The sequence below is a fragment of the Eucyclogobius newberryi genome, unplaced genomic scaffold, assembly GCF_026437365.1.
Source record: "Eucyclogobius newberryi isolate DKJ021-1_F unplaced genomic scaffold, fEucNew1.0.hap1 SCAF_10, whole genome shotgun sequence".
NCBI classification, from domain to species: domain Eukaryota; kingdom Metazoa; phylum Chordata; class Actinopteri; order Gobiiformes; family Gobiidae; genus Eucyclogobius; species Eucyclogobius newberryi.
The window spans coordinates 21,431,923-21,570,260 of NW_027315724.1; the positions used below are offsets into that span (position 1 = coordinate 21,431,923).

The window sequence follows — 138,338 nt, forward strand, 5'->3', positions numbered from 1 at the left end:
ATATCTCCAGGTGCCCTCCTCCTCCTCTCTACATCTCCAGGTGCCCTCCTCCTCCTCTCTATATCTCCAGGTGCCCTCCTCCTCCTCTCTATATCTCCAGGTGCCCTCCTCCTCCTTCTCTACATCTCCAGGTGCCCTCCTGCTCCTCCTTCTCTACGTCTCCAGGAGCCCTCCTTCTCCTTCTCTACATCTCCAGGTGCCCTCCTCCTCCTTCTCTACGTCTCCAGGTGCCCTCCTTCTCCTTCTCTACGTCTCCAGGTGCCCTCCTTCTCCTTCTCTACGTCTCTAGGTGCCCTCCTTCTCCTTCTCTACATCTCCAGGTGCCCTCCTCCTCCTTCTCTACGTCTCCAGGAGCCCTCCTCCTCCTTCTCTACGTCTCCAGGAGCCCTCCTCCTCCTTCTCTACGTCTCCAGGTGCTCTCCTTCTCTACATCTCCAGGTGCCCTCCTCCTCCTTCTCTACGTCTCCAGGAGCCCTCCTCCTCCTTCTCTACGTCTCCAGGAGCCCTCCTCCTCCTTCTCTACGTCTCCAGGTGCTCTCCTTCTCTACATCTCCAGGTGCCCTCCTCCTCCTTCTCTACGTCTCCAGGAGCCCTCAGCAGATGCGTGGTCCTGTCCTGTCCGACGACCCACAGGTAAGAGACTGGGACCACTGAGTCAACCTGTGGAATGCTGTTGAATGTCCTACTTCACAAACTTAAGTTTGTATATCAAACTATTGCCTAGTTACAGTAACTAGCCGGTTGAAATTGACAAATTAACTCCCCATTTGCTCAGATTTGAAGTGGATTATGTCGTGTTGCGTCAGATTTCAGTCTTTAACATGATATAATCTGGATTTGGCAAGACTTTCTGTTTCTTCGGTGCAATCATATCACTTTTAATATGAATCACCTTGTATTAAATGCATGTTTCAAATTGAAGACTCGTTGCTCACACTTGTCCAAAGAAGCGCTCCAGTTGCTCATGTGAAATGGACATTTTACATTTCTTTTTTTAATAATGTCCTGGCCCAAAATCCTGTCTCGCTGATTTGCCTCATTGTGCTTAATCAATGACCACTCGTCCCTGCACGGCTGACCGTTCTCATGTCCTCCCCGCTAATGAATTGTGAATTATACATGACGCTGCAGGACACTGGACATGCCCGGATTATTAGCGGGCCATTTATTCAATCATTTAGTTTTTTTTTTTTTTTCATTTCAATCCGCCCGCCCGCCCTGTCTGTGACCAAAATTAGCAGAGTTCATGCTCCATTTTGCTCCGTGTCCCCCTCATTTCCTTTATCTTTTATCAAACGTCCAGTGCCACTCCCAACGTATGAACACGGCTCTCACAAAAATGGAGAAATACTGGATTTTTCTGTTTGCTGCTCTGTAATTGCATATGTAAATATTTGGTACAACTGCACTTTTCAGGCACTTAAAAAAAGCACCGTGTCGTTGTTTTATCTCTTATTTGAATTGTTTCTCGCTTGCGTTTCCTTCTCGTGACTGAGTAGGGCCATATATTGACTGTTATTGATGGTTAATCAGAGCGGGGAGGATCTGCGGTGGAAAATGCGGTAGCTGCAGTGAGGTTGCACATTTTGCCGGCCACGCCCCGATGGCCCCTTCCTCTTCTTCTTCTTCTTCTTCTTCTTCTTCAGTGCTGCAAACTTTGACCTCCTCGTGGCACATTCTCGCCGCGACCTCAGCCGTGTTTGCTCAGCATCGCAGGATTTGCATGTGCGTAAACGCCACGGTCGCATTGCGCAGTTTGTCGGGCGTGTGTTTGAGTTAAGGCGCGTTTTGGAAGGCGTGGTTGCAGATAGGTGTGCGCTAGTCTCGACGTTCCCATGGTGATTTCTTCAATAGTTTTAAATGCAACGTAGGTTCAGAGAGCAGAGTGGTCTCTCCAGCCTTGGCCCCGCGCACTCGTATGTAAAGCACATGTTGCACCGTGGATGGACTTTGTGCCTGGCCACGTATAGCTGCAGCCCGACAGGGAAAAGGAGGCATTCGACATCTATAGGAGCAGAAATGCCAAGGTCTTGAGTTATGGAGCAGTTTTTGTTTGTTTGCTAATTGAGGTTTGAATCCGTTAAATGTTAAGGATTTGAGTGGTGCAATGCCAAAATGGATAGTACTGTTTAAATGTGTAAATGTATGCATATAAAAGCAGAAAGAAACTTAAAGATCCTTTGGTACACGTGTATTTTTTTTCAATTCAATGTAAAGAAAAACGAATCATTTCATCATTTGCTCAGTAAGTTGAAGTATTCTTTTGACTCTTCCACACGATTGGGGCTGGTTGTGTAGTGTGCCCTGGCGCTCGGGAATGGGAGGAGCAGCAGTGGGCCTCTTCTGCAGCTGGAATGTAGACCATATGTAGTAGGCATCCCAGGAATGTGAGTCAGCCTCGTTGAACTGACCAACCTAAAGACACAGAGCGGAGACAGGATGAGCCGAGCGAAAGAGGAAGAGGGGGAGAGAGAGCCGGTATTAAAGTACGAGCAAAGAGGAGGAAGAAGGGGTTTGCGTTTAATAAGTGGATGTGATATTGAATGATAGTGGTCACAAAATGTTCTGACAGAAGTCACGCTGCTCTGGTTTTAGTTAACACAAGTACTTTGATCGAGAAGGGAGAAGGAGATGAGGCCGTATAAAGCCTCCATATGTTTAGAATAATTGGCTTTGTTACGTTTCAGCCATAATAATGTATCATATCTAACACAGATCCATATAGTAACACATCTGTGAAGCTGGTGTATGTGACTTTATTGTTTTTCCACTAAAGGAGTGTAATGAAAAAGCAGCTTAGATCATTGTGCTCTACTGGAAACTAATAATTAAGGCATTTATGTCTCGTCAACCCGGAAATAACGGCTGAAAGCAGCGGTCGGCCCCAGTTTCACTTCTCCATCTGAAGAAGCTGTTCTAATACCGAGCCCGAAAACTACAGTAATGTTTGTGGATATGAGCAGTGTGCCAAAGTATGCGTGAGAGCAAGGAACTAGTCAGACACATTTAAATACGGAAATAAGTATGAAATCTAGCACCCGATTTAGGCTTTTGTCAGTGACACTGAAAACCAAAAAGTGGCTTAAATGTCAAAATGCAAATAACTTTGACAGATAGCACTGTGTTTTGGCCTCCAGTTAGTCATGTGGGAACCTGTCATTACTTGTGGGAGAATTGTAGATGTTGTGTCGGTATTTGGGTGTAGGATGTTGAGTTGAGCCTGTAATAGTACGTGTATAAATGTAGTGGATACGTGTCTCTGTTTGGCTTTGCACACTCTGCTCTCAGGCCATCTGGGCATAGTACCCGCACACACAAGTACACAAGTACACGCACGTATGAAGGCTTTTCAGGCTTTAAAGCTCTGCGTACGTTCATGTTATTCAATTTGGTCGGCACGTTGGTTAGACTGTAGAGATTGGGTTCAGACGACATGCAGTTTATTGGCAAAAAGCCCCTGTTTTAGTGAAAATTGTTGGACATAAGAGCCTAAATACTGCACATTTATTACACTGTAGTGCCAGAATACGTGATCTTCTGCTTGTGTGAGCTATAACCACCAAAGGCAAAACTTGTAACTGTATATTCATTTCATCTTCCTAACCTTGCGAAATGTCACCGCTCACGTTGGGTCAAAGGTCAAATAAGAAGCACGTTACACTGTTAAAATCTTTGAGAATAGATTTTTGATCACGCTGCGGCTCGTGAACCTGCGTTAGGTTTTTTTAGCCTGACTTGCAGCTTTAGACGTCCTTCATTATTGTGGAGTCATGGGGAAGGTGCGCTCGGCTTGCCTTTTTTTTTTTTTTTTTTTTTTTCTGTGCGAGTTCTGTGCTGCAGGGATGATACTGAGGAGCAGGAAAGCCTTCGTATTCCTACCACGCATGGGCAGCTGCCAGTTCTTATTCATTTACCCTACAGGCATTTCCTGTCGCTCGGCATGCTAGGCTAAACTGCCGCTAAGGGAGAGGGGAGGCGACAAAGGATACGTATACAGAGAGACGCTCAGTGGACATTAAAGGGGCTTTTGATTTGCCGAGGCCCATGCGTGGACACAGTAGCGCGGGGACAGACGCCTCTTTCACACGCACGATTCACGCATACAGGGCCCATGACGCGCCGCTTAAGCAAAATCTATTGGAATTCATTCATTGCGGCGTCTGGGAAATGAGAGACAATTGCAATTTTTTTATTCTTAAAGTTGCTATAAACCTTTTTTAAGGGCCAGTGAAAATTCCTTCGCACCGTTTATGATCTCGCAGAGAAGGATTCGAGGTTTTTGTCCATTCTACACAGAGAGGAACCCGTCAATATTCTTATCGACCGCTCTTATCCGTGCAAAGTGTGCAAAATGTCACACTGAAGTTTAGGGAAAATGAATTAAACAAAAGCTACAATAAAAGTAGAGATGGTTGTTGTATTGGATCTAATGTCAGTGTCAAGTTTCTTCGAGCTGTCCCAGTCTCTTTGTGCATCAGATGTGTCTTAATAAACATAATAGAGAGTTAAAATCACAATAAAGGAGCGCTTAGGCTAAAATGTGTGTTCAAACTAATTATGTTATACCCAGAGAAATGTAGATTTACCCGGTTATTGGCCACAGCAGCGAGACAAACTATCAGTATCGGCGGAAACAATCCATATCGGAGCATCCTTGATCAAACTTTTGTCCTTGAAACGTGAAGCTTTGCATATAAAGTGTACGTCTCTCGTGCGTGTGCCTCATGTGCCCGTCTCCTCACGATGTCGCGATCCACACTCGCCTCCGCATATTGTTCCCTTTGCATTCCTGTCTCCAGATGCTCTGCGTGAGAATACCGTTTCGATGACGCACCTCGCACAGAAATTACATCCTCTTCCTTGTTTCCCCCCGCCGTGCACTTCCTGCCTATCGTCCCGTTTCAATGACGGGAACGGTCGGAGCCAAAGATTGATCAGATTTTTGATCTGACATGAATTGAAGGCTGCTGAGTCATGCGCTGCTCATACTCAAACCTGTCCAACGTGCTTCATTTCTTTTATAAACTCATTTACAAGGTGCAAGTCTAAATAAAAACTATGTAATACAAAAGTGCCAAAAAGGTAAAAAAAAATACTAATAAATACTAAAACTAGGATTGAGACTACATTTTCTATAATAATCTTCATCTTTCAAACTATAAACTATACAATAAAACCAAATTAAACCACATGGTGAGTAATTATAATGAGGCTTTTTTCGTTGGTGCCCCTTAATTTTAGTATCGTGCTACTTTTGCAGACTTCTGAAATATCGTGTTTTCCTTTTTCCCGTCAGCGCTTTAACTCTTTTACCTTTTTCACGCACACTGTAGCATCTAGATCGCGCACGTTTCCCAGTCGCCGCGCACTCAAACGGTTGACCTGAGCTTGTCTTGTCGCTTTAGTCGTCGGTGTGGGATGATAAAGCCCGTCTGACAGAGTGCTGGTCCGTGCAGAATCATCCACACACCGTCCTCACTCATGTGTGCGTCGGTGAGATTGTCAGTTATTGTACGTCTGTTTTGAAATGCATCTCTTTCTTGTCACTAATCGTATTCGGGGATGAAGCAGAACGCACCGGCGAATATATTGATCCAATGTTGACTTAAAAGCGCCATCTCGGAGCGCGAGAGGAAGATTATAATTGTAGCACATTGCATTATTTCATATGCTGGATGTACGGTTGGTATAATGTCCAACTCCAACACAATTATCGAAGTAGCAGTAGTATCGTTTCTGTGCTCAAGTCTTTTCCAGAGGCACATTTATAACGAGTAAACATTTAAAGCTTGACCAGAGCTTTGTTTGCTCCTGAAATTAGCTTTATTGTACCTGTAACTTAAACATATTCCTATCCTATGCCTAATCAAATAACGCCATGCCAGATATGTGAGCCGTTTGCATATATGTAACCATAAACTCTATTCTAGTTTCACAGTGATAGTGATCTGGCTCTCATGTGCGAGCGCCTTTGTACTTTCCCCACATATTTCTAGCATATTGTACATTCTTCCCACCCTCATTCAGGGTCCTTAAAGCGGAACTGTTGCAGTGCGAGACTAGCGTAGCGCCTGGATTGAATTGTCGTAATTGATTTTGGCCCGTTATTTACATTTCCTTGGACGAGTCAAAGGACTTCCCTTTTTATTGCTCTGCTGCCTGTTGAAATGAGTTATTGGCCTGTATTCTTAGATTTAATCCCTTCTCCATCCGCTGTGGATAGTCACAGTCATATTTGAGATTTTAGTCGCATTAGTCAGAATAGCAGAAAACTGTAGTCGCCATAATGTCGTCCCGATGGCGTTTTTACCTTTTGCAATCTTTGGGACTTTAGCCTACGCTCTGCACGATCAGCTGTTGCTTAGCAGGTCAAAGGCTGCAGAGTGACTGTGCATTTTCTGTGCTCGAAACCTTTCATCTTGGCAGCATTTCTAATAAACTTTTAAACAGTTTATTTAATATAATTCTCAATGCTTGCAAAGTGACTGAGCAAACTGCATGTGGAAGAGGACTGGACTCAATGCCACTGTCGATCCCAAAAAGCAAGAAAAACATCGTATTATCTAATAGATAAATTCTAAAATGTTGCTGCAACCAGAAAGCTCCGAGTATTCTGTACTGCTGGTGCACAGTACAGTAGTATATCATGACCTTTGCTTCCTGATGAGGTCTAGTATATTTTGTTCTCTTAAATGCTTAAATTGTTAGCGCTGTCTTTATTTGGAATCTGTTGAAAGTCAAGGAAAGTTTTTTTTTTTTTTTTTTTTAGAGCACATTAAATAAACAAAGTAATTCAGAGTAAACAACAATAAGATCAATACAATCAAACTGTAGTTAGTGTGTATATTTATATGTTTATGAGCCATTTTCAGCCTGTTGCTTGTTGCACAGCCTGTAATTATCCTGGGAATTGACTGCTCCGTGTAGTAAATCACTCTTGGTACACTGTGTTCTCTCTGGAACAGGCTCGGTGCGGCGCATGCAGCGTGCGCGCCGATCGGGACGTCAGCACCAGAAACAACCGAGGCACAATCCAGCTTTACATTCTTTAAGCACCATTCCGGTCTGACACGGTATATATTGGCGTCCTCTAAACACGTCATTCCTGCTTGTTTGTATGAGCAACAGCGATAAGGAACTTCTGACCTTTAACAGCTGAAAAACTTTGAATAATATGTGCTTGAAAGTGGTTTTACTGCAGCCACTTGTGCATCAATAATCTGTATTGTCATTTTGTAAGCATTTAATTACTTTCAAGTCTTGATTTGCATATTTCTTCCTGTACAAATGTGTCCACGTGTTGCATTGCTCATTTTCTACATCTTTGAGAATTGGCTTGTGACCTTTTGACCCAGATGTCAGCCTCCTCACCCTTTTTTTTTTACTCTCGCATTCTCATTGTCTTCATGCATCTCACACTTAAAGTCATTCTTTTGTGCGGCGCTGCAGGAAAAAATGTCTCTGCTTTCTGCAAACAAAGCCCCGCTCCGCTATCGGGAACCCTATACAAATGTACTCAATGAGTTCACACAACGGATCCCTTTGGCCTGGATTTTTTCACAGCAATATCACACGCGCATAACGAATTTCTATGGCCCAGCCTGGAGTTTTCATGTCAGCTGTTGCTCGGAGCAGGGAGAGGGCTGGTGTTGGTTCCAGGGAGGTTGTTGGGTTCACGGCGCCCCTGAAATCGCAGCACACACATGCCCAGTGTCCTGTCCTTGAACTGCGAAGGAATAAGTTGCTAGGAAAAGGGTTTTTTTGAGTTTTTTTTTTTAATCAGACTGACAGACTGCAATAGTTGAAGTGAGGCCACCTGAATTAAAGCCAGGCAAGACCAAATTCAAGGGCTAAACACAAAGGAGGTGCTGCTCTGATAGAACTAGTGTAAGTTTGTTTAATTTAATGTATTTTATAGTACAACTTACAAGTCAGGTGGGGAGGCTGAGGTGCCACGGTTGTTGTTTTTTATAGATTAATGGCAATAATATGTCTTACCAAGTTGAGAAAATAGTATTTTTTCGATGGAAATTGGTTGAAAGTTGAGCAAGACTTGAGACTTTGTGGTTATTTAAACATATCCAAGGGAGGGACAAAAAAAGTCTTCTGTTAAATGCGTGAATACAGACAACATTCTTTCTGTGTTCAATTATAGCTACAAAGGGAAGAAAGCAGAAAGAACTCAGTAGGCTGATGTAGGCCAGATAACTCAAGTCTGAATCACAAGAACACCATTTCCTTCAATCACATCTGCCCCAATTTGAGTCCGAACCAAATTGACCAAATTGACAACGCTACAACTGACATTTTTTACCATTTCTGATCAGTAAATAAATTTAAATATAGACAAGCGAACAAACTAACTTAATTGATACAAATTCGGTAAATGTCACTCCTCTCCCACGTCTTTAGCAATAGTCAATCATTTAATTTGATTTAATTATTCTGGAATAGGCGGGTCACATTTCTCATTGGTCAGCCTCACATCAAGGCACTTGGTATTTTTCCGTGGAGATAAAGCCTGCAAGGGGGGGTGCAACTCCCCCCCTGGGGCAACATTCTTTGGCCCATCTTTATGATACCCCTTCACAAATGCAGTTTGTCACACACCCGTTCTTCTCTTAGACTAATGATGCAGATAAAATATCACTATTATGCAGATAAAATACATCACAGAAATATAATCATATATTCACATTTTATCACATTATGTAACCTTTATTTAACCAAAGATAGAGACCTCTTTTTTTAGGGGGGAACCTGGGGCAAAGGGAAAAAACATCTCACAAATCATAAAAACATTCACACAATTACGAGAGATTTAAGAACAAATAAAAAACAGATTACATTTTTATAGAATTCTCTTTTTTTTTTTTTTTTAAATAGATCATAAAACCCTAAGTTTGAGTTTTAATTACATGAACTGTGAGAATTGTGGAACTTTTATTTAATTTACTAAACACCACACAGTCCTTCTCTAACCGGGCATCTGTAACCAGTCTGATCGTTGGTGGTTTAATCTCTGCTATACTGCCATAGTGTCCATGGGCCAGACACCTTTATGGTCTCCACTGCCTGTGTAGATGTATTGTATGTCTGCGTATGAGTGAACAGAACAACACAGTTCTATTATTCATATTTAATGCAAATTCTTGACTTACTCATAATTTCTTCAGTTTGAATATAGTTTTAAGCCAGATGCCATTCCTGTTACATTGTATGAACTAATTTAGATTTAGAACAGTTTTTGACCCAGTTGATGTTGTTCGTTTGCAGTTGGTAGTAAAGGTTAGCAGTTGTAGCTTTGACTTGTTTTTATGGGAAGATTGCTTTCGTGCTTTCATTATTATGACCTCTAATCCGTTTTGTTCTTGCTCGACAGGTCGTGATGCTTTACCTGGAGAGTCGCTGCGAACCCACAACTTTTCCTTTTTTTTTTTTTTTTTTTTTAAACCCAATGGCCGACCCACAGTAGTTCTTCACTGGCAAGCTTTATGTCTTCAAGCTACAACTAAAGCTGCCAGCTGAAGAACTGTTGTGGTCAGCTCTACGCTTCTGCAGCGTCCCTCCGAGCCGTACAATTTTGCCCAGCCCCTGACCTCGGCGCACAGAGACCCAGTTATGTGTGCAGCTCGATCATGCGCTGGCCCTCACACCATGACACCTGCTGCATTATGTAACGACAAGCATTGCATCATGGAACGTCGGCTCATCACTCCCATTCACTCGGGCCAATGAAAGCGACGTTGGTGCGTGTTTTAAGACGAGGTGTGAAGCGATGACGCGGACGCGCTGAGGACTTTCACCTGATTGTGCCGTCGGATATGTATTTGCAAGTTAAAACTCTTTATGGGCGGGCAATGTGGACAAATATGTAGATTTCAATATTTTATGGTCCTTAAAGACAGAATTTGCATCAGAAATGTACTGCAACGTGCCTGTAAATGACTAGTGGGATGTATTGGACAGAAAGTAAATGTATTCCAACATTAGACACGAAAAATAATATGTTTCTACAAGTTAAAATGCTTATTCAGTTTCTAACGACACTGTGTTGGCTAAAAATATATTCTGCACACACAAAAAACACTCAAACAATTAACATAAAAGGGAAGAAATATAAAAATTGCACTCCTGTTTGGAGAGTGACGTTTCTTAACTCTTTCATTTACCATCAACTTTTTTTTCACAGCTTTTTGAGCATTGTCTTATTATAGAATGTAGTTGATGTTGAGTAACGAGATGAGCACCAAAAAGTGAGTGCTAAAGTGTAGAAAAAGCCTAACCTTTGCACATTTAGCAGTGGTACGACGTCTCATTAAAGGCAACTCAGGTGACACGCACCATAAACAGACGGGCGGCGTGTGAGCCGAACGCTCGTAAAGCAGACTTCAAGTGCCCGGTGCAGGATACAGGCTCAAAGGTGTCCTCTTTAAAAAGCTGCCAGTCGAAGTCCGACACAGGAAAGGAATGTTCCACGCTTGAACTAAACCAGATGCCTGCGCTCCACCATATTGAGACCACGGACGACGCATGCCCGGCTCCAGGCCCATGTTTCACCTTATCTCATGCCTGATCCTCAATCTGCTTATGTTCTTGACTTGTCCCCTTGTCCTTTACTGTTCAGGCCTTGCACTTGGCAGATCTGTCCTTCGCCCCTCCGCCCCCGCCGCCCTGCAGACTTAGTCTTCTCTCTCCTTGAGTAGCACTGTAGCACTGCCAGTCCTCTGCATTATCAAGGTGCACGTAAGGGTCACACATAGCAGACATTACATGTGCTCTCTGGGACTTGGGAGAGCATTAAGAAGCACCTGCAAGTCCTTCTGGTCTAGATTTTCTTCTGCGGGTACTTGTACACTCTGCTTTTTAGATCTTATTATCCAGGTGTGGTGAGCATCTTGAGGGCCTTTACCTGTGCAGAGAAGAAACAGATATGTGGATGTGCCAGATCTGATGTGCCAATGTTCCTAGACCAGAAATGTGATTTATTGCTTCAAAATATCATGATATACGATAAACTGCTTAACACCAAAGACAAAACCACTCTAAAGCCACAGAATACCAGCAAAACCTTATCTAAATGTACTTTATTTTTCTGAAAGATGAGAAAACGCAACAAATGACAAATACAAAGCCGAACGAAACACTTTAGTCATTAGTTTTCTATCTGTAACATAAATAACGTTACTTATTTGACTCGCTAAAGCTCAAATCTTTATACAATTACACAAAAATAAACCAAATGTTACAAAGAAAATGTACACCAGCTATAATTTATTGAACCATAAGCAGTAATTATTGTGACGGGCCTAAATGTTCCTAGACATTTTGTTATTTAGTCACAAATTCCGCTCATGCACCATCTACCCATAACCATCCCATTATGCTAAGTGCATTTAGATCGGTGATCCGCCCTGATCCTGCAGCACGTTTGGTTTGTCACATCCAAATATAGACTTCAAATATATATATATATGTTCTCTTCGTTTTCTTCCACAGTTTGCTCAGAAGCGAAGGCCATGGTCGAGTTGCCCGTGCCCTTTGGAACGTGTAACCGTAGTCACCACTTCCCAGCATGGAAACACATTAGGCCGCTGACTTTGACCCAGGCGGTTTGTAGATTATCTTTTACTGTTCGGGTCCATCCAGCTCTCGGCAGAAGGTCAGACTGCATATCCCTGCCCTGTTTAAGTCAATCGCACTTTGGATCTCGTGTCCAGGCTCAGCTCCTTATCGCCCCAGACTGTCTGATGTGTTTAAGGACAGACAATAAATTGGTAAAGCGCTGATGATGGGAGACTGTCAATGTTAAAGGAGGTGGACGTCATTTAGCATACGCAGTGTTCTAGTATTTGAATTCAGATTGAGGGCAGGGTCTAACTCTATAACGAGACAATCAATGAATCAAAGCCACAAATGAATACTAGAGTTAACCTTTAGTATTTACTGACATTGAACTGTGCAGGTTTGTGTTGGATTGGCTCACTGAAGACAGAAATATTGATGACTATAAACCATAAACCCCTCTGTCATTGAAAGACTCTTATATTGTCCAGCTTCTTAGATCAGAGGAGGCCAGCTCTGGAGAGTTTTACCTTAAATGCTTCGCTGTGGGTGAAATCATGTGAAAGCAGCTTAGGCAGATTATCCCTGCCTCGACAGCAGCTGGCATTCCCTGCTCCTCGGTGCACCTGACTCAACGTGTGTGACGTGGTGGACACATGCTGCGGCGCCTTAGCACACCGCTCCGGCCTGACCAGGACCTGTGGCCCGAGGGACATCCACACCTCGGGTCGACTGTCACTCCGATATGGGCTTGGCGCTCTGCACTGGACGAGAGTAAACCACAAATATAAAGCAAGAAGAACCGGTGCATGATGTGGAATAAACAACATTATGAAACATTATGGTTGTGCTGTGTCCTTATGGTGTATTGATAATGCAAACGTACTGTAATTCAACATAAAATACAGGCCAGGGAAGTATTTATACAGTGAATTTTCATAATTTAATCAGATTTGCTCCAGCTGTAGTTAGTCGTAGCGTTATTACGACCATAAAATGATCCTTTCCTCAATTCAATTTCTGGTTGTTTTCAAATGTTCTTCTTCTTACAGTCACAAGATGGCTGCCACAAATGCCACTGCAACAGAATTCTTGATCTCTATAGTTACCTTTCCCCCCCATTGAGCTCAGACCTCAACAGTGGTCAGTTTTTGCCCGATATATTAATGAAATGTGCAATGTCCATTTTGTAATACGCTCTTACTTCACAATACTGGGCCTTTCTTTGTATGTTTGTGTGTTCCTCTTGTGTCATGAGTGGGTTTCCTCAATGTCCTCCAGTTTTCCCCCAACAAATCCTAAACAAGCACCAACAAGGTACTTCCTACATGAAGGTACTCTTGACCGTGAGCCCGAACACCTTGAAGGATCTCCAACTCCTGCAGTATAAAAAGAAAAGTTCAAAAAAGAAGGAATAAAAACTGTAATGGTAAATATTGTCAGTTACAAAAAGATTTCAGGCAGTTCCCAGATGATGTGGGGGCTGTTGAAAAGTATGTAACAGTCTTAAATAAGGCTCGACACCCTTTAAATGCTGTAATAAATGAACCGTACATTCCTGTTGGCCTACCAGATTCATTCATCCAGGCCTATGCTCTAAAAATAAAGTCAATCAATAGAAATAAGGCTAGTATCTATTTTTTGTGTTATAACCACTGGTCTATACAACCAAAAATGATATGCTATTTCCTTTGTCGGACTCTTATGTTGTGGGTGCAGTATTGTAGAAGAAGCTGGTAAACATAGTGTTATTTTTGGACTTTAATGAGGTCCCAGGTGTACAGTCATCTCCACGTGTCAATATAATCCACACCCTTCACGTCGCGCTGATTTATCAAGTATGACGGGAGTGTTTATATCTTATGCAATTTCAAGAATTCAGACGGTTAAGTCAACTTTTCCACTTGCCAGGTAAAAACCCCTGTGCTACGTTCTCAAGGGTCACAGCACAAGCCATGAAGGTTAATATGCCCGGTCCACATCTAAAAAGCATTGTTTTAATAGGATAATATCTGCTGAAAGATGTTGTTAAATGTGTTATGGAATCTGCTCAGTCATTCATTTGGGACGGTTTTGGAAATCGAAACATTGATCTTCTGCAGCGTCTCTTTGCTACGCTGCCATGATAAATGACCAATGAATAAAGCCATTTGTCCAAACAGTCAATATCCGTCTCCAGACCCTTAGGTGATTGTTCATTGAGGAGAAGCCAAAAACCAGACCATGTGCTGCTGCTTTTTGGAGTGCCTTTTTATGAATAATAAAGCAAGACAGAGATGTATTTGATCACATTTGGTATAAAAGGTACTTGACTTGGCGTTGTGGCTGGTTTATTGTGCAAATGTGGTCCAAGGAAGAAGTGTCATTTTTTATTAATAACAACACACATTACCACAAGAGACATTTTTTCGGTATTTAGTATTGAACTGTAACATAAGTCAATCGTATTTTTTTATTTTGTTCATTGTAAATCTCAATATTGATCTAACTCACAGTTACAGAAAGAGGTTATTGACTTCCTGTTAAAAACTGTAGAACTGATAAGCTCCGCCTCTTCAGAGTGTAACAAGGATATGAAGATCTGGTTCTCCTCCTGAAGATCTGGTTCTGCTCCTGAAGATCTGGTTCTCCTCCTGAAGATCTGGTTCGGCTCCTGAAGATCTGGTTCTCCTCCTGAAGATCTGGTTCTGCTCCTGAAGATCTGGTTCTCCTCCTGAAGATCTGGTTCTGCTCCTGAAGGTCTGGTACTCCTCCTGAAGATTTGGTTCTCCTCCTGAAGATCTGGTTCTGCTCCTGAATGTCTGGTTCTCCTCCTGAAGGTCTGGTTCTGCTCCTGAAGATCTGGTTCTCCTCCTGAAGATCTGGTTCTGCTCCTGAAGATCTGGTTCTCCTCCTGAAGATCTGGTTCTGCTCCTGAAGGTCTGGTTCTCCTCCTGAAGATCTGGTTCTCCTCCTGAAGATCTGGTTCTGCTCCTGAAGGTCTGTTTCTCCTCCTGAAGATCTGGTTCTGCTCCTGAAGGTCTGGTTCTCCTCCTGAAGGTCTGGTTCTCCTCCTGAAGGTCTGGTTCTCCTCCAGAAGATCTGGTTCTCCTCCTGAAGATCTGGTTCTGCTCCTGAAGGTCTGGTTCTCCTGCTAAAGATCTGGTTCTCCTCCTGATGAACTGGTTCTCCTCCAGAAGATCTGGTTCTCCTCCTGAAGAACTGGTTCTCCTCCTGAAGATCTGGTTCTGCTCCTTAAGGTCTGGTTCTCTTCCTGAAGATCTGGTTCTGCTCCTGAAGATCTGGTTCTGCTCCTGAAGGTCTGGTTCTGCTCCTGAACATCTGGTTCTGCTCCTGAAGATCTGATTCTCCTCCTGAACATCTGGTTCTGCTCCTGAACATTTGGTTCTCCTCCTGAACATCTGGTTCTCCTCCTGAGTGGGTCCATCTCCACTGTCCGTCTGAGGGAGGCAGATCGCTCCTTCACTGTGGAACTCCAGGTTTCTACGTTTTCCCAAGGGGGATTTGTAGTTTTTCCTGGCCGAGAAGGAGGGTCTAAGGACAGGGGAGCTTGGGACATTTTGTCTAAGGACACAGGATGCTGGGACATTGCCAAGTCCCTATGAACATTGTTTAATCTGTTTTTCACTGTCGTTCCTCGATTACAAAAATAAATTGAATTGAATTGAAAGGGATAGGGATAAGGAACAAGCGGTAGAAAATGAATGAATGAATGAAAAATCAGTGGATTGTTATATACATCAGTAGATTGTTATATACATAGCAACTAGCAACTTTTCTAACCTTATATGTATCACTTGGAGTTTTAATTTATCAAAAACATCTGAGCAAAGTACAGGGTGAGGATGGGGGGAGACATGCAGGAATCAGTCAAAATACAACTTTTCGTACACTAATGATGAGGAATCATTGTTGTAATAAGGTTAAAATCTCATTATCGTTGATTTTGCATCATTTGTCCCCTTTAAAGCTTGCAAGCATAACAATTGTGATCTGATCCTGAGACAATGTTCAATTTTGGTGAGCTGGTCAAACACAGACACTTTCAACCGTCCACTTCTCCTATTGGTCATCCTCTGTCATGCTCTGAGTAAGTGACAGCTGGATTCAACCAATCACAGCGATGTGTGGACTCTCAGAAGCAGCAGATGGCTGGAAATACCTCTTAACAAAGATACTAATCGTGATAAAGTTGAAGTCCAAGCTCTAAAATATGTTGGGGTTTTTTTTGGCACATTTCTCACCCCTAAACACCAAGTAACATGAAAAGTGTTGTTGTCATCATTACAGTGCACTACCAAGTCCACTGTGTGTCCTGTCTCAGAGGGTTTTACACATTGCAGCTGGTACTTGGCCAACGCCTGCACCATCTCCCGAAATAGTCTGCACTTGTACATTGGTGGGCTGAGAACGAGATGGGAAAGAAAGCATGGAGATGGATGACACCGTGGGATGTATAGACTTCAGTAGAAAATGCGTTTCAAACTCCTCAGTCAAGGCCCATTATGTACTTCTTCACCGAGCCTGACAAGTCCCAACCGTCTCCAAACATACATGTCAGTTTCTCATCCGGCCCTTGCATAGACACATACTTGAAAACCTTACGCAGTTAGCGGAAAAGAGAGGCCCATACATGTCGAGGAGCCACAGAGGGAGAACGCTTACCCAACACAGTTATAAATAACCATACGGCTTGCACCTTAAGACGGTTTTGTCTGGCCGAAGGGCGCTCGGAGTTCAATGTAACCTGACAACTTAATCCCTTGTAAGAGTGAGACCGAGTGAGACTAGGGAACGTCCAGGATTTCCCAAGTTACTGTTACTCATTAACACCTAATAGACATGCAAACTCTGCAAAATGTTGTATGGCATCGTATACCATGATGCACTTTTGGATTCCAAGTCTAGATTGTGGATATGATATGCTGTCACTTTTAAATACAGTCAACCAGAAGTCATAGTCCTAAAAAAGTTGCTTCAAATCTAAGATATTGTTGCAGTAGACACAGTAATGCTTTGTAGTTGACTTGCTTTGACTGCTCTTGTAAAGGTGCACTGTGTAACCTATTACACACTTTGTCTCCATGGAGGATTTTATTGCTTTGCCTAGAATGTGTCACAGTATATGTGGCACTTATATATCTTCCATTTATTCAATGACTGGTGTTTTACTGCTTAAAGATACTGGGAAACAGCTCCACAGATCTGTCGTGTAACTCGGCAGCGGCACCTGCTTGTCTCACTGAAGATATGGGTCTTGGGTGCGGCTCATTCTCTCACATTGCTGAACCCGTGAATGTCTTTGGACGGTGGGAAAGTATCCATGGAAACCTATGGAAACGGAAAAAAGACATGCCAATTCCTGAGTTTGTCGGTGTGAGAATCAAAGCCACATTTGCTGTGAGATGTGAGGACATATGACACAATGTACCTCTTGGTCAAAACAATCAAATGAACTGGAAGAGCAGATTTCATGATTTTATTCCAAAATGTTCTTCCCAATAATTTTGCATAAGTCTGTTTTCCACATGTTGGACCAAGGCCAGACTTATGCGCTGCAATGTTCAACTTGAATGAAAAAGAAATGAGTGAGTCTGCCTGCATTCATTACACCCATACTCATGCATTACACACATACTCATGCATTACACCCATACTCATGCATTACACCCATACTCATGCATTACACCCATACTCATGCATTACACACATACTCATGCATTACACCCATACTCATGCATCACACCCATACTCATGCATTACACACATACTCATGCATTACACCCATACTCATGCATTACACACATACTCATGCATTACACCCATACTCATGCATTACACCCATACTCATGCATTACACCCATACTCATGCATTACACACATACTCATGCATTACACACATACTCATGCATTACACACATACTCATGCATTACACCCATACTCATGCATTACACACATACTCATGCATTACACACATACTCATGCATTACACACATACTCATGCATTACACCCATACTCATGCATTACACACATACTCATGCATTACACCCATACTCATGCATTACACCCATACTCATGCATTACACACATACTCATGCATTACACCCATACTCATGCATTACACCCATACTCATGCATTACACACATACTCATGCATCACACCCATACTCATGCATTACACACATACTCATGCATTACACACATACTCATGCATTACACCCATACTCATGCATTACACACATACTCATGCATTACACACATACTCATGCATTACACCCATACTCATGCATTACACACATACTCATGCATTACACCCATACTCATGCATTACACACATACTCATGCATTACACACATACTCATGCATCACACCCATACTCATGCATTACACACATACTCATGCATTACACACATACTCATGCATTACACACATACTTGAGGAAATTGTGCGTGATTGTGATGAGGGCCTTGGCCAGAGGAGGCGCTGCGTGTCCCTTTGTACCACATGATCCACATTAGTGCACCACCAGTCCTCCTGCCACTGGGCCCAATCAAACGCCCCACTGTTCCCCCTTCTCTGCTTGGGGAACACCGTCTCAAGTCGTTTTTGTTTTTTTTGTGAGCGGGTTGTCTCCCTTGGGACTGTTTGCGGGATGTGGAAGTTCACTGAGTTTGTGAGCAGCCATGCGCAGTGTGCCAGTGGTGATACTGTCAAGCTGGGATCAATGCATTATTCACATAGTGTGGTTTGAGACTAGAACAGCACGCTCTCCTTTAAAAGACATGCACCGTAACCGCAACATTGCTGAAATTACTCCTGCATTTCACATGTTTGGGATGCTTGTCAATGTAAAATGTACTTCCTGACAACATTTCAATACTACTTTATTATATATACCGCCTTAATTAGCCTCAATAAAGCAGGGGTTGTCATTTAATTAAGGAGTTAGTGTTAGGGTATTATTTATTATTATTATCATTATTATCATTATCATTATTATTTATTATCTTTTATACTATCTCTCCTGTTTAGTGTAGATGGGCAAATGTTTTTTATACTATGTGCTACAAATTTTGCACTTTGCCATAGACAGAACATGTCTCGACCTCAATGGGTTCTTACCTGGTTAAATAAAGGTAAATAAATGTATTAAGTATTTACTTGGATTGAATCATTCCTGTTCATTATTTCTGTTTCTAGTACAAGCCGTTGGAGAACAAATCTTACCTACGCTGCCTATTGGAGACAAAGCACTTATATATTTTAGGGGTTTCATTACAATGCAAACACTCCATAACCATGGCCTATTACACTGAATATAGGATTTGCTCCTGACCCCACATGGCCTCAGGTATACTCTCACTTCCTGCTCCTAAACAGGTTGGCAAATAGCCTTAAGAGCACGCCAGGTTAAGTGCATTGGGGTCAGACGGGATGGCCGTCGAAGAGCACCCGTTTAATCCCTGATCTTGGACCATCTAGCAGCAGATTACAGAGACAGGCCCATGGGGAGAGCCAGAGCGGGCCTGGGAGAGCCAGAGCGTCCCATAGGCCCGCTCTGGCTGCACTTCAATCACATTCAATATCCCACCTCCTCTGCTCATATCCTCACCGGCTCTGCATGATGAAAGGTCAATACTGCACTGTCACATGTCTGATCAAAACTGTTGTGCATGGCTCTGGTCAAACTGATTACAGATGCTAATGAAATACAGGCTGTTTCACATGAATTATAAATGATTATAAGCAGGTCCTATAGTGCTGTCTATTAAATTGAATGGATATGCTAAATAAAAAGAAAAAAATATATAATAGCACTGTGCCATTCATAGTATTTTATCTTAAAAATATATGAATAATTAGCTGCAAAGACTAATGGGCTATTTTGAACCATTTGCTGCAGCGATGTGTGCATTTGAAATATGACTGAACCCTTTAATAATGTCTGTATCACAAGGCTATGTGAGGTTATTGAGGTTTGGATCGAGAATTAGCTGAATTTGCAGTAAAAAGTGATCATTTGGGCAAATTCAGCAGCATATTGGACACCTATGCTAAACAGCAACCAAAACATGATTCATCTAGTTTAACTTGGCTTAACAAAGACAATCTGTGCCATGGATATGTGATATGTTGCCATGACCTCTGTCTCTAAAGTGATAAGCTAATGGGGGAGCGAGCTGCTGGTGAAAGCAAACAATACGATTAGGTGTCGATTAGGTGTCGATTAGGTGTCGATTAGGTCAATTAGCTCAATTAGCTCACGGTGCAAGCGCTGTAGGATGTAACTTGTCTTTAAGTGGCTCATCAAAGACCTACAGCTGATGGTGTCTGACAAAGAAAATACACAGGCGCATGGGAGTGGCGGCGGTGCAGACACGCTAGTGAATGTTCAAAGATATATAAAACATTAGTAGTAGGCAGCGTTGATATATTTTCAAACGTCGTTACTAAAGTTACCAAGAAAATACTTGGATTTGTGTCTGCGCCCTTTGCTCCTTTGCTGGTGACAGTGGAAAAGACACATGCATTTTAGGACCAATACAGGGTTTTTATTACTCAACAGCTCTTGCAGGCTATTATTGTCTTCATTCACTTATTATCACTTGCACATCAGTGTCATGAGGAACATTTAGCTAAGAGCTTCCATTTCTGACCATGTGTGATAACGGTGCTGGCCCCTTGCACTTTGTCCTGGCTGCTATGTGTTCTGGTATGTAGCTAAAGGTCGAGGCCAGGCACAAAGTGGGACAGCAGAGGCCCGGTCAGGGGAGGAGCTCCAAACCCAAAGGGCCAGAGAAGTAGGTGGCTAGTTATTGTGAAATTGAATCCACTGTAATAATAAAACAAATAAACAGGAAGTCATATTTAGTTACATTTACAGTGCCATTGATGATAATAGTAATAATAACGATAACTTTTTTTTTAATAAAGCACTTTTCACTCAAAGACTAACATAACTGCATTAGAGCAGACAATTAAAACAATCACTGAGACTCATCTGTTAATCCCAGGGCAGTCGCAGCCATCAAGATTGTATTCAGTTGTTTCATTTTACGAATAATATGTCCCTTCAAAACTAATGAAATGAATGTCTGATGTTTGATGTTTGATGTTTGAGCAATGACGAATAGCTAATAGATAATCTGTTCCTTGTGCACAGTTGACTGTAACTGCTTCTTATTTCCTGTCCACACCTCAAGACAGTGTGTCATTCCAGACATGCAGCTCTGAGACTTACACACGCATGATTTCACCAAGTGCAGCCTGTTCCTGACAATTTTGCAAGTCAAGGCAGCTGCAGCAAAGCACACGCACATTCTGCCAGACAATCTGACAGTGTGCAAGCAGTTCTGTGGACCTCTACTGGACAGAGGCAGTACTGCAGAGTCAAAAGTCCTGTCTGTGGCTGGCTGACCCCTGACCCTGGCCAATAGTTACACCAGAGCTTCATGGAAATATTAGCTAGAATAAATCAGTCAATTGGAATAAACTGCAATGGTTCCTCAATTGTCTGAGTACAAAAAGGATCTAGACTATATGAAATTATGATTGCAGTTTGTGGAGTGTTCGGTAGTTCAAAGTGTGCCACTTGGAATCTGGACATAACATTCCTATGAAACAATTGGGAATTATACTGTTTAATCTTCTATTGTAAAAAAAAAACGTTAAAATCAGTTAATGGCTAAATGCACGCATCATGTGAAGTTAAACAAAAAAGACCCAAGAGTATGTGAGGCTGTGATAACCATTTATTAATTTATGTATATATTGAATTGCCTTTAATGTATGTCTTCCCTCAATGGGGCCACTAGACAATGTATTTCTGAAAGATTGAAAAACAAATGACCAACATCTCTATTTATGAATATGCAATTGGAGCTCAATTTCATCCATCCATCCATTTTTTACCACTTGTTTCCTTTCGGGGTTGCGGTGACTGGAGCTTATCCCAGTGACTTCGGGCCTTTAGCTCAATTTCAATCATTTTTTATTATCCGTTGTTATGATAAACTACATGATTGAATGATTCCACTTGGTTTTGGGCTTTTGTTGTGTCTAATATAATATAAATAACCTAATATAAATACTAAGCTTTTGAAGAAGCAAACCTGGATATTATGCACATTATTTTACAATGTGCATGTAAACATTTAATCAGAATCAGAAAGGTCATTGTCAGTCAACACCATCCATAGACTGTGCTTCAGCAATATGGCACAGTGAATAAATAGAGATAGTAAAATGTAAATTATGATCAATGGATTCACATATGTATTTAATTTAGGAACGTACCTGTCATTGGCCTGAACATTCTTGTGTACCAAAAAAGAACTACAACAAAGTCCCAGCGTACACGCAACTAAAAAAGTGAAATGTGCGAGCGGGGACTGAAGGACATTCATCATTTAGCAATAGCACGAAAACTTTAAAATTGCTACACATAAGCGACAACTCATTACACTGACAAATTCATTTTTTTGAGGCACTACGTTGCTCGACAGCTCTTTGCGCTCTGCAGCACTAATACACACTCCAACGCTCCTGCCGTTTTCATATATTTAACACAGCAGACCAAAACAAGACTCTCAAATGAGTTAAAACATGTGTCTAATATTCTCCTGGCTGATATTTACCTCATGCCTCTCCTAGTCTGCTCCTCTTTATCGGCCTGCACAGTTACATGCAGCAGGAATAGAACTACACAAAGTCTTGTCCTCATGTGTTATTGGGATGTTTGTGATTCGAATCAAGACACTTCAGTTCAGTAATTCAGGTTTACATGCATTTTTTTAAAATCGAAAAGAATGACAATAAGGAAAGCGAAAGCCTGAATTGGCTGTGACTCTTGCTTTTTGAAGAATGGGGCATTGAAACTCTGCATATGCTCTCAGTTTGCCCGTCTCCATTACATTAGCCCTTTCTGTGCTTCTCCCTCCCTAACCCTGTCCAGTGCCTCATTCCTATAGAAGCAGCAGCAGCAGCAGCAACAGCAGCATTAGTGCACAAAAGGTTTACACATTCATAAATATTATGTTATGTGCCTGTATTCTGTGCGTCATGGAAGAAAACCTCCCCCCATGTGTTATGCATATGAATGAATGGCCTTTTATACAGGGATTCGCTCCTCCCCAGAAAATCCATGACTGTACTTTCCCAAAATAGACTATGACTTGCTCAAAGTGGAACTAATGCATCAGCTCTGGGTGTCCACAGATAAAGAGGGGGGTGTTCTCAAAGATGAATGAATGAATGAGTACAGTAGACTGGTTTCCCTTTATAACCATTGCTAATGCGTGCTCATGCGGAGCAGCCACAGTGTTGTAGGTGTGAGTGACGCATGTCGTGTGAGTCACCACAGAATAAGGTACAGGCTGGTTGTTACTGCATTTAGGTTCATGACTATACTATAAATGGATCTTCTGAACATTTTCTTCAATATTTGTAGCTAAATTGAATGAAAAATTATGAATTTGGATGACAATGTAAAAGGCTGTCACTATGACAACGTGACCCTGTCAAGTGTCAACGCCATATGTTGACACTTGAGTATAGCATTATTTTTAAACATACATACTCAAAACTACAGTAAAGCAGAACACATGTGATTTGTAAATTTACATGTAAGTGGTTTTAAAATATATTTGGTTACTTGTCTTGCAGTAGTTATAAGATAATTACAGCAAATGCATAATGTTCAGATATTTTATTAATATATACTATATACACAAATAAAATGATAACATAGATAATATAAACCATCGACCTTTCCTTAATTCGTACAATATTGATTCATGATTACATATTGATGAATGCATTATTATTGTATGTTTTTATTGTCATTATTCATACATTTAAATGATTCATGAGGTATTTTTCTTCTTAACACTTCCACTAGAGACTAAAATGTTCTCATCTTTGTTCAAGCTGTTGCTGAATTCTATATTTTTCTCTTTGAGTTAATTCAATGCAAAAAAAAATCACAGGGTTACAGGGTTATACAGCCAACTCAAAAGTATTGTGTTTTCTATTTTGTACTTAGTGTGTAAGGCCGGGTACTTTCTGAAGTAACAGCCTCTCAAAGTGCTCACAGACTGAACAGGAGTCGTGCGTTTCTCTCACACAGTTCCCTGCACATGGAGGACAGATGTTTAATAGTCCAGGTCATAGAGTCCATACAGTAATTGTCTGCTCCACGGTTTCTCCGTATTGGGTGCATTGTTCAGATCACCACATCCACATAAATCCAGGAAATTTCCTCTGGAATGGAAACAATGTCTTTTGCGTAGTTTCTGGGGCTATTTGTGTTTCTAGCGCTTTCTCATGTCTGTACCACACAGCACCTCCTTTTAACAGAATTCTAACATCAGAAAAGCGTACGGAAGGGATAGGCCGACATTTCCAGAAAATTGTACTGTATTCGTATTTATTTCTTTTTAATCATGATTTCTTTCTAAAATGTTGTCATCTTTTGTCATAATTAAAAGCACAGATGACTGCAAACACATGTTAACCTATCGTGTGTTTTATAAAGTGTGTCTTTTAAAATACTGAGATACTGGAATCCACTTTTAATAACTGAAAATACTGTCATTTCACTTTGACTTTATTCTGCTATAGAAATGTTGCTGGTGCCCCTGAAATGATGACTGACACAAAGTCCAAATAAAGTATACAAAAGTGTAATCTGATTATCCGTGCCTGAGATAATCCCTCACGCTTGTGTCAGCTGCCCCCTTCATACAGACAGTGGCCTGCAGGAGCAGACACACATGCTTTGTGTTATAGACCCTCTGAAGACCTGTCTCTGAGCTGAAATGTCGGACATGCAAGATGCACTGCTGCTGGGCTCTGTCGATGGGGTCAAGAAGACTATTCTGCATGGAGGAACAGGAGAAATCCCCAAGTTCAGCACCGGCACCAAGGTAAAACTGGCCTAATTTGGCATATTACATCTGACCAGTTTATTTATACCTCTGCATCGCTCTATTTATGTATTTGTTTGTCTGTTTTTAATGTATTTATACGTGGGCAATGACTATCAGTGTCCAGAAGATGGCGGCAGCAGCCCTTTTTTTTTTAGCTGCTCGAAGTCTAACTAGGGACTAACTACTGTGACCAATTAGCACCAACTACAAACACTGTGAAATTCGATTACTTTGGGCATTTTTATCATATATATGTTTTAATCCGTCCCTTCCAAACATACAGTGAGAGGGTCTGAGAGAGAACCGTGCAAACTGAGCAACGTTATCATATATTCAATAACTCAGATTTCTTTTATATTTATGACTGGCCCATGTTGTGCAGACCAGATTCTATGACGTGTATGAAAGTGCAAAAGAAATGCAACGACATTATTAACTTTATTTCAGCACTGATGACCCGAGCATCCTCACATTGTTGTATCCTCCTCCTCTTCTTCTTCTTCTCCCCAGGTGACCTTCCACTTCAGGACCCAGTTGTGCGATGACGAGCGGAGGGTGATAGACGATAGTAAAGTGGTGGGGACGCCGATGGAGCTAGTTATCGGAAACATGTTTAAGATGGACATCTGGGAGACACTGCTGGCGTCCATGAGGGTCGGGGAGGTGGCCGAGTTCTGGTGTGACACAGTTGTAAGTGAGAACCTGTCGCTCTGTGCCATTTACGCAGCACTTTACAAGAACTACCCACTCATTTGCCTTGATAAAGCTTGAACAAAGGCTTAAGATAAGATAAGATAATCCTTTATTGTCCACACATGGGGAAATTTCATTGTTGCAACGCAGGTAGATACAGAGGAAAAGAACAGATAACTTATAGGAAGTTTAAAAAAAAAACACTCTCAATACAAGAACTTTAAAAAAAATAATAATAATAATAATAATAATAATAAAAAAAATAAAAACAAAAATAAAGATAAAAATTAAATTAAATAAACTACTACTTAACTAAGGGTTTAAGATTAGGAGTAAGAGTAGGATTAGAGACTAATCTTAGGTATGAATTAAGTCTTCATAACTAAAAGCTAGTATGATGTAACATTTATGCTGTTACAACTTACTGCAAATCAGAAATGTTTAGTGTATAGTTCATTTACTGACACTAATCTAGGTTTCTTCGACCCACATTAACTTAAAAAGACTAGTCATGTCCTCGGTTGTGTTGTGTTTGTTTTCAGTGGCGGATTGGTGCATTTCATTAATCTGCAGCGGTCTCACTTCTGTGTAATCGGCTCGGAAAGCTGCTGACTCAGCTCTTCTCACTCTCTCCTCCTCTCTCGCTCAGCTCCTCCTCTCCCCTCTCCCATCTTCTCTCTCTCCTCTTGGCTTGGATTTGATGTTCAGAGCATTTGTTCACTAACTGTTACATAATACTGTATGTAACACAGTGCTATGATAGAACGCCGGGGCGTAGCTGTATTCCATCCATTGTCATTTGTCCCTGCAAATCACTCCCAATTCAAGTACCGTATTTTCCGGACTATAAGTTGCACCTTTTTTCATAATTTTGGCCGGGGTGCGACTTATACTCCAGAGCGACTTATATGTGATATTATTTGTTATTTTCACACTGGCAACCACAAGAGGGCGCTCTAGGCTCTAAGCGACACAGAAGAAGAATCTGCACTTCCTCTACCTCTGGAGTTTGTGGAGTTGTTTAGAAGTGACACAGAGGAAGAAGAATTCAGTGGATTTAGTGATTTGGGGTAAAACTGATGCTTTGGTAAACTTGTTAGCATGTTCTTTATGCTATAGTTATCTGAATAACTGTTCATATGTTACGTTAACATACCAGACACTTACCACAGTTCTGTCTGTGCGTCATGTAGCTGAAGGTGTTAGCGTTAGCATACGTACACCTATTCACCATGTTCTCTCATCTGTTATTATTTTAAACTGCATTTCAAGATGACATGTCTGTTCTTGGTCTTGGATTTTGTCAAATAAATTTCGCCCAAAAAATATTCCGACTTATACGCCAGTGCGACTTATAGTCCGGAAAATACGGTACTAACCAACACCGACCCTGCTCTGCTTCTGAGATCGGGCATTCTCAAGATGCAACAAAACTACAACCACCTATTTGTCATAGTTAAATAAATGACTTCAGATGATCACTTTGTTGGCCTGTTTTCCCCAGCACACTGGCGTTTACCCGCTCGTGGCAAAGAGTATGAGACGAATCGCAGAGGGTAAAGACCCCGTGGAGTGGCAGATGCACACGTGCGGAATGGCCAACATGTTTGCTTACCACAGCCTTGGCTACGAGGACCTGGACGAGCTCATGAAGGAGCCTCAACCGTTGTACTTCGTTTTCGAGTTGATCCGGGTATGAAAACTACACAGCGTTACCATCATCTTGCCTTGACTTCGATCATACCCGAACGGCACGTGTGCGTCCGACAGGTCCAGCTTCCAAACGAGTACAACAGGGAGTCGTGGGCGCTGAACGATGAGGAGAGGTTGAAGGTGGTGCCGGTTCTGCACGGCCAGGGCAACAAGCTCTACAAGCAGGGTCACTATCCGGAGGCGGCTCAAAAGTACAAAGAAGCCATCATCTGCCTGAAGAACGTACAGACCAAGGTAAATGCGTATACATGTGTTGCACCCTCGAACGATACGACGATACATTCCGTTTTGCAACTTTTAACAAGTCCACGGTTCAGAATACACACATTTGAGGCACGCAGGGGTACAACACCCAGAACACACCTGAGCCACACTCAACACAATGAGTAGGCGTGGCTGACCTACTTTTAACTCCACACTCCGTCCAGGTACAGCCCCTTTCATTTGCCTGACCAGCCATTCCCAACACGTTTTGACAGGCTACTTGGGATCCAACACAGTTGCGCCAATTTCCAAAGGGAGTGATTGACAGGCGGATTAACCAATCAGACAAACACATTGTCCGTTCGTTTCCAAACAAACATGGTGGATACGAGGAAAGGATAAAAATAACACAGACTGAGAAACGTTGCCGACTTCTGCTGAGTCAACAAGCGACGCACTAAACTCTGAGGTAAATGAAGTTATATATTTTGTTCTGAATGTTCCGAAAATATATGAGAGATGTCTTCCGCATTTGAGAGACACGTGACACAAATTAGCGGCGATGGTTGGAGCGGTAAATGCTGGAAAGGTTTTTTTGACGCCCTCCAATGGTCTGATTCCAGACCAAGACGCATTCGGACAGAATGTGGGCGGGGCTGGCGGGTCAGGCAACCCTTTCATAGACGTGCACTCTAATTCAAGTGCGCCATGATAAATGTACAATCCAACACACAAAAGTCGTGATAATTTAGCAGTGTATTGTACCGTCACAATTGAATATTAGCATGATGAATTAGATGAGCTACACATACATCCGAGACAGACATTTACTAGGATTGTGTGCGGTCGTAGGAGAAAGCGTGGGAGACTCCGTGGCTGAAGTTGGAGAAGATGTCCAACACGTTGACCTTGAACTACTGCCAGTGTCTGCTGCGCATGGAGGAGTACTATGAGGTCATCGAGCACACTAGTGACATCATCAACCAGCACCCGGGTCTGTCTACAATACACAAAACCGGTCACATATAGACACGACGTTACAATTTGAAATAAAGGAAAAGTGTTATTATTTCCAACAATCGCACAATAATGACGTTGGCACATTTTGCTTGAGTATGTTTTAATTTTAAAACTAGATTGTCTAGTTATGTTATTAACGTCTAATTAACTGTTAATAATTCGGCCCTCGTCTTATTCAGCATTACCTTGTATTCTACATTAACATTTTCCTAGTAATGCAATATTTATCACAACTTATTAGTATGTAGCTAGGACATTTTTGTATATGAATTATGATCCTATATAGGTTTTTGATAATAAGGGTGTTTTATTTTTTTGATAAATAAATGTTGTTTTCCTTATAATGTCCTAACGTCAAGATAAGCAGTAACAATGAGTTTTTAATAGGACAGCAAATTAGTAAAATAATAAGAAATTTGTTGCAGAATAAGATATTAGTAAGGGTTGAATGAATACAAATTTACATAAAATGCACATGTATGTAAATTAGCATCTAGTTAAATGTTAATAGGTGTATCCTAAAATAACGATTTAATAAGGATTTTCGGTTATTGTACTAAACCAGATATGAAAACTTGGAAGAACAAAAAAATATGTAGAACACAACAATTTTGCTCTCATCTCATCTGCACCTAAAGATGTTTAATTATTTCATTTAATCCATTTACATCCGTAGATTTATACGGGACAATCTAACTTCAAATGTTGTTTTCTCAAAATGCATTGTTCCCACATAGAGACGTAAAGATCAGCTCTTAAACCCACGCACACATTTTTCCACATCTAATTTAAAACCTGATTTGGCAAAATGTATACATACGTTTTCAGTTACATCTATTCAAACATCAAAGAAGATCAAAAACTTGACATATTTTTTGTAATATGTCAACAAAATGAATTCAAGAAAAAATGAATCTTAATTTATATATGTATGTAAATTGCACCTTTTTTCATAGTTTTGGCCGAGGTGAGACTTATACTTATATTTATACTTATATACTTGTACTTATACTCCGGAGCGACTTATATGTGATAATATTTGTTATTTTCACACTTCCAACCGCATTTCATACTCCAGTGCGACTTATATATGTTTTTTTCTTCTCTAATATGCAGTTTTTGGCTGGTGCGACTTATACTCTGGAAAATACGGTAATCTGCAGTGTCTCACTTCAAACAGATGATGTGTTTCGAGTGTTCGGCTCTCACGGTGACTAATACATACCTTTACTTTATTACGAGGCATTTCATGCCGTATGCTTTAAAAATGGGCTCGAGTCCAGAGCAAATGGCTATAAAACGTCAGATAAAATCATCTACTGTGTGTGTTGTCTTCAGAGAGTCAGGTCTGTGCTCTCATCCAATAACATTTCCTCTTGACTTTGAGCGTTTATTAGCTTATACTCGGGCAAGGACGGCGAATACACAGCGCTGGACCAGCCTCTTCTCCTTCAAAGCCTTTCACATTTCCTCAGCATTCTGTTATTCAAATGTACAATCCATCCATGCAGGTTCAATTCCGTGAGTTTGTGAGTTTCAAATCAAATCAAATCAAATCAATTTATTTTTGTAAGGCCCAAAATCACAACAACAGTTGCCTCTGAGGGCCACAGGGAGAAATGAATCAACAATGTCTGTGGTGGCGATGGAGTCAGACAATGTCTGTGGTGGCGAGGGACGATGTCCCAGGGTCCTCTGTCCTTAGACTCTCCTTCTCGGCCAGGAAAAACTACAAAAAAACCTCTTTGGGAAAAAAGCGTAGAAACCTGGAGGAGTTCCAGTGAAGGAGAGATCCGACTCTCACAGACGGACAGACGGACACGAGGGAGACTGGAGCTGGACCCACTCTTCAGGCAGATGAGGGACCGACTGAGTCGAGCTGGACCCACTCTTCAGGCAGATGAGGGACCGTCTGAGTCGAGCTGGACCCACTCTTCAGGCAGAAGAGGGACCGTCTGAGTCGAGCTGGACCCACTCTTCAGGCAGATGAGGGACCGTCTGAGTCGAGCTGGACCCACTCTTCAGGCAGAAGAGGGACCGTCTGAGTCGAGCTGGACCCACTCTTCAGGCAGAAGAGGGACCGTCTGAGTCGAGCTGGACCCACTCTTCAGGCAGAAGAGGGACCGTCTGAGTCGAGCTGGACCCACTCTTCAGGCAGATGAGGGACCGTCGGAGGCGAGCTGGACCCACTCTTCAGGCAGATGAGGGACCGACTGAGGCGAACTGGAGCCACTCTTCAGGCAGATGAGGGACCGTCCACACAGGGCAGGGACCACTTCACCAGGGGAGGGGCATCTGGGTCCACAGGTCCTCAGGAGTGAGAGAAAGAAAAGAAGGCGGTGAACAGTTTGCAAGTGGAATCAAAAAATAAATATTGTTTGATAGCATAAGTAGTCAGAAGAAGAAGAGGATAGTGCTCAAGCTGTCATACTTCCCCCAGCATAGTTACTCCTAGGGCAGCGTAGCTGAAGCTGTGGGTTTATCTTTCTGTTCCTAACTACTCTGACCATAAGCGATTTCGAAGAGGAACGTTTTAAGCCTGGACTTAAATGAAGAGACTGTGTCAGCATATTTAGCATGGGTCGGGAGCTGATTCCATAACACAGGAGCTTGGTAGCTAAACGCTCTACCTCCTACAGTACTTTTAGAGACTCTTGACACAACCAGAAGGCCAGCATTCTGAGAGCGAAGAGCTCTGTTTGGATGATATGGTTCTATAGCATCTTTGAGGTAGGATGGGGCCATGTCATTTATGGCTTTGTAGGTCAAGAGTAGAATTTTGAATTTGATTCTAGACTCGACGGGGAGCCAGTGAAGAGACTTCAGCACTGGCGTAATGTGCTCTCTTCTTTTTGTTCCTGTTAGTAATCTTGCTGCTGCATTTTGAACCAGTTGAAAGCTTTTTATGGAGCTTTTAGGACACGCTGCAAGCAGGGAGTTTGTGCTTGTTCTTGTCCCATTTTGAGACAGCGAACCGATCCTTTTCAAACGATGTTGCAGCCGGTGAATTCAAAGCCCACGGATAAAGATGCACGTTGACTTGACTCGCATTACTCGCAATACTGACTTAACCATGTGCAATACCGTCATATTCATGTGGAATTACTGTTGTACTCACATGCAATAATGTCACGTTCATGTGCATATAGCTGAGTGTTTATTTTACCATTATTATTAGTATTAGTATTATCTTGTCTTACACTAGCTGTTTTTATTTTATTTTATTATTTCATTTTATTTGTATTTTCCCCTCCATTCCTTATTAAGAAATGAGAGGTTTTGTCTATAGGAGTTTTTGTTTATAAGAGTTTTGGTTATAAGAGTTCTTCTATTAAGAGTGTTTTTTAAACTTCCTGTAAGTTATATGTCCTTTCCCTCTGTATCTACCTGCGTTGCAACAATGAAATTCCCCCATGTGTGGACAACAAAGGATTATCTTATCTTATTAGACTCATAGGGTTGTACATGTTCTCTTGCACCAGGTGTGGCAAAGGCGTATTACCTGAGAGGAAAAGCCCATAAGGAGGTGTGGAACGAGGCCGAGGCCCGACAGGACTTCAGCAGAGTGTTGGAGTTTGATCCTGGCATGAAGAAGTCTGTGAAGAGGGAACTGGCCGTGCTGGATATGCGCATGGAGGAGAAAAACCAGGAGGACAGGCAGAAGTACAAGGGCATGTTTTAAATGATATTCACAATAATGATAATAAAAAAACGTTTGAATAAATGGTCTGCTCGTTGTCATTGAGAGAAACGTTTCCTCGTGAGAAGCTCCTTTAAAATGATGCACTCTAGTCGTGATACATCAGATACTTTTTACTTTGACTTCACTACATTTGAGAGCAGGTACTTTCTACTGCACACTACACGTTTGGAGTGGATTGAAAAGTAGAAAGTGTTTTTCCTTATGGTTTTTTCGCATGTTTATGGTGACATCCGGTCTAAAAGTTTGACTTCACGTTCTGGCTTTAAACAAACAAAAACATATGATAAAATCATCAGAAAAATAAAGTTATTGATTCAATTGCTTCTGCTGACCAAAATCAGAACAATTCTTTATCCAGATCCACTACATTTGACTCATTAGTAGTTTTCAAATTCAGGATGAAATAGCCTACTTTTACTTTTTTACTCTAAAAGTACATTTTAAACAGCTAATTCATTTCACTTTTATGTGACACTGCTACAGCAACACAATTGAGTTCTTCATCCACCACTGAGCAGCTCAAAAATCACATGTTTTCATAGTAGACCATTCCCTCTTCACTTGTAAGCACTCATTACCTCCACTAGGGGGGATGTGTGAAGCACTTTTAAATCTGCCCTTTGAAGAAAATGCCTACGCAGCATTTAGAACATTTAGAACTCCAAGAGTATGAATATTTAATTCTCTCGGGTTTAATAAAGATAAACGATCCTAATTGTATCCTCACCTTTCCTTCTCTTCTGCTGACTGCAGATTCTGTGCTGTAACCACGCCAGCTTCTGAAAAGGCGTGGCTGTTAAATGTTGTTTTGTTTTTATTGAAGTATAATCTTTCTTTCTGTTTTTTTGTTGTTGTTGTAATTTTATAATTGTCAATATATTACATCACGTGCACGGGAATCCCCTCTGTTCCCTCTCGATTCTCCCCCTGGCTCTCCCTCTGGCTCTCCCTCTGGCTCTCCCCCCTCTGGCTCTCCCCTCTGGCTCTCTGGCTCTCTCCCTGGTGCTCCCTCTGGCTCTCCCCCCCTGGCTCTCCCTCTGGCTCTCTCCCCGGCGCTCCCTCTGGCTCTCCCCCCTCTGGCTCTCCCCCTGGCTCCCCCCTGGCTCTCCATCTGGCTCTCCATCTGGCTCTCCCCTCTGGCTCTCTCCCTGGCGCTCCCCCTGGCTCTCCCTCTGGCTCTCCCCTCTGGCTCTCCCCCCTGGCTCTCTGGCTCTCCCCCTGGCTCTCCCTCTGGCTCTCCCTCTGGCTCTCCCCCCCTGGCTCTCTGGCTCTCCCCCTGGCTCTCCCTCTGGCTCTCCCTCTGGTTCTCCCCCCTGGCTCTCTGGCTCTCCCTCTGGCTCTCCCCTGGCTCTCCCCCCTGGCTCTCTGGCTCTCCCTCTGGCTCTCCCTCTGGCTCTCCCCTGGCTCTCTCCCCTGGCTCTCTGGCTCTCCAATGGCTCTCCCTCTGGCTCTCCCCTGGCTCTCCCTTTGGCTCTCCCCCTTGGCTCTTTGGCGCTCCCCCTGGCTCTCCCTCTGGCTCTCCCCCTGGCTCTCCCTCTGGCTCTCCCCTCTGGCTCTCTGGCTCTCTCCCTGGCGCTCCCTCTGGCTCTCCCCCCCTGGCTCTCCCTCTGGCTCTCTCCCCGGCGCTCCCTCTGGCTCTCCCCCCTCTGGCTCTCCCCCTGGCTCTCCCCCTGGCTCTCCCTCTGGCTCTCCATCTGGCTCTCCCCCCTGGCTCTCTGGCGCTCCCCCTGGCTCTCCCTCTGGCTCTCCCCCTGGCTCTCCCTCTGGCTCTCCCTCTGGCTCTCCCCTCTGGCTCTCTGGCTCTCTCCCTGGCGCTCCCTCTGGCTCTCCCCCCCTGGCTCTCCCTCTGGCTCTCTCCCCGGCGCTCCCTCTGGCTCTCCCCCTGGCTCCCCCCTGGCTCTCCATCTGGCTCTCCCCTCTGGCTCTCTGGCTCTCCCATGGCTCTCCCTCTGGCTCTCCCCTCTGGCTCTCTGGCTCTCCCCTGGCTCTCCCCCCCTGGCTCTCCCTCCGGCTCTCTCCCCGGTGCTCCCTCTGGCTCTCCCCCCTCTGGCTCTCCCCCTGGCTCTCCCCCTGGCTCTCCCTCTGGCTCTCCCCTGGCTCTCTCCCCTGGCTCTCTGGCTCTCCCTCTGGCTCTCCCCTGGCTCTCCCTTTGGCTCTCCCCCCTGGCTCTCTGGCGCTCCCCCTGGCTCTCCCTCTGGCTCTCCCCCTGGCTCTCCCTCTGGCTCTCCCTCTGGCTCTCCCCTCTGGCTCTCTGGCTCTCTCCCTGGCGCTCCCTCTGGCTCTCCCCCCCTGGCTATCCCTCTGGCTCTCTCCCCGGCGCTCCCTCTGGCTCTCCCCCCTCTGGCTCTCCCCCTGGCTCCCCCCTGGCTCTCCATCTGGCTCTCCCCTCTGGCTCTCTGGCTCTCCCCCTGGCTCTCCATCTGGCTCTCCCCTCTGGCTCTCTGGCTCTCCCATGGCTCTCCCTCTGGCTCTCCCCTCTGGCTCTCTGGCTCTTCTCTGGCTCTCCCCTGGCTCTCCCTCTGGCTCTCTCCCTGGCGCCCCCCCTGGCTCTCCCTCTGGCTCTCCCCCTGGCTCCCCCCTGGCTCTCCCTCTGGCTCTCCCCTCTGGTTCTCCCCCCTGGCTCTCTGGCTCTCCCCTGGCTCTCCCTTTGGCTCTCCACCCTGGCTCTCTGGCTCTCCCCCTGGCTCTCCCCCTGTCTCTCCCATGGCTCTCTCCCTCTGGCTCTCTGGCTCTCCCCCTGGCTCTCCCTCTGGCTCTCCCTTTGGCTCTCCCATGGCTCTCTCCCTCTGGCTCTCTGGCTCTCCCCCTGGCTCTCCCTCTGGCTCTCCCTTTGGCTCTCCCCCCTGGCTCTCTGGCTCTCCCATGGCTCTCCCTCTGACTCTCCCCTGGCTCTCTCCCTCTGGCTCTCCCATGGCTCTCTCCCTCTGGCTCTCCCATGGCTCTCTCCCTCTGGCTCTCTGGCTCTCCCCTGGCTCCCCCCCTGGCCCCATCCACACAGCAGGTCGCAGAACGAGCTGTCATTCTGGGAGCAGGTTGACGCTAATGCAGCAGTTTAATGGTCAGGGAAATCAATGGGAGAGACTCAAAGCGAAGGAAAAGCAACTGACGGTGTTAGGCAACCCCGGAGTCTCCATTCACAAAGTGTTACAATTCCCCTCAACTCAGCACTTCTGCCCTCACTATGAGCATCCGACAAAGGCGTGTTTAGACACTAGAACCGGCTGGATTCGTGGTGAGATAAAGCTCCTCTTATTCGTTGTGACTAAAAGAATGCTGTGATTGCCCTTTGCATAGCACCATAATGCCGCGTGTTTCCTCTGAAAACCAGAGGCGCTTACGAGAGGAGGAGCAGGGAGGGATGGAAGACGGAGAGGGTGATGAGGAGGAGAGAAGTGCGGGCTGCGTGCCAGACTGACCCGCAAGAGCCGCATCAAGGCAGCAAGAGAGACGCAGACTCATGCTTTTCACAATAAGACTCAGAAGTAAGTCTCAATGCCAACAACATGGACATCCTTATTTATATATGTCTTCATTCGCACTGTCTAACACGTCACTCAAGCTTGTATTCTGTTTTATGGAATCAAAACTTCTGAATGACAAAATAAAGTAAATGTGACGAAAACGGCTTAACGTTTAAATGTATTTTCTGGATTAAATATACTTACTATTGCTTTTTAAACAGTCTTAGTAATTCTTTTGCATCCCACTGTTTTGTGTAGCCTATAAATTACAATATAAATGAATAATCACCGTTAAAGAATCTTAGCAAGTAGTTAGTTACAAATCAGTCTTAAACCGTCAGGGCCATTTAAAGTGGACGTCAGAACAATTAATAAAAAAAAGTGCATCACACAAATAGGGCGATCGTAAATAGCCAGCCTGGTCCTTTTACTTTGGCGCAGCGAGAGCGGAAGTCCCGTGCGTCGCCCACCGCGCGGCTTGACACTGGTCCCAAGTTGAGTACAGTCGTGTGTTGCTGCAGTGAGCTGGAGACAGAGGAGTGGAAGAAAGTGTCTCACCTATGCTCCGTGTCACCTTCATCCATCTTTGCTCCGAACGCACTTCTGCCTCCGGACGGATTTAAGGCATTTAAGAGAAAAGGTACGAGGCATCACTCTTTAAGTCTGACTCTTGAGTTCAGCTGGAGCAGTTAGAACCGGGATGGGAGGAAAGTAGATGCAAATATGATGCACGGTTATAGGATGCTTTCTGATTCAAGCGTTTCCTTTCTCCGCTTGTTAGGCTCTTAGAAGACTGCAAAATATTCTCTGTGCAAATAGAAATTAGACCGACCAGAACATTCCAGGGCTTCACTTCTTCGATGATATAACTTCTTCAGACTTCAAACATGGCCATCAACACAGACGCAGAGTATCAGAAGACCAACTTGGGAGAAAGCGGGAGGAGCGCCCAGCCCGCAGACACCCCGGAGACGGAGAAACTACTGGCCGTGACCACCGAGCCGGGCGGCAACGGGATGAAGATGTCCACCTCGTTCAGTGCGAGCGGGGACAAGGGCTTGGACACGGACCAGAATGGACACAGCGTTGCCATGAGGTCTGGTTCGGCCGGACACCTGAGCGCCGCCGCGCCCCTGTCTCCGTCCCGGGCCAGTTTGAGCCGCTCCTCCACCGGGAACGCCACCGTCCAGGAGGTCCCCAAACCCAAGGACTACCTCATCCTGGTCATCTTCTCCTGCTTCTGCCCCGTGTGGCCCATCAGCATTGTGGCGTTGGTCTACTCCATCATGGTGAGTGACGACGTCTCTTTGGCTTTTGGCGTGCGCTCAGATCCATCCTGATCAAATATTCAAAATAGATTCTGTTTCATTGTGAGTGACCGTTTCTGAAGAGTTTCATTGGACTATAACTTACTTTAAAATGGATCTTCTTCTTCTTCTTCTTCTTCTTCTTCTTCTTCTTCTTCTTCTTCTTCTTCTTCTTCTTCTTTTTCTTTTTCTTTTTCTTCTTCTTCTTCTTCTTCTTCTTCTTCTTCTTCTTCTTCTTCTTCTTCTTCTTCTTCTTCTTCTTCTTCACAGAGGTGTACGCTTTACGTCACTAATGTAATCTGACACTGAATATTTAGTTACATCTGAGAAGTTCTTTTTCTCCTTGAAATAAACACCATAAGTGAAAAGTTACTTGCGGATATTGCTGTGTCAGCCACGCTCTTCATGTATTCATCATTATGTAAAAATAAAATAAATGTGTATTCCAGTTTAGCTGTGAACTAGACTCGCTACTGGAGCCAAACTGTACATGTCTTGTGCTTCTGTATCGTTCGGTTCAGTCTGTTCCTTTGTTTCTTCATCATTTGTTGCCTTTATATTTGCACATTACTATAGTGCATATACATTTGGCCTTTAAACTGACATGATTGTGCCTGATTCTTGGTGCCTATATTTGGTATTGAAACACACTCAAGCAGAACTCTGGCATGTAACCCCGTGGTTCACTTAGACCAAGGGTGTCCACAAACCACCCAACAATGTCGAATTTGTCGAATGTCAAAATTAATAATTAGAAATGTTGCATTTGACATGGTTTTGATGAGCCTCAACACCTTTAATAAGACTTGGAACACTAATATTAGATTGGTATAACATAAAAATGCTTGAATTTTTCCAATTTTAAAGTAAAAAGTATTATTTTTTGTTGTTTGGAGCAAGTTAGCAGGAAGCCGCAATTAGCCCCCGGGCCGTAGTTTGGACATGCCTGACTTAGACCTTTGTATTCATTCAATCGGCAAGATGCTTGTTTTACCCATTCCATCCGTTTATTATTGCCTTATAATTCATTGTCGCACAGTTGCACCAGGAAACGCACATTTTGACTGCCTAGAGCTTCCACAACTCAAGATCCTCCTCTAGCGAGCCAAAGCCATTAGTTCTGTAATCTCACTCCGGTGGGTTCTACACCAAAGGGACTATCCAGACCATCCTGGACTGAACCCCCCTGTCATTCACAAGTGTGTGTGTGTGTGTGTGTGTGAGAGAGAGAGAGGCGTTAGACAGAGGGCAGAAAGAAGAAAACTGAAGGAGGGGGAAACCAGAGCTGCCTACTAACTCAATAGAAGGCCAGAGAAGTCAATTTAGTTTCTGAGCAGAGGGCAAATAGGAGCAGTTATCCAGTTATGTGTCTCCCCCATCAACACACTCCCCCCAGCTCTTTCCTCAGGTTACAGGGAAGGATCGAGTTAAAAAACACCATTGACTATTAGACGGCAAATAGCTATAAAGTAGTTCCTATCACTGGATTACACACGTCTTGGATCGGCCACATCAGATAAGTGCCCCAGATGAGGGAATACAAAGGGCTTACAACACATAAATCTGAAGTAATGATGTAGCACTATGAAGGCTAAGTGCTAGTATCCCGCAGCTTAAAGGAAGTTAATGCTAGTGGGAGGAAAATTATGTAGAGAGTCCGACTGCAACCTTAAAAAAAAAAGAAGAAAAGAAACAGTCAACCCCCGCCCGAGCAGCTTCTGCGTGAGACAGCGATAAATAGTGTGTCGTATCTGGAATAGTGATGAGGGAGAAGTGCTGCATACGTTTATCATGCCATGTTTTAATCCGGTTTTTGACACAGCAGACCATGACGTATAGGTCCGTCTGCGCGTCTGGAATATGGCTGAAACTGACAATTATTTCTGTAGTTGACTAGTCAGTTATTCTACTTTGTATCAGTGTACTAGTCAAACCATCATTTATTTTGCGCATTAAGATGAGTGGACAATATTGACAAAAAATGAGTGGACAATATTGACAAAAAATGTATATCTCACATATCTTTATCCTTATGACTGTATTCAGGTGATGTTATGGTCATCCATCAGAAATGTGCTAAAGATTGCCCGTAAATGCTTGAGGTTCAAATATCACCCCAGGTTCAGATATCAAGTAAATGGACTGTAAGATGTGGGCTCTGGTTTGGACGATTACACTGCAAGTTTCTGCTTTTCCTTTTTTATACAGTTAATAATATAGATGACATACTCTTTTTTTGCATAGCCTCTAAAACAATGATTACAAATAAAATAACCTCTACGGTGAGATCTATAAATTAGCAAAAAAAATAATGATAATCAATGGATATATCTTAAAAACTGCTTTGTCTTAGGCGTTAACTCATTTTAGAAACGTGCAGTGCAGTTACTAGTATGACCCCCTGCTGGACCCCCTGCTGGACCCCCTGCTGGACCCCCTGCTGGACCCCCTGCTGGACCCCCTACAGTTCGCCTACAGAGCCAACAGGTCTGTGGACGACGCCATCAACCTGGCTCTCTCCTCAGGAACCCATGCCAGGATCCTGTTTGTGGACTTCAGCTCTGCATTCAACGCCATCCCCCCCGCTCTGCTCCAGGACAAGCTCTCCCAGCTCAACGTGCCTGACCTCACCTGCAGGTGGAGCACTGACACCACCTTCATCAGTCAAATCTCGGACGGGGATGAGTCCGTCTACAGGAGGGAGGTGGCCCGGGTTGTGTCCTGGTGCAGCAATAACAACCGGGAGTTCAATGCCCAGATGATAGGGGAGATGATCGTGGACTTCAGGAAAGTCACCACCCCCCAGCCCCCCCTCACCCTCTCAGACTCCCCCATCACTACTGTGGACTCCCTCTGCTTTCTCAGCACCACCATCACCCGGGACCTCAAGTGGGAGCCCACCATCAGCTCCCTCATCAAGAAGGCCCAGCAGAGGATGTACTTCCTGTTGCAGCTGAAGAAAGCCTCCATCACCACAGCCAGGGACAAACAGAGACTACAGCGCATTGTGCCTCTGCTGAGAAGGTGATCGGCTGCAGACTTCCATCTCTGCAGGACCTGTACGTCTCCAGGGCTCTGGGACGAACAGGTCGGATCACAGCCGACCCTTCTCACCCTGGACACGGACTATATAAATAAACATTTAAATACAAATTTAATTATATTAATATAATATTAAAAAGAAAACTTTGTAACGACAAAACTTTGTAATGACAAAATTAAGAAATTTGGAGAATATAAATATGGAATCTTTACATTTTAGTATTTGAATTCAGTCAACACTATCATTTAAGACTTTGTTGGCAAGGGAGACAAAATACTGTTGTGTTTTGTCAATATTGTGATAATTGTTTGTGCATAAATTGTGTCGTCATTAGTATGTATAGCAAATTAATCATTTGGATTTGTTTTTGTGTGTTGACATTACAGTTTTGATTGATATCATGTCACTGATTTAAAAACACGCTGAGAACTACAGTTACACACAATACTGTACATTAATGTGCTGTTTAAGACTCAGTATGTTGTGTCACAATCCCCAAAGTCTGACCACATTAATCCATCACTATCGCCTCAGTTCACTTGCAGCCCCTCAACAGCCTGCTCGAGCGGGCCACAGACCTCCGGAAAAAGCCCTTGTAAAGGCTGCGGCTGGCAAACGCACAAGATGTGCAGTCAATTATGGGGATTGGAGAGGCAGAGCTAATAGGTTTTTACAGCCCAGACTGGCCTATCCCAGTAATGGCATGGAGGGCCCAAACCACCAGCACGTTATTGCTCGTGCTGCAGATTTGCTTGTGAAATATAGATGCTGCAATGAGCGAATGTGTATATGCCGGTGCGTTCCTCAGTGAATGACTTTTTTGTGAGATTTTGTGCCCGTAGGCTTTATTGACAGGGAACTTGAGGGAAACAGTGTGAAAAGGGGGATGAGAGAGAAGGGAGGACAGGCAGTAAATAGTTGGAGTCAGGAATCAAACTCACGACACTGCACCTGGAGGCAAACGTGTGCCATGAGCACTCGATCACTGGGCAGCACGGGGAACCACTTCTTATGTAGAAAAATCACAAACCAATGTACTATTATGTGTAATTATGTGGCCTGGATATGTAGACGGGGAAGCAAAGGGCAGGAGTGCACACTCAGCTGTCAGGCTCTTTGCATTGACTGAACAATAAGAATTGGTTACGTTACATTTTTAATGGTTAATCATTTTTCATGCTCTGATTGGACCCCAGAGTCTCCTGTTTAGAAACTGTTTAGACTGATTGTTCCATTGTGGATAGCAGCACTTTATACTTCTGCTTCATAATAGAACCAGGGAGGTTTAGATTAGGTGTTTTGAGAAATGACATATTTGTGGTGACACGCCCATTTGCAGCTCACAAGAGCGCGAGACACGAATACAATTAAAATTCATGAGCTGTAGCTGGCCTGCATTTTATCATGTTAAGAACGAGATCTACTCATAAGACAACATTTAGAAGTTTGCATTTTTTATGCACTCTTGTGTAACGTGGCAGCGCTTCAGACCATCTTTAAAGGAGACTGGTCTGAAAAACAAAAGGTCCAATTAATGTCAGCTCTGTTTAATACATTTAACACCAAAAAAGAAAGGAACATCACCAAAAACCAACACATTTTATACATTTTACTATTATTTGACGCATGAATATTAACAAATAGTAATCAAGGTATAAATGTCAATACATAAACGCACACATTATGAGCTTCGCAGTCATTGTGATTTCACTTACACCCTAATGACAATGTAGGTGTTTACTTTATCCATCCGACTGTCACATGACAAATAGAGAATAAGATAAGAGAGAGTCAAAAACACACTTTTCCCTTAATGCTTCTGTTGTGATAAGCTTTAGTGATCCACTGAAACAATGTTGTGTTTACAGAGAAGTTTTGCCTCAGATCTCGTGTGTGCCAGCTACAGAGTGCGTGTTTCCTGAAAGAGGAACTGGATGCATCGATTCAAGGTGCTGAGGAGGCTTTTTCTCTGCGATGTGAGTCCAGATCAATAGCATTTCTTCCCCCGGGACTCTATTTGTCCCACTGCTTCACATCGCAGCCCTTCAAGTGAGGAATGTGTCCTCCGCAAAATTCTCCACACACATGGACAGCTCCCTATTTTGAATTAGCATCTTCCTTAAGATCTTCCACATCTTACAGACGTTTTAGTCACCACTATAATGTGTGCTGCCACAATTAAACATATACATCCAAAATAATATCAACGTTATACCTTATGACTCAAGATTCCACGCAGAAGCTGTCGTTTGGTCGACGTTCACTGGATATTAAAGACAGAGAGACTCAACAGACGTGGCAAACATGCAATTCCATGGCGGTTGTCAGGGATGAGTGATAGAAATGTTAGATTACATGGTCGTTCTTGGAGTAGCTGTGCCATCTCAAGCCTCATGTGGGACTGGTCTTCAAATGTACAGTTGTTTTTGGGTTATTGGGCTTGTCACTCCCTGCACACATGACCCCTGACCTTAGACAGTCCTGCATCAAATACGAACGCACCCTCCATTTGTTGATCCGGGTACTCTAGATTCTAGAACGTTTGTCTATTTAAGCACCATGGACAGCTCTTGTGCCGTTTAACAGGCGACTGAATGTCTTTGTATTTATGTTAATTTATATATTTTCTCAAAACCTTTTTCATATTATCAAATGCATGTGTTATGTGGGTTTATGTGCGTTTGCAAGTTTTGTAATTAGAAACATTTACATACATCGGTGCATAACGAGTACTAATGGGATGCACTAATGAGATGCTTATTAGCACATGTAAAACCCCTTATGTTTAGGTTGGACCTTTTCTTTATTTATTCCATTTTGTCCACCACATCTTATAAAAGAAAACTCTCAAGCTGCTTGATATGCTGTACATGAATATAAAGCTGTAACCCTCTTATTTCCAGTCACATCAGTCATTCTGGGAAGCACCAAGGTGAATTTGTGCTCCAAACCCACAAGCAAAAATTACCCTAAAATAAAATGAAAAATGAATATGAATTTTATATGGATTCCGCCTGGACATTTTTGCTTTATTACAAGTCCCTAAAACTCATTTTCAGTTCATTTACCTTCAGCTTTTAAAGAGAATTGTAATAATTTAGTAAATGCTAAAACTAGTGTCAATCAGACAGCTTCAGGTTTAAATGGGGGTCACTTTTTCAGGCTTTTTTGGACAAATAGACCCTAAGCATAATTAACAACTAGGGAAAAGTCTAAAATATGCCATTAAGTAGATTTATATGAGTAAAATATCCAACGTTCATGTGGCCGACAAGTTAACGATGCACCAATTCCCTGGGCGGCCCGAAATGGCTTTTTAGTCTGTGTAGAACTTATTTTCTCTGGAGGTGGTTTTTTGGGCTTGCTCCAAAGGGCCATATTTTGCGTCTTAAAAAAGGTGAGCTTTTGCAATTTTTCAGGTTTGTTTAGTGCCAATATATAACCTGTAATGACTGAAATACAGTTAACTAATGTTTTAAAGCAGTTCTCCATTTAAAAGACTGGCGATTCCAACGGAAGTGCCGACCCATTGGAAAAAGAGGAAAAAGTGGGCGGGGCGGAATACGGTGAATAAAGCCCCTCGATCACATGGTCAGTTCCCCCAATCACCCACGAGGACTCACACAGCCAATCTACGTGGAGGAAAATCACACTGTATAAGCACATATGCCCTTTAAGAAAACCATTCACTAAACAATGGAAAATTATTATTATCAATTTTTAGATTATACCAAAGGGAAAAAACATTTAGTATAATTGATCGCTGTTTTTTCTTACAAACCCATAGCTCATTTGGTTCCAGTAACAAATATGTAGAGTATAATTTATATCTGAGTGGAAACAACAGTAGGTGTGATGTGTGTGTAGGAGAGCAGAGCATAAAAGTGGGAAGAGCCATCTATCATCGCTCAAACACCTGCAGCGAGGACAGCTATACATCCAGCATCAACATGAAATACAGTTCTGTCGCCATAGTTACAAGGCCCATTCAACCGGCAGCAATGACCCGGACCCTCACATCTATTTCTCTCTCCGGGTCGCTCACTTTCTCACCACGATGAATTATTGTTCAGATTTTAGTTGAAGGAGCAACTCAGCGTTAATTTACATGATCAACTTTATGCAAGCTTTTGATAACGCAAAAATAGTATAGAAAATAAACTAGCATTGACATTGAAGAGACTGAAATATGAACTGCAAAACTAATATGAATGAGAATCAAATGTGTTTCAGAACATGGCTTAAAACAGGTCAACGCAATGGAAATGTATTTTTGTTGATTTTTATTCCACAAAAATAAATTTCTTAACCCTTTATTTCCTATATCTAACATTTTTTTGCACAGTAAATGTGCAGTATGTAACATTTCCAATGGGGAATGTTGGAATTAAACGTATCTATCTTGTATTTATTCAATTACTCAAGTTTTTATTGGTAAAGTAATTGCCTTAATAGCTGGCTTTCTCATGGTCAGTCCTGAAACTTGGCCTGTCGGCTCCACCTGCTTATCGCCATGGAGATAGACAAGTTCAATGCCCTTCTGTGGAACATTCTGGTTGTTACACAGTGAATGCTCCTTTAATACAAGATGGCAAATAGCAGTAATTTGGTAAAAATTATGAAGAATACACTTTAATGAGCTTTTAAGCACAAACACAAGACACAAACAGACCATACACTTCTCTGATTGGTCAATCCGCCTGTCAATCACACCCTTAGGACATCGGAGCAGCTGGTTATGAAATCAGACCAACACGTCTTTGTGTAGTATTTTCAAAGCGTGTGGTCATGGCTGGTCAGGCAAGTGAAATGTCACTCTGGAGAGGCGGGACTTATTAGCACTGCACTTTTAAATAGGAAGTCACTGGACCTGTTTCTATTATTAAGCTGTTTTAGATCAATATTGCAGTTTACAATGAACAGACTTTTTTTAAATGTCTCCTTTAAAGGTAATATTAAATAAGTAAAACAGTAATAAAGAAAGCACAATATTACCAATAACACAATGAGGAAAAACAAAGTGACTAATACTTTGCATAACATTTAGTCTCTTCCACCACATTGCTCAAATCTCACGGGACATGTTCTGACGGTGGTGCTTTGTGTTGTGTCCAGTCGAGGAACAGTCTGCAGAACGGGGACGTGGACGGCGCTCGGAGACTGGGACGACTGGCTCGTCTCCTCAGCATCGTGTCCATCAGCCTGGGCCTCCTCGGCATCATAGTCTTTGTCTCAGGTAAAAATAAAAAAAAATTCACTCATGTTTCTCCACAAACCTGACTTGTAACGTTTCCGGTGATAAATTATGTGTCTCTAGCGCTCCAAATAACTGCAAAAAACGACTTTCTCTCCATGGAGAATGTTCTAAAGTTTGGTTTTAACGTTCCGTCTCCGTGGAGTAATGTGGGTGGCGAGCTGTTACCAGGACGCCGCTGCTTTAACATAAATGCACAGCAAATTACGGAATTACTGACATTGTGCTATTCGATCGAGTTTAGGTTTTATTTAACAAGAATGACTTAAGTATAAGTACAATCATTTTAATACGATACCATATGTTGAGTAGAAAGTATTATGACGTATTACCACCACCAATATTGTCATTTATACATCTAATTTATCACCATGGAAAATTACACATTAAAAGAACTACCGTATTTTCCGGAGTATAAGTCGCACCAACCAAAAAATGCATAATATAGAAGAAAAAAACATACATAAGTTGCACTGGAGTATGAAATGCGGTTGCAAGTGTGAAAATAACAAATAGTATCACATATAAGTATATAAGTATAAATATAAGTATAAGTCGCACCCCGGCCAAAACTATGAAAAAAATGTGCGACTTATAGTGCGGAAAATACGGTATGTGAAAGAATTGTAGAAAAGCATTTTGACTTTCTGAAATATTCACTTTCTATAACAACTGTACACGTTCCTTCACACACGCACGGACTGAAACAAGCCTGCTTCACTCTGAGGCCGACTGCATTACCATTACAGAGTGATATATGATCGCGGCCCACGAGCAGAGCGTGTGTGTGTCCAGGCTCAGCGCATTTTCCGCGTGTGTGTTTGGATTGATTTAGCACTGCGGCGCGGACTGCAGCATTGAGATTTAACCTGTCACTGTCTCAATCTGACCTTAACGTGTGCCTTTTGTCTTCTCTTTTCCAGTGAAATGGAGGAAGTAGCGTGGACGCAACAAGGAGGAAAATGTTCAACTTTTTTAATGATAAGTGCAAAAAAAACTATTCATCAAACTATAGTTAAGCTTACAACTACTTGTATCAATCCTAAGGGGGAAAAAGCTTGTCAAAATGTACGACATTGAGATACAAATTGATAGTGTGTTCTCATCACATATTGTCACATATTGTATTACTATGATTTACTATCTCTATGATCTCAATGGAAAGGTTTTTTTATGCTGGACTTTACAATAATATTCAAGCCGAGACACTGGTTTGGGCCACGTCCATTCACCTCGGCTTGTTATAATTATGCATAATTTCAGTCTTAACTGTTGGTACTGCAGCATATACGCAAAAACATTAAGAAGAACATTAAATGCATGTGTTGTAATACAACAATATATTGTATGTTTGGAAAAACAAGGGAACTAAAGAAAGGGGGAGAAAATAAAAAAGTAAAAAATCTTCTTTCTGTGTACAAATATAAGACCAAGACAGTAGAAAAAGCTTCAGTTGTAGTCATCTGGACTCAGTTTGAAAAAATAGACGTTTCGACTCTCATCCAAGAGTCATTGTCAATAAAAGAATTTAGATCGAGAACTCCGATATTAATACTGTTCTGTGGTAAGACCCGCCCATTGGGAGGAGCCTTCCTGAAGTAGAAAGAGTTGTTTGTTTCAACAGAAACTTCCCCCTTGTATGATACAAGGGGGAAGTTTTTTCTACTATGGAACACGCCTGGACGAATGAGGGATTACACCGACATAAGACCAAGACATGTTTTACATTTGGGACACAGCCAAATGGATTCTGATCCAACCCTGGACTGATGCAAATATTTATCGTCAAAACATGTGTATGTACTGGAACATACGAACTATATAACCTTCAAGTGTTTTTTTATTATGAATGTGACGTGCTGCGTGGCACGAAGTGAAAATGCAAGGATGTGAGTGAGGAGGTCGTGGGATGTCTTTTCACGTGACTTTATAAGCTCTGTGCGATTCAACTGCATGATTGAATGCAATGTACCACATGCATTTGTTCAGTTCATTCTAATGGGTCAGAAAGGCTAAAGGTTTGCACAGGGACACAGTGTGATTTATTTGTGTAAATAATGTCAAGCTGTTGATGAATGACTTGTCATTGACAATGCATGATATAGACCTCCTTTTACCTGATGGAGTGACTGCTGTCTATTCACTTTCCTTTTTATACTGTTCTTTGTAAAATGACTCATCATTCCACATACTGTAAGTCTGCCTTTTTGCAAAAAACATGTCAACCCACGAGAGAATATCTGAATGTTTTGCTATTTATAATCACATTTATTTGAGAAGGTAGTATATGCTGGTGTTTCCTAAATTGGGGGTCGGGACCCCTCAGGGGTTCGCGAGGGAATGCGAGAGGCAATGTTCAAAATTATGACACTGTAATTCATCTCTTTTAATCAGTTTTAAATAGATCAAATAACACAAGAAACTACTAAATTAATAGAATTAAACCTAATTTTACATGGTTTAAAACTTAAAATGATCATGGACATCTAATTCATTTTGCTGTGGGTCAGTTTGATGGTTATTCTGGGGGTCCCGGCCTGAACAGTTTGGGAACGCCGAGTCTATGCAATGTGAATGCATGTTGGGTTAAACTTTTGTAGATGAACTAACTAAACAATTTCACTGTGTAACAATAAGCATTTAAATGTCTGCAATAATACAAGCTAGACTGTATTTGAATTCACTTGTAACTGACTTACTGTGGCCTATTGACAGTGCTGCTTCTGCTAAAAGCACACGATCACTCAATGTAAACCAGAAACATCACTTTTGTCTTTAAACATTCTTCATTCTAGTCATCTCCCTTTTATCAGGACTAAATTATAGCCAAATATAATCTGCTTTATCACGTCTTCAAGGGCTTACAGGCACACATCAGCAATAGAATATTGTGTATATAGAATATTTACTTCGATTGCAACAAAAAGTGACCCCACTATTTTATAATGTATTGAACATGTTCAGTAATGGAAATATTAAACACCAGCTCAATAAGTTTTGACACTATTTAACCACGCAGCATATGAAAACTGTCACTGGAAAAAGCATTTCTCTGTATTAACCCAGGAATCCTGTAAAATATATATAAATGCGACATCTTAGAACAGCAACATCCAAAGACTATGCGATATATACAAACATATATAACCTCAAAGGATTAAAGACAAATCAGTGGTTAAATCTTTAGCTCTGTTTTTTTTAATTTGAACACTTGTCCATCTAAAACACTATGTCCCTGATCTTATCTGTGCTGTACATTTGTGCATGTCTGGAATAAACATTGCCATGCAACGGTTTCAAGTTCTGTCAGTATGATTTAAGAAAACATGTTTAAGTGCAGTATGTGGTCTTTGTACGATAAGCAACGATCAGTTCACCAACATTAATCTCAATGAAAAGCATTAGTGGCATTGCTTATTAAAGCTTGAGGTTGAACTTAAGGCTGCGTTTGGGCAAACTCTTATCATTAGTCATTGTCAACACGGCCGCTCTGCGGTGAGCTGAAATAAATGGGATTCAGGGCAAAGTAGTGGCATTCGCCTGTGCAAATTGGTTTTGTTGTCCCTAAAATGGAAAACCACCCAATAAAGCATGAACATTTTGACATTTGTTAAAATAGATATTGTGTTCCCAATAGGAGGAAATAAGGGCATTTTTACTTTTAAAAATGTTAATAGTAAAAAATATAAATTTTCAGCTGCCCTTTCCTCTTTTACCAAGATAGTCACAGACAAAAAAAGCTCTAAACACATGTATGGTTTAATAATGGTCATGTATTTTGAAAAATAAACAGTATCTAGTGATAGTCACACACAATTAAGAATAATTTATTAATTCACATTTTACACGCGCAATACATCCTCATTTACCCAATTAAAAAGGGTCAGTCAACTAAAAATCCTTCCATCCAATTCTCCTCTTCACATTCTCATAAACCTGTTAAAATCTAGTCCTAGGTGTAGATTTGGTCTCAAGTCTCATGTTGGGAAATGAAGTCAGAACCACCGAGCCCGTGGAAAGCTCGGCGGCTTATCCTGGCAAAAAGTCCAAATGTTTAGTCTCCAGGATTCTTCCAGAACCTCGTGAAGTCCCTCGTGAAGTCCCTCGTGAAGTCCCTCGTGAAGTCCCTCGTGAAGTCCCTCGAGTGGTCCACAGTTAAACAGTCTCTGGTCTCGGGGCCTTTCTTGGCCTTGGGTTTCAGTGGAAGGCGTAGAGCAGCAGGATGATGGTGCAGACGCCGATGACCGCGCCCAGGATCAGAGAGTCCCGCCTCTTCCGCAGGTTGATTCGCTGGATGAGGTTGTTGATGGTCGGGAAACGGTCTGAGTTATACGAGTTAAGCAGTGAATCACACAAACATGGACGATACGAGTGTCTTTTTTCAGCCTTTTTCAAATCTCTACTTCACATTCAAATGGGCACAGAGTGGTGTACAGTGATTAAAGGATACTGGCAAGAGTGTTGACCTTGCTCTGTATGGACTTCAGCACACCCCGCTGGGACGTTACGTTCTCCTTGGTCGCCATAGCAATACTGAAAAGACAATGTGCAACTATCAGCAACAAAACAAACATAACATACAGTTGGTCATGATTCGATATATTTATCCTACAGTATTGGCCTTTTTAAATCACTCTTGAAGTAGTTATTCAAAGTGAAATCCTTCATAATAAGTCATCAGCTGTAGACGGACTAAATTAGTGTTAGTGTAATGTGCCTCGGTTGACATGGACTTCATTCTTTTTCAAAAGTGCAAACAGAAGTTAAACTAATACGAATGTGCGAGTACATAACGATCAATATTATGACAACGTCTGATTCTAAGTGAATGTGGGCGAGCGGCTCCTATAGATGCGGATCATGTTCTCCTCCGTCAGGAACCATCGGCTGCAGCACCATCCAAGTGTTTCTCGCCACGTTACAGGTCAGATCGGTGGAGAGGCAAGCCCACTCGCGGTGAGAATTTGTGTTTTTCCCAAGATAATTTTGAGCAACAAAAGGCCTGCGTATAGATAGATACTCCGTACTGTAAACGGCTTTTGGGGGGCTGTGAGACAGCTTTACCTTATTGTGTCGTCCATCAATCGCTCCGAACTAGAGGAGAAAAATAAGATGAATGAGTTGAGAGGACACACACACACACACACACACACACACACACACACACACACACACACACACACACACACACACACACACACACACACACACACACACACACACACACACACACACACACACACACACACACACACACACACACACACACACACACACACACACACACACACACACACACACACACACACACACACACACACACACACACACACACACACACACACACACACACACACACACACACACACACACACACACACACACACACACACACACACACACACACACACACACACACACACACACACACACACACACACACACACACACACACACACACACACACACACCTTTTCCAAATCGGTGTAAGTGATATTAAACCTTTTTATTGCATCATTGTTTACTTCATATCCGGGGAACATTTGGGTGATGTTTATAATCCTTCCGTACAGTACTGATAAGAAAAGAAATGCCTGTTCAGCATTTTAAAAGTAAGTATTAGAAATAATTCAAACTGTGCATATTTCAAAATGAGAAATCAATATTTCAACTAATATCAGGCAAATCAAATCGGATTACGCTGCATGAATTTAGAGCAGAGCTGATCTTATTCAGGTTACACTTGTGGTTGGGTATTGACCAAATATGTCCCCAGGGAGCAGAGAAGCAACATCCATCTTCATGTGTGCCATTTGTTTCGCTAATGACATTAAATGGCCCTTTAAAAAGGTTTCTTAAACTGCTACAAATGGAAGAGAATTCAAACTAATTTAAAGCTTAATGTAGAATCTGGTGACTTGACTAAAACAAATTGCAGAGTTGTGAACAACAACAACAAAGAGTGAATCGAGTGCTGAAATAGGTTTGCAAACAGGGGATGAAAGCTAGTAGACAAAGTGGTAAATGGACTCATGGCTAAACGTGATTTTAAACGTGAAAATATGCACATGACATTGCAGCGTTGCTTTAAACACACAAACGGGCATTTAATACATCCTTGTAAACACGTATTAGTGAGATTCATCCATCTTTGGTCAATCAAACATGTCCATTTGTTCCATCGCCACATATTCTACAGAGTACACGGGCACAAAGACAAATGGGTAACGAGTCTGCAGAGTAATCAAAATGGTAGTGAAGGTATAATTTACAAGACGGCAAATGTAATATGTCCAACTGCAACATTCATTACACATTCGACACTCTTTGCCGGAGAAAATTGCTTTGGCAACATTGGCGTCCGTCACAAACTGCAAAGCCAAGAGAAAAAGTGGTCCCAAATCCAAGCCTGGCACTTGTTCACATCCCACTGCTGCACTGACGGTTACATCTTTGTACTGCAGTTTTAATCGCCATCAAACAGTCATCACTGTCATATGTGCAATTGCTGTTGGAATTCATGTGCAATTCATGTGCAATCTATGTGCTGTCGTGACACATATTCATGTGCAATTACTGTCGTGATCACATGCAATGGTATTTATGTATTTATTTATTTATTTGTCTATGGGAGTTTTTATTTATTTATAGGAGATCTTCTACTGAAAGTGTTTTTCAGACTTCCTGTAAGTGATCTGTTCTTCTGTATCTATCTCTGTATCTACCTGCGTTGCACCAATGAAATTTCCCCATGTGGGACAATAAAGGAATATCTTATCTTATCTTATCTTATATGCTGACATTTAAAGGGGATAAATCTACTTTTAATAATCTATTTTCATGGGTTTCTACAGTCTTCCCTCACCTTAAGCTTGTATTGTATTTAAATTGATTCATGCATGTTTGAGTAATCCTGATTTACCTGCATTTGAGACGCGAGTACTTCTAAAAATTCTGTTTCACCTACCCCTCATCTCTGCCCAATGGCCTGTACTCAATTGGAATTGTATGACTCAAACATTCGGACTCTGAATCATGCATGTCAGGTTTGAAAATGTCACAAATCTGCTGCTTGCGACAGTGAAGATTTACTGTGAGGGGCAGGGCATCTTTTGAACAGGAAGTCAATGAAACCGTTTCTATTAAAGCCCTTGAAATCAATATGGTCATTTACAGTTAACAAAATGTATATCTACAGGATAAAACAATGAAACTTAGCACTTCACAGATGTGGAAAGGTCAAAATGAGCACAAACTTTCACTGCTTTTACCTCAGAATTATATAATTACATATAGTATATACTTCACTTCATGCCAATGCAGTAGGTTTTTTTTTGTTAGGTAGCAATGTTTTAACCATGAATCATCAAAATGTTACGTTTTAAACTTTAAATTAAGATTAAAAATGGCAGGTTTATTCATTCACACAGGTGATTTGAACCAGCTGTTTTGTATAGAATGTGATCCATGAGACAATTATAAAAGAATGGTACCAGAAGGACAAATACATAATAATACAAATAAGTAAATGGATAATGTTGAGTCGCAACGGTTGTCAGTTTTAAAAATATAAAAGGTGATCATATGATTTGTTTATTTGGTCAGGACAGTACGTGTTAATGTCCATACATAAAATACATGCTGTAAAACACGCTAGATTCTTGCCATGGGCTAATTTCCATCCGTTCTCTCGCAGATGCTCAGATATCATTAAAATCATCAAAAATATGTTTCCAAAGAAAGTGTCATTATTGTAACTGGTGACAAAATGCCAAAGTATCGAAGGTGTCTGAAGTAGAAGAGATATTCTGCGTATGGCCGTCGTCTCAGCCTTGACTTCTGAGCTGAAGCCGTTTCTTTGCCAGAACAAGGCAAGCAACCCCCAAAATTGGCAGCTATAAAACATTTTGAACTGCTGAGAGAGGCTTTAGCCGCCAAACTGCATCTTGATAAAAACGCTTGATACCAAAGCTGTAAGATCCTATCAGGAAAACCTAACAAAGAATGAGACGAGATACTTACTTTCTGAGGTGCTCGTGTTCTTTGAGAAACAACTCTGTCCTTCTGTTGTTGACGCCCGAGCCACTTTTGTATGTTCTGAAAAATACACCAAGGCATGTCTTTAAAACTAAAATGCACGGTCGGAGGGAAAGTTTTAACCTTTTGCAGTTTTAAGTAGCAAATTTTACGCTGGTGTGTTTACAGATCAGAATTTAATTTCCACCAAAGACTGTGAACCAAAGCTAGAAACTCTATGTGGACTCATAAATACTGATTAACCATGTATAATCCATTTGTTTCCAATTGTTCCAATGTTCAAACACACTTGTATTTATCAGTGGATTGTGGAAATTATTCATTCTGCTTTTAAAACCATGTGATTAATCAAATTTAATAGTTTAATCCCATCTTCCATGTTTTTGCGCAGGACTTTTGTGGCTTAAACCAAAGTAAATCAAATGGTAATTCAATAAAGCATTTAAGGTTTACATTTTTCTATAAATAAAAAGGGATTTGGTCAGATAGAAGCTGAATGTTGTAAACTCTTAATTCAGGCAAGCAAACGGGAACATACATTTCAAGATCTACTGCCCTCTAGCTGCAAAGGGACTACTGCTAAATGTATTTATTATTTGCATATATTTTGCTGTTCAGTGCTTTATATACTTAGTATTCCATTTGTGGCTCTGCAAAGGGGAGCAATTCCTCTAAACAACATGTCAAACACAGAACATTAACTTACTCGATATCTTTCCGTACAGACCCAAGCAGATCTTCCCTTTCTCTGATGGCCAGGAAGTTGCTTTTGGTTTTATGAAACTCGTGTGTGTAATCCTGGGAAAAAAAAAGAGAACAGCATTAAAAAACAAATAAAAAAAAAACTGGTGATTTAACAGTGTGGCTGGACAAACCTGCAGGATGTCTCTGTGTCTCTGCAGAGTGTGCATGAGGGCGGCGTTAAGAGACGACGAACCAGGCGTGTTTGTGTATTCTGCCATTTTATCATTCACTGCCGTAAGCTGCAAAACAAAAGCAAACACGAGTCATCGCGAGTTGTGTAGGTTTGAAGGCGTCGCGTGCCAATGTCCGCGAGCAGACGACGTACTTTTGCCAGCAGCTGCTCGAGCTCCACTGACATCGTGTCGAACATCCGGTCCTGGGTGGAGTTGTTGAGCAGAGGAGTCGTGTCGGAGCTGTGTAGAGAACAGTCGATGAATGACACGGAGCCCGAGCAAACGCAGAGAGCGCGAGCCAACGCAGGGAAAACTGTGCACGTGTTTGTGTCTATTAAAATGAAAATAATCAATTGGCCCGTCACAATAAAGTTCAATAGAGAACAGGTGGAACAATATTTTCAGTGCCTGCCCACAAGTCGGACGGCTCACCAGTCGGACGGTTCAGGCTCACTAGCCCGAAGGTTAGGGGTTCGGACTCGTGAACCCGCCGGACTCGTGAAACCATATTTTCTGGGGGCAATATTTATCACGAGTACATTTAGTGGGATTATCCTGCTTTACTGTACGTGACACAAAGTACTGTATTGTTTATTGTGATAGTTTTCTGTAGCAATACATCGCACTTCTCACTCACATTCGTAACATCCATCAGAAAATAAACTCTGGACTAGAAAACACGGCAGTAAGAATTCTAAAACATGCATCTGAACGCTTCTGAGTAGCGGTGTTTGTGCAGTGTAAACCCCACGTGTTTGATCCACGTCCATCTCTGGAGCTGCTGTAGCTGGTGCACAGTTTACTGAAGGAAACCAACTTCAGGTCGAGTTCGTTTTCCACTTGTCTGGCCTGTTTTCGGAGATCTGTACGAGACAAACACGAAGCATGATGAGACATTTTGACCACCACAAAGCCAATCAACTGTCAAATGCCTTGTGTTTAACGCGTTTTATTCACATGAGCAACTAGACAAGATCGACAAACCAAACAACCCAGTCAATTGTGCGATTATATTGATTATGACTTTATGACGTAAAGGGGGAAACTGCTAAACTTGAACAGTGTCATATGTTAACCTGCTGTACCGCGCTGCCATCGGACGCACAACGGCACGAGCGTAACAATATGACACTTGACAGATCGGACACATCATTGTTCAGGTCACACAGATTAAACTCAGCTCGTGTCAGGACATGAGAGTTTTACGCATACATTTTGTGCGGACTTACCTTCCCAGTAGCCGCTGCTCCCCGTCGCCGCCATCTTTGTTTTTCTGCGACGTCACCAACTTCCTGGGTGTGTCACGTGATAATGAGCTAAAACCACGGAAGTAGAATGTACGTCAGTGGTAAAAACATGAAACAGCGACATCTAGCCAAACTGCGTAAAAACTACAACAAGAAAACGTTTAACACGACCCAAAGCTTTATTGAGTCTCAAAATAACATACCACGGTGACCACAAAAGTCTTTGACATGATTAAATGCAACAAAGGATTTGCAACATCTGCCTCCAGTAGTTCATATAAAAATATTCACATCGTACTGTGATTCACACAAAACCATTCACACATTAAGACATGTAAAACAGATGAACACAGACTTTCAGATTCAGTTTATGTTTATGCAATATAATCCCAAAATGCCTTCACACTGACCCTCTGGCATTCAAGCACATACATTATAAATTAAATGATTGCACTCAAAGTGGGCAGTTTTTTTTTTAAATGAGCTACATTCACATTTTCCTCATTCTGCGATTTGGGAAATTCTCACAATGTCTAGAATAGCATCTGCAAAGACACCATGCAAGCAAACTTAATTTAAAAGTTATTTTCACTGGTTCAATTACCTGAGGATACTTCACCCCTTATTAAGAACAAGAGTTTGTTTTTAAATTCATACATCAGCCCCCAGGCTGAAATTTTATAAAAGCCAAGGCACAGTATGGAGTAAAAATAAAACTCTAACATTTTAAGTGGTATAGCTGCTTGCTGATTCTAGGAGGTAAATTCCCAAAACTAAAATAAATGTTGAGTAGTCTATTGTAATCCACCATTGTTATCAGTCTTGGTTAATTTGATTTGGAAACAAACTGCATTCTGACAATATCTTCATGCGTTCCAAGCCTCTCTTCAGAAGGTAAACCAGTTAAACAGGAATTCGCCAGTGGACAGGGTAGAAATGTGAGTACTCGTCACCTGTGGTGATGCTGAAACAGCATCTCTCTCCATCAGTTTAGAATCATAAATCAGTTCCTTGTTACAAGGGCATCAACTTAAATTAAAATAAGACTACAGTTTTGCTTTGACTTCAAAACCATGTCAGATTTTGTTGGCATACAGTGTTTCTTCATCACTTTCACTTTCATCTTGAAACTCATGAGATAGCAGTGATTTCTTGGAGCCCATAGACGTAAGCCGGATTTCATCTTCATAATCATTTCGATGCTGGCGCAAGCGATGGAACCCATCTTTTTGACGGTTGGATTTGGCAGCACATACACACCAGATGATACAGGCCGTTACCACTAACGCAGTCATGGACGCAGCTGCAGAAGGTGAGAGACAATGGACTCATCAGTGTCTTTTTTGACAATCTATAGTTAAGTTTGACATTACCATGATAAAATTGTTCATGAATATATAAAGTGTACTTTATAGAGTATTGAGATCATCATGAATAAAGTTTACCTGCACTGGCCACCACAAACTCTCTGGGCAGCCCAAATATGCTATTATCCATGTCAAACTCAATAACAATACAGTTTGCCGCTTCATATGAAGACACCACCACCTGAAAAACAATAAGGAAAACATGAAAAATACATGCCCAAAGTAAAGGTGGAAAATCCCTCAGTACGACAAAGCATTTATCAGTTTGAGCGTCACTGGGCCAGGGATAACAAGCCAATCAGCTGCAGGTGTGTCTGCTACATGGAGGCCTTCTGAAAAAAGGGTAAATGTCCTCATCACTGTCAACCTTCAAAAGGTAAATGCTAATTGATTTCTAATTCAATTTCAGGAACGTGACATGGGTCCCTATGGCCTAAGACATACTATCCGGTGTCCAAAAAAGTATGGAGAAACAACCAAGAGGAGAAATGATATGTTGGCATCCAAATATCGTTTTGACATTGAAAGAGACGCAGTATCTCCAAAGCCTTTGGAGGACAGGTATATAAAGAATGCAGCAGTCCTGCCGGAGCTTTGTTTGCCCAGCAATGATGTGCACGAGAAACACGGCAGCCCCAGGACCACAAAGAAGCAGCCCCTTCTGATCCATGGATTCACTGTACCAGAGTACCAGACCGCCTATCATTCTGTGGTAGACCCTCTTCTCCTTCGCTCTTGTGGGAAGAACCTTCCTTACAGCCTTAAACTCGGGCGCACTATTAAGGAACACCTTTTCGAAGAACTAGCCTACCCAACTCTTCATATTTCAGAACAGCCTGATGAAAAGTTGGAAATTACAGAAAAATTTTGTATACTTCAGCCCACACCATTCATAGACATAGACAATACAGAACTGTCTTCATTTGTTTAGAAATACACATATACGTACAGAAGTATTTTTAGTATTTCATTGTTAAGTAACCTAATGGCATTTTCATTTTGTTATCCACATGGGCCGGTCAATTACAGACTGAAAAAATATGTACATTTTGCAGCGTTACCTCCTGACGTTGTTGCTGGTAGCCTTCTGCAACAGCTTCAATGCTATGGCTGCCTGGCTCCAGAAGTGCGTGGAAGTAGCCTCCTTCTCCTGTAAAGACTCTTACCCCACCGTTAAGCACTATGATGGCACCCACGACAGGCTTTCCACTCTTATCTCGCACCACACCTCGCACCCCTTTGTGGACCTGGTTTGAATAAAGGCGTGTTGCATTTGTCTGGTTAATATTAAGTTGTTTATATTATGTTTGACCAAAAATCTTCAGGCTGACCTCCACTAGCATGCTGAGAAGAGCCTTCTTGTTCTCTGCCCAGAGTGTGGCCAGCTGGTCAGGCGGGGGAAACAGACAGCAGCCCGTGTACACTGTAATTTCAGGACAGTGGCCAAAGTCCATACTAAAGTCCTTTTAGAGAAAATAAAATGTAAGATATATTTTGAGTTCAGCCAAAACCAAGTGATTGCTGACCATTTTCTTAGCATTTGAATTAAAATTGTACAAACCTTCATACTACCCATGTGGCTCTGTTTCTCTGCTGCCCTCATGACTCCATCAGGAATAGTACTTGCTGGAAAAGAAAAAAATAATTAAAAAGTAAGTATTTTTACATTGACTTCACAGTATGTGGGGGAGTTGCATACATTGCCCATTATCAGGGCATCTAGTGTTGCCCTGGTGCATCTGGGGATGATTGCTGGCATAAACATTAGCCAGATGCTTCAGAGTGCCTTCATTTTCAACTAAAACAAAAAGTAAATAAATACAATTTGGTGACTTTTAATTCATTTATCTTATAATTAATCAATACATGTTGTAGATAATAAGTATTACCTGTCTGCACGGGCTTATCATAAGGATAAGTAGCACCAAGTGAGCCTCCATCTAGAGCCACAGACAGCGTGTAGCCCTTCTCTTGAATTAGATCCATCATAGCTCTGGTCTCAGGCTGGGCTTCTACAATGCGCTGAGAGGCATTTCCTAAACAGTTCAAATGCACATTTCACAAATAAGGATTCAAAATAACCAATATTTCTATGACCAATCTGCTTAGTATTAATTTACCAAAAAAATCAGAGTCCAGGTCTTTTCCATTGGCATTTGTCAGCCCTTGGGTAGAGGTGCATTTTTCTACAGCTTGTTCTCGTCCATCGGGATTAATTGAAGGCACAATCACAATTCGAGTGTCATTGATGAGCTACAGGGCAAGACAAATATATCAATTTTACATTAATAAGTCGAATTAGGTCTTATGAAAAGCAGAAACATACTCTTGTGATGATTGAATTCTTGCCGTAGTTGATACACAGAAGGGCAGCAAATTCAAGTAGCAGCTCGGTTCCAACAGGAGCGTTACCATGGATTCCTGCTACAAAGCGCACTTTGGGTTCAGATGGTTCTGCCTCATGAGGTCGATTGGAAATTTCGAGAGCCCAAATTGTCCGAATCTCTACACTTTGGCCGAGACTGATATAAAAAAACAACTGTATTTTAACAAGGACAATACAGATCAGTTTATATTTACAGTGTTTTGCATACCTTCGTAGAGATGTGATTTTAGGGAAGTTAAGAGAAAGAGCTCTCATAAAGGCAGACATATCTTTGTAATGTTTATATCGGAAAGTGTTTTCTGAGAAAGTGTTTTTCACCAGCCGGTCCAAACCCTGTCCTAGAGACAGCTCCTTAATCAAGCTCTGAAATTCTTTCTCAGCTGTGAGCCTATTATTGTCAGAGTGGAGGCGTTTCAATTTGAAGTTCACCACCTCGACTCGATCCTTGGAAACCATAGCAGAGATTTTCATTTCTTTATACCTGAAAATCAATGAATATTAAATAAAGATCTATACATTTTATTTGATTTCCAGGTGAAAGGTCCTTGCCCATGAGCAGATGCAGTAATGGTGTGTAATCCAGGGGCCAGGAGTCTCCAGTAGTCACCAGTTTGGGCAGTGGTGATATTGTGGTCAATGCCCTGAATGCTTATAGTGGCATTAGGGATCCCTGTGCCATCACTTATGTCGGACACGTTGCCCTTCACACCAGTGTGCACCTGACAAAATATAAAACACATAATATGCAGGTACGAGGCTTTGGAAAGCTTGTGCAATTGATGGAATGATTTTGTTTTTACTTGATTTATGAACTTTAGCAAGGCCCGTCGGTTCTGCTCCCAATATCCAGGCAAGTCCTTAGCCCAGGGGTACTTCACACAGCTAAGCTCAATGGTCACCTCAAAACAATTGGTGTTCAAGTAATTCCAGTCTTGCATTCCACCTGAAATACAAGTTGTTTAAATGCATTTTACACAAAAATCACAGTTTTGAATATAACAAATACATGGTTGGGTATAGGAAGTGAACAATGTGCTGTGCTTTTCAGCTGCAAGACTTAAACATGCACACGTGACATACGATAACAGATCCAAGCTACAAACAAACCAGAATGATAATGGGAGGGACTGCTTACCAGGGACATTGTACCAGTTGGCGCCATTAGTGATGCCATCTGCAAAATACTCATCTTTGTATTGGTCCTGACAAGGGTGACCACTGTGCATCAAAGGGTTCTCCTGTGTAAAAGAGACATGCATATTACAGCAAAAACAATGAATACCACTGTAAAAAAAAAAAGCACGTTCCCCATCAATCTTCACATGTTATTCTTCATAGTGAAATCAATGCACAAGTAGATATTACCAGTTTGAAAATTCTGCAGTTTCAAATTACCTGTGAATAGGCTTTGGACAAACGCTGAAACATGTCATCGTCTGGACACGGACTATACTGAGTAACCATGTCTTTGTTATTGTCGAAGGGATAATTAACTACCAAGGAACCTATGTGTCAGGCAGGAATAATGAATACAGTCAGAAATGAAACCATGTTCGCGTGCGAGGATTTATAAACGTGTACCTCCGTGAAGGTTTGCCGACAGAACAAAAGGATTCATCTTCAGCCAATTCATCACAGCAATTGTTTCTGGCTGTCTGAGCTCTGTGATGGCGACAAACTGGTCTGGAAAGTTGCGATTTAAGTCATACTTGTTGCTGTTATTGCGACCATAGTAACCCATTTCATCACCTGCAAAATATGAATGCACACAGTTGAAACAAAGCAATCATTGGAACAATTCTTACTTTTTTAATCAATTTTTGAATCATCTTGCATTGCGGGTTGGGTTCTTTTACCTTCTGTGGCGACCTCGTAGCCATCAGGATTCATTGAAGGCATGATGTGAATGCGGGTATTATTGACCAAATATGTGACCTCCGGATCAGTGCCATAGTTCTGACACAAGTACTCGATGAGGTTAAGCATTAACTCACGACCCACAACCTCATTGCCGTGCATGTTGGCCACATACTTAAACTCCGGCTCGCCTGAGAACCATGAAAAAAGCTCGGTGTATAAATATGCAAGTGTAAATTAAGTATAAAAGTGAAATGTACCATGTTCATGAACTTCAGGATTATCCGAGATGACCATCACATACAGCTCTCGGTCTTCTACTGAATGACCGACAGAGTAGAGATGCGTGATGGAGGGGAACTCGCTGCTGTACTTCCGTAAAAACATCTCCATGTCTGCAAAGTTGTGATGCCGAAAGTCTTGAGGCTGAACCGGCTGGTGAGTTGGCAATACGGGAGGCGTGTTCTTCGTCTCCTCCACAGGGGAATCCGATTTGTTTTCAGTCGATTTTGTGAAGCCCGTGGTGATGTGTGCGTCGCTGGTCATTGGTGGGGACGCTGTGGTCAAAGCGGCAGGTTCAACCACGGGCGCCAAGGTGAAGTTAAGTTCTGTGGCCTTGCCCTCTGACACCTGTACGCTTGGGACCGTCATTGAAATGTACCTGTTCATAGAAACATCACAGTAAGTTTCAGGTTGTTAGTCTCTCTAAAAATGTCTTTCAGTGGAGTTTATGACACAACAAGCTAGCCTTGAACACTTGCAATACTGACTTAACCATGTACAATACCGTCATATTCATGTGCAATTACTGTTGTACTCACATGCAATAATGTCACATTCATGTGCATATAACTGATGAAAATAGAGTGTTTATTTTACCATTATTAGTAGTATTATCTTTTCTTACGCTGTTTATTTTATTTTATCTTTATTTTTCCCCTCCATTCCTTATTATAAAATGAGGTTTTGTCTATATGAGTTTTTGTTTATAAAAGTTTTGTTTGTCCTTTTCCTCTGTATCTACCTGCGTTGCAACAATGAAATTTCCCCATGTGTGGACAATAAAGAAATATCTTATCTTATCTCAACACACATAAAGAGTAGCTACAAAATATACATCTATAAATAAATGAGTATTCCTGTATAAATATTCTCCTACAGGCTGATAGTTGTCAGTGCTCACCCGGGTGCCGTAGCTGTGATATTGTAAGTTCCTGGGAGCAGTAAACGGTAATAATCTCCATACATTCCAGTGGTGATACTGTGGTGAATGCCCTCCACAACAATGCTCGCAGTAGTAATTGTTGAACCGCCGACTGCTTCTTTGACAAGTCCACGAACTCCCATGTGAACCTAGGGATAGGGGGAAAATAACATGACTACGTGACAATAAAATCGTCCTGTCAATTTACGTTTGCCATTAGATTAGATTGTACCTTCTCCATGTAGGCTAAGAGAGACTCCCGGTTCATTGACCATTCATTGGGGAGTTCATCCGCCTTGGGATGCTTGCAGCAACTTAATTCCACAGTGATTTCCAGACAGTTCCCAAAGAGGTAGTTGTAATCTTGCATCCCCCCTGGGTAAATACAGCAATGAATAATTACACCATTTAATTCAACATAACTCACAATACAAACAACAAACAAACTAAGTGTACATGATCCGACCAGTAAAAGGGCCCCCTTGGCACAGCCCCCCCCAATCTTTGAGAAGCTCTGTTATATTCCAAGGTTTTAAAGAGAGACCTAGGGAAGCAGGCGGTCTGCCGGGATCTGCCAACAGGCAACTTGTGTCTCGCAGGTTAAAGGTTGTCATGGCAACCCACTTTTGTCACATGCACCCATTGGAGACGGAACCTGTTTTCAACTATGCAACCAGAGTAAATCGTGAGCATACGTGGACAAATAACAAGGTGCAAGAAGTCAGTCCGGTATGAGAGCCTAGCTCAGGGTTGGCAAATTATGTTGAAAATAATGAATAGCTCCATTCTTTGTCACGATCTTGAAATGGATATTGTATTCATGACATTCTCACAAAGCATCTGGCCTGTAAATGTCTTGGTGGAGGGTCAAGTATCATAAAATATGAATGGACCATACAATTAACAACAAATGTGCATAAATATCACTTTCAAATTGTCAGGAAGATTACACTACACTTTCTGTCACTTTGTAGAGAACATGCTCAATATATTCTAATTTGGCATATCTACAAATATTATCCAGTTTTCTATACATCTCCCTCCTGTGCGATTTGAAAAATGTTGTATTGGCTAAATCGCATGAAAATTACAATGGCATAAATATTGTGAGGGGGTTTATTCTGGATCAGATCACACAGCTCACTGGTGTGGTCAGTTTATACAGTAGCATATCCGCTTTGAAAACAGTGACGTACCATATCCTGTCTGAGAGTTAGAAACACGCCTTGAGGAAAGTCTTGACCAAACATCAAGTCATGAAGTCAGTCACTCAATTAAACACACAGTTCTGTCAAACAACAGCCACTTTGCAAGGCTAGCAAATGTTATTTCTTTATAATATATGATACCTTTATCAGGTTAAGGTTAGGATAAGCTTTAGGAGCAGGTTATTTGGTTTGGTTTAGGGCTGGTTTACAAACTGGGTCTGGCAGAACTGTGCTGAGGGGAATTCGAATGAACCGGTTCTAAATCTGAACACATCTCAGAGCACTCACACAGGAAAAGTTGGAAAAGAGCGTACGTTGTGCATGTAAATGTAGTGACTGCTCTACTTAATGAGGACACAAGACAAAGCTACTCCAGTTTCTTGCCTAAGGGTTCAATATCGTAAGCTTTAGTACTGACATAGAAAATAATATCACAAGGAGTAAGATGATAGGTGGAGTGTGAGCTCTAAGTCACAGAAAATCTTTTAGTAAAACTGATACAGTAACTGCTAATGCTAAACTTTTAAAACAGAAATGGACTTTGAAGTGTGAGATTGAAGTGTGAGATTAAAGTGCATCTGACAAGTTTTTGTGAGTTTTGACTTGGTGGAATAAAACCTGTTGGAAATATAAATGATCGTTTTACATTAATCGAGTTTGAGAAGAAAAGTTGAAAACACGTTGACACGGAACAAAAAGACAGAAAGTAAAGCTCCAAAACATGATGACATAACACTAGCTTGGTGCAATTTATACACAAAAGTTACATTTGCTGATCCCTGAAACATAAATTTAGCCAATATTTGTTTTATTTGTTGTGGCATTAGAGGAGTTTTGGGCCCAGTTTCTCACATGGTCATTTACAAACAGGAAAAACAATTTGAAACCAATCTACTTTCTGTACAAGTTTACTGCTCATTACTGACGTCTTACCTGGCACGTCATACCACTCGGCGCCATTGGTGATGCCGTCCTTGAAGATCTCCTGAAATTCGTCAGGACAGTTGGGGTGTCCAGTTTTCATGACAGGGTGGTTGGAGGAATAGACCAAGGCCAAATAGCGAAACAAGGCATCATCTGCAGATGGACTGTAGAGGCCCCTTGAATCGTGGGTGGCCGAGTCATCAAACGGGTAACTGGCCACCACTGTGCCTCCGTGCAGGTTTGCTGACAGAACAAACCTGAAGATGACAAGTGTAGTTTAGCAGAAGAATAGACGGAGTAGATTAGAGGATGGGGACTTTCTTATTACACTGGTCAAAGTTGTACATTTTGCTTATGCCTACGTAACATAATAAGGTACAGTGCTACAGTGAGTTAAACAGTACCCTCTTGTCGTTTTGCAATGCCTGACACAAAGTTTGCATTTTTACAATATACATGCATTGTTTCTCTAATAAAATAACATGTTTATTAACGTCTTGAACTAATCCTGCACACTGTAGCCCTACATGCCATGGATGACCTCCATAAAGCACTTACTTTTTCTCCTGGATCCATCTCATCATTGCCATAACTTCAGGGACTTCCTCTGTTTTCACTTTTGTCTTGTCATACTGGTCAGGAAAGCTCCTGTTCAGATCATGGTCTTTTGCATTATGTCGGCCATGGTGATCCCCCTTACAGTCTCCTTCTTTAGACTTCTCAAAGCCGTCCGGGTTCATACTGGGCATGATGTAAATGTCAGTAGTATTCACCAGCTCAGTCACACGCTGCTCCTCGCCATAGTTGCTCAGAAGGTGTTGGATTAGATAAACTAACACCTGTCTGGACACGGTCTCGTCGCCGTGCATGTTCCCCACGTATTTAAACTTGGGCAGCCCCGGAGAGTCCGTGTTCGGGTTCCTGGTTATTCGCATCACCCAGAGCTCTCTGCCCTGCACAGACTGGCCTATGCTGGACAGATTGGTAATTAAAGGATATCTCTGACATAAAGATTGTAGGAGATCAGTTAGTTCCACATAATTGTAGTATTTCCCATAAGTTTCTCCAGACGGACTTCTTCGGACCCTGGCGTCACCGCTGAATACGAGTAGAATGATCAGAAAGCACAAAGGCAGTGTCCGCGCTGGAGGGAAGGACAAGGAAAGGTGCGCCATTATGACTCTGCACTATATCCTCTGATCATGCGGAGTGTAAGGTCCACAGGACGCCAGAAGAAAGGGCTTTTCTTGATTTTCTTCGCAGGGATTTTCGCCGTCGGAACAGCCAGGCCTGTTGATGTTTCCATCTACTTCCTTTTTCCTCGGAGGGGGCGGGACTACGTGATGACGTAAAATTGACGTGAGGTCGCGAGGACTTCTTCTTCTTCGTTTTGTTTTAAAGCGAGTGGCACTCAACATTTAGGTGCGTTTCCGCCATCTACTGTTCGCGTCGTACTCATGAATTTATTACATTATCTTTGTGCTATGTCTATAATACATATACAGTCCTTATTCAGCAGCATGTGCAACCCCTTCAATACATTGAAGGGGTTCAGCATTTGTGCGTTTTCCTAACATTCTAGAATCGTCATAACCTGGAGCAGGTGAGGATTCCTTTGTGGAATTTACTGTTTAACTGTCAGATTGTTGACCTGGTTCATATTTCTGCCATTACTGGAAACAACAGTAATGTATACAATATTCAGTGTTTTTTTTAAGAGTCAGCAAAAATTAACAAATGTGCAATGTTTTTTTTTCTCAATAGCCTCAGAAAGTTTTGCCATTATTTACCTCTGAAGACGTGATTATCACTCGTGGTTGGTTTGTTGGACCCAAACAAATCATGACAAGATTCAATGTTTGCAGATCGCTATTTTGGCTATTTCTTTCAGAATTTTCAAAACAGTGAATCTCCCATACAGGCCCCACCATCTGAGATTATGATACCATCAAATTCAAATAGACATCAAATAGTCTATTTAATTTTTCCTGTTAAATGATGATGTAGACTAGCTCACAAGTGGAATGAAAAATAGTGCGCTTTTTCCCTTTGGTAGACTACGGTATGTTGGGATCCAAGCACACCTCCAGCACCTTGTTCACATTTCTTAGGTTACATTTAAGGTGCACTATGTCCCCATATGTCCTCTGTATTTGACCCTTCCCTCAGTACCACTGCGGCATCTCCTCAGTGGGTGCCATAGTGCAGCATCCAGGCAGGGATACATCTCCAGATCTTTATGCTAGTCTTGGTCAGGACTGATGCTAGAGGATTTGACCTGTTGTACATGGTTTGGGTTGAGGGGACATGCTCTATGTCATCAGAGGTTACATATAAAACACACAACCACGTGAATGCTCAATGTCACAATCACAATGTGTTGACTTGTACTGATGGTAATTGAACTTCTCCTGCTTTAGACATCTAAATAGGTGCTATAGACAAATTCAGACAGGAGTATTTTTTGTATCTTAACAAATGAGCCAATACAAATGTGAAAATACAAACCAAACAGGGATTTGCGTTAGTCAGACTATTTTAAAGCCATGGAACACCAGACAACAGTACTCTTTTAAACCAATCATTTGTTGTTTACTTTAATTTGGCACCAGAATAAACAAGTAAACAATGTTAAGCACCAGATAGCAGCAGTCTTGGAGCTTGGAATGAAGAAATAGGAAGAAGGAGAAGAGGAAGGAAACAAGTTACATGGTAAGAAGCGAGGCTTGTAGGGCTCATTGTTGAATCCGACGCAGCGACTGCACCTGGAACGTCTGTGCATGTGAGCCCCACTCTCTGTAATGTTTGTACTCGCCTCCATGATGGTCAGACTCCATGATGTACTGGTAACCACGGTAACCAGGATACTGATAGCAAACCCAGCTAAACAAGAACATTGTTGGGACAGGGGTTAGGTAACAACTACTACTGTATGCTGCATGTGGATGTTATAAGAAGACTTACACTCCACACTGAACTTGCATAGATCCAATCTCATTGTTGGCCCAGCCCATTGCCTGCAGGGAGGGGTAGTCATCACTGATCTCCCACTGGCGTCCCATGAAGTTTTCCTTCTCGAATAGCACAATCTTGGACTCTTTGTGGCTCTGAAAGTAACACAGTAACATTGTTACTTTATCATATTTTGAGCACATATAATCACTTTTTATCAGACTAACAAAGACACATTTGAATAATTAAGAATATTACATTGTATCGATTTTGATCATCTATAAAATGATTGATACGTAATCTTGATGTGAAAATGTTGTGATGACAAATGTCATCTTGTACTGAAACAGGAGGCTCTGCAGACTCACAGCAGAACAGATGGGGCGGAAGGACATCAACCTCTCAATGTGGTAGGCGTTGCTGCCACTCCATGACTCCCAGTGCGGGTACTCTCCTCTCTCCAAAACAAACTGCTGGCCACAGAAGCTAGAGTGCTCATATCCTGCCCAGCTGTTCACATAGACACACAACTATGAGCATGATGTATCTTTAGCATGGTTACAAACTAAATAGGCTAATTAGAATGACTTACGCTCCACACTCCACCTTCAAGGAGCGAATATTGTCCACACCAGACTCCATGATGTTCTGGCAGTCAGAGGTAAACTCCACACGCTTCCCCTGGAAGTTCTCCTGGTCATAGACCGTGATCTGCAGAGGACACAAATGCACACATGTAGCATGCACATGCCACACACGCACACTGAGGTGTGTACAGACAGTAATGTCATCAGAGCAGGCACATTAGGGGACCATCAATCTGATCGTTACATTTCAGACTCACTTTCCATGGTCCCATTGGTTTGGGGTTATTCAGAGCCATTCTGCTACAGTTTCACCTTCACTGCACACAGCAAAAGATTCACTTGAGTTTAGGACTCAAATAAGTAAGCACGTAATGTACAATTACGACAGGATGTCGCCATTTTGCCATAATGGAAGATGACAGGTTCTCAAGCATTGACATGTAGAGTATGTTATGGATAGCAAAAATGCAAAACCTGAAAAGTCACAATGATCTATGTAATAAAAGCACAGACTGACTGACCCTGAAGAATAGCAGTACAGTACTCTACTCAATGGGGCTCCACAAAACTTTGTCCAGGCTCCAGTCTATTCAGACCTATTTATACATGCTGCTGGTGAAAGCTGTCAACATATGGGTCAGGACCAGAGTCAGCACATTGCTGCCGCTCTCATTGTTCAACACTGAGCAACTGGGCTTTAGTCTGCTGCGGTTCAGCCCATTGGAGGGCGCGGTGCCCAGTGCCAACAAGCAAACTCTCAATGGACTGTGCCACATCATAACACATATACACTTGTGGATTTATGTTAAAAAGAACAATAGAAAGAAAGGTGGCTTTAATGGCCATACAACAATAAAAGAATGGTGTGCCTCTTTTTAAAATGTAGTTGTGATAAAAGCACTCGCAGGGTTACTGAGTCTGCTCCTCTCTGCCAGGACAGCCTTGTCTCTCTCCACAGCCCATGTTTGCATGTTTCACTGTTACTCCTGTGAACACATGCTCAGTCATGCGCACACTGGCATGAACACACACGAGGAAACAAAACGCAATTGTGATTCTCACTTTAGTGCAGGGCATGAATGAGAGGTGCACGCATAATCACAAAAAGAACATGCTGATACAATATAAACACTTGGTCATGTTAATACAAATAAAACACAACAAAACATCAGTTGAATTCCAATCACCAATTATTTAAAATGATGACAAAGATGATTATGTTTTATGTTGATACTGTGTACATTTGAGGGGGTGAGTAGCCCTTTGATCTGTCAGGTAGCTTGATTAAATGGCAGCTGTCGTAAGTATAAAAGACTGAATAAAGTAGAAATAATAGAATCAATAAAAAAGTTGAAATAAATTAAGAAAGAAAATGTCAACTGTGTTTTCAATTGTTTTCCACGTTTTGCTGATGATGGTGACTATGCCGATCCACAGTGTTGTGCAGGAGAACAAAACATGTGGCTCCGTCAGCACAAGTCCACAGATTAGCCACATGACCTTTGACCCTGCACCATGCTCCAAAACGGTCTCCACCAATGAGAAGACTCAAATGTGGCTCTATAGAATCATGGTGGATGTGAATGTATATATATATCCCCCCCCTGACCACCCCTGTAGGTCCATCGCTTTCTCCATTTGACCCTGCACCTCGTAAGTCGCCATTTATTTAAATTAATAAGAAAATATAACACTCTGGTCAAAAATGTTTTGGCTATTATATAGGAAATATATATTTTTCAGTCAGATCTACTGTTAGGATTAACAATCTGAGCAGCCAGGTGAAGTTAGGCGTACAAAAGTTTTCCAGTTTTTAATCGTGACAAACTGATTTTGCTTTAAAGGCTAAATTGTATCAATTGTATTAAGAATCAGAATACCATAGTTTAATGCATATTCAAATAAGATTAACAGGTGCCCACATCGGTGGAATTTAGTTTTATCATGTTTATTTTTTTCTTCAAAAAATAAATAAATTCTACTGTGTTTTTTTTTCTCCTGTAGATCTCACAATGTCTCATTCCGGGGCTCAAGGTAGCGCAGGCAGCCACTCTGCCAGTGGTATGCGCAATTTCAAGGTGAGTTATTGTTTCAGTTTGGTGATTCATTAAATACACACTACTTGTGCCTATCTTTGGCTCTCTTTTCTTTGACAGATTTACTTCTATGAGTTCGAGAACTTTCAGGGACGCAGACTGGAGGTGTCTGGAGAGTGCCGTAACCTGTGTGAGAAGGGACTGGAGCGAATTGGATCCATCAGGGTAGAATGTGGCCCGTAAGTCACTTACCATCAAAAGAACATGCCCCCCACTAACATTTACAAACACACAATGTATGATGTAGTAAAAACATCAAAGGTACATACATTTGATGAACATACCACAGATTTTGCTACTCATTTATACATTTTTTTCAAACGAAACCTCAGTGCTAAGCAACATTCCAAGCATTCATTCACCTTCTTTGTTATAGATTTTGTTTACAGTGTCAATATTACTGGAGAGGCGTTGTATTATGAGTTTTTAGCCTTGTTACAATGGTGGTTTCTCATCATTACTGTACTCAAAGTTGTATTTTGCCCAGTAGCTGAGGCATGAGTGCTCAGAAAATGCTTGCATTCACCCACATCTATCCATCTAAGTAAATATATATATATAGTAAATATATATATATATATATATATATATATATATATATATATATATATATATATATATATATATATATATATATATATATATTTAAATAGGACTGACATTAATACATTTTGGTTCTAAGACGTCACAGAGCCACTACTAAAATCATGTAAATTACAATCCACTGCTTGTTACGGTAAAAAGTCAGTTTTGAACAGAAAGTCAAAGGACCTGTTTCAACTACGAAGCCGTTTTAGATCAATATTGCCATACAATGAACAAAATGTAAAATGATGATCCACTTATGATATAGTTTAAGTACCTGAAAAAAGCATATTATGTCTCCTTTAAATAAATACATGTGCACGTGTCCTTTCAGGTGGGTTGGGTATGAACAGCAAAACATGAACGGTGAAATGTTCATTCTGGAGAAGGGCGAGTACCCACGCTGGGACACGTGGACCAACAGCCACAGGTGTGACCGCTTCATGTCCGTCAGGCCCATGCGCACGGTGAGTCCAACATGTTTATGAACCGTTGTGAAATGGTAGTGATATTTTAAAATAAGAGAAGACTAATTCATATGATTTTTTAGGATCCCCAAGACCACAAAATCTGCCTGTTTGAGTGTCCTAACTTTGAGGGCCGTAAGATGGAGGTGTGCGATGAAGATATTCCAAGTCTGTGGTCTTATGGATTCCAGGACAGAGTAGCCAGCATTCAAGTTACAGGTGGAACGTGAGTATATACGCAGTGATAAAAACATGAGACATTAGTATCCCGAACAACTCACGTGCTTACTGATCCTTCATGTCATCTTGTCTGAAGATTTAACATAAAACACATATGACAGGTTTTCCTATTTATTTATCATAGTTTTACATCTGTCCAGTGGCAGTTTGTGAAGAAAATTTGACATATAAATTAATGGCAGGTAGGTAGGTTGGCAGGTACAAAGTAGAAATCTAAAAATGCAATGCCTCTAGATCTGACATGAATAATCCCATCAAAATGCAGAGACACACCACTGATATGTTTTTATTGCAGACAAACAATAATGTAACAGAATGTTACAATTTGTATTTGTCAAATCATAATAATTGTGTCATTTATATGGATTTTGGCCCTTGGTTACAATATGGTTGCTAGGTTGTTGAATTACTTATGTCACATCTGCGTCTCACTTCTAGCCAGGAAGTAACATTATAAACATACCCAAATCAGGCAAAACTTTATCATGTTATCTACTTTAAGTGATATTGTGATAATGTGCATTCGAACCTGTCATATGCACTTTTACTTAAAAAAAAAGTTTTATTTGCTCTACTGATTCCTTTCTTGTTCTTATTGTGTAGACATTTTTTAACCATTAACAAATTACCTTTTTTAAATTATTTTTGCTTTACTCAGATAATAATTGCTAAGAGAATAATCATAATAACTCTTCTGTCCTACAGCTGGGTAGGCTACCAGTATCCAGGTTACCGTGGATACCAGTATGTGTTTGAGATGGGTCCATTCAAGCACTGGAATGACTGGGGAGCACACCACCCTCAGATCCAGTCCATCCGCAGGGTCAGGGACATGCAGACGCACCGCCGGGGCTGCTTTGAGATGACCGCTTAGAGGAAACATGACAGTACAGTGTACAGTGTACCCTTCTTTGGAAGTTCTTCATCTCATTTAATTTATAGTTCTGACAGTGGCAGATAAAAAATAACTGCCGGTAAAAACAAATCTCATAACAAAATTCCTTATAGCCTATTTTTATTAAATAATTAGTAGAATTTAATAATTAAACTTAATTGCTGTTTCTATTTACAGCCCCAGGTTTTATTTTATTCATTCATTTTAAAGCCTGTGTATTTGTACTGATGCCGAAGCCTGTTTACAATCTTTAATCTCAGCTCCCTCAACGAGGCAATCTTCAATACCATGGACAGCTCTATACTCTGCGCATGCGCAGCACGATGTGCTGTGTCACGTCATACAGCAGGAGGCGCTGTCTTCTTTGTGTGGCAGTGCAAGTCGTTTTGTAAATAAGTGGTCGGTGAGCATTGAGCGATCACATGACTCCCTTTTCTCAACAGTTTCAGCTCATTGATGGGACTTCTGTCTATATAATGTGCACCACTTTCTCAGGGATGCTGGCATCTAAAGCAAATATTTGAATAAAAGTTCAAAACGATTGTCTTCCTTTGTTATTTATTCTGTTCCATGTGTTTGATCGAGCAGGTTCACATGCATTTGAGCAATAGACACGTCCTCTTACAGAAAAGCATTCAGTCTACTTCACTTTGCCATCATTCGTATCGCAAGCTGCTGTGTAACCTGGAAACGTGTTGTATTGTGAACTGCACGGAGCATATTCCACTACCGCGGCCAGGATCCCATCCGTGCGCGCGTGATGACGACAGGCGCAGACGGTGAGCCACGCACTGGTGCCCGCTGTAAAGCCGTGGGATTTGGATTAAATAGCTTGTGAGATGAGCCTTGGGTGAGGGGGAGGGAGCTAAGGGCTGATTTTGATCTTTTACCGGGCCGAGAAAGGGAGGAGGTTCGGAGAATGAGTTGTTCTCGTGGTAGCGCGGAGTAGCCTGTTAGCTCTCACCGAGGTGGCCCCAAACCGAGCCGTCCAGAAGCCACCGACGCACGTCCATCAAACTCCTGCGGCGACGGGAGCGCAGAGCGACGGGAGAGACAGCGCCGTGACCAGGATCCACGCAGGTGAAACAGCCCTCCTCGCTGGACATGAAAGTGCAGCAAGGCTGTAACTCAACAGACATGGGGATCCCTGTAAGAACCGAGGAGGAGCTGCGCAGAAACGCTGTCATTACACCGGATGATGTGCTGGGCTTGCAAAAGATCACTAAGAGTAAGTGCCCTGTACCTGCTGTTAATGTCAGCGTGACACCTGCCTGTCTGTTTGAGTCAATTACCAAGCATTTTTTCCCTTGGCCTGTTGTTTTGGGCTTTCTGCGCGCCTTGGTACCATGGACAGCGACGCGGCCAAGTTACACCCTTCGCTAGTCACACTCACACTCACAAGTGCAGGGTCAGTTCTGTTACAAGTTTGGACAAATCAAGACGTGGACATACGCATAGTTTATTACAGTTCAATACCACTTTACCCTCTGACCTTTCACTTGATCTCACCTGTGGCAAGGCGGAGAATAAATAATCAAGCGTCACATGCAAACAGGCAGCATTCTATTATTAAACAGTAACCTTGAACCACCTCATTACACAGGATAGAAGTCACTCAGACTGTTTAAAGTAACAAAGATTTGCATTTAAAACGGCCGGTTCAAAAGTAGCTCAACAAGTGACTGAGGGAATGAGGGAACTTCTAGACACGTGATTACCACCATAAAGCTCGTGAAACAAACTGCATTCCATCCAAAATCTTGTGTCCACTTGTATCCAAAAGCAACAGCAGGAGAGCATCAATGTGATAATACCTAAATCAGTCCTGATGGTCCAGTAATCTTCGCTCTGTGCTGACATGTAATCTGGGATTATGTAGAGACGCCTGTAAGAGTTACCTCAGGTAATTAACAATTGTGGAAAAGTAAATGGAAAAGTCAGAATCATCTGGGAACAAAGCAGTCGTCTAAAAAGACCCTGCAGTGTGCATGAGTTTTCTTTGTTTTGGAGGTGACACCGTGGTTCAGAGCTGATAAGTAATGCTCAGGAGAAAGTATGAAATTCAGTCGTCCTCGAATAAGATTTGTATCACATGATTTATGTCTCGGCCTGGCAGAAGTGTTTATGCTTGTGGGATATAGAAGGTAGATATGATTCAATATGAGGATGCTTTGACAATGTTCATGTTTTATTTAAATACAAGTTAGCTCAAAGAAAGCTATTGAATGATATGGTTTAATGTAATGGCACTTTGGTACAATGGTACAGTTATCTGACAAATATACATAAAGGGACAATAAAGTAAGTTATTCCTTGATGAAAGAATAAAAAATTTCACAAAACATCTGAGGAACAAGCAGTCAAATATATTATCACGATTGACAAATACCGTAATTGCTTTTAAACATTCAACACAAATCACAAAGCGCAATCACAGCACTTGACAATAGTAATTAGAGTGGTTTTGTGTCTCTTAAAATCGTCCCAGCGTTCACAAGCGATTCTTTCAAACAAATAATCCGACAAAGGAGCAGTTTGTTGTAACACACCAATTATCAAGCCAATTTGCTGAGTCACTGTTTGGGTTTTAGGCCTTCAAAGATATAGGGCAAACAAACGAGGGGTTCTGTGAAATAACCCCTCATTTGTCCAAGCAAATCAGGGGTTATTTCTGTCAAAGCAAAATGTAACCCTCCGTCTAGAAATATGAAGACCGCTTTAGGTGTTGAGTCATATGCCATTTACATTTTTTTAATAATGTCAACAACATTGGGGCCAAGCAATAAATCACAATTAATAAATTATACACTATCCTATTACTACTATAGTTTTAACAACACTTAATACTATTCTGGAAATCTGACGACCAGCAGACTAGTTATCAAACAAAATACTAAAAACAGCAAGAGAAAATCCTATTGTTATTATATTTTCCTTCTTTTGCTTTAAATAATCGCTTTTTTCAGTATTTTCTATTTATTGGACAGTAAATTGACTTTCACTGTTCTGAAGGAGAGGTGCAGCCTCAGATTTGAATCTTTGGAGTTACAGGCATTTGTGCCCGAGGCGACAGAGATTAGATCACTCCAGTCTTCATAACAAAGTGGAGTCAAGTGCAGCTCTAGCTCTGCACGGAACCAGTTTTACTTTTTAAATATGTCTGAAAAGAGTACTGAAAGGTTGTACTGAAAAGTTGCAAAAGTAGTTTCTTTTTAACACCGTTTTAGTACAATTTTAAATAAGTTTTGTTCCATTTGCTGGTCAATCAGAGCAGGCAATGTAATGCTGTTTGTGTTTGTAGGTGTAGAAAGAAGCTGAGAAAGAGTTGAAATAATTATTAAGTTTAAAATGTGATGCAGTTCAATCACATGGTTAGATGTATGCTCAAATACAAGTACAGGTTTAACAATCCACTCAAAATATACAACTACACCAAAGAATCTACCAGTTATAATAGTATTTGTAGTTCGTTTCTCTCCACAAATGAGTTCCGCGTGTTGAAGATGACAAAGGCTGTAAAGTGCACGGGAAAGCAGTTTGTTTGATGTTTCTGCTGTTTCTGTGTCTTACTCTAAACCGATCTGAACCTGGACCGTTGCTAGTATCCGATGTCGATAATGGTGCACCCCTCTTGAAGTGGTTTTAGCAGTTTGTTGTGGTAATACTACAAAGGTTTAGGGTTATTCAAGACAACATGCATGTCATGTTCATTACTTTTATTTGATTCTGTCTTAGATGATACAGTCCAGTCCATATTTCTATGTCGAGGCCTGGTTTATGATCTGGTGGCGGAGGCCGTGGTAATAAACCATCTTTGCCCAGACCAATAAAGAGCAGAATCTCTGGAGTGTTTACCTCTGTCTGAACCGCAGAGCGAGCCAGTTTGCCTACAGGAGCTGTTCACTGTCAGACATGAAACAGCCTGTCAGACACAGGTGCACAGTACATCATCCGTGCTAATGTCACTCGTGGCCTCCAGCTACAAGTTTTCTGAGGTGAAGACAGGGCAGAATCGTATCAGTAGCTCGGACCATGATGCGCCGCTCATTTAGTGTCAACAGTAACATGTAAAGTCTCTCTCTTTCCCTCTAGGTTAACCTTAGTCGGATTAGGCTTCTAAAAATGGCCGCCTCCTTTCTCTCTATGAATGCCTCTTTGCAACTAAACAGCACCATTGGAACACAAGAGCATGACTCAAGTGGAAGCGCTCATTTTACCAAAGCGACTGCTTCCTAAGGATTGCATGAACTCGTTATTGGTCGACATTGGAGGATTGTATGGACGCTTTGAATATTGCACTACCGATACAAATACTATTGCATCATTTGTAATACATTTATATTCATTCCTGTAATAGCACTAGAGTTTTTTTTATTGATCAGAGCACAATGTTTATTCAATGAGATATTTTTTGACATTCTATTAATAGTAATTTGGATATGATGAAATCTCCAGCCCCAGTGTATTTGAAGTGTTTGTAAAGTCCTCTGAAATCCTCCTGTCCAGAAGTCTCTAAATTCAAATGTAGGTGTCAGTGCTTTTGTTTCAATAAATCAAACTTACACAGATCATTTATTGTCAGCCTGCAAATGAAATCTTCTTATATTATGTTTTCTAAGAAATTATAATGAAAAGCTCAGAGTTAAAGTTAAATGCTCTTGAAAGTTTGCTGTTGTCTTTACTTGTAAATAACTTTCTGCTCAAACAATAATATGTAGAATAGTGTTTTTAGCTAAGTATAGAAAAAATTTATAGCCTCAGTAGAATTTATGAATGATCCTATTTTCTACGGTCCTTTTGTGTTTCTCTGTTGTCCTCGGCATTGAACGTTCATTACATTTGCCTGGTAAATTGTAATGACTGGTTAATCGCTAGACAACATTACTTTCTTAAATATACATTTGTCTGATAAGCCAGATGCATTTTAGTGCCAAGTCCACCAACCGAATGTGTTTTTGGTCTTGTTTGTTATCATTTTACTGGTTTCAAATGCAATTCCTCAACTCATATAGCTTTATCAATGACATTTGTCTTTGTTTATTCATATAAATGTTTAGCCATGTTCGATAAGGCAACCTCAGGGAAAGAAAGAGTCAATATAAATAATCACAAGCAGGTGACCAAAGTCTGTCCATCTGTTCTCTTGCTCTCAGAAACACGTGCAGACAGCTTTACTCTAAGAATAAACAGAAGTTTGTTTTTACTCCATAACCAGAAGTTTCCACCTTGGTCCGTATTGCCGTAGGTCTGTTACGATCAGGATGAAAAGTGAGGTCTTGTGTAACATATTGTTCCAATAATAAGTGCCCTAAGCATGTGTGAGCGTTCATTTGTGAACCAGCCAGTCCATGTGATGGTGAAGCATAGTAAGCCTCTTAGATCTAATCCTGGAGCATTGGGAGGGAAGTGTCTAACATGCACACGCACAGCACTTGTGAGAGTTTATCTGATCACATTTTTAACTTCAGTCACAACTATGTCAAGAAATAGGAGGATAACAAAAAGCAAGATTTAAATGTTGAGGCTATTAAAGGGTCACTATCTCCGTGGAGACAGGGAAGTGACAACCTCAGGCCAAGTTACAGGTCAGAGAGATGTCACCGCTCACAGTAAGAATGTGTGTTTTTCATGGTATTGATTGATTGCAAAATAGGTACATTTAATGCCAAACCATGTAACATCCCAGGCACAGCAATACCAGCTCCATGGAGACTAACCGCTGGTGATACCTCTACTAGAAAAGTTACATAGTGCCGATAAACATGTAAATAAATGGAGAAATTAAAAATATATTGGCCATTGTTGGTTAAAAGATGCTAAATATAATGTAGCTTTAATGTGATTTTCTGCGGTGTCATATGCATGATTCCATGAAAATAGAAAGTTGAAACCATACATCGGAACATTCTCTACAGCGACAAACATGTTTTATGCCATACTGTGGAATATTAAAGCTAAACAAACATAATTTCCATGGAAACCAGGAGGAGGCTCCTCCAGACAGTATAAGAGTCATTTTGTGGGGAAATTAAAGCCTCAGAATAAGAACACAAGACTCCATGAGTTTTTTAGTGTAACAAAAACAAAAACGTGCTATTATAATATATTTAGTTTATTTTTTGCTAAAAAGTTGCATACTGGAGCTTTAAGGTGAGTAAATAAGCAGTTTAACGATCTGCAGTTTGGAAAATGAGGTAGGGGCTCGATGGGTTGAATCTTTTATTACCCTGTTCAATTCCAGCTAAGTGTTTATTGCAGGGTGGCTCTTTCTTTTCCATGCCAGAGGACTTCAAATGTAAATTAGCCTAAGGCTAACTCTGGTACAATGCATCAAATGACAACAATTATTTTCTAATTGTTCATGGTCCCTCTTTTAAAATAAAATAAATAATAGAATGGGCTGAAACCTCTTCTTAAAATACAGTCTCTCTCCTGTATTTTTTTTAGATTACCTTTGCTCCCCCGAAGAAAATGTCCACATGATAGACTTCACCCGGTTTAAGATCCGGGACATGGAAACTGGGACAGTCCTGTTTGAGATTACCAAACCCCCGACACCAGGTAAATATACACTTACAGACACAATATGTTCTTTATCCTGCTGTTTGCATTGTGTTTGACCTTGCAGCCTATTTATGTCCCATTGTGTAAGCAAAATACTCTATTCACCGTTTTGTTGTTTAGCAGGGGGAAGGAAGCAGTGTGACCCCAACGCAGGCCGCTTTGTGCGCTATCAGTTCACCCCAGCCTTTTTACAACTGCGGCAAGTCGGAGCAACGTAGGTTTAATTTTGATTTATTTCATTAAATACATTTATATGGATTTGTTCTCTTAGACCAGTCAAAGATGGGGGGGTGTACGAGTTTAGGTGTGAGTCAGACAGTACTGCTGCTGTCCATGTTCTCAACTCCTACTCAGTGATGGGCCGTCTCTGTCAGTCCAGACCTGTTTGTACATTCGGGTCATGTTATACTTCTCAAATACGGGTTTTCTTCAACTGTGGCCACGGGGTATCGTCTGTACACATGTTGATTTGTTATAGATTTTACATTCAATGCCATTTCTGCACACACGTTTCCTTCATTTAGCAAGCACTGTCATGGAGTCTACATTGCTTGTGACTCCATGTGACAGGTTTACAGCAGCAAGAATCAGAACACAATGTAATCCTTATGCCAGATCTGGATAATTGTGTATGTGACAAAATATACACTGTAAATTGCAGTAAAACCCCAAACCCAGCCAGAGCAGGGCATTACTTTGTATCATATTTTAATCTAAATCGCTTTACTTTGATTCATTTGCTTTTCCCAGAGTGGAGTTCACAGTAGGAGACACGCCCATCAACAACTTTCGCATGATCGAGAGGCACTATTTCCGCGATCAGCTGCTCAAGAGCTTCGACTTTGAGTTCGGTTTCTGCATGCCCAGCAGCAAGAACACATGCGAGCACATATATGAGTTTCCAGCGCTGTCGGAGGATATCAGTAAGTTTCCGATCGCATTTTACGAAACCCATTGCATTTCCACAAATACTAAATCTGATGTCCTGTGTCCTGAAGTGCGAGAGATGATCCTGCACCCGTACGAGACGCAGTCCGACAGCTTCTACTTTGTGGACAACAAGCTGGTGATGCACAACAAGGCAGACTATTCTTACAGTGGAAGTCCATAGGATAAACGGCACTGTGTATATTAACTTCACCACCGATTTCTACATTCCAGACCCATTTAAGGACAAGGGAGAGATAAAGTGAGAAAAACTATGTCTCATGAGAGTACATTTATTTTCGTTCAGCTGCCTGGCCAACCAGATCTGTCCCTCTGCCTCACTGTCTTTGCAGGAACATTGAATTCTGTCGTCATCTGTGTGAGTGTGTGGGCAGCGCACACATGTACTGTCTGTACTTATAGTTGAGCTCAGCGTGTTAAAATGGAACAGGCGCGTAACAAATAACTTTCATTTTAGAGCAGAGAAAAAGATAAATAAAAATGCAGAAAGTCATTTTTTTTTAAAGCACAAAATGCTGTTAAATCAAGTGGGATGTATTGAACATTTTAACAGATTTATCAAAACATTTCATATGCTGATGTTGTATGTTCAGTTTAACATAAACATGTCCTGTGTCAGTGTGAATCTTTATAGTATAAATAAGTCAGAAGTATTTTTCAATAAATAGACATTTTTTTAGTGTCAGACATACATACCAGCTCATTCCAGTTTTGATATGTAATATATGTACTCTGTAGTACTGGACACTGTGCACACTTTACCAATAAATGTTTTGTGTAAACAAAAGAAGGAAAAAAAGGAACGTTTTGATCTCCATCAATGCAATAAACAAGGGATTTTTCAAAATGTTGACATGGTTACCATTCATTAAGAAAATAAAGAAGCATTCACATGAAATAACACATTCATCAAGTGTTTGTGGAAAATATATTCCGTGATCATAAAATTAGAGTCCTCAAACGTGTTGTAATCTGACTACTACAGAGACACAATAGGGTGTAAAGTTATTTCTATAGAATCACTCATAATTAAATAGGACCAGTTACTATGCGTGTTATTTCTTTTTTCTCTTTACTGCCATCTTCTGGATCAATCAAGCCATTGCAGGTTGTCAGAAAATATTACAAAACTCTTGGCTTTTTTGCATCGGTTATTATATCACTTAATATATTTTATAAAAAAAAAGGATCTCACGATACAATCTTTTCATGCATTTTTATTCCCAGCTTCCATCGTCTGGCCCACATATTCTGGAGTCTTGGCCAGGCTACAGGTCAGACACTTTAGGTTAAGAATAATGAAAAGCCTGAGGTGGCTGATGGTACTGCTGCTGTAGGTTTTGGGACAGAGTAGGGTTTGCTGCATGTAATTGTAATAACAGATTGACAGAAGACCCACCTTATTTGTAAGAATGAATTTAACGGCAACTGCTTGGCTGTGTATGTGACTGATGAGGACAGATTGAATATACAGAATAACAGGGAGGAACATCCAGTATCACTATTTACTATGAACAGCTGTATCTTTAAAAATAGGCTTGAGGAAAGCAGAGGCTGAACACTATTAAGGAAAGGAAAGGCTTGGGTCACGTGGAAGGAATCAAAAGAATGAGCCAAAATGCAAAACTGCTAAAAAGTAATATTTAAAGAAACAATGAAATTCACAAAGGAATTTACAGGTAATAAGTCAAGACAATGACAATCGACAAGGTGAAACATGTGGCTTAAATACACAAGGAGACGTCAGGTGAGACACACCCATGGATCTACTAGGATAATATAATAGATCCATGATTAGGACACACCAGAGAAATCAACAGACGGGAAAAAGACCGGAAGTAAAACTAGGGGGGGAAACATACACAACAGACATGTCAAAATAAAACACCAAGGACATGGACAGGGTAAAAACCAAAAGACAGAAAACAGAGAACCAAGAAATGGCATCCATGACAGCTTGATCACATTAAGGAGACAGAGGTTGTACATCAAGCAAAGCTCTCCATTCCAGAGTAGACTCCATTCAGATAGTTCTGGTCCTGTCCCCACAGTCTCTCTGGGGCCTCGTCCGCATAAATGGCCTTGTTCAGGCTGGTCATCTCGAGAGTGGGGGAGACAGTAGGCTGTAGGTAGCAGCTCTGCTCAGTAAAATCCAACATGGACGGGCTCAAAGAGGGAACAACTCGAGCACTGTCCTCCTTTAACTCCTCCCATAAGCTACCTTCACATACAAATGACAAACACAAATGGGAATGAAATCAAGACAGTGTTTTACCAAAGTCACAAATATACAGTGATGAAAAGAATACTTATGGTTAAATCAAAGAACTATATTCTGAATACTTCCAATACTTCCCTGTGAGTTGCATTATATCATAGTGTAAGAAACATAGGATAAAAACAGCTTTATGTCTGTTTTACCATTTGTTATTTATTTATTTATCATTGAATAAAGCAAACGTCACACATGTACTCACTGCAGGAACTGTCTTTTCTATTTTTCTTACTGGTATGGTGCAGTTTGAGGCTATAATTCCATGATCAAATACCACAATGAGTACAGTTAATAAAAATTAGTATTCTGAATTCTTCTTCAGTTACTTTTCAACACTGCAAATATTTCGCTATTAACTGCATAATTAATTGTAATAAATGTCAAATAATGTGAATGTAATTCATTTCTGGCAAAATACATTTTGGTTTTAGTTTTTCTCTCTTTTTTTATACATTGTGTAAAGAGCATTGCAACGAGCAGCCGGCTCCCACCAGCGCCCAGGTAAAAAAAAAAAAGAAGCACCATAGTGCTCATAAAAATGGCCTATTCATCAAGCTTTCGTGGTCTTGCTTCATTGGAAACACTTTAGAGTAAGATTAGGTTAACTATTTATAAGCAATTTGTTTATAGCAGCGTTTATAATGCATTTGTCTCTTGAAAACATTGAAAATATTTTAATAATCTACAAAAGCAGCAATTGTCAGTAAAGTGCTTATAAACAAGTAATAGCCATGTTATAAATACTTTACTAAGGAGTTATAAATACTTTACTAAGGAGCCTTATTTAAAAGCGTTCCTGTTCCATTTAGATCCTACTCTGGATCATGCTCTGACCTTGTAGCTGCAGGTCCGTCAGGCTGGGATTGAGGGTGTCGATGTCACAGCCTGCGTCTCCATCCATGAGCAGATCGTGCATGCTCCTGCGACTGTGTCCCACATGAGGTGCTACACTGTAGGCCGGGGGCATCTTCCCTGCCCCAGGGGAGCTCAGGCAGCGGGGGGTGACCACATGCTGGCTGTAGGGAGAGTACAGGGGGTATGAGGGGTCGGGATGAGGGGTGGATTGGGAGACGTAGAGGGACTTTGGATATTGTTGTGAGGAAGAGCATGGAGGCCTGGGCTGCTCGTAACGTGAGGTAGTGGAGAACACGTGGGGTCTAGTTGACATTGTATTACATGTTGCCAATGATCTGAATTTATTTGGCTTCTCCCCAAGCAGATGGTCTAGCTCTTCTGTCACAAACAAATACTTATATTAATATAGCAAATTAATAAATCATCAAAGTTTGTGACGGTAGTTGTGTCTTGTGGCGTCACCTGGTTTGGCCATGCTCCTGCGCACGGTCCCTGGGTCCTTGCGCCGCCACTTATGAAGCTCTTCCTGCATCTTGTCCACTTTGGCCGGATTCAGGGCCCACAGACAACCTTTACGAAATGAGTTTCCATTTTTGTTTTCCACCTTCTCAAAGCACTTGTTCAGGGACAGGTTGTGCCTCACTGAGTTCTTCCAACCATCAGGAGCTGTCTGGAAAAAAAAATCCTTATTTAGATCATTATTTTAGGTTCTAGGCTACATTCTGCTTTTCTCATGCTTTTCTTGCCCCTGCAGCTGGTATTTAATATTATAGGCAGCTGTTTGGATAGCAGCCATAAGAATAGTTCATTGAAAGAAAAGAGAAAAGTGACAAACTTAAGATCAAATGTAAGTTCACCTGCAGCTGCATCAGTAAAATAAGTAATTATTTTATTTTAAATGTGCAGATGGTCCATAAACCATATTCTGTGTAGGAAAATCTCTAATTAAAGTGGTACAGTGCAACACCTTTCCTGCAGGTGATGGAATAAAAATAATAAATCAACAAATTGTTGAATAATTCTAAAACTTATGAACTATGAGTGGCATTACCTTAAAATATGGGAAGTGTTCTGTCATGAAGCTGTAGATCTCACTGACTGGTAGGCTTCCAGTTTTGCTGTTCTTCAGAGCCAAAAAGATCAGGATGCTGGAGATTGTCAGACAGATTTGTCACAAAGAGAATCTCCAGTAGTCACTACGAACAAGACTTTCTCTTACCTGTACGAGTAGATGGGTTTGGGGAACTGTGAGGGGCGTTCTGGACATGTTGATAAAAACTTTTGAAGAGAATATTTGGAGCTTTTGCACTGCTTAGCCCTTGCAAACGAAACCTAAAGATGTATATTAATTAGACAGTTAATTTAATATTAACAAACAAAAGCCCATATTACACCAGGAGTAGAAGTTGTATTATAATATTACGCTTTGTTATTACGTAGTTTGATTCCTGAATGTTTAAGTAATCCTGTATTGTCCTGCAACTCAAGGCTCTAGTGCTCAGAAAATTCCTGTTTTCACCTAACCCCCTGTCCCCGCCCGCATCCCTGTACATACTTGTGATTATCTGAAAAAGGAAGTGATGCATTTATGGTTGTAAAATATCACACACTTTTCAAATATTACAACATCTAACTGACACTTATTGTGAAATGTCACTATGAAGAGCTTATTTGTTCTGCAATCTTTAACAGGAAGTCAATGAACCTGTTCCTTGACTTCCAACTATTAACTGAGTGAGTGTTCAATGATAGACAGTTACGGGAGACGAAGCAGGAAGTTTCAGTGGTAACAGCTGGGGCCTCTGGGTAAAACCTCTGTGGGAACATTTTACATACAATAAAAAGCAAAACATAATTTACTTAACCAAAATACTCAAGAAAAAAAGAGGGATCCATCCAAAAGGAGAACGTGGAACCATTTCCATAACAGGCCAATACACAGCCTTAGCTATTCATGTTTTTGTTTGCAGAAAAATTGGGCACTGCAGACTTTCTTCAACACCGATATTCCATTTCACTTGAAAACGATGTATCTCGGATGTAAAAATGGAGAATGGATGGAGAAAAAAGGACAAAAAGACAGAGCCGATTGTCAAGAACTGGATTGGACATTTACAACATGGAAAAATGTACTTTTACTTTGAACTTTAACAGGGACACATTTTCCAGACACTGGGTCAATGCCTGACTGACCATTTTATATTGTAGTTTATATTTTGGGCTTCTCCATATCTTTGTAGATTTTGTCTCTTCCCTCACTAATATAAAAATGTAAAAAGAAAAACCCTATATCTCTTTGAACACAACAGAAGTGGCCTGGCTATAGAGTTGATGTAGTCATACCTGCATCGTGTGGTTACCGCCCCAGGAGCCACTGTGAGGACTGCACAGGTCGGGTCCACAGCAGGCAGGAGGGGAGCACAGCGGGACACCGACACAAGCACTGGTCCCGCCGCTGAAGTCAGGGAGGTACGGATGAAAGTGCTCCATCTGCCCCGACACTGTCCCGTCAACACTGGGCCTCCCGCTCACAACGCTCGGGCTTTTCTGGGAGCGAACTCCGGCACTCGGGTCCTCTGTCTGTGTCAAGCAACGTTGAAGTGAGAGTGTTTGTGGAGGCAGGCAGGAGTAAGAATGTACACGATTATGAATTCTTTTTTTTCCTGAGGGTTGGGTGATATGTCAGGAAAAACCTATACCACAAATTTCAATAGATTATGACTGTATCACAAGAGGACGCAAAAGCCGTCTGCAGCTTCTAAAACTTTGTATTTTACTGTGATTGGTGAAATCCAGCTGTCAGTCACTCTAAGCGTGACAGTGGCAGACCAATGGGAGGAGAGGGTGAAGAAAAGTACCTGCGTTTCACATTAAAGTGCTTTAAACAGGCTTTTAACAGAAAAAATATGAGTTTGTCACAGGGATGAGAGCACAAATAATTTGTATTACCATATCGCTCCCAGCCCTAATACTAGCCTGTAATACTAAAAAGCGTGTACCGGAGACTGTGCCATTTGCTGTCAATATGTCCCAAAGAGTAGCTCTTGATGTTTGAAGAGAGATTCCTGAAAGAAAAATAAATTCCCAAAAATAAAAATTATGTTCATCCTTAATCGAATACCATGTTTTTGTCTTTTTATTATTTTATTATATTACTGATTGATTGATTGATTGATTGATTGATTGATTGATTGATTGATTGATTGATTGATTGATTTGTGTCAATATACATGACCACGGATGGGAAAGAGAGGGAAATAAACTCGATATACTCTCTGAGGCCAGAATTGAACTCCCAACACCGACACCAACAGAAAAACTGCTGTCTTGATCTTCACATGACTAGAATGATTTATTATTCACTTTGACAAGAAAAAGAAAGTAGAAAGCAGAAGAATCTGGTGTCCCGTGTGAAGGTGACTGACACTTGGCCCTTGCAGTAATAGAAACGGTCTCATTAAAAGTGCCAGCAAAGCGTGTCTGTTTAGTCACAACAAGCCAAAAAGTGCTGATCCACACAGCACAGTGACAGAACCAGAGGAAGCCAGTGTGAAGAGGAGAAAACTGAGAGCAAGTCCTTTGCTTTCATATTGTGGCAACAAGTGTTCTCATCTGCTTGATTGACACTCATGGATACAGACACCAAAACATGGTTATGCAATTGCACAAACTATAGGCCTATACATTATGGAAAATATGTACTAAAGATGCTCTAGTATTGTTTCAAATAATGGCCTTGTAGAATATGTAAACTCATTTATGTATAGTTCACAGTCACTATATATATTTATATATTTTATACTTATTTTATATATTTAAAATATATTTAATATATACTGTATACACCGTTATATAAAAACTGTTTTTCATTCTTTTTTCTTTTCATTCTTTATTTGACTATCAAGTAATTTTGTATAAACTTGCCTGCTGGATAATAAATTATGTAAGTACTGGATAGTTCTGCATGTTTTCACTTGATCCATCAGTAGCTCAAGGTGTGACACCAGAAAAGTGCTCTTTGAATAAGATTGTGCCAATGACAGACTGTTATATACATTATTAGACCTGCACTGTATGCAAATTTGTTTTCTTTTTTTACACATCAACACGATACATTCAGCATCATGAGATCATTCCCAGCACCAACAATTTGCTGAATGGTTCACTCCCCACGAATACAGTAAATTATATTATAATATTTGTGTTAATTTTTGGACCTGAAGGCTTTATTAGACAGCAAAGGTGAGCCTGAAATGGGGGATGACAGAGAAGGGAGGACATCCAGAATCAGGAATCGAACTCACAACACAACTGCCGGCTGCACTATCAGCCTGGCATATGTGCGCTGATGCCCTAACCACTCGTCCACTGGGCAGCACGTCTGCTTTACAGCACAAACAATTCATATCACACTCTACTTACAAGTAAAATTCAACTTATAGTAATACAAAGTAAAAAGTATAAACAGCAAGAGTAGTTGTCAAGGGGGTCAACAACGGTCAAGTGTGAAGATAATTCATTAGAACATCTTCATCTGTACATCACCAGACTGACACTGAATAACTGTAGTCCAGTTTAATAAATGTTAATAAAGGCAGAAACAGAGACGTTTTTGATCCATACACATACCAATAATTCTGCATAATTTGTATTTAAACATGTGCACTTACCAGAGTCAAACTTTAAAATAGTTCCTTGTCTGAATTCAGGTCTGTTTCATCAAGTCTTTCTAACACTGGCTCTGCAGTGCATTGGATCCCACTGTCTAAATGTGTACACTTATGTTTGATGGGCTAGTTTCAGATTTTGGCAGCTTAAGTGTCTTCTCTCTGTGTGTGTGTGTGTGTGTGTGTGTGTGTGTGTGTGTGTGTGTGCGTGCGTGCGTGCGCGTGCGTGTGTGTGTGTGCGTGTGTGCGTGTGTGAGCACAGGTATGTGTGAGTGTAAGTTTGGCCCTCCTCCAGTTTAACCCAGCAATAAGATATAAAGAAATCTAAACTTGCCGCAACAGGTTTCATAGATCCAGTCCAGAGGCAGCTGGCAGCCTGTCACTCTCTCTCCTCCTAAACTCTCAGCAGCCTGTGAACTGGACCTCAGATAATCACATACTGACAGTGACTTGTAACTACACCTGCTTTAATGAAGTGCTTCTGACTTCAAAATTCTCTGTTGCATACGGCACATCTTTACATAACGCCCACATAGAAAAGTGTATATTTGTTGTTTGACCCTTTCTTACCCAATCAGTGAACCAGGAAGAGAGAAAAAGCTTTGTTCTTAGCCCTCAGAGTGTCCTCAGTGTGCCCTCAGTGTGTCCTCAGCGTGCCCTCAGAGTGTCCTCAATGTGCCCTCAGTGTGTCCTCAGTGTGCCCTCAGAGTGTCCTCAGTGTGCCCTCAGTGTGTCCTCAGCGTGCCCTCAGAGTGTCCTCAATGTGCCCTCAGTGTGTCCTCAGTGTGCCCTCAGAGTGTCCTCAGAGTGCCTTCAGTGTGTCCTCAGTGTGTCCTCAGTGTGCCCTCAGTGTGCCCTCAGAGTGCCTTCAGTGTGTCCTCAGAGTGCCCTCAGTGTGCCCTCAGTGTGCCCTCAGAGTGTCCTCAGAGTGCCTTCAGTGTGTCCTCAGTGTGTCCTCAGTGTGTCCTCAGAGTGCCCTCAGTGTGCCCTCAGTGTGCCCTCAGAGTGTCCTCAGAGTGCCTTCAGTGTGTCCTCAGTGTGTCCTCAGTGTGTCCTCAGTGTGCCCTCAGTGTGTCCTCAGAGTGCCCTCAGAGTGCCTTCAGTGTGTCCTCAGAGTGCCCTCAGTGTGCCCTCAGTGTGCCCTCAGTGTGTCCTCAGAGTGCCTTCAGTGTGTCCTCAGTGTGCCCTCAGTGTGCCCTCAGAGTGTCCTCAGAGTGCCTTCAGTGTGTCCTCAATGTGTCCTCAGTGTGCCCTCAGTGTGCCCTCAGAGTGCCCTCAGAGTGTCCTCAGAGTGCCCTCAGAGTGCCTTCAGTGTGTCCTCAGAGTGCCCTCAGTGTGCCCTCAGTGTGCCCTCAGTGTGTCCTCAGAGTGCCTTCAGTGTGTCCTCAGAGTGCCCTCAGTGTGCCCTCAGAGTGCCCTCAGTGTGTTCTCAGTTTGCCCTCAGTGTGTCCTCAGTGTGTCCTCAGAGTGCCCTCAGTGTGTTCTCAGTTTGCCCTCAGTGTGTCCTCAGTGTGTCCTCAGAGTGCCCTCAGTTTGCCCTCAGTGTGCCCTCAGTGTGTCCTCAGAGTGCCCTCAGAGTGCCTTCAGTGTGTCCTCAGAGTGCCCTCAGTGTGCCCTCAGTGTGTCCTCAGAGTGCCTTCAGTGTGTCCTCAGTGTGCCCTCAGTGTGCCCTCAGAGTGTCCTCAGAGTGCCTTCAGTGTGTCCTCAATGTGTCCTCAGTGTGCCCTCAGTGTGCCCTCAGAGTGCCCTCAGAGTGTCCTCAGAGTGCCCTCAGAGTGCCTTCAGTGTGTCCTCAGAGTGCCCTCAGTGTGCCCTCAGTGTGCCCTCAGTGTGTCCTCAGAGTGCCTTCAGTGTGTCCTCAGTGTGCCCTCAGAGTGCCCTCAGTGTGTTCTCAGTTTGCCCTCAGTGTGTCCTCAGTGTGTCCTCAGTGTGTCCTCAGTGTGTCCTCAGTGTGTCCTCAGTGTGTCCTCAGAGTGCCCTCAGTGTGTTCTCAGTTTGCCCTCAGTGTGTCCTCAGTGTGTCCTCAGAGTGCCCTCAGTTTGCCCTCAGTGTGTCCTCAGTGTGTCCTCAGTGTGTCCTCAGCGTGCCCTCAGTGTGCCCTCAGTGTGTCCTCAGTGTGTCCTCAGAGTGCCTTCAGTGTGTCCTCAGTGTGTCCTCAGTGTGCCCTCAGTGTGCCCTCAGAGTGCCCTCAGAGTGCCCTCAGAGTGCCTTCAGTGTGTCCTCAGAGTGCCCTCAGTGTGTCCTCAGTGTGCCCTCAGTGTGTCCTCAGAGTGCCTTCAGTGTGTCCTCAGAGTGCCCTCAGTGTGCCCTCAGAGTGCCCTCAGTGTGTTCTCAGTTTGCCCTCAGTGTGTCCTCAGTGTGTCCTCAGAGTGCCCTCAGTGTGTTCTCAGTTTGCCCTCAGTGTGTCCTCAGTGTGTCCTCAGAGTGCCCTCAGTGTGTCCTCAGCGTGCCCTCAGAGTGCCCTCAGTGTGCCCTCAGTGTGTCCTCAGTGTGCCCTCAGTGTGTCCTCAGTGTGCCCTCAGTGTGTCCTCAGCGTGCCCTCAGAGTGCCCTCAGTGTGTCCTCAGCGTGCCCTCAGAGTGCCCTCAGTGTGTCCTCAGTGTGCCCTCAGAGTGCCCTCAGTGTGTCCTCAGTGTGCCCTCAGTGTGCCCTCAGTGTGTCCTCAGTGTGCCCTCAGTGTGTCCTCAGTGTGCCCTCAGAGTGCCCTCAGTGTGCCCTCAGTGTGCCCTCAGTGTGTCCTCAGAGTGCCTTCAGTGTGTCCTCAGTGTGCCCTCAGTGTGCCCTCAGAGTGTCCTCAGAGTGCCTTCAGTGTGTCCTCAGTGTGTCCTCAGTGTGCCCTCAGTGTGCCCTCAGAGTGCCCTCAGAGTGTCCTCAGAGTGCCCTCAGAGTGCCTTCAGTGTGTCCTCAGAGTGCCCTCAGTGTGCCCTCAGTGTGCCCTCAGTGTGTCCTCAGAGTGCCTTCAGTGTGTCCTCAGAGTGCCCTCAGTGTGCCCTCAGAGTGCCCTCAGTGTGTTCTCAGTTTGCCCTCAGTGTGTCCTCAGTGTGTCCTCAGAGTGCCCTCAGTGTGTTCTCAGTTTGCCCTCAGTGTGTCCTCAGTGTGTCCTCAGAGTGCCCTCAGTGTGTTCTCAGTTTGCCCTCAGTGTGTCCTCAGTGTGTCCTCAGAGTGCCCTCAGTGTGTCCTCAGTGTGTCCTCAGCGTGCCCTCAGAGTGCCCTCAGTGTGCCCTCAGTGTGTCCTCAGTGTGCCCTCAGTGTGTCCTCAGAGTGCCTTCAGTGTGTCCTCAGTGTGTCCTCAGTGTGCCCTCAGTGTGCCCTCAGAGTGCCCTCAGAGTGTCCTCAGAGTGCCCTCAGAGTGCCTTCAGTGTGTCCTCAGAGTGCCCTCAGTGTGCCCTCAGTGTGCCCTCAGTGTGTCCTCAGAGTGCCTTCAGTGTGTCCTCAGAGTGCCCTCAGTGTGCCCTCAGAGTGCCCTCAGTGTGTTCTCAGTTTGCCCTCAGTGTGTCCTCAGTGTGTCCTCAGAGTGCCCTCAGTGTGTTCTCAGTTTGCCCTCAGTGTGTCCTCAGTGTGTCCTCAGAGTGCCCTCAGTGTGTTCTCAGTTTGCCCTCAGTGTGTCCTCAGAGTGCCCTCAGTGTGTCCTCAGTGTGTCCTCAGCGTGCCCTCAGAGTGCCCTCAGTGTGCCCTCAGTGTGTCCTCAGTGTGCCCTCAGTGTGTCCTCAGAGTGCCTTCAGTGTGTCCTCAGTGTGTCCTCAGTGTGCCCTCAGAGTGCCCTCAGAGTGTCCTCAGAGTGCCCTCAGAGTGCCTTCAGTGTGTCCTCAGAGTGCCCTCAGTGTGCCCTCAGTGTGTCCTCAGTGTGCCCTCAGAGTGCCCTCAGTGTGTCCTCAGTGTGCCCTCAGTGTGTCCTCAGTGCGAGGGTGAGGCCAGTGAGAGACAGAGGATTAGTTACACACTGAGTGATCCTTGTGTTACTGTGTAGGGCCTGTACAGAGCAGAGCTACAGCTCTGGGCTCTTTCTGCCACAGACAAGGAATTCCTAGAGCAAATAAAAGAGAGGGTCGCCGTGCACGCAATAGAGCTGTTAGTAGAACTGTTCTAATTACATTTGTCAGTCATTTACAATTTTTTACAAATGTTTTCTATGTAGAAACAAACAGGTTCTTCTGAGGAAATAGAAATAATTCACCAGGCTTGTTTGTTTTGACAGGGTGTGTCACTCACTTGTAAAGCTTACAGTAGTTATATTCCATTATGCATTGTTTACTTTTACACAAAAATTTTTCACTTTATAAATTTTGTTCATGTCATTGATGACGTTGGACTGTTGAAATAAAAAAAAATAAGTGTATTTAATAATGGCTGGTGAATTCTATTACACTTGGGGATTTATGAGGAGAGCTGAAGATTGTTAGCCCTTGAGGTCTAGATTCATAACTAAATGTTAGACATTTTGGTATGGATCAAATTCAGCAGTGATCGTTAGATACTTTGTAATAAAAGAAAAGCGCACAGCTGTCTTCTTTCAGAGCAGTTTTTCAGAAGCCACATAATTAAACAAATGCAAATGCAAGGATCGGGTCCAAATGTCATGAAGAGAAACCAGGAATTGGAGAAATGAGTGAACTTGCAGGATGACAACCATATAAATTCTGAAGTTCTTAGTAAGTGGACAAAGGGCAAAGATAAGCACAACGGGAAAGACAACAAAAAGCGGTGTGACTTACCTGTGAGGACAGCCGCCCGTCACGCTGCACTACCAACTATCAAATGATTCACTGTTTCCTTTGAAGCTGCATTTGAGATTTGCTAGAGGAATGACCCTTTGATTAAATGTTAAAAAATCAGTTGGGATTTAAATGTTTACCTTTGACCTTATTGCATTACAGCTTTAAAATCTGCTCAGTTTCCTGTGGTCACAGTAGAAGAGGGACATGACCTCATGTCCAATATTGAAGTATTTTGTAATAGGCTAACCTTCATATCCATCATTTAGTTTAGTATGTCTCTCTCATTTCCCCATTTGACTGGATTTGTATTTTGTGCTTTTGAGCATTGATCCAATTTTGTAGTCTTTAGATGTATTTACATCAGTTCTAACGGTAAATGCCTTATTGTTTTACATATTCTCCAGTGGCTGAAGACCATCACTTATGAGAGATCTAAACCAAGAGTTCAACTCAGACTCAAACAGTCCTTTTTCAAAAATGTAGTGAAGTAAAAATAAAAGTATCCACTGTAAAATGTGCACGTTAAAAGTCAAAAGTGTTACTTAAGTACAGTACTTTTACTTTTGCAGTTGTTTTCCACTATTGTCATATACTAAATACCCAAATGTTAAAACACACTGACTATGAGGGTTGTTCTTAAACTATCTTTAATTGCCTGTGATCTGTTCATTTGAAGAAAAGAGAAGAAAAAAACCATACAAAAGGTGGACTACATTCCCAACACTGGAGAAGCCAAAGTCCATTAACCATTGTAAAGAAGCAAGACATTCAAGCAGGATCACACGAGCCAGAGGTGAAGCTTGGCAGTTTAGTTGCCTTTTTTTTTACCAATCAAGAAAGGTCATATTATACAAAACTTACTTTTAACCATATTGTACATCTCCTTTTCTCTCTCTTCACAGATCAAGTTGTAATCTTAATGTATACATTTCACTCTGATAGCATTTTGTTGAGAGAAATAGCACTGAATGACTTGTTTTCTACACATACCATTTATTTTATGTGATAACTCATTGAACTACAGATGCTAAGGCATAAAAAAACACATGGCCAGCTTTATGTTCTAAAGGGGAAGGGTCACAATATGGTCCCAGGTGCATTTCAAACGCATTTTCAGACTTCTTGCTTTTAAAGAAATAAATAAAAAAGACAATATATTTTAAGAAGGTTTTCCTGTCTTGATATTGAGGATCCAGTTGTTTTTTATGGTTTTAAAGTAACATTGGCCCAGTCTGGAAATGTATCAAGGTTAAACATTGCTACACCCCAAGTATTAATGGCAATATTGATGGTTATAATTCCAATAATATTCAGCATGGACCCAGCTCTGACCTGAAAGAGATAACACACAGGGATTACTAATAGCAGGGGTAAAACGAGATCAGATATGGCACAGCACGGACTGAAAAAGTGTACAGAAATCTTGTAGCGTGTTAATAAAGCAAAATGTCTTAAACTTGAATTCCTGACGTGAGCTGTTTGGTTATCATTTTCTATCCTACTGGAATAAACAACAAAATAAAAAACAAATTGGATTTAAGGATTATTTTAAGCTGTTTATGATACCTGTGTTTACAGAATATTACCCACAGTCACTTCTTTCACAGCCTCTGTGTCGGGTGTCAGTTCTTACCATGTCTATGACTTTGAGGTTACCAAAGGAAAAGGCTATGGCGTTGGGGGGCGTGGCCACTGGCAGCATGAATGCCAGGTTGGAAGCAAAAGCACATGGGATCATGACATACATCGGATGGATCTTGATAGCTACAGCCTGGGTGATTAGATGAGGCACATAAATATGGAGGATTGTAATGCAGTGACAAAGTGACAGGAGCTGGTCTTTTACCATTGAGGCCAGAATAGGCAAGAACAGAGTTGTGGTGGCGGTGTTACTGGAGCATTCTGTGAAGAGGGCCACCAGTAAACACAGCAGGATCGAAAGGGCAAAGGGTGGAATATTCTGTAGAGGAATGAGAGTGTCTCCCAGCCAAGCAGACAGTCCAGATTTCTGCAAAAAGACAACCAACCTTTTGTAATGCAGTTATTACAATGTAAGTCAAACAATATGCACTTACATCACTCCCATGAGCCAGAGCAAACCCTCCCCCAAGAAGCAAGAGCGTGTTCCAGGGCAACTTCTGGTGGACTACCCTCCAGCTCAACAATGGGGGCGGAGCTTCAGCAGAGGCCCCTATGAAATGAGATTAGAAACTGTATGTTATTAATAATAATTAGCATTTGATAGCGATTTCAAAGGCAAACAATAATGTAGTTAATCAAATACATCACAACTTGTGTTATCAGTTCACCACCTTCTTTATCTCCTGAGCCTCCAGCCCCGCGAGGAGGGACTAAAAAGAGATTCTTCAGAATGTAGAAAGCCAAACATATCACTTTCACACTAAACTGCGTGTCTGTCAGTCACAGACACTTCTCTATATCAAAAAGCACTTCTTGTATTTTTTAAAAAGACACAGTTGCAAATCTTATCAGAACTGGACACACTCAACTTATGTTTCCAAAGCAGGAAAAACAAATATTGATGAAAGGAAAGTAATTTATCTACAGATGAGATCAGATAGTGTGAAAGCAAATGTTCAAACTTGACATTCAGTCTATTAAACCTCCTGATGAAGTACAAAAGCGCTGAATCAGCAAAGTCAAGCACAAGTTACCTGAAGCGAGTACAATGTAGCATATACCTTTACAAGGGATGTCAAGATGGAATAAATCATAAATAATTGAGATTATCGATGGCACAGTATAATTGCAAGCTGTTTTAAGAGATAATTGTCATTATAGATGCAAAACATTTTTTAATTTTACATTTGTTTTATGTGTGTGCATTGATAATGTATTTAATATTCCTAATTCAAAAAGTTTTTGTTCATAAAACTGGTCACTAATGGTGTCAATAATTACTTGTAAGTAATTGTAACTGAAACTTTTCTTCTCACAATAATTGTACCCAGGGCCTTCAGGGGGCCCTAAGCGAAAACATTTTTGGGGGCCCCTCACCACGTCATCAGAATCAGTTTTATTGCCATTGTCAGTAAACAATTCACATATGGGAACTTTCTTCAACGCTAACAAAGTTCACCAAAACGCCAGGGCATCCGTTTGCCAGTTAGTTTATTCTCAACACCTCACAAGCTCAAATATTGATAACTTAAATCCCACAATGCAACTTGGTATTCCGCTGACATCACCTCTACTCCCTGTACAAATAACACACGTCCCAGATATGTTTTTGGGCGTATTTGTGGGCGTTAAGGGTCGACAGCCACATTAGCAGTTTAAATTAATGAACAGGGGGGGGTCTGGGGGCCCTCCCCCAGAGATTTTCAGACCTTTTTTGGGTCTTCTGCTGCATTTTAATGTGGTCCAGCCGGCTAAAGTAAGAGTCAAATGTTCAGGTTGTAATGCTATAAAATGATGATGTGATGAAACTGTGCCAGGAGAAAATGACTAAAGCCAGTTATTAATACATTAGTGTACTTAATTACTCAATACAATATTGGCTATGAAAATAATTATGATCAAATTGATTCATTTTAACTGAAAATGTAAAAGTAATAGTTATCCTTACTAATTTATCTTTTACAGCTCCCAACTGTTCCTTCTTGCTAAAGTGACAAAACAAGTTATATTAAATTAAACAAATGGCATAAGCATTGCTTGATTAACAATTAACACTGATAAAACTAGACAGTGCAAAAATGTTATTCCCAGAGAATGAACAGAACGTGAAGTGAAGGTCCAAGCTTAGCTCTAGTGAAGAGACTGCGTTTCTGCAGCTTTGCCACTTTTGTATAAAAATATATAGTATTATTCTATAACAGACGTAATCATAATATGTCTGGTTATTTTTCACTATCAATTTATTATAATTTATAACAAATAGTCTAATGATGCTTTTTAAATAAATTGAAATGTTTTATTGCTCTATTAAAAGTGAATTACAATATAAATGTTTGTTCTGATCAGAACACCACACACTGGACTCCTGCACCTTTACGTTCCTCTCATTCCACTTAAGAAGTCAAAGTAAAACAGACATCACGAGTCACGATTGATCTCACACATGGTGATGTGAGAGAGAGGGACGCAAACTCAAACCGCTCATCTCTGACTGAGGCTGGACAGGGGCCCGGGACAGGGGCCCGGGACAGGGGCCCGGGACAGGGGCCCGGGACAGGGGCCCGGGACAGGGGCCCGGGACAGGGGCTCGGGACAGGGGCTCGGGACAGGGCCGCACACTGTTCACTCCAAAGTCTCACATCAGAGGTTCTGGACGAGACGGAACTTAGTGACCGGGGCACAGACGCCCCTCACCGGCCTCACCTGCAGCTAACACTCCCGGGCTGGTGTAAATGTTAATCTTATTATCTTTCATTCAGACACATTATTGTGCGCGGGGCAGAGCTCTCGTCGCCTCCAGCCTGAGCGAACTAACGTGACAGAATCGTGTTGTTTCAAACAGCAGCATTAACCGTCTCTTTGTAAGAGAAGTTCAATACCTGGAGAGTGTTGTTGAGTTTGCAGTTTCTTTACATCGTCAAGAAGTTTCTTCTTTCGTTTTTCGGCATCGGGGGGATATATTCCTCTGGACATGATGACCACGCAGGGACCACGTTGTGTTGTGTTTATGTTTTGCTCTCGTTCTGCTCGCGCACAATGAAGTTGACCAATCAGCGCAGGTCTGGTGCCTTGGTTGCCAGATTGTCATTACAAATAAATGCGGTTTGTGCGTTATGTTACCGCTGTGTGCGCTGCCGCGCCAGCAGCGCTACTACACTAGTGGCGCACGCTGCGCTTGCACTTCGCATAAGACGGGTTGCCAGATTGGGGGCCCTATTAACTCCTCGGGGCCCTACGCGGCTGCTTAGTTCGCTTATAGGCTGGGCCGGCCCTGATTGTACCATAAATAATACCTTTGTGGCATTGTGACATTAACTGTCACAAAGTAATCTAATCAAGAAAAAATATAAATAAGATAAGATAATACTGAGGTCATGTAAATAATACTGAGTAATAAGTGAGCAGTCCAAAAGTTACACCTAGTGGTTACGGATTCGGAAAATGAATTGTGGTAATAATCTTTGTAGCTGACGCTAGTTGTCAGTATTCTCAAACACTTTTATTTTCATGGGAGTTTTTATTTCATTATTATTTTATTTCTCGCCAAGTTGGCTCAGGCATCATTGTGGTTGTTTTGTTATTTATTTGTTTATTTATTTAATTTAATATTTACCGGTGTAAGTCATCATGTGACCACGGGCGTCGCCCGGAAGTATAAATAGAGACCGGGAGAGAGACAGCGGGAGAGAAGCCGTGAAACAGAACGGTAAAAGAAAAGACTGGCTAGAGAAAAGAAAAAGACAAGCGTCTGCCAGAAAACCACTTAACTACCAATGGTCACATGTTGGCGAACACGGTAAATATGCTTGTTTGTTTATCTCATACTGTTTTGTAATTCGTTATTGCTGATGCATTTTCTGTTTTTGTTTAGTTTTCACGGTGTCATGGTGTCAAAGTGTCAAAGTTTCAAATCTACAATTAAACCTGACTGGACACAAACATCAGTATGGAGCGTGATGTCCTTTTTTAGACCGAGAAAAACCACGGTAGTTACAATCTTGGAAACGTAGTAAGTAATGCAATGTTTTCTGACCGATTAAAACAGTTGCCAAAAACAGGTCTTTAAAACATACTTTATATAATTTGTTTGTATGTCGGAAATATGAATGAGACTAATGTGTCTTACCATTGGAAGAACCGCAGCAGCTTGAAGGTAAAGAGGACGGGATGCAGAAGAACAGCGAGGACATCAATATGGCCACTGTACCATCCGTGACGTACCTGATAAAAATGTATTGGAACTCAATTTCTCTAAGCACTTTTTTCCCTTTTTGTTTCTATTGTATTTCTGTTTCTGTTAAACAAAGCCTCTGTCAAGGAAAATAAAAAAAACCTTGGGAACAATAAAGTCTAAAGTCTAAGTCATGATAAAGCACTAATAGATGTGACATAGTACCAAGCTCTTGTGCAATATTTTAAATTTGAGAAGTATAAGTTGGTGTGCTGGACCTAAAGTATCACTTGTAAATGTTAAGTCATAATCGTCACATTTGGACATAACTTAAATCAAATACAACTTTTTCGGAGTAAGTCGCACCAGCCAAAAAATGCATAATAGAGAAGAAAAAAAACATAAGTTGCACTGGAGTATGAAATTGCAAGTTTGAAAATAATAACTAATATCACTGGGGCGACATAAGTAGAAGTCGCACCCCGGCCAAAACTATGAAAAAAAGTGCGACTTATAGTCCGGAAATACGGTACACAAGTTAAGTGTGCTGGACCTAAAGTATCAATTGCAAATGTTAAGTCATAATCGTCACATTTGGACACAACTTGAATCAACTAATGCTGGATTTATTCCACAGTTCACTCGACATTTAGGCTTCTGTTTTGTTCTTTTTGCAGGCATTTAAACATTGTGTGGTGCTGTAGAACAACACTCACTTTTTCTCTTGATTGAAGAGGACAGTGGCCCAGCCTGGAATGAACCCTGGGTCTCTGGTGAACCACAGCAGAACCAGCAGCATGAAGATCAGGAGCACGCAGGCCTCGGCGAAACTCATCCGGCCCAGCTTCTTGTACTCATTTCTGATCACCTGGTAGTCCTTATTCTGACTTTGATTCTTTACACAGCATCCAAATGATTCTTTCAAGCTGAAAAAATGAATAATTCAAGTTAAGGAACAAAAACAAAAGGAGAAACAGGGCAAAATGTTATCGTGAACCTACTTGAAACCCACAAATAAAGTCTGCAGCCACAGCCACGACAGCACCAGCGTCAAGATCATGTTGGGAAATGAGAAAGCGAACCAACTCGCAAAGTTAATGATGCCACCATTTTCTGGGAAGAGTCTGAGAAAACCATTGAGAAAATAGATCAAATCATCAAATATTCATTGTGTCAAATGTAATCCAACTGTGTGACAGGTGAGATCGTACTCATCCATCTGGCCTTTCAGGATCATGTTCGGGGTGGTCCCGGTCAGCGTGGCGGTGCCTCCGATGCTGGCGGAGTAACAAATGCCCAGACTCATTCCTTTGGACAGTTTGGTGTACTTTTGTTCCCTTTTCACTCTGCGATCCTCAGCTAGTGCTCTTTTGTCACAGCAATCTAAAGTGGGAGATGACTTTTTAGCATAGCCTACGTGTTTTCTAAGGTATCGAGTCAAAAGACATTTCAAGTTGTTAAAGTGGGGACAGTGTAAAATCAATGGCATGTCCTACACAGTATAACGTTACATCATGCACAGTCTCTCAAATGCATTGGTTTGTACGCACGAGTGTCATCCTCCTCAGCGTCTTGCAGGTCTTTGCTGTTTTGATGTTTTATTCCACCTGAAAATCAAATTAAGCCGATGTGATTATTTAGTTTAGGGAAGAACTAATCATGCGACAAACGTACCATTATTAAAGCCGTTTTCCTGTACATGTAGCACAGTGTCTTTGGCAGTTTTCTCATCCTCCTTTTCTCCAACGGCGGTCTCCTCAGTGTCGCTGACAGCCATCGTTTCCAGCTCTTTCTCGTCCGCTCTGGCCTCTGTGTCGGACAGCTGGTCCAGCACGGCCTTGGTGATGGGCAGCATCATGGCAGTGGCGGCCGAGTTACTGATCCACATGGACAGAAAGGCCGTAGTGCTCATGAACCCTACCAAAAGGCTGACGGACAATGGCTTGATTAGACAGGAAACGGTACATTTGCTTTTTGTTTCTAATCAGTTTTTCACACAATAGCCAGATATCGACCACGATCTTGATGTAAAGTCTGCAAATGGCGCTGTATCGTTTCTCTCGTATGTTCAATGAAATCAATGAACATTCACCCATTCCTACTGAAACTAAAAAAATAAAAATAGTAATAGTAAAATTGTAAATATTAAAGTAGAAGTAAATAGTAAAATAGTGCCATATAAGTGTTTCACCTATTTTTACTTTACCTAAATAAATTTCCCAATGGACACATTCAATTTGACTTGACTACATTTAGAGCATGTCTGCATTCGACTTAATTTGTGTCTGTACTAAATAAATAAATTGTTTTCTTTCACAATTTATCATGGCATTTTTTTTATTTAACCTACAGTCCCATGTCTGTGCATGGTCTGTTTTTGAACTCCTTATGATCAAACTCAATCGCTACAAAACAGGAACGCCTCACATGAGTTTTAATTAAGAGATTCTTTAACAATTTGGCCCTTGGCACACTCAATCACAAAAGTTCCCTAGCCAACAACAATATTCACAGCATATTTTATCCCATACATTACAGCTGCCATCATGATGAGACAGGTCTTATGTGCGTGGTTGTTTTATTTTAAACTTACAGAGAGGGTTTGACCCCTACAATAAGCAGAACCTGTAAAGCGATTCTCTTGTGCAGGTCCCACTGTTCCACAGCGATGGCGACCACGAGCCCACCAATGAACAGCATGTTGGAGTCTTTCAGGTACTGGATGCAAACCTGCGCTTGGACAAAACTGAACCAGGAATTCAACATACAAACTACAACACCCAAAAGGAACAAGGCAAAAGTCACAAAACAAGAATCTGTTTGGACATACCTCATCTGAGTCCATAATTTTCAACATGGGGAAGAGTACAACAGGCAAGAGTGCAGTAACAGCCAGAGGGATGCACTCTGTGCACCAGTAGAGAGCCATCAGAATGATTGTAAAACCACATTTTCCTTCCTGTAATTGGAATTGAAGGAAACATTAAACACAATTGCAAAAAAAAAAGTTCCAAAATAAATTTGAACAATATTTAAATGAATAAGGAAAAATGCAATTCCAAACGTATCTTTATAATTATGACGACGTATGTATGGGTATGAGGGAATATGTGTATATGAATGTTTTATATGAATATGTGTATATTTGTTGGTATGTTTATATGTGTATATGTATGTATATTTGTATATGTGTGGGTATGTATGTATATATATATATATATATATATATATGTGTATATATTTTTTCTCTTTCTTTACATAGTTTAGATTGTTCTTTTTTTTAAACATAAAACAACAAAAACTAAGACTTGGACTTTTTAGAGTTTTTGAAATTATAAGACGTCTCCTATTTTAAGTTGATCTTTTCATCATTGTATAATTACATCCACAGAACCACAAACAGAGGATTTTTGAGTGCATAGTATGTTTATAGTCGAAAAAGCTTCAGTTGTAGTCATCTGGACTCAGTTTGAAAAAATAGACGTTTCGACTCTCATCCAAGAGTCATTGTCAATAAAAGAATTCGGAACATCATGTGGAAAACACGCACAACTTTGTGGATAAAGTGAAACATCTCCAACTGGACCCAGATGACCTCATGGTTTCATATGATGTGGTGTCCCTGTTCACCTGCATCCCGACCTCTGATGCAGTAGCAGCAGTGAGGATCAGACTGGAAGACACCACCCTACACCATCCTACAGGAAAGGACCAAACTGACACCTGAACACATATGTAAACTGTTGGACATCTGTCTGAACACCACTTACTTTCAATTCCGGGGACAATTTTACAGACAGATTCATGGCTGTGCCATGGGCTCGCCCGTCTCTCCCATAGTGGCCAACCTGTACATGGAGCACTTTGAGAAGAAAGCACTGTCCTCATTCTCAGGCATAGCCCCAAAACTGTGGCTCCGCTATGTCGATGATACTTTTGTAACAATTAAAAAACAAGAGCTGGAAACTTTCTCTGATCACATCAATGCTGTGGACCCACATATCAGGTTTACAAGAGAAGACGCTAAGGAGAATCGCTTGGCCTTTCTTGATTGTTCCACGATCAGAGGAGAGGACGGGAAACTCCAAATAGAAGTATATAGGAAACCTACACACACGGACCAGTATCTGCTCTTTGGTTCCAACCACCCACTACAGCACAAGCTGGGTGTGATCAGAACCTTACAACACAGAGCTCAAGGTGTGCCCACCAGCTCAGAGGGCAAGAAGAAAGAGGAAAAAACATGTCCGAAATGCCCTCTCAGCCTGTGGTTACCCCGCTTGGGCTCTCAACAGAGTGAAGAGAACCAAGAAGCAGGACAAAAGGGAAACTGAACAGAGAAGGAAGGGTGTTTCTATCCCTTATGTGTCTGGCCTGTCGGAAAAACTGCAGAGAATTTTTAGACAACACGAAGTCCTTGTTTATTTTAAACCAGGAAACACTTTAAGACAAAAACTGGTTCACCCTAAGGACAAGTTGCCGACTCAAAAACAGAGCAATGTAGTTTATTCGATCCAATGCAGTGAAGAAAGCTGTAAAGAACGGTACATAGGTGAGACAAAACAGCCTCTACACAAGAGGCTCTATCAGCACAGAAGAAATACTAGTTCAGGACCTCAGAGTGCCGTGCATCTCCATCTTGAAGCCTCTAATCACTCGTTTGAAGACGGTGAGGTGAAGATTTTAAGCAGGGAGAAAAGATGGTTTGAAAGAGGAGTCAAGGAAGCTATTTTTGTTAAAAAAGAAAGACCTTCTTTAAACAGAAATGGAGGGCTAAGGTTTAATCTTCCTGTTATTTATAATGGGTTACTGAACCCCTGGAAAGGTAGAGGACATTCAGATGCTAATCAGGTACTCAGGGTGGTTGAGCCAGGGTCTCACAAAGACAAAGAGGATTCTAATAGCCCATTAAGATTCTAAATAGGCTCGGTAGATACAAGGGGGGAGTTTCTGTTGAAACAAACAACTCTTTCTACTTCAGGAAGGCTCCTCCCAATGGGTGGGTCTTACCACAGAACAGTATTAATATCGGAGTTCTCGATCTAAATTCTTTTATTGAAAATGATTCTTGGATGAGAGTCGAAACGTCTATTTTTTCTAACTGAGTCCAGATGACTACAACTGAAGCTTTTTCTACTATGGAACACGCCTGGACGAATGAGGGATTACACCGACATAGTATGTTTAGTGTCACCTTTGCTCTAATCTTTCTAATTATAGTCACAGATTGACTATGATCGTAATAATCCAGCCACATGTCAGCACATCTGCTGATGATAAATGTAATCTTACTTCACACAAAGAAAGTAAAAATAATAAACAGAATATAAAATAAGAATGGAAAGGCACACAACCAGACACATTTTGCACTACTAGTTGTCTAAATGTTAATGAATTAATGTTCTTACCGGCGTGGGTACGAGCAGTGGTAAAGGCAAAAGAAGAAGAGGTGTCAGGACTACTAAAATGTAATTCCTATATTTCCACAAAATATTTAAGAACGCACGGCACCCAGCCATGATCCACGCAACACCCAAGGCATGTGAAGCACCCGCACTATAGCCAACAATAAAAACAGCAATAGAAGCATAAACTAATCAACACACTTGAGTTAAACATTAACTAAGTGTGAGGGACCTGAATCTAACAGACACAGGTTGATAGTGGAGAGGCTATAACCAAGCACAAAGAACATTTACATTTTAAACAGGTTAGAGCAGGGGTGGGCAATTATTTTCCTCCGCGGGCCATACAGTCATTCATCATCATTCAAATCCAGGCAAGTAGTGGAGGGCCGGCCCGCGATCATTGGTGTAAAAAAAAAAATCCCAAAAATTAAATATCAAATAAAATATCACTTTTCTGTTAAATATAGGCTATTGAATCTATTATTTAATTAATTTCACATCATATTTATTAAAGATATGTAGGGTAACCTACTAGTACAAGTACTGTAAGGTTATGAATGTCCACCCACTTGTGGAGGAGGGGGGCATTCAGGTTTGATATTGATTAAAGAATTGCTCAAGAATTCAAACATGGCACACTGCCTAAGTGTGGGTAAGTTTGAATCGTATTTTTAAGAGAAGAATGGGGCACCAGCCGGATAATCGGCAATTTAACAACTCTAAAATCAGATATCTAGATTAATTCATTAATTAGAAATTAATTTGCTCGTTGATCTAAAGGTTTGAGAACGTAACCGTGACATTGACCCCTTTTCTGGAAATGAAGGAACACTTAACCAAATGTGGGTTATGAAGATTTAATGACCAAAGAATTAAACAGATAAATATGAATCAGGAATATGCAAATGAGTCGATAACAGATGGAAAACACTAGACATGATGGTTCTAGATCTATCTAGGTGTGTGCAAGAGTTAACTCTCAGATGAAATTCAGCCTGTGAAGTGCATTCATACGAACGGAACCAGAAGCTGTGATCCTGAGGAGACGGGCCTGCTTGGGGTCCAAGGGCCTGCGTGGGGTCCAAGGGCCTGCGTGGGGTCCAAGGGCCTGCGTGGGGTCCAAGGGCCTGCGTGGGGTCCAAGGGCCTGCTCTGGAGTTCGGCTCTGACGTTGTCTGGCCAAAGAAGGACTGGATCGGTTCTGCGATCTGCGTTCTCCTTGGCTCTGAGGCGTTCTCCTTGGCTCTGAGGCGTTCTCCTTGGCTCTGAGGCGTTCTCCTTGGCTCTGAGGCGTTCTCCTTGGCTCTGAGGAGTTCCCGAATGAAAAGGCCATCGTGCTGCTCCACCGATGTGGCTGGTCTAAAAGGCTGTGGACTTGAGAAAGTTGCAAAAGGTCCTTGCTTGATTTTGCGTGATGCAGCATCAATCACGTTTTTAAAAACGGGCACAGGTTTCTTAGTTCCGGGAGGGAACATTAGCTTCTCTTGGAAAAGTCTTTGTCCCGTAGCGTAGCATCGCTCACGCTAACTAGGCCCGAGGCCTGCTCCCAAGGCCTCATGGACCTTGCTGGTGGACCCTGGATGGAAGGTCGAGCTTCGAAAGAAACTCGGATGGAACTCGCTCTGGAGCTCGGATGGAACTGGTCTGTAACTCCCTGCTCTTTCCTTTTGTCTTTCCCCGCGGGGGTTTTGGCGCCGTGGCTTCAGCCAATCAGCATGCACGCTGGGGTCAGAGCTGATAAGGAGACGAGATCTGGCTTTAGGCCACAAGAGTTACACAAAAGGTAAAATTGTCCACAAAACAAGTTATGAAACAGTTAAAATGACATGTTAAACACGATATCACAATATGTACATGTAAAGTCATCTGGTGGACACATTTTTGCAATCTGATGATTGTCTATTAAAACCACTAAAACCGCATAGTCTTTCAGCGTTTTAGCGTTTGTCTTGGAGAGATCGTTACTCTCTGTAATCCAAAAGGAGTCATTTGATGAAAAGTTATTTTCAAAGTTCAGAGCGTCTCTGTTGTCACTATTACATCCTCTTCCTTCTGAGGGGCGTAAAACTCCACACGGGCAGTAGATAACACCTAGCCCGCATTCCTGTCACCATGACAACAGGGGTAGGACATCTGCATATCCTACAGATACAAGTGCAGACAGATGCCTGAAGGGAAAAAAAAAAAAAAATATATATATATATATATATATATATATATATATATATATATATATATATATATATTTATATTACTTGGACAAGCTTGCCGGATTGAAAGGCCCTGCGGGCCGGATGTGGCCCGCGGGCCGTAGTTTGGCCACCCCTGGGTTAGAGGGTATAAACGAAAGCCGTCTCCAAGCAAGTCTCTTCGTTGAAGTGTTGAGGATTAGTGACTGAGCAGCGAGCAAACCAGATAGATCACTATGAACGAGCCACATTCCACATGCCTGGGACGTATCATGGAAAAGTGTCTCCAGTGACATCCATCATGAGAGAGGAGTATTCATACTTACAGCCAGTTACTGTGAAACCTGTAGAATCGGAATCAGAAAAGGTTTATTGCCATTGCCAGGAACTTGTCTCAGCGTTAAGGTGCAACATAAAACGATGAACAATAAAGTAATAATCCTGAAATCCTGTTCATTCCATTTTGCCATAGTCAAGTCAACTTTATTTATCAAGCACATTTAAAAACACCCCAAAAATGAATACAAATTAAAATATTCTTCTCAACGTGTGTAAAATGCCTGTGCAAAATAAAGGTTAAAAATATTCAGAGATTGGGTTGTTCTAATGCCCAGAGGAAGACTATTCCAGAGTCTGGAACCTTCTCCTGCAAAAGCGTAGTGGTTTTTAACTGTGACCTCGGAACATCTGAGATCAACAGATTTGCTCATCTCAATGCTCTACTAGGAACGCGGACACACAAAGCTCGTTGCACTATGGAACACTGTTCACTCAGTCTTTATGGGACTGTTTTAATGAGGCGCTACAACAGCTACAAGAGGTCAAAGTGACACAGCTCTCTACCAACTGACCCGCTGCAGAAGGTGCGCTCTTGCAAACTTGCATTGTGTGTTTTATTAATCGTCAGATGTATGGCTATTCAAAATGCTTTGAAAATGTCGTCTTTTGCTTTGTTACAAATTAAATATTTTTTGTTTCATTTTTCAGTGTGTGGTGGTTCTCCTTGACCTCCTTGGTGGTGCCATTCCTGGGCTCCTGGAGTGAGGAGGCCGGGCGCAGGCCGCTCCTCATCATGCCCAGCCTGGGACTGGCTCTAGAGACATTAGCATTTAATACCAAAGGCTCAGAGAAGAGCTGGAGAAGGTGAAAGTGGTGCCCATGGTCATCAGAGCACTTGGAGCACTCGGGGCATTGACCCCCAAATTGGAGGAGTGGCTACAGCAGACAACAACAACCACCACAGCCAAAACAATCAAATTAATAGTAAAACAATGAATAATGAATAATCACAATTACAACAACACTTGGTTGTGTAGTTACAATGTTCAGAATACCAAATGACGCTTTACATAGAACGGCAGATACTGAGCAGGACTCATAGTTCCCTTTGGTACAGACTAGAGTGAGCAAGGAATATTATAAATGCTCTTTTATGAAATTCACACTCGTAGTTTATGTTCTTTGTTAAAAAAAACAAAATAAATAATTAGGCCTATAGATTTGATTTGATGTCAGTTCATTATATAGTTAAGACATCACTTTTGGCCCCTCCATTACATAAATGTTAACATTCTGATGACAGCTAAGATCTGGTCATAAGTACACATAAGTACACATAAGTAAACTCATAAACAGACAAAACAAAAAACAGGCTAAACCGCGCAGTGTAATTCACAAAACCTCCGCTAGGTGAAAGTTTACTTCATGGATCTGGTGAAATAATGATTCACTTTCCGGTCCCGGTGCAAAGCTGCAACAACATGGAACCATGACGTGTGTGGCGAGACGAGCTGTGAACAGAGTTACATTAAAGTTTAAAAAGTAATCTAGAAAGTTTGCACGTTGACCATGAATGAGCCGGACACCGTCACGATCCTCGACCACGTCCACGGTCCGGAGTTTGGGACCGAGGACCAAGAACCGACGGCGACGTTCTCCGCGCGCTCCAAGAAGCCTCCGTTCTCATGTTTTCGACCGGTCACCGTGGAACCTGTGCTCTTTTTCTCTACATTTTCTATAGCTTTACAGGGGCCGCTGTTCACGCAGTATTTATGGGAGCGTTTTAGTGAGGACGCCGGACACAACAGCTCCAGGAGGTCAGAGTGCAACAGCACGAGTGACCCGCTGCAGAAGGTGCGCTGCTTAAGCACAGACAAGTGCTTATTTAGACCATTACATGGTGTTTTTTTTTATTTTGATCTCTATTATGTCTCCGTGCGCCTCCAATATTTTATTATGCGTTCAAAAAATAAATATGAACTTGGTGAGAATAACAAACTACTTTAGCTATAACATGATAATTACATCAACTGTCCTATATTATTATGATTGTATTGTGATTATTTAGCTTTAAAGGTGTAACTGTATTTCTATTCAAATGTGTTTTTAGGATATAGAGACATTAGTCGCCCACTGGAATCTATACATCAATCTTGGAGGGTTTTTGCTGGGCCTGTTGGTGGTGCCATTCCTGGGCTCCTGGAGTGACAAGGCCGGGCGCAGGCCGCTCCTCATCGTGCCCAGCCTGGGACTGGCTCTAGAGACAGTGGTTTACCTGGTGGTTATGTACACAAGGCTGCCCGTGGGGTTCTTCTTACTGGGCAGAATGATCAGTGGCATTTCTGGTGATTTCAACTGCATCTTGGCCAGTAGCTTTACATACATTGCTGACACAAGTGACAGAAGTTCCCGGACCTTCAGAGTCGCTATCTTGGAAGCTTGTCTGGGACTCTCTGGGATGCTGGCCAGTATTATTGGAGGCAAGTGGATGAGAGCACAAGGGTAGGAAAAACGTCTTGTTGTACCAATTATTTTTAGTGTATTGAAAAGCTAAAATTCCAGCTGTGTTAGAATGTAATAAAGAATGGTTAATTATATTGCAACTAGTTATGAATACAGCCTATATATAATAACACAATTTGTCTTTCTATTTGTTTTTAAAAATGCCTTGCTGTGTGAGATAGGTTCTGAAGTGCTTTACTAATTGTGTCCAATCCTTTCTTCAGGTACATCACTCCATGCTGGCTGGTCCTGGCCACGAGACTGGCCTCAGCTCTCTACAGTTACTTGTTTGTCTGTGAGTCTGTGTCAGTGGACCCCTCTGTCAGGCTCTTCAGCACGTCCCACCACAAAGCCCTCTGGAAGTTGTACTCCACCGGGGGGAGCCAAAGCACTGGCACCGTTCACAAATACAAGCTGTGGCTGTACACATGTTGCTTCTTTGTGGTGGTGGGTGTTCACTCGGGCTGCAGAGGGATATTTGTCTTGTTTGAGTTGAGCTCTCCGCTGTGTTGGGGGTCAGAGCTCATCGGCTATGGATCAGCAGCTCTACATCTGGCCTACCTGAGCAGCCTGCTGGGGCTGAAGGTCATGACCCGATGCTTGGAGGACTCCTGGGTGGCTCTTGTAGGGCTGCTCTCTAACATGGCTGGGTTATTGGTCTTCACTGCTGCAAACACCACGCCGCTGGTGTTCACAGGTGCTGATTCTTTCTGGAAATATCTTAAAATCATACTAGTTTTTTTTTTTAACGCAACCCTACGTATTTATTTTCATCAAGGTCAATTTTAATGTGTTGTTGAAGAGCAACTGATGGCTAAACATGTTATTACATTAGAACCAATAAGGTAAAAGACAAGTTTAAGTTTGACTAATGTGTTTCAGGCTATGGTCTGTTGCTGTTTTTTATGACAACAACTCCTGTCATTAGATCAAAGCTGTCCAAGTTGGTTGCCCCGTCAGAACAAGGTTAGTTGTTGTTGTCTTTTTACTAAAAAACAATGTAAATGTTACACTATGACACTATTTATGACTTCTGGTATTTTCTCCCATACTAGGTGCACTATTTGCTTCTATAGCCTGTGTGGAAACTCTGTGTTCTCTGGTAGGAAGTAGCGTCTTCAACGCCATCTACCCAGCCACTTTGCACTTTATGAAGGGCTTTCCATTCTTATTTGGGGCCATCATACTGCTGATCCCATTTGGTGTTATCAGGTAATTTATTTGCATATTTGTCAAAGGTTGAGAAAAAGTAATTTCAGACTTGTTTACCTGACATTTTTGTTAATGTAGCTTGCTGAAGTACCTGGACCAAAGAAACGAGCAGCAGAACAAAGAGAATGAATGAGGTGAAGTGTTGTAGGACATCTGCATATTTATCCTGGAGAAATACATGTAACATGAAACACCTTTTATTTTCATTTTATACATAGAAATATATATAAAATGTAATAAGTGTTTACAATCGTTAAATGTTAACATTTTGTTTACTCCATGGCAGTCATGGGATTCTCTGTTTCACCTCCTGTTTAAACGAGTAAATGATATTGATCCGAACAATACGCCAGAACACTGCCTGCTAAACCACAAATACCAGATAGTCCCAATGTGCCCAGATGCATATCCCCAGCACACAGAGGGCAGGTCCGCGGTGGCCGATGAGGGAAGTAGAGCTGCCAGACAATATGTGCTAAATATCTCAAAGGGAAGTTTAGAGGTTAAGTGTTAATATGGAATGACTAAACCAGTTAACCTCAATATACTGTGAATTATGTTATGAAACAGATAAGTTTCATGTTTTTATCAGGGATTTGTTGTGTTCTTGAGTAAGAGTTTAAATACAATTTTAAGTGTTTGTAATAAAATACAATAACAGAGCACAATGTAATTTATTTTACAGTCAATCCAGAAATGTTTTGATGAATGAAAATTATTTTTACACAGAAATTTGACATATTGTACATTGTTGTTTGCAAATTATTTCAATAAATACACTTGGCTAACAAGGATTAATTTTCACTTGCAATGCAGGACAATATATTGACGAGATTATAGTTATACATAACTCCAGAGTAACATTCAAGGCAGAGTAATAGGAATAGTCTGTTTTATTGGGCTGACAATAGTTTGATCAGCTGCAGCTGAAAAAATATATTTGACATGTAAGATTACAGTGGACTAAATAGTTCTGCACATTATTTTAATTATGTGGTATTAAGGAATAATATGCTATTGATGCTACACTCTACATAGCAGTGTGCATGTGAAAGCAAATGAAACATTGATATTTTCCTGAGAACAGAAGGCATATGTTGCACCTGATTTCAAATCCACCAATAGCTGCTTATAAGTGCACTAAAGGATAGAGATCAGATTGCTATATTTTGGCATAATCATAAACAGTCATCCAGAAAACCCAATTTACATGCCTTTGAAGCCGAGCCACAGCCTCATTACTGCATGAATAACACAGCCTCACTTCTTCTTTAGGGATTTGCCACAATCAGGGCCATCAGTCTGATCTTGATTTCCTTTGAGGAAGCGAAGTATCTTCTCAATTGTTGCTTCTTGATATTCATGGGACCATCTGCAGGAACAAGTACATCAACTGTCTGCATTAAGTAACTGGTAGCAACTGAAATGACAATAATGACATAACCCTGACACATTAAACCGTTATGTGTGGGCTGTTTTAATCAGATTAAAAATCAATCTTCCCAAATTGGATGTGCACTTAGTTTAGCATAATAATTTAGTGTAACTTAATTGACTAGTGTGTTAAAGGCACAGTAACTCACTTAATGCCATTGTAGTTCAGGATGGATCTCATGTCCTCCGGCAAAGATGTTGGTTCTGGCCACTGAAAATTATCAGTGACTGGAACAATATTCTTCTTACAAGTCAAAGCTGTGGAAATCTCCTGCAAAAACATAAGACAACCACAATATTTGATCAATTTACGTTTAACTCGGCTTGTCTATTTTATATTTATAAATGTTCTGACCTTGTGCACCCAGTCCTTCATGGCTGTGTCACCCATGCACTTGTCCAGTGCATTTGCAGAAAGCACCAGGATAAAGTTGCGTGCACGCTGTACACTCTGGATAAGTTTATCTTCAAATTTGCCAGCCTCAAGCTTCTCCACATCTATAAATACACTATATCCTCTGACTTGCAGATGCACTTTTAGGAGGCTAGTTAAAGAACAATTAATTATTAGTAGTTAGTACTCATAGTTGTACACATTGTAGCACATTTGCAGTTCTACCTGGCGAGCTGGGAGCCGGTGGTCCTCCGGTAGCTTATGAAAACATCAGGTCCTGCAGGTTGAGCATCAGTGTGACTGGATTTGAGTGGCTTGTGGCTTGCTGCTAGAATCTTGGCTCTGTGCACTCCATTGTATATGTTGCAGTACTTCTCCAACTGCTGGTCAGTCAGACTCTGAACAGTGCTGCGGTCCACCCCAGACTGCACTAGACCATAGGTATACTGCCGGAAACGTGGGTCAACCACAGCGAGCCAGTCAGCCATGTTGTTTGGATCACAGGTGGAGTAGTTGGCATACATTTTTAGCACATGAAGATCCCTCAGAAACCTAAAAGACAGTTAGAAACAACTTTTAAGATGTGTTTGTTGAAACATTGATCTATTATCCTTGTGTTTCTTGCCTCTTGCGAGTGAGGCCTGCAGTCATGCCAAGATCATTGCTCAGATCCTGGTCTGTTATGGTCAGCAGTAGGTCTCCATCCACCTGCAGCTCCTATAGCATTTAGACATGAGAAGGTTACAGCCACATTTGTATTAAACAAACACATTGGTACAATGTTTTAAACACCTGGAAGCGTTCACAGTAGGCACTAAAGCCTATTTGCTGCAGCCATGTCTGGACTTCACATGTTTTCCAGTTGGGTACACATGAAAGTATGCGTTTTGGGACTTCCTCTCCCATCATTGTTAGTGCCCGCTTGGCAAGGGTGCAAGCTGTACCATTACTAGAATACATAACAATTCTTTTGAGGCTTTGTACTGCTCCAATTTCTTGAAATATCTGAAAAAACAAACAAACAAACAAACACAATATTGGTTGAAAAAAGTGTAAAAGTGATAGTACCGAGTAAGGAAAGGAATTGTACCCGAGTATTACGCTGTCTGGACTTAATGCTGGACTCCACACAGAGATAGAAGGCTGCAATACATTTCCCCTCCACTCTTGTACCATCCAACAATGGCAGTAAGTGCTGCAAATCAGAGGCCGTCCTTCCCTGCATGGAGTCGGCGCTGTCCTGTAAACTGCGGGCAAAATCATCTGGATCTAAAGATGCGATGAACGGCTCTACTAACTCCAAAGTGCCCGATTTGACCACTTCTTTCTCAATTTCTTTATTTGCCGCCAGCACTGTCACAGCAAGGCACGCGTGGAAGCGGATAAGTTCATCTTCTTTGGAAAAGGCCAGTGGGAAAAGCCACTCAGCTGCCTGTTTTTCGATCATCAGCCGCTGGCAGCGATGGCCCCCGTACATGGCACAGTTTGCCAGGGCAACCGCACAGTGCCGCAGCACCGTGGGGTCTGTGCCCCTGCACCAGAACAGAAGGGCATCCAGGGCCCCGTTTGAGATGAGATGGACCGACGTCTCCTCTGTGTGTTTAAACATGTGCTCCAGGATCCCGGACACACTGCGGGCCAGCTGAGCATCCTCCTGCTGCCTGGTCAAGTTGAGAATGACTCCCAGCCCAAGCCTCGCCACATAATCTCTGCAGAAAACATGTGGTAATTACATGAGAGACGCTGATATCAGTTACAATAGATCTTGTAGTGTTACCTGTTCTCTGAGATCAGAATCTGCTCCAGAAGCTTGGCCGACTCGTACGTGATGTCCACGGCCGGGGTTTGTTGCAGCTGCAGCAGTAGTTCCAGACCTCCATCCAGTCTGATCCTGACGCAGATCTCCTCGGCCACTTGGCGGCCGGTGGCGGGCAGGACCCACGCCTCCTCCACCAGCTGATAGATCTCAGCAATGGCCCTGCGCGTTTCATCTGAATCGCCCGTGTCCTTGGCCGTCTTCAGCCTCCTGATTGCGCAGCGCAGGTTGGGCAGTGTGCTGTCTAATATCGCCTGGACGTCCGCGTGGATCCCCGGGGAAACGGCGCGGGGGTCGCTCTTCTTGCCCTGCAATCGACTCACGTAATCCGGCACGTTAAGTCTGTCTGAGCTGAACATTCTGATGGATAAATGTCGGTAGACCCTCCACAGGAAAAGTGTCAGAGACAATATCATTTACCGGAAGAGACAAGTTCCTGTCGCGCGCGTGGGCCTGTTAAATCCTCCTCCGGCGCCGCGCGAGGAGAGGATGCGCTTCAATAAAGGCCTCAGATGTTTATCACAGGTGACAGTTTGAACCCCATTACCTCGATCTCCATCAGTGAAGTCAGTTGCGGCGGACACTGTCACTGTCACAAACAAAGCAAAGAGGAACCGCGGACGTGGCTTGCATAGCTACGACCCAATGAAATAAAAGGTTGTCTTTGTCTTCGAGGTCCTTCTTCTCAAGCTCTGTCACAAAACAACCTTATCATTGTTCATTTAAGGTGTCCCGTAGTGTGAAGTGTCTACCTGAAAGAGCCAGGGGTCTAACGCATCAGCTACAGCCGGGATGGACCATGGGATGGACCACGGGATGGACGGGGACCACAGACTCGCCCCCCTCACACATGCATCATCAGCAACACATGCAGCGCATGCGCACTGCACACACAGCTCGAGAACAACAAGAGCCCCCTGCTGGAGCGCGCTGGTACTTTCAGCTTTATTGTACCTCTGTCATGGGTTTGTGCAATTAATAAAATGTAGGACAACACACAAATAGCATGCATGTATATTATTTGCACAGCTACATAAGAAGAACATAAATAGAACACAGACAGAATTTTAAAGCTAGTTTGAAGTAGCCAATGCACTTCTTTGAGGGACAACATTCTTATTGATTTGTCATTTCAGGTTAGTTTGTTTAGTGTGGGGAATAGGGGCGTAGGAAATGAGATTAAAGCAAACAAGTGGTCAGGGTGAGTGACACATGTTTCCAATGATTAGGCGCACACAGTCCATGATTACTCTCATTCTGTCCTCCACACAACAGACTCAACATGAGGCTGTGGGCCCTGCGACTGCTGCTGCTGCTGCTGCCTTTGCTGGCTTTCACCTCAGCCTCTGAGGGTAAGTACAAGATAAATAGTATAAATAATGGTCTTATAATGCAAATGTAAAAGAAGCCAGCTCAATGTAAATTTAAAAAGTATAGTAATTAGAAAAACACTCAGCAGTGAAGTTTGTAATAGAAGATATTGATGCTTTTAACAATGCTGTAATTACCACTTTATACTACTAACATATTGCAACTGCTATTGTTGTACTGCTTACAACTAACATGCTCAAATGGCTACTACTAATTCCACTCTCGGCTATTACTTGTACGATGCAGCCCTAACTATGACTACGGTTACTGTAGATTTGACATAATGCGTGTCAAATGATGCGTGGTTGTTTTGAGATCAATATTCACAGAAAATAATTGCCTTTTAGAGTCGTGCATGGATCGTTGTGAAAATGGCTTTGACTCTACAAAGAAATGCCAGTGTGACTCCATGTGCAAGTACTACAAAAGCTGCTGCTCAGACTATGAATCTACTTGTGGAATGATGAGTAAGAAACAGCTTTATTATCCATTCACATTTGCGCCTGTGACTTATACGAGCAACATTTATTTTGACATCGATAAGTTGATTTGAAGGTGTTACAATTGACTTTTGCAGCACGCGGAGACACATTTGTTTTCGCAGAAGATGATGAGCAGTTTGACAGCACCACTCCAGCCCCCCGCCGTTCAGCTCACGACCGGGGCTTCACTCCCACCAGTCGCCAACAAGAAAGGTCCACAGAGCCCCCCCCGATCACGGACTTCAACCCCAGACAAGCGGCTGAAGGCACCACGGAGATGACGAAACCACAGAAAGAGGCCAAAGGTACAGAGGCTCCTGCGAATGACACGACAGCGGCGCCCACCACTGCCCAACCCACCACTGCCCAACCCACCACTGCCCAACCCACCACTGCGCCCCTGGACCCAGACGCAGAGGTGTGCAGTGAGAGGCCATTCGACTCCTTCATGCAACTCAAGAATGGCTCCGTTTATGCATTCAGAGGTGAGGTAACTTCTGGGTAATATTGGATGGATAAATAGAGGAGAAGTCAATGGAGTCAGTTATATTTCTAGAATCGATTTGTGATCATAACAGGTTTTGATTACGTAATACATATTTTTTGCAGGGAATTACTTTTTTGTCCTGGACCAGAAGTCAGTGCTTCCCGGTTATCCAAAGCTCCTAAAGGATGTGTGGGGCATCAGTGGGCCGATTGATGCTGCCTTTACAAGATTGAACTGCCAAGGAAAGACCTACATCTTCAAGGTGAGGTTAAATTGAATTGTGTTTTTAAGAACTTGTTTAACTGTTTTTTTTAACTCAGGGAAACAAGTACTGGAGGTTTGACAATGGGGTTCTGGATGAGGACTACCCTAGGGACATAAGCGTAGGATTTGACAAGATTCCTGATTATGTCGATGCAGCATTTGCACTGCCTGCCCCAGGGCACAACGGAAAAGAAAAAGTCTTCTTTTTCAAAGGTTTGTGCTTTATAATCAATCTAACCAAAGCAGAAAGAGACCAGTGTTCATTTGTTGCACGATACTATATATATTCAAACCCCTTGACTTGTCTGTGGTCATAACGTTTTTAATCTGCATGCCAATAGGAGAACAGTATTACACCTACGAATTTGTGCATCAGCCATCCCATCACGAGTGTATTGGCATGTCCGAGCGATCACCATCCACCGTGTTTCGACAATACACGGATGTCTACTATAGTAACTACGAGAACTTCTTTAGCGAGCTCTTCTCTGAGTGTAAGTTCTTTATGAACCTTCTACATTTTACGTCTAGTCAGCTCTTTGGTTAAAATCCTATGCATTTCTCTCCAGTACCCCAGCACCACGACCACCATCACTTCATCAACAAGGACTGGAAAGGTCTAAAGGCGCCGCTGGATGCCGCTATGGCGGGCAGAATCTACGTCACCACCTTGAGGTTCACCCCGGACAGAGCTGATGACCGCCAACAGTGGAACCCGTACGGTCAGCAGTGGAACCAGCAGAACGGGTGGGGCCGTCGGAGGCAAAACCGCTCGCCTTTCTGGGACACCATGGCCGAAAGGGGCATGAACACGGGCCAAGACTTTGCTCAAAGGGGCATGGAGTTGGGGGCGAGGTTAGCAGAGAGGAGGATGGAGATGGAGGAGAGGCTCGGGAGGGACGTGACCAGGGGATGGGACCAGGATTGGGACCAGGACCGGCGCTGGGACAGATATAATCCAAACAACCGAGGGAACTATGACTCCAGGAACAGCCGGGGAAGACCTGTTCCGAGGACCCAGCCAATTCAGACTGTGTACTTCTTTAAAGCAGGTTTGACAACGTTTTCTCTCGCTCCCTATGCATGTCTGAATAAAATAATAGGAATAAAGGGACAATAAAGCATTTACATATTAAAAATGCAGTGACAACACAAACAAACATAAACATAACTACAAAGATACAATTTGAACATTGTAATCCTTTCAATATTTTAACATGACAACATTTTTTTTAACATTTTCTGGCTCCAGACATCAAATTAAAGGTAACCGAGGTCATATCTTAAATGACGACAACAAACTACTCATTGTTGAAGAGATTTATTAAGAGAGGAAAGCCAGTAACTTGATTAAACCTCTGAAGATGTGTTTCACGTGGACCTATTTTAAGACTGTATTGTTGTGAATTAGAGTTATCTTTTCCTAGGCTTCTATTTATCATTGAGTAATTCAAATATGTTTGTCTTTGTGCTTCCAGATAAATACTACAGGGTGGACCTCAAGACTAAGAGAGTGGACCCAGCCATGCCTCCGTACCCCAGATCTATTGCCAAGTACTGGCTCGGCTGTTCAGACACCACTGGGGCCGAGAAGTAGCAGCGAATAAACAAAGTACTGTAATGTTACATGAAACTGTCTCTTGTATAGTATCTTGCACATGCTTCTATAATACTGGAGATCTGTCAAAAGCCAAATCCGCTGCTGTAGTAGTAAAGTTATGCGGAGGCTTGGGTTCACTACCTTGATCTGCCTATTTTGTGTTTATTTACATATATTAATAACATATTCATTTAGTATGAACCCGTCATAACATGTTTTGAATAGTAAGCTCTGGTCAATGCTCTCAATGCTCTGAGTCAAACTAAAGTTCATGGCAGTTTTTCCCATCATGTGATTGCACAGGTCAAAGTGCAATGACAACCTTTAGTAGGCCATTTGGAAATTTGTCTTTGCATGTACATGGAACAGGTTATACACGAGTGATTAGAACGTAATTTGGATGTGTGATTATGTTTTATTTAATAACCAAAAGCCGTACATTTATTCAATTTATTGTTTTACAATTCGATTTTTAAATACGATGTACTGTTCCGAGTGTTTCTAAAAGATTTTTCTCTGTTCAACAATGATAAGTGACATAATTTTCAATGAATAATTCTGAATATCCAGGGTTTTGAGGGTCTGATGCTCTGGGACAGTTATCCATTTGTTTAATTTCTGTGACGTTGGTTAACCTACTTTATTGATCAGCCGAGGCAACTTGTGATTTTGGTCTTTACAGAAATAAACTGAATTGAAAGTTAAAACCATAAAATGGTCTTGAGAAAGTTCTTTTTTTTAAATACACCGTTTTTGCAGAACATGCACATGTCGGTGTATTCCCTCACAGATCAAGGGCCAATGTGTGATTATTATTAGAAAAAGTTGACGTTGACTGTCTACATCCATCTATTCAGTTATAATTATATAACATGACACGTTTCCGAGTGAGAAATGTTTTTATTAATGCAATTTTATTCATCATATTTAAAAATGTTGTGGGTACACATTGGATTCATGTCTCAAAGCAATGAAATAAGAATGCAACCACATAACAAATACATTTAAAAATAATACAACATAAATAAATAGTGTGTAAAAATATGAAATATAAAATATGTTGTAGTATAAATTGTACAAAATATAATAAATTACAGGCATATTGGATGATTGCTTACACAATCATATATGTTTCACTAGAACATTTTCATAGCAGGGTTCTTCACTGTCTCCCACGGCCCTGTCATTCACTATCACCTGACTCTGTGCATCACCTGCCGGTCCCACAGTCAGGTAGTTACTTTCCTCAGCTCTCTCCCCCTCCTCCTCCTCTCTTGGGCCGACTGGAGCCACTTCCGGGACACTGTTTAATATGAACGACAGGGGTCTCTTTGCGCCCTCTGCTGATGTAGTCTGATCTCCTGCTGCTGTTTCTAAAGGGTTGTTTTGAGCACGTTTTCTTCTGATCGGCTTAGCGATGCTAGAGTTTGCTACAGGGTTCTCCCCTTGCTCCCATAGGTTGACCCGAGCACCCAGCTTCCTTCGAGGGGGTTTAGTGATGCCCTCGGCTACTTTCAACTTGCCTTTGTCTGAATCTTGGTCCTTCTGTCGCTGCAGACTTCCAAGCCGTCTTAACATAGACTGGACCGGACCCTCTGAACTGGGTTCAGCCTTTGACACAGGCCGCCCTGCTTTACCCACTGTCACGTAAACTGTGGTCACTTTACTGGAGATGGTCACCTGACTGTCAGACGCAGAGGCATGACACCTTTTATGAGCATTTGTGTGGAATTTTCCTGCTCTATTGTCCTGCACAGCGCCACCTGATGGACTGGTTTGGTTTTTGTCTCGTTCTTCACTGTTCCCACCCAATTCTACCTCTTGATCATAAACCTTTTCCTCTAAGCCACTGTCCTCAACTTTGTTCTCTTCCCCAGTTTTTGCAACTTGCCCTTGTAAGGCAGAGACCATCAAAACGCCCCAGTTGGTTTTGGGTTTAGTGCGTGGATGTCCGGAGGGCGTGGCAACCTCCTGACCAGAGCTACGTCCCTCTTTGGGGCAGAAGCGCGTGCCCTCAGCAAAGGAGACGGACGGGCGCTTGGCCTTGGCGAGGCTGGACGTCCGCGGGATGTTAAAAGGTGAATTGATGTCCTCGCTGCTGAAGCCGGAGGGGTCCAAGAACATGTTGCATTTGGAGCTCATCTCCTGAAACTCACCTCCTGCCACTGCTGGGATGTCTGGGAAACAAAGCAAGAGTGCAGCTACTTTTCAGATTCATCACACGGAGCCTTACACATAGTACGTGGTATGTAGATATTTTACAAGAACATTGGATAACCATATAGTTCAAGACATAAAATATTTGTGGGTTAGTATTTAGTAGTTTAAAAAACATTATACACATTAAGTCAAATCTGATTTTCTGAGCTTTTTTCAGGACAGTACAGTGTGAAATTGGGATGAGAGAAAGGAGGAAATTCAGCCAACTGTCGTAATTCGAACACACTACGCTGCGGCCGGCTTATCATGGAGCCTGGCATATGTGCTAATGCTTTAACCACTCGACCACCGGGCAGCACAAGCTTGAATTTATTCTGTTTTGTTCTAATTGATTCAAGCGTGTTTAGGTAATTCTGTGTTGTCCTATATTTGGGTGCTAGAAAATCTCTCAAGTACAATGAATCTTCTTTTAAGGATCCAGAAAGTTATAGTTTTATACAAAAATAAAACAAACGGAGTAGTCCTCCCGTAGAGTTGTCCATTACCTTCTCTTGGGGGGACACAGTACAGCGCCTCTGCCTCCTCCTCGTCGCTCTCAAAGGACGAGCCCTCTGTCACCCAGCCACAGGAAGGGGGCTCGATGAAGCTGTGGTTAAACGTGAGCTCTGGATCGTGATGAGACACTGTGCAAAAATGTATTAGATGTGTGCTATTATTTAAATTACAGTATAAATAGAATTAATTCATATATACCGTCATTGTGGCATACATATTATTTCAGGCTTTTTCGTTTTGACGATTAAAACAGAACTTTTCCACGTTCCAAGTTGAGTTTCACATTTTCAAGACTTTAATGATATAATGTTCACGTTATATTGAGTAAACATTTTGCTCATATCCAATGTTAAATATACACACACCCGATATGCCATGACAGCCCTGGGGTCTCAATTATAAAATACAAGGTGAAATTCCAACTAAAAGTGTATAAAAGACTAAACAGAATCTGCCCCAAATTCACTACATTTTCATCAAACAGATTGCGCTCCTGATCCTGTTCAACGTGATTTCAATTTCTTTATATTCACATTAAAACAATAAACCTAACTTTTTATAACGTGAATTATGTAGTTAAAATGGAAAATAAAATAATTTAAATGTGAAGCTTCTCTCATTGTAACGGGGCTATTCAATTATAATTTCCATGAGGCCACAATTTTATTATTTATATCCAATATCCACAAACAACTCACTTTTACTATTCAATAGAAAGTTATTGTTTCACTGAATTAAATACAAAATAAAACATAAAACTGAATAACAGAGCTATCACCGATTGAATAACCCAGCAATTATCATGTGTAAATCTTCTCACTTTAACTTGTAAATAATGTTTATGACACACTGACATCTCTTATGACTACCAGTACTGTTATAATCAAGTAAATTTTGTTTTTGCAAAGCACTTATTTTGTTATTATCTCTTAGAAATTCACCTTTACATTTTACCTTGTTCATACTGACATAATAGACTATATATAAACACAGTCTGTAAATAGGGCTACATAAATAATTATTCTTTGGTAATATGATACAATCGGTTTGAAAAACGATTTGCACAAATGTTTCTAGGGTACTTTTTGTTCTACATATTCCCAAAATGTGAGAAGAACTTACCTGTGACCCGAGGGAGACCAGTGGACCAATCAGAGACACAAGGCAAAGCAGCACCAATGTTGGCTATTACACTGTAGACATGATACTTCATACGCACTGACAGCCCACCCTCAGCCACAAGAGCCCTGCAACAAGTAGAGGTTTGGGTGACGCTGTATGTCTCAGATGTGCTCATAATAAGACTAGATAGACTTGAGACCTGTCTTTGCTGTCGACAGGAGCTTCCCCACAACACACACAGCAAAGGACCATAAGAAGAAGCAATAAGAAGAGAGGGACCAGCACCGCTGCAATCACAGCACCTCGAGAACCTGACACACATGCAAACAAAAGGATGGTCCATCAGGATGTATACATTATTTAAACAATACTAATGGAGATAGAAAAGAGTACTTTTGGGGCAAGCACCAGTGATGGGGTCGCAGCCAACTCCCTCCCCACAGTCACAGAGAGAGGAGCAGTTCAGCCCAAAATACAAAGTAGGACAGCTGATGTTACAACTGAAACATGCACAATACTCGGTTAACTATATATATATAGGAAAATGTGATTCATGTATGATGCATCACACAACTCACCTCTCTCCATGAAAGCCTGGGTCACAAATGCATTTTCCAGTGACTTGATGACAGCTCCCATTAAGACAAGGATTACACTGAAAGGCACAAGCCTCACCATATGTCCCACTGCGACATGGCTTCTCACACCTTGAAGAATTATGTAAATGTTTTTTTTTATTTTACAGTACTTAATAGTGTTAGGTTTCTGTCATAACATGTTAGGTCTGTTTACATGTTATGACAGGTTATTGCATGGTATTTAATAAGGGAGATAAAATGAATTAAGAGTAATGTAAAATTAAATATTACCCTATTGTCTTCTAAAATGCATTTAATAAATATATACCTAAGACATATTGAGCGACATGTTATTTCTTGCATTAAAAAGTATTATATTCCATGTACCTGGGCCCAGTCCAGCCATTGTCACACTTCCAACAGTAGCCCGTCTGTGGGTCACAGGGCTGGTTCTTCCTGCAGCGTGGACATGTCATCTTACAGCCATCACCAAAGAAACCTGATGGACATGGGCTGTCACATTGTGTGCCGTTCCACCCCGGAGCACAGGCGGCACAGGCCCCATCGGCAGGAGCGCAGTGTTGGTTGTCTTTACAGTAGCCACAACTGGGAACATACAAGATTGGCTTAGTAATAGGTTTAATCACTCAGTTAATTATGTGTTCTCACACCTCATTCTACAGCCGCTGCCAAAGGTGCCCGCTTCACACTGCAGGTTGCAGTAGTCTCCTTTGTACCCGGGATGGCACAGACAGTGGCCACTGGAGGGGTCGCATCTGCTGTGAGTGATGTCACAGTTACAGCGGCGGTCACAGCTGGGCCCCCACCAGCCCTCCTTACACTCACACACACCAGTGCGCTGACTGCAGGGCGACATGTAGCAACTACACGTCAGAGCACACTTCAGGCCCCAGAAGCCCCTGTGGCACTGGCAGCGCCCAGTGGATTGCTCACAGCTGGGGCGCACAGAGCCCCCGCTCACACATTGGCACGGTTTGGCACATGTGGGAGACCACCAGCCTTCATCACAGCTGCAGTTCCCGTGGGTCGTGTCACAGTGACCATGTCGGGCACATTTGCAGCTATACTGGCACAGAGGCCCCCAGCGGTTTATGTTACAGGTACATTCTCCGGTGACAGCGTGGCACCGGCCATTTGGATAACAAGGACACACCTGTCGACAGTCTGATGCCCAGAACTCTCCAGGACAACCTGCATGACATGACATACAGGTTGAAATAAGGTTAGTAATAATAACTGGAAACACTTGGCATAATAGTGAGATAAACAGGATGTTGATACTGACGTGTTTTACAGTGAGCTCCATAGAAGCCCGGTGGACAGCGGCAGACTCCAGGATACACACAGAGCTCATCCTTCAGGCAGGCCTGCTCCCCCTCGCACACAGCTGCATGTGCAGGACAGCAGTTAGTGTCAAACTATAACGCCTCTACTGACGCTGTACAATATAGTTCACATTACGTTTGGTGCACTCGTCTCTTTCTTGTTGCCACCCGCTGCAACAGATCAAATTGGAGGGGTCCCTACACATATAGAACAATATAAATATAAATCTCAATGACATTAAGTATAGACCATGTATTTGCTTTAACATCTTGACATATAAATAAAATACCTTTAAAGTTACAGAACTATTCATTTCAAAATGATTATTCATACCTTGGGTTGTGACAGACGTTTCTCCCATCAGGAACCAGGCTGGCCCGTAAGGACAGCAGACAGCACAGGGCAGGCGCTAGACTCTGAAAGAACAGCTTCATCTTAACACATTTCTGTATAATTCGAACTTTGGGTAGCAGTGTCTTTCTGTTCACCCTCCACCCATCCTGACTTTCCTGCCCTTCTCTCTCCAGTCTTGCAGCTCCAGTGCAGTCCAAGGGGTCGAGGTTCCTCATTTCCTGGGGAAGTCAGGGCCCACTTCCTGCCATTCAGTCAGATACACAGCTTTTTAAAGATGGCCAAACATTATTGGTCTTTGCTCATTTAGGTGCAAAAATAAAAAGCTTACCTCTGACCCAAGTGGGTGAAAAGCCTAAATAAGTAAAATTGAAAGATGAAAGATTCTCTTCATGTTTTGATTAAATATTTATTTTGTGCATTACAGAGCTAGGCATGGAGTCTTAACATTTTCAACAATACCAATGATTTAAAACAAATAATTGTGGAAATATTTGTTCAACATTTACATTTAGTAAATTTGGTGAAGTAAAAAGATCACATAAAACATTGACTACCATGAAAATGGCTATCATTAAAAATCTAACCCAAGGTGATATGGAAGATTTGGGAAACACTTTGCTTTTGGCACCACAAAGGCAATTATCATCAACAACCTCAGCTCTGTGCAAATTCAACACATCAAATATTATAAGATTTGTTAATACAAATATAGACAATACTCTTATCATAGTTGTAAAAACGCAACAATTAAAACCTACTGGTATTAGAGTTAATATTTGCATCAGTTTGGAGCTGCAGCAATGCCCTCTAGTGGAAGATGTTTGTTGATTATTGAAATCACTCAAATGTTTATTTAGTTATATATATATATATATATATTGAAAAGTGTTGTATATGCTTGTGTAAATTAATCAAATATACAAATATATCTGAGCAGTGTGAAAATCTTAAGATACAAAAATATACGGACTATAATAGTGATAGTTCAGTTTGAATCATTAGTTAGCTGATGTGTTGTCATCTTGCAAGTTACGCAAAATAAGTGTCAATGTTTTGTTTCTACTTTTTGCGCCTGTTTTTCCTTTGCTTATCGACAGAAGAAAAATAAACTAAATAACTTTATATTTCTCCGCTCGTTCTTTGGTATTTTAGCAATGTCTTGAGGTAATTCATGACTAGTTAGTCTGGTTTTAAATGCCAATGACATACTGAAACAACTACACATGTCCCTTTGATATCTAAAATGCAGTGCCTTTAATACTGACTTGGACCCAATCAAAATAAATGTGGCTAAATCCTTTTCCATCAAAATCATATAATTTCACTGTATCATTTCACTGTATTATTTCACTGTATCATTTCACTGTAGTTCAACACTGTTTTACTTTCAGGAGCTCTCGCCAGTGGCTCCTTGTTCAGGACGACGGCTCTTCTTCCGTCTCGCCGTCGGCTTCTGCGTCTCCAATGATTTCCCAAGTGGAGGCGGAGCTGCTCATGTGGGTGGGGCTCTGCGTGCTGCCCGATCTCGTCAGATAGCCAAAGCTGCAGCACGACAAATAGCGAAAAGACTGGTCAGAGCTTCAGATTGAGAGCGGGATTATTGATAAAAATAGCTCTGTGTGAAAGGCCCTGGAGGCAGAAGCAGCGCAGTTTAAGCCATAAAGTCACATGTGCGGTCGCTTTGTCCACTACTACAGATGACACTGGACACATCTTATTGACTACCGTATTTCTTGGACTATAAGTTGCACTGGAGTATAAGTCGCACCAGTCAAAAAGTGCATAATAGAGAAGAACATTTTTTATATAAGTTGCTCTGGAGTATGAAATGCGGTTATATGTGTGAAATAAGTGTGAATTAGTATTATCTTGTCTTACGCTAGCTGTTTTTTTAAATTTTATTCTATATTTTATTTTAATTTTAATTTTATTTTTATCTTTATTTATTTTTCCCCTCCATCCCTTGTTGGGAAATGGGAGGTTTTGTCTATAGGAATTTTAGTTTATAAGAGTTCTTCTATTGAGAGTGTTTTTTAAACTTCCTATAAGTGATCTGTTCTTTTCTTCTGTATCTACTTGCGTTGGAACAATGAAATTTCCCCATGTGTGGACAATAAAGGATTATCTTATCTTATCTTAAAACAACAAATAATATCACATATAAGTCGCTCCGGAGTATAAGTATATAAGTATAAATATAAGTATAAGTCGCACCCCGGCCAAAACTGTGAAAAAAGGTGCAATTTATAGTCCGGAAACTACGGTATATGCAATTAATAATCAAAACATACAGTATGTCCTATTGTATTTAGAAGTTAATGAACAATAAAAACAGTGGAAGGTTTGGTGTCACGTTTTTCCTGCTCAGACGCTCAGATTGTCTTAAGCTAATTCATTTACAAATTTCAGCAACTGCACGGGTGCCACTGTCAAAGTCGGCGCCGTGTTCTGAGATGTTCATTACAAACATAAACGCCAGGTTCAGGAGCACTTACAAGTGTTTAATACGCGACTCGGCTGGTTTGTCAGAATCATCATTTACTGCACCGTCAACTTCTGATCGCTCCAACTGCGGATCCTTGTCCTCATCATCACTGAGAGAAACAAAAACATAGTTAATGTATTGCAACATAATGGATGGATTTATGTTATGCAATTAACACACTTGACCTGTGACTAAAACTAGACATAAAGGCTAACTTGAACTAGAACCAAACAAGTGTGTTATGTGAAGTAAACACATTTAAATGATGATGAAGGCTAGTATGAGTTTTACTGTATGTGTTCACTAACTGTATCATCAACGTGAGTGCATTGTTGAGTGAAGGAGACCTGTTGCTACATTCATTCACTGGAATCCCGAGCATTTTGGCCTTGATTAGCTTTCTTTTTGACTTGATTGCAGACCGAACAGCTTCTAAGAGAAAGCCAGGGCACCTCTCCTCGTTCAAAATCTCTCTATGAAAAAAAGAAACCGCACACAATCAGGTCTAGATCTTCTCCTAAATCAGCCTAAATGAAAGTGTCTGTACTTTTGGTAGTAGTTGAGCTCCTCCTGCAACAGAAAGAGGTTTGTTTTGAGCTCATTCCTCTCCACAATGATGTCACGCACTTCCTTTTTGGTGAAACATGGCTGGTCTTGGTCCTTTTGGTTCTCTTGAATTTTATTTGACTCACACACTTGCTGTCTCGAACTAGCCTAAAGAAACAACAAAAGTAAAAATATCTGAGCGAAAAGTCTGAGCAAATATGTATCAAATGACTCTGGGGATAATAAGTAAAGATAACATTGTGTACCGGGCTGCTGTTGGTTCTGTTCAGTTGCACAAGAAGGCTTTCGATTTCTTTATTCTTCTCCTTCAGGTCGGCCTCCATGTCGGCCTTCCGCTCCACCGTGCTCTTGAGCTGGACCTGCATCACGTTCTGCTTGTGCCGCAACTCTGCATTCATTTTCATAAAGCGCTCCAGCTGCTCCTGAAGCTACACACACACACACACACACACCGCAAGGTTGAAATATTTGCATTTACAACACCTACAGTTGTTATGTTTGCATACGTTGCAATAGAGAAGTGAAACAGGAACAACTACGTAGTGTATATATAGTGAATGGCACCAGAAAGCTAGACTAAAACTGTCAGAGAACCACATTCCACAAATGATTGCAAACAAGTGGACCATTTATTTTGGAGACGGAAAATGTGCGGCATCCATTTGGGCAAACAGTGAGTCTTGTTTAAATAAGAAAAACATGCCTTTCCCTATAAGCTGCTTTGACCCATTGCGTGATTATAAATACAGTCACATGCAAACATTCATTAAGATGCAAACACACTCTCACACACACACTCTCTCACACACACACACACACACACACACACACACACACACACACAATGATGACTATAGTACGTGGCATGTAATAAACAAGTCGTTGGAGCATTGAGTTTCATCTTACTGCTTCCACTTCTTTGGAGATGGATGAGATCTCCTGCACTTTGGCCCTGAGCTCATCACGCTGCTTATCCACCACACTTTTCAATTTCAGCATCACCTCTCGCTCCTGCCGCTGGACCCGGTCTGTGGGATGCACACAAAAAGCCAAGTGTAGTGTTTATGTTTGGGTAAAGAAAACCTACATCTGCACTCCAATTGGCCCGGTGGGATTTAAATATGTCCTTGGACCACTACTATTTACCATTTAGCTCAATTGGTCATAGTAGTATTCACTTGTGTGGGCGTCTTCTGCTGCACAACTTAGTGATTCAAAATAAAATTAAACAAAATGTATGCTGTTCTCCAAAAGGCACAATAGTGACACAGAAAGGCGTGTTCTCTTTTCTACTGGGTCGTACCTTCCTTGGCATAGCTGCCTTTGAGTTGGCTGTGCAGCTCCCCCTTCTCCTCCTGCAGCTGCTGCACCTGGATCTGCAGCTCCTCACACTTCTTCTTCCATTGCTGTTGTTGTTCTAGCTCCTCTTGCTTCGGAAAAATATGCACATGTTTAATAAAAACGCAATAAAGCATAAAATAGTGACAGAAATATTGGACGGAAAGCCTGACTACGCCTTGTTGAGTGCTCTAGTCTCTGGAGTGGACATTTGTTATGGCTGCAACAGAAGGTTAAATCGTGTCGAAATGGGTGTGACAGTTTGTTGTTGAATCACTGCAGATGCGATGGGTAAGAACGACTAAGGGTTGAAATTAAACATAATCTGCACTACACATTGCATAGCCTAGAGTTCAAATTATAATGATTTAGATTATGCTATCATCTATATTTGGGCATTATTCCAGATTCCAGAAACAATAATACTTGTTGACATGTAGACTGAAACGACTCATAATTCGCAGAAAGCAAAAGGAAACTGTGGCCATATTGTACTTTGTGCTCTGTCATTGTACAAACTAGAAATCATGCATCTGCTGAGTAATACATTTGTGTTATTATAGCCTCCACAACAGGAAACGTGATTTAAGTTCATCTGTAAATCGGCCAAACAATATTACATAATAATTGTCCTAAATGTTCCTCTGGGTTCGAACAGTCTGTAGTGATTTGGAGAGCAGATGATTTTCAGTGTACAGCTCGATTACATCACATAATTTGTATCTATTATAATAAGTATAACCTCATGCACATTCAGGGTTAGGGTTAGGTGATGTAAAGATGTTTTCAAATTTAAAAACTGGGACACATCCGGGTTGGAGTGGGAAATAATAATGAAGCAGTAAAAAATGCAGGTAATAAAGCACATTTATATGCACTTGGATCATTCAAGCCTCTTTCGCGGCCCACTTGTATAATCTGAGAGACATTTATCAGTAGAAATGAGTACATATTTTGTGTTTTGGTTATTCTAAAGCAAGATTGTCTCTAGTTTGGCTAAATAAACAACATTAAATTCCCTTCTATGCTGTTGAAAGATCACAGAGTGGTCAAAACTGGGACAAATCAATGGTTTTAGACACATCTGCTGGGACACGGGACACTGGGACTGTCCCGGGACGTGTGGTCAGTCACCCTGGGTTACTAGGCCTGTGTGACTGACAGTGGCAGTGAGACGTCCTGCACCTGTAGCACACGTACAAACAACTACACACAAGCAGCACAGAACACTATATAATCCTCATTTACACCTTCATAACTGCGCGTTTTGTCGACCACGCGTCACATTACAGAGCAGTGCATCCGTTACAACCGCAGTTACAACACGTACGCACACGTTTGAGCACACGCTGTCCCTTACCAGGCGTGTTCGGACGTCTTCGCAGTCCCTGGCCGGACGCTTGCTCTTGTACTGCTGGAGCTGGAGGGTCTCGAACGTCCTGAGCAGCTCGTCTTCCTGCAGCTTGTGCGCCTGGTTCCACGACGCGTACCGCTCCAGGAGCTCGAGCACTTTCACAACTTTGGGCACGAGTCCCAGCGCGCTGTCTTTGCCGTAGCCGTCGATGAGCCGCTCCACCTCGGCGCCGATGAGCTTGGCGATGTCGTACACGTCGTCCACGGTTAGGGTCGAAATGGTCTTGTCCAGGCAGCCGTCCGCGGGTTTAGCGCGAGGGACGTCGGACACCTCCATGTCTGTAGACACGGGAGTACACACACGTCTTCACGGGCTCATGGACGCGCGGGGGTGACGTGAAAACAAAGGGGAAAAGTGAAAATGCACGACGGTAAAAGAGCAAACGAGCCCGTGCAGTTCTCCCGTGGTTTAGCCCGTGGAACAACGCGCCTGAACCCGAGCGCGCGCGTGCGGTCCGCTTCCGTCAACAACGCGTCTTCGCCAATGGAATTAGATTATTATTATATTTCCATGGGACGCGCAGGCTGCTCGGTTTAGTCTCGACTCTAGTCTCGACTCTAGTCTCGACTCTAGTCTCGACTCTAGTCTCGACTCTAGTCTCGACCGTCAGTGGCTCGATGTGCGCACCAGAGCGTAATAAACACATTTCCCGTTTCACTTTCATTACTGATGCAGTGAGAGAAGGCTAAAGCACTTCAGAACCACCTGCTAAACAGAAATGACCAATGTGATCACTCAATTTTAATAAAAAAACAAGTCATCATACAAAGCTGGGTGAGTTAGATCTTTATTTAAATCCACGTTACAATTTAAAAATGAGCAGTGAAGGACACTTTCAATTTAACCTGGTGGTGGGAACAGCCCAGCACGTGCACAGAAACCTGCACAATCTGCCCTGACCAGAACAAAACATCACAAGTTCTACATATTTAAGCAACACTCATAAAAAAACGAAAAAACAAAACAGGAATGAAACTGTCATATAAAAGGTATTTTAAACCTTAACTTTAAAATTACAGTTAAACTTATTTAACTGATTCCTCATGTTAAGAAAGTTATGTACACTGTTGGGACATGATGACGGCAGCAGACGTTCAGGCGTACACGTCTTCACGGTCGGCGTTGTATATCTCCCCCTCCTGCAGTGAGGCAAAGTTCAAGAAGTGCGACGGTCTGTGGACTTCGTGGTAGAACTCCTTGGGGTTGGCCAGTTGCAGATCGTATTTCATGTTGGGGTCATGGCGCACACCTACAGTACATTTGAGAAGGTTAATGGAAGGAAGGAAGATGTAAATGGAATAATGAGTTTTATTTCAACATACCCATGAAGTTGTAGTTCCAGGAGACTTGGCCAGGCACCATGAAAAAGCCCAGAAAGCGATCAGACAGCAGCATCTGCACCCTCTCGTAGTGGGACGGGAGGTAGCCTTTGGGATTGTTACCCTTGTCTGTGTTCTGGCGACCCCATTCGTAGCCACTTGGTGTCAACTTGTAGGCGGTCAAGGTGCAAGAGCCTGGAGTAAAGCTGCCAATGACAAAGTGATTAAGCAAACGTCCAAATAAGGCTGTGCAATTAGTCCTATTGTAATAGAAAAGGAGATTCAGTCATCTCTAATTGTCAACAATGCGCTTGGGTCTTTAGTACACCATTTTGTTACTTCTGTAAAAGTACAGACACAAGAGCAAAAAATACTAAAGTAAAAGGTTTTTTTTTTTAAACTTTTAATAAGAAAATTTCACACAGATTTGGACAACTATTAAAGCATGAAATTGTCCCGATTACTGGTCATTAGATGCACTTGAATGATAATCATTTATATGGCCTAATTGTGTTTGCTCAAAGCCTGGACCCACAAGTATAAAACTAAAAAGAATACTTTTGTCCTTAACCTTTTAGTCCTACTCTCAAATGTAGTAGATTAAAGTATCCGCTGTAAAATGTGTGGTATTTTTACTTTGAACTTTACTTTGAACCCAGTGGTGGAAGGTAACAGTGCCAGAGTTTGGAGAAAGACAGTTTATATTTTGAAAGCAATTATTATACAAGTATCATTTATGTTCAGAAATCTGTTATTTTTAGAAAACATTTCTCTTACTGTCCTACGTCAAAATTATGGCATAAAATTTTATTTTGTGTAAGACTAGCAATTTTGTAGAGAACGGGTAAAATGGGAACGTGAATATAGTAAAAATGGGCTCCCCATTTAACATACCTGCAGGTGATGATGATGGTCTTTTCTCCATCCCATGAAGGGTTGTCTGCCATGACTTTGGCATGAGTGGTGACGTCCTGCGGGGAAAGCTGAGGAGACTCGTTTGGCTGTGTGTGAATCCAACCCAAGGGCTCCATTTCCTGAAAAAGAACCATTTAGTCAGATTATTTCAGTAACACCTCATACATTACAAAGATGAACATTTAGTTTACCTTCAGGTATTCATGGCCAGGCAGCTGGTTGGGCAGATGAACCGTCTGATGTGTTCCCCATTGTGGCACCATCACAATACAGCGGATCTCTTTGACTTGAGGGTTGTCTGGTGGACTTGTGCCGTACAAGTACCCGGCAATCTGCATGCCATAAAGCCCAATGAGTCATAATGCACACAGCTAAATGGTCAATTCTGAATAACTGACAGACTGATGAATGCACAAACCTGCGCTCGAAGATCTGAAATGCAGATGAACTTTTTGAGGACATTTTTGGGCAGAATGTACGTGTATCCCGTCTCCTTGATGTCATCGGATGAGACATAGATATGGTTCGTGCGCAGGTGGAGGTTCGCCGCAGATATAGCCCTGACAAAATGAAGGCGTATTTAGTAAAAGTATCTTAAAATGCATTGTGTACACGCTCAAGCACTGCACAAAAATGAAGGTACATTTGCACACATACCTGACTCTCCATTCGGTCTTAGAGGAGAAGGTCTGCGTTTCATAGTTGGAGGTGGTTGATGTGATGATCTCGTCACCGTGTTTGTTAACCGTGCGGGTTTGGGTAGCGGTCAGCTGGGACTGCTCCTTGGTCTGCTTTTCAATCTCTGCAATTTGCTGTCGCTGCTGTGACGGCGCAGAGATCTCCATACCCAGGATAATGTCTCGGATCTCAGACTGCGTAAGTGAAGCCACATTCACACTGGACAGAAAGAAAGAAAGGCTCACTAGTTACGTAAAAACATACAACTATTAACAATTTGGGGCTTTATATTTTATGTAAAAAATCTTACTTGTTCTTTTTGCCATAGTCTGCCAAAATGAGATCCTTGAGTTGAACTTCCACTTTAATCCATTCTTCATCAGAGAGAGTGGGCCAGATGTGATGAGGCTCTGTGATTGTAGTTTTGTCCGGTTTGAGAATGACCTTGGCACGGTCGTTGTTGACATGAAGTGCTCTGAGGATCAGGATGAGTCTGGAGAATGCCTAGTAATACAGAAGACCATTTAGTCTATGATCTATACAGATTAGCAGGTTGAGATAAACTAGTCGGCGCATCCCATATACTATTTTAGTCTTTCCAGTGAAGCAACCGTTGTTGAATAAAATACATTTTTTAAGAAGCCTTACTGTATACGATGAGATGGTCTTCAGCCAGTCGTCATAGAGATTAAAAAGCACCATCTGTGGTTCTGTGGCCTTGAGGATCAAGTCTCCAAACTTCTCTACCTTTAGACAAGCTTGGAAAGGAAGCTGCAGCTCGGAACCTTTGATCACAATGTTGGGGAAGTCCAACAGATGAACCTGCAAAGTAAACAAGTTAAAGTCTGTTCTTAAGAGAAAGCATTTATTTAAAATGCAATAAAGGGTCCCACCTCAAGAGGGTCAAGCATTCCTTTCCTCGTTACAATGATTTGTTTAGGTTGCTCCTCAACAGGAAGGGAACGAATCAGGGCAGCGACTTCTTCAGCAGTCTTCCACTTGGCAAGCTAAAATGTCAAGTTGAGAAAGTTTTAGTATGGATAATTGCGACCAATACAATGCAACTGTAGAGTTCTTCCTAAAAACAAAAACAACTTTACCTGGCCTAGACGTTTCTGGCCAGCCCACACAGAGGTGTGAATGATCTTAAGGAAGAGTTGGCCAGTTCGGGGGTTGAAGATGAAAATGGCCCCATTGATGGGTTTTGTTGTCAAGTTACCCTCAAAGGTCTATGAGTAGAAAGAATGCACATGTAATTAAAACAAGTTACTTATAACATAATAGTTCCAAGTGGTTTATTAAAGCACCTTATGGATGGTGACCCGATACACATTTGTGTCATCTACAAACCAGATGATCTGGTTGGAGAAGAGTTCACCATAGTTCTGGGAGGACAGGTAAGGCTCAGTGGGCTCAGAAGAGTACAGCTGCAGACCTTTGCGGATTCGCTCTCTCAGCACATACAGAGCAGGGTTGGCCTTCATGATTTTGGCCATGGCCTGCTGGATCAGAGGCTTGCTTCCAGGGAACCAGTTGCCATAAGCACTACAATGGGGGGAAATAGGTATTAACGTATCGCATAAATTGTGGCGTGTTTTATACATGAAGAAAACGGTTAAAACTGCACTACATGATGTGCTCAAGTTCACTTGATAAAGCAGTCTGATGCAAGTTAAATACATTTATAATCTTTACCTGTGAAGATTGTAAGCGAGGTCGATGGCTATGAGCACACCAGTGGGGGACGGGTAGATACTCATGTTATCTGTGGTGTAGTCCAGAAACTTGGCTCTGGCATAACGCTCGATGTCATGCGAATCATAGTCTCCCCAACGCAACTGAATGTCAATCCAGTACTTTTGTGTTGTGGTGCTGTCCATAACATCTCTATAAAAGATAAACAAGTTTCATTAGTTGTATGTAAAGAATATTTGCTTTGCTCATGATTTATAAGATAAAAATCATACTTGGAGTCTGCCAGCAGGGATGGTCGTGAGACATTCCACTTGTAGGATGCGAAGAGGAGGATGTCTGCACAAGACGAATTCATCTTGTATGACTTTCTGGGATGGATGGTTTCCTTTTGCACAGTCTCAATCTCAAGAGCATCAAGCTCTTGGTCAAACACCTAATGAAGAGAAACAAGTGAGCATTAAATATCAAAATATATTCCCATGTGTGTGGTTTTACAGTCGTACCTGACAAAGATCCATAACGATGCTTTCATGGATTTTCTGCCACAAGTGAGCTCTGAAAATCTGAATGAGGGAGATCTTCAACGTGGGGATCTTTCCATGCATGAAGATTCCAGTCAGGTCAAGTTGCACTTGAAAACCAACATACACCTAGAGAGGAAAAAAAATGTTTTAATGTGCCAATAATTTTAAATAAAAATGTTGCATTAAACAGCACGTACATTGGCTCTGTTAATGGTGGGAGACCACCAAAGTGTGAATCGACGATTAGGGATTTGATTGAGACCAGACCTCTGGGCATTAGTGAGCTTCTTCCATTTCATTGACTCCTCAAAACCACTGGCTTTCTCCCTGAAAGTCATTTTTTTTTTAAAATGAGCGTATTAGTGCAAATAATAAAAACAACTTCAGGCTTTGTGCTGTGAATTAATCACCAGAAGAGACCTTCCCAAGTGGGAAAGTAAGTGCCTTTGAACAGTGTGTGTTCCAGGATGCCTTCAACTCCACCCAGAGCTTGAATCATGTCAGTTCGGTAGTTGTTGAGGTTCCACAGTTTCCCGTCATGTCTCTGATGAGTCCACCAGAATGGATTCTGCTTCAGCACCTATTAAAAACAAAACCCATGTCAAATGTATTAGTGCATTATACAATTTCTAAATGAACGGTCCCAATTAAAAGCAGTACCTGATACTGCTTGAAATCTGTCCTGACTCTCCAGCCCTTGTCATAAGCCAAAGTATGTCTGTCCTTCTGGAACAGTGTGTTGATGCGTGGGATTCCCCTGTCCCAGGAATCCTCCAAATCCTCCAGAGTAAGTCGGCTGAAACAACAAAAATGTCAATTCAGCTACATCCTTTGATCTATTCTGCATATATTATTTAAATTAGTCATACCGATTTTGTGCAATAGCCTCCTGTCTCTTTAAGGCATACTCAGCCCAGACTCTCTGGGAGTCAATGAACTCACTCTCCCATGGCTGGATGTAACGATACAAGTTAGGAATGAGCTGGTCTTCTTCATGGCTCATTCCTGACCTGAAATGAGTGATTCCAACATCTGTTTGCTTGGACCACCTGGAATAAGAAAGGTATTATTAATAAAAGTGTCCGTCAACAAATATTTTAGATAAATTATTTAACCTTACCGCAGATCAGATTGTGGGATAAGCACATGGCCCATGGACAACATACCAAGCCCACCCAATTCTTTCGGTGTGTAAAAGACAACTGGGGGGAAACGACTAGGCATTTTAGAGTTCAGGCCGATCTTGATACGTGTCTGGATCTTGTTTTCACATTTGACCAAAAGGTCCAAGAGCTCTTGTGTGTTTACAACCGCTTCACGGAAATATGTCATTAACCCGATAAGCGCCGTGTTCCATTTGTTCACGATCTAGAGTAAAAAGTGAATTAAAAACATGCACAGAAATATCTTGTTATTGCGCAAAATGGTTGTGTTCTAACCTTGGTGAATGTAGTGGAGCCGGACGCCATCAAAATCTGACGGACTCGGTTGTGGAAACGCTGCATGGACTCATCATCCACTCTCAAGAAACACTGAGCTGTTCTTTCTTTGGTCACCTGCAGAAAAGAAAAGTAGAGAGTTTGGGTAAGAATTATCACATTCTCCTGTATTAAAGTTGTCCTTCTTTGCAAAGTTATTATTTTAATACTATGACAGCAGGCGCTCTCTGACCTCATTCTGCAGGTTCCAGACACCATCCTTGTGAGTAAATTCCTCGTAGCTGGTCCGACACTTTGGTAGAATACGGCACTCAAAGCCACACATGTTGAAGAGCAGGTTAGGATTGTCCTTGCTGTAGACCGATACAAAGCTGTTCTCCCACTGGACAGTCGTCACTGACCTGGGGAGACGATTCTTGATATCCCAGAAGACTGCTCGTCCACTAAAATAAATTAAAAATAGTTAACCTTTTAAATCGGCCCAAAAAGTATATTCATTTAAACAGGATTAGTCACTCACAGGTTGACATCATGCTTCATCAGTCGCATCCGTGCATCTCGCGGCCAACATTTTTTGTTGTTGTAACCAACAATGTTCTCATTATTTGGGTCAGGGTGCTCTGTCAAGTATCTTTGAATGAGATCTCTGGCCTCATCAGCTGTAAACCTAGAGTAACCAACAAAATTATGAATCAAAATGAGATTGCCAAGTGAAAATGCACTTTTAAACAGGAAAAAACAAACCTGAAGAAGATGTGAATGCGGTCAATGTAACGACAGTAGAGTCGGATTGGGTGAGCACTTTCAGTGGCAGTGTCTTGAAAACTTAAAAAGTCATTTGGCATTTGAGGAGGTCCAGCCATCTCACTAGCACGATGCAAGCCCAGGACGAGCAGATCCATGACCAAACCATAATATTGAACAATGAACGAGGCAAACTGTAGTCCTCTGATTATACCATAGGAATTGGTATGGTTCATGTCCTAATGAGAAAATACATTAGTACAAACGTAAAGTTTTGTTGTTGTACTAGTAAAGTTACCCTACCTTGTAGTTGATGACCACGTTGTTCTTTGCAGTCATATAGTCAGCAATATTATGGTCAACAATGAGACGCAACAGTCTGTTAAGCAACGTCAGGTCAATCTTCTCGTACATTTTTTCATAGCGAGACTCCAGCATTACATTGCATTCTCCCTCAGCGGTCTCCCATACATCCTGCAAGTTGTTGATCCCTGAAAAAAAAAAATTTGAACAATCCATTTATTTGTCTTTGTCAGAGATTGTTTTAAATGGTGTGTGCGCTAAACCAACCTTGGCACCACTTGTATACCAACAAGGGAGGTGGCTCTGTGTCTGCAGGTTTAATCCATGGTGGGAACAGTCGTCTCTTATCCGCCTCATACCACAGATATTGGTCCAGATAGGCATCTGTGATCTTTTCCAGGGGCTCCACATCATAGACGGGCACTAGGTGACTGTAAAGGTCCATGAACTCAATGCCCACCTATAAAATAGGAAAATAAAATCATTGGTGCTTGGACAGCTTTCATTGAGCATGAATGCTAAAATGTAGTGATGGCCGCATACTAACGGGCATTTTGACTGTTTCGAAACATGATTAAAAGCACTGGTCATGTGACCTAGGTGGTTCATGAACCGCTGTTTCACTACAGGACTTTATTCTGGAATCCAAGTTCATTGACAGGGCTTTAAATGAACCACAGAAAAGCGAGTGTGTCAAACCTATGACTTAAGTCTCAACCAGCTCCCACAAATCTTGATACACAAACTAGTCCAATACCAAACGGCAAAAATAAAATCCTCTCCATAGAAGGAAAATGTAGGCCAATTTTTAAATAAAACCTAAAATGTAAAACATTATTCATATTAGTCCAGAAGCCCAACTAAAATTGTATTGCCACCAATAGCACAATTTGGTTCACGCCATTGTGGATGCCTACCATGAGGCTTCAGTTGCCCATCCCTACTAAAGAATGTACATTACCTCTTTGAAGGCTCTCTGAGTGAGCAGGTGACGTTTGATCCTAGACAGCGCTTCATGAGGGTTGTCGTAAGCCTGCTCAATCAACCCCAACTCCTCTCGTTGACTCTGGTTCAGACGAGACTTTACACTGTAATGAGAAAATTAGTTTAAAAAAATTGTAATCCAGAATTATTACCATTATTACACAAAAATATGCCCAATTTTTTATAAGTCTGCACCTGTAGGCTTCTTTGAGTCTTTCCAGGGCCAGAATCAGCAGTTTTGTGTCATGTTTGTAGGACAGTGGGGGGAAGGGGATGGGAGAGAAACGTCTACTTTCAAGCCAGTGGACAGTGGTGGTGTAGATGGCAACAGCCTCTTCTGCTGTGATGTAGGGGCCATCCTGCAAGTAGTTTACACAAATACAAGTTTAAAACGACGATAAATGAACCGCGCCGTTGTATGGGCCACGGGGTTCAAAGCGCGGGAAAAAAGTAGCGGCTTAAAGTCAGAAAGGTACAGTAATTGAAATTCATTTGTCAGCGCACGCATACCTTCAGATAGTTGTGCTGTCTTTCCTGCTCTGCTTTGAGGTAGAGGCGGGTCAATCGGCCCAGATTTTTCTTGCACACCGTTTTGTCAACAGTGGCCCCTCTGCGAATTCGCTCGCGGTTGTAGTGGGCTGTGTTGGTCCACCAGTCGGCTTTGGCTTTCACATATCTCAGG

The 138,338-nt window shown here is 42.0% G+C and overlaps 15 protein-coding genes across 18 annotated transcripts in view; 6 read left to right on the plus strand and 9 right to left on the minus strand.

Moving 5' to 3' along the window:
* The first annotated feature begins 24,310 nt into the window (after nt 1-24,310).
* aipl1 (aryl hydrocarbon receptor interacting protein-like 1) lies at nt 24,311-31,830 on the plus strand. The gene is made up of 6 exons (XM_072462518.1): nt 24,311-24,493; nt 25,007-25,186; nt 26,694-26,882; nt 26,960-27,136; nt 27,959-28,100; nt 31,609-31,830. Exons 1-6 carry the CDS (start codon nt 24,386-24,388, stop codon nt 31,806-31,808), a joined length of 996 nt encoding a protein of 331 aa, XP_072318619.1. The 5' UTR covers nt 24,311-24,385; the 3' UTR covers nt 31,809-31,830.
* Nucleotides 31,831-36,117: 4,287 nt separating this feature from the next.
* On the plus strand, nt 36,118-47,573 carry trarg1a (trafficking regulator of GLUT4 (SLC2A4) 1a). The gene is made up of 3 exons (XM_072462530.1): nt 36,118-36,579; nt 44,756-44,876; nt 45,818-47,573. The coding sequence occupies exons 1-3, from the start codon at nt 36,178-36,180 to the stop codon at nt 45,832-45,834; spliced, it is 540 nt and encodes a 179-aa protein (XP_072318631.1). The 5' UTR covers nt 36,118-36,177; the 3' UTR covers nt 45,835-47,573.
* Nucleotides 47,574-48,647: 1,074 nt separating this feature from the next.
* Nucleotides 48,648-55,163, minus strand: gosr1 (golgi SNAP receptor complex member 1). Its single transcript, XM_072462544.1, has 9 exons — nt 55,078-55,163; nt 54,600-54,711; nt 54,001-54,088; nt 53,807-53,914; nt 53,638-53,729; nt 52,917-52,991; nt 49,959-49,988; nt 49,345-49,427; nt 48,648-49,216 (listed from the first exon to the last, which is right to left on the minus strand). Exons 1-9 carry the CDS (start codon nt 55,109-55,111, stop codon nt 49,092-49,094), a joined length of 747 nt encoding a protein of 248 aa, XP_072318645.1. The 5' UTR covers nt 55,112-55,163; the 3' UTR covers nt 48,648-49,091.
* A 137-nt stretch (nt 55,164-55,300) lies between these two features.
* On the minus strand, nt 55,301-65,231 carry cpda (carboxypeptidase D, a). Of its 2 annotated transcripts, none has more exons than XM_072462566.1 (21): nt 64,600-65,231; nt 64,051-64,298; nt 62,142-62,284; nt 61,889-62,058; nt 60,966-61,366; nt 60,705-60,896; nt 60,430-60,597; nt 60,244-60,353; nt 59,984-60,086; nt 59,649-59,791; nt 59,398-59,567; nt 59,057-59,329; nt 58,789-58,984; nt 58,583-58,715; nt 58,352-58,498; nt 58,162-58,260; nt 58,024-58,088; nt 57,794-57,925; nt 57,524-57,709; nt 56,541-56,643; nt 55,301-56,398 (listed from the first exon to the last, which is right to left on the minus strand). In XM_072462566.1, exons 1-21 carry the CDS (start codon nt 65,214-65,216, stop codon nt 56,172-56,174), a joined length of 4,026 nt encoding a protein of 1,341 aa, XP_072318667.1. In that variant the 5' UTR covers nt 65,217-65,231; the 3' UTR covers nt 55,301-56,171. The 2 variants fall into 2 exon arrangements, with proteins under 2 accessions (XP_072318667.1, XP_072318676.1); XM_072462575.1 differs by having other exon boundaries at nt 59,365-59,567.
* A 1,391-nt stretch (nt 65,232-66,622) lies between these two features.
* On the minus strand, nt 66,623-68,240 carry cryba1a (crystallin, beta A1a). Its single transcript, XM_072462555.1, has 6 exons — nt 68,102-68,240; nt 67,838-67,897; nt 67,586-67,704; nt 67,362-67,503; nt 67,006-67,148; nt 66,623-66,924 (listed from the first exon to the last, which is right to left on the minus strand). The coding sequence occupies exons 2-6, from the start codon at nt 67,874-67,876 to the stop codon at nt 66,777-66,779; spliced, it is 591 nt and encodes a 196-aa protein (XP_072318656.1). The 5' UTR covers nt 67,877-67,897; nt 68,102-68,240; the 3' UTR covers nt 66,623-66,776.
* An 893-nt stretch (nt 68,241-69,133) lies between these two features.
* crybb1l3 (crystallin, beta B1, like 3) lies at nt 69,134-72,404 on the plus strand. The gene is made up of 6 exons (XM_072462586.1): nt 69,134-69,233; nt 69,585-69,658; nt 69,737-69,855; nt 70,596-70,728; nt 70,812-70,954; nt 71,674-72,404. The coding sequence occupies exons 1-6, from the start codon at nt 69,164-69,166 to the stop codon at nt 71,840-71,842; spliced, it is 708 nt and encodes a 235-aa protein (XP_072318687.1). The 5' UTR covers nt 69,134-69,163; the 3' UTR covers nt 71,843-72,404.
* A 214-nt stretch (nt 72,405-72,618) lies between these two features.
* unc119a1 (unc-119 lipid binding chaperone a1) lies at nt 72,619-79,875 on the plus strand. Of its 2 annotated transcripts, none has more exons than XM_072462602.1 (5): nt 72,619-73,091; nt 78,311-78,424; nt 78,551-78,641; nt 79,178-79,350; nt 79,426-79,875. In XM_072462602.1, exons 1-5 carry the CDS (start codon nt 72,968-72,970, stop codon nt 79,536-79,538), a joined length of 615 nt encoding a protein of 204 aa, XP_072318703.1. In that variant the 5' UTR covers nt 72,619-72,967; the 3' UTR covers nt 79,539-79,875. The 2 variants fall into 2 exon arrangements, with proteins under 2 accessions (XP_072318703.1, XP_072318697.1); XM_072462596.1 differs by having other exon boundaries at nt 72,623-73,091; nt 78,548-78,641.
* Nucleotides 79,876-81,257: 1,382 nt separating this feature from the next.
* foxn1 (forkhead box N1) lies at nt 81,258-84,048 on the minus strand. The gene is made up of 6 exons (XM_072456867.1): nt 84,043-84,048; nt 83,725-83,837; nt 83,557-83,653; nt 82,968-83,175; nt 82,485-82,883; nt 81,258-81,596 (listed from the first exon to the last, which is right to left on the minus strand). Exons 1-6 carry the CDS (start codon nt 84,046-84,048, stop codon nt 81,364-81,366), a joined length of 1,056 nt encoding a protein of 351 aa, XP_072312968.1. The 3' UTR covers nt 81,258-81,363.
* An 8,811-nt stretch (nt 84,049-92,859) lies between these two features.
* Nucleotides 92,860-103,272, minus strand: LOC140377260 (solute carrier family 13 member 2-like). Of its 2 annotated transcripts, XM_072462609.1 has the most exons (13): nt 103,107-103,272; nt 100,529-100,657; nt 100,292-100,428; nt 99,373-99,626; nt 99,249-99,305; nt 98,910-99,081; nt 98,700-98,822; nt 98,415-98,624; nt 97,654-97,748; nt 93,962-94,077; nt 93,733-93,894; nt 93,520-93,657; nt 92,860-93,218 (listed from the first exon to the last, which is right to left on the minus strand). In XM_072462609.1, the coding sequence occupies exons 1-13, from the start codon at nt 103,215-103,217 to the stop codon at nt 93,090-93,092; spliced, it is 1,833 nt and encodes a 610-aa protein (XP_072318710.1). In that variant the 5' UTR covers nt 103,218-103,272; the 3' UTR covers nt 92,860-93,089. The 2 variants fall into 2 exon arrangements, with proteins under 2 accessions (XP_072318710.1, XP_072318717.1); XM_072462616.1 differs by lacking the exon at nt 103,107-103,272 and having other exon boundaries at nt 100,292-100,444; nt 100,529-100,632.
* Nucleotides 103,273-107,123: 3,851 nt separating this feature from the next.
* Nucleotides 107,124-109,306, plus strand: slc46a1 (solute carrier family 46 member 1). The gene is made up of 5 exons (XM_072462626.1): nt 107,124-107,427; nt 107,684-108,075; nt 108,300-108,772; nt 108,958-109,041; nt 109,131-109,306. The coding sequence occupies exons 1-5, from the start codon at nt 107,143-107,145 to the stop codon at nt 109,289-109,291; spliced, it is 1,395 nt and encodes a 464-aa protein (XP_072318727.1). The 5' UTR covers nt 107,124-107,142; the 3' UTR covers nt 109,292-109,306.
* An 851-nt stretch (nt 109,307-110,157) lies between these two features.
* Nucleotides 110,158-113,369, minus strand: sarm1 (sterile alpha and TIR motif containing 1). Its single transcript, XM_072462637.1, has 8 exons — nt 112,893-113,369; nt 112,206-112,824; nt 111,908-112,120; nt 111,741-111,832; nt 111,341-111,667; nt 111,077-111,266; nt 110,871-110,992; nt 110,158-110,659 (listed from the first exon to the last, which is right to left on the minus strand). The coding sequence occupies exons 1-8, from the start codon at nt 113,345-113,347 to the stop codon at nt 110,548-110,550; spliced, it is 2,130 nt and encodes a 709-aa protein (XP_072318738.1). The 5' UTR covers nt 113,348-113,369; the 3' UTR covers nt 110,158-110,547.
* A 761-nt stretch (nt 113,370-114,130) lies between these two features.
* vtna (vitronectin a) lies at nt 114,131-117,215 on the plus strand. The gene is made up of 8 exons (XM_072462646.1): nt 114,131-114,283; nt 114,650-114,769; nt 114,880-115,269; nt 115,394-115,533; nt 115,592-115,748; nt 115,877-116,029; nt 116,105-116,587; nt 117,014-117,215. Exons 1-8 carry the CDS (start codon nt 114,214-114,216, stop codon nt 117,130-117,132), a joined length of 1,632 nt encoding a protein of 543 aa, XP_072318747.1. The 5' UTR covers nt 114,131-114,213; the 3' UTR covers nt 117,133-117,215.
* A 978-nt stretch (nt 117,216-118,193) lies between these two features.
* scarf1 (scavenger receptor class F, member 1) lies at nt 118,194-123,466 on the minus strand. The gene is made up of 11 exons (XM_072462658.1): nt 123,231-123,466; nt 123,033-123,094; nt 122,857-122,958; nt 122,222-122,762; nt 121,938-122,156; nt 121,551-121,679; nt 121,366-121,472; nt 121,172-121,283; nt 120,973-121,097; nt 119,841-119,978; nt 118,194-119,312 (listed from the first exon to the last, which is right to left on the minus strand). Exons 1-11 carry the CDS (start codon nt 123,464-123,466, stop codon nt 118,258-118,260), a joined length of 2,826 nt encoding a protein of 941 aa, XP_072318759.1. The 3' UTR covers nt 118,194-118,257.
* Nucleotides 123,467-123,632: 166 nt separating this feature from the next.
* rilp (Rab interacting lysosomal protein) lies at nt 123,633-129,380 on the minus strand. Its single transcript, XM_072462673.1, has 8 exons — nt 129,002-129,380; nt 127,607-127,733; nt 127,210-127,331; nt 126,549-126,731; nt 126,284-126,450; nt 126,084-126,209; nt 125,747-125,845; nt 123,633-124,793 (listed from the first exon to the last, which is right to left on the minus strand). Exons 1-8 carry the CDS (start codon nt 129,329-129,331, stop codon nt 124,667-124,669), a joined length of 1,281 nt encoding a protein of 426 aa, XP_072318774.1. The 5' UTR covers nt 129,332-129,380; the 3' UTR covers nt 123,633-124,666.
* A 720-nt stretch (nt 129,381-130,100) lies between these two features.
* The window catches only part of prpf8 (pre-mRNA processing factor 8), a 12,347-nt gene continuing 4,109 nt past the window's right edge, over nt 130,101-138,338 (minus strand). The window contains exons 16-43 of the mRNA XM_072462683.1: nt 138,167-138,338; nt 137,852-138,015; nt 137,634-137,760; nt 136,940-137,132; nt 136,673-136,860; nt 136,370-136,608; nt 136,146-136,292; nt 135,858-136,068; nt 135,626-135,742; nt 135,307-135,554; nt 135,056-135,235; nt 134,847-134,982; nt 134,597-134,766; nt 134,384-134,513; nt 134,166-134,312; nt 133,935-134,095; nt 133,663-133,854; nt 133,275-133,512; nt 133,068-133,196; nt 132,861-132,974; nt 132,616-132,789; nt 132,278-132,471; nt 131,947-132,186; nt 131,708-131,849; nt 131,481-131,621; nt 131,269-131,408; nt 130,378-130,580; nt 130,101-130,304 (exon numbers count right to left, since the gene is read on the minus strand). The exon at nt 138,167-138,338 is cut by the window's right edge and continues 35 nt beyond it. Of these exons, the coding sequence (XP_072318784.1) occupies nt 130,150-130,304; nt 130,378-130,580; nt 131,269-131,408; nt 131,481-131,621; nt 131,708-131,849; nt 131,947-132,186; nt 132,278-132,471; nt 132,616-132,789; nt 132,861-132,974; nt 133,068-133,196; nt 133,275-133,512; nt 133,663-133,854; nt 133,935-134,095; nt 134,166-134,312; nt 134,384-134,513; nt 134,597-134,766; nt 134,847-134,982; nt 135,056-135,235; nt 135,307-135,554; nt 135,626-135,742; nt 135,858-136,068; nt 136,146-136,292; nt 136,370-136,608; nt 136,673-136,860; nt 136,940-137,132; nt 137,634-137,760; nt 137,852-138,015; nt 138,167-138,338 (4,792 nt within the window). The 3' untranslated portion in view covers nt 130,101-130,149. The remainder of the gene's footprint in view (nt 130,305-130,377; nt 130,581-131,268; nt 131,409-131,480; nt 131,622-131,707; nt 131,850-131,946; nt 132,187-132,277; nt 132,472-132,615; nt 132,790-132,860; nt 132,975-133,067; nt 133,197-133,274; nt 133,513-133,662; nt 133,855-133,934; nt 134,096-134,165; nt 134,313-134,383; nt 134,514-134,596; nt 134,767-134,846; nt 134,983-135,055; nt 135,236-135,306; nt 135,555-135,625; nt 135,743-135,857; nt 136,069-136,145; nt 136,293-136,369; nt 136,609-136,672; nt 136,861-136,939; nt 137,133-137,633; nt 137,761-137,851; nt 138,016-138,166) is intronic.

Excerpts from the sequence above, each read along its gene's own strand:
- vtna (XM_072462646.1), top strand. The coding sequence starts at position 114,214 with ATGAGGCTGTGGGCCCTGCGACTGCTGCTGCTGCTGCTGCCTTTGCTG. Across the intron at positions 114,770-114,879 it reads ATCTACTTGTGGAATGATGA|CACGCGGAGACACATTTGTT; the intron begins GTAAGAAACAGC and ends TGACTTTTGCAG. Across the intron at positions 115,749-115,876 it reads AAAAGTCTTCTTTTTCAAAG|GAGAACAGTATTACACCTAC; the intron begins GTTTGTGCTTTA and ends GCATGCCAATAG.
- unc119a1 (XM_072462596.1), top strand. The coding sequence starts at position 72,968 with ATGAAAGTGCAGCAAGGCTGTAACTCAACAGACATGGGGATCCCTGTA. Across the intron at positions 78,425-78,547 it reads TACCAAACCCCCGACACCAG|CAGGGGGAAGGAAGCAGTGT; the intron begins GTAAATATACAC and ends TTTGTTGTTTAG. Across the intron at positions 79,351-79,425 it reads AGCGCTGTCGGAGGATATCA|TGCGAGAGATGATCCTGCAC; the intron begins GTAAGTTTCCGA and ends TGTGTCCTGAAG.
- LOC140377260 (XM_072462609.1), bottom strand. The coding sequence starts at position 103,217 with ATGGCTGGGTGCCGTGCGTTCTTAAATATTTTGTGGAAATATAGGAAT. Across the intron at positions 99,627-100,291 it reads GTAGGGGTCAAACCCTCTCT|CCTTTTGGTAGGGTTCATGA; the intron begins GTAAGTTTAAAA and ends ATTGTCCGTCAG. Across the intron at positions 93,219-93,519 it reads ACCTCAAAGTCATAGACATG|GTCAGAGCTGGGTCCATGCT; the intron begins GTAAGAACTGAC and ends TATCTCTTTCAG.
- aipl1 (XM_072462518.1), top strand. The coding sequence starts at position 24,386 with ATGTCGGACATGCAAGATGCACTGCTGCTGGGCTCTGTCGATGGGGTC. Across the intron at positions 25,187-26,693 it reads AGTTCTGGTGTGACACAGTT|CACACTGGCGTTTACCCGCT; the intron begins GTAAGTGAGAAC and ends TGTTTTCCCCAG. Across the intron at positions 26,883-26,959 it reads TCGTTTTCGAGTTGATCCGG|GTCCAGCTTCCAAACGAGTA; the intron begins GTATGAAAACTA and ends TGCGTCCGACAG.
- trarg1a (XM_072462530.1), top strand. The coding sequence starts at position 36,178 with ATGGCCATCAACACAGACGCAGAGTATCAGAAGACCAACTTGGGAGAA. Across the intron at positions 36,580-44,755 it reads CGTTGGTCTACTCCATCATG|TCGAGGAACAGTCTGCAGAA; the intron begins GTGAGTGACGAC and ends TGTTGTGTCCAG.
- scarf1 (XM_072462658.1), bottom strand. The coding sequence starts at position 123,466 with ATGAGGAACCTCGACCCCTTGGACTGCACTGGAGCTGCAAGACTGGAG. Across the intron at positions 121,680-121,937 it reads AATGGCTGGACTGGGCCCAG|GTGTGAGAAGCCATGTCGCA; the intron begins GTACATGGAATA and ends TAATTCTTCAAG. Across the intron at positions 119,313-119,840 it reads CTGTGTCCCCCCAAGAGAAG|ACATCCCAGCAGTGGCAGGA; the intron begins GTAATGGACAAC and ends TTTGTTTCCCAG.
- foxn1 (XM_072456867.1), bottom strand. Across the intron at positions 83,654-83,724 it reads AAACCCATCTACTCGTACAG|CATCCTGATCTTTTTGGCTC; the intron begins GTAAGAGAAAGT and ends GACAATCTCCAG. Across the intron at positions 82,884-82,967 it reads CAGGAGCATGGCCAAACCAG|AAGAGCTAGACCATCTGCTT; the intron begins GTGACGCCACAA and ends TGTTTGTGACAG.
- cryba1a (XM_072462555.1), bottom strand. The coding sequence starts at position 67,876 with ATGGCTCTGAATAACCCCAAACCAATGGGACCATGGAAA. Across the intron at positions 67,504-67,585 it reads TTGAAGGTGGAGTGTGGAGC|CTGGGCAGGATATGAGCACT; the intron begins GTAAGTCATTCT and ends CTATGTGAACAG. Across the intron at positions 66,925-67,005 it reads ATGCAAGTTCAGTGTGGAGT|CTGGGTTTGCTATCAGTATC; the intron begins GTAAGTCTTCTT and ends GTTCTTGTTTAG.
- rilp (XM_072462673.1), bottom strand. The coding sequence starts at position 129,331 with ATGGAGGTGTCCGACGTCCCTCGCGCTAAACCCGCGGACGGCTGCCTG. Across the intron at positions 126,732-127,209 it reads TCTCCAAAGAAGTGGAAGCA|CTTCAGGAGCAGCTGGAGCG; the intron begins GTAAGATGAAAC and ends GTGTGTGTGTAG. Across the intron at positions 126,451-126,548 it reads ACAGAACCAACAGCAGCCCG|GCTAGTTCGAGACAGCAAGT; the intron begins GTACACAATGTT and ends TTGTTTCTTTAG.
- crybb1l3 (XM_072462586.1), top strand. The coding sequence starts at position 69,164 with ATGTATATATATATCCCCCCCCTGACCACCCCTGTAGGTCCATCGCTT. Across the intron at positions 69,234-69,584 it reads TCCATTTGACCCTGCACCTC|ATCTCACAATGTCTCATTCC; the intron begins GTAAGTCGCCAT and ends TTTCTCCTGTAG. Across the intron at positions 69,856-70,595 it reads ATCAGGGTAGAATGTGGCCC|GTGGGTTGGGTATGAACAGC; the intron begins GTAAGTCACTTA and ends GTGTCCTTTCAG.
- sarm1 (XM_072462637.1), bottom strand. The coding sequence starts at position 113,347 with ATGATATTGTCTCTGACACTTTTCCTGTGGAGGGTCTACCGACATTTA. Across the intron at positions 111,833-111,907 it reads CCTACTGTGAACGCTTCCAG|GAGCTGCAGGTGGATGGAGA; the intron begins GTGTTTAAAACA and ends TAAATGCTATAG. Across the intron at positions 110,660-110,870 it reads CTGAACTACAATGGCATTAA|ATGGTCCCATGAATATCAAG; the intron begins GTGAGTTACTGT and ends TTGTTCCTGCAG.
- gosr1 (XM_072462544.1), bottom strand. The coding sequence starts at position 55,111 with ATGGCGGCGACGGGGAGCAGCGGCTACTGGGAAG. Across the intron at positions 54,712-55,077 it reads GAGCAGCGGCTACTGGGAAG|ATCTCCGAAAACAGGCCAGA; the intron begins GTAAGTCCGCAC and ends TGTCTCGTACAG. Across the intron at positions 52,992-53,637 it reads TCTGTACGGAAAGATATCGA|AACATACAAAAGTGGCTCGG; the intron begins GTAAGTTAATGT and ends TGTATTTTTCAG.
- cpda (XM_072462575.1), bottom strand. The coding sequence starts at position 65,216 with ATGGCGCACCTTTCCTTGTCCTTCCCTCCAGCGCGGACACTGCCTTTG. Across the intron at positions 60,598-60,704 it reads CTACGAGGTCGCCACAGAAG|GTGATGAAATGGGTTACTAT; the intron begins GTAAAAGAACCC and ends CATATTTTGCAG. Across the intron at positions 58,985-59,056 it reads AAAATCACATCTCTACGAAG|TCTCGGCCAAAGTGTAGAGA; the intron begins GTATGCAAAACA and ends TTTTTATATCAG.
- slc46a1 (XM_072462626.1), top strand. The coding sequence starts at position 107,143 with ATGAATGAGCCGGACACCGTCACGATCCTCGACCACGTCCACGGTCCG. Across the intron at positions 108,076-108,299 it reads AAGTGGATGAGAGCACAAGG|GTACATCACTCCATGCTGGC; the intron begins GTAGGAAAAACG and ends TCCTTTCTTCAG. Across the intron at positions 109,042-109,130 it reads GGTTGCCCCGTCAGAACAAG|GTGCACTATTTGCTTCTATA; the intron begins GTTAGTTGTTGT and ends CTCCCATACTAG.